This window comes from Mesoplodon bidens (assembly GCF_964165515.1).
Source record: "Mesoplodon bidens genome assembly, chromosome: 6".
Taxonomy (NCBI): domain Eukaryota; kingdom Metazoa; phylum Chordata; class Mammalia; order Artiodactyla; family Ziphiidae; genus Mesoplodon; species Mesoplodon bidens.
Genome location: NC_138162.1, coordinates 44,198,731 through 44,328,727, shown reverse-complemented (window position 1 = coordinate 44,328,727; position 129,997 = coordinate 44,198,731). Strand labels below are relative to the sequence as shown.

The 129,997-nt window shown below is 37.8% G+C and overlaps 2 protein-coding genes across 6 annotated transcripts in view; both read right to left on the bottom strand.

Moving 5' to 3' along the window:
• Positions 1-17,457: 17,457 nt before the first annotated feature.
• Positions 17,458-110,856, bottom strand: KIF27 (kinesin family member 27). Of its 4 annotated transcripts, XM_081236174.1 has the most exons (19): positions 110,736-110,856; positions 110,229-110,380; positions 104,251-104,635; positions 98,186-98,386; positions 93,958-94,901; positions 89,286-89,429; positions 81,775-81,981; positions 74,612-74,778; positions 74,013-74,116; positions 72,250-72,405; positions 69,050-69,255; positions 64,265-64,462; positions 56,397-56,510; positions 53,596-53,772; positions 47,182-47,397; positions 35,645-35,851; positions 33,970-34,168; positions 31,846-32,010; positions 17,458-19,180 (listed from the first exon to the last, which is right to left on the bottom strand). In XM_081236174.1, exons 3-19 carry the CDS (start codon positions 104,546-104,548, stop codon positions 18,699-18,701), a joined length of 4,185 nt encoding a protein of 1,394 aa, XP_081092300.1. In that variant the 5' UTR covers positions 104,549-104,635; positions 110,229-110,380; positions 110,736-110,856; the 3' UTR covers positions 17,458-18,698. The 4 variants fall into 4 exon arrangements, with proteins under 4 accessions (XP_081092300.1, XP_081092299.1, XP_081092301.1 ...); XM_081236173.1 differs by lacking the exon at positions 110,229-110,380; XM_081236175.1 differs by lacking the exons at positions 64,265-64,462; positions 110,229-110,380.
• A 6,321-nt stretch (positions 110,857-117,177) lies between these two features.
• QNG1 (Q-nucleotide N-glycosylase 1) overlaps positions 117,178-129,997 on the bottom strand; it is a 13,162-nt gene continuing 342 nt past the window's right edge. The window contains exons 1-4 of one of the 2 annotated variants that reach the window (XM_081237436.1): positions 129,729-129,997; positions 128,935-129,194; positions 123,092-123,287; positions 117,178-118,206 (exon numbers count right to left, since the gene is read on the bottom strand). The exon at positions 129,729-129,997 is cut by the window's right edge and continues 266 nt beyond it. In XM_081237436.1, coding sequence (XP_081093562.1) covers positions 117,974-118,206; positions 123,092-123,287; positions 128,935-129,194; positions 129,729-129,997 — 958 coding nt within the window. In that variant the 3' untranslated portion in view covers positions 117,178-117,973. The remainder of the gene's footprint in view (positions 118,207-123,091; positions 123,288-128,934; positions 129,195-129,728) is intronic. The other variant, XM_081237437.1, reaches the window with a different exon arrangement.

Genomic DNA, 129,997 nt, shown 5'->3' with positions numbered 1-129,997 from the left:
CTGTGCTGCTTACCGTTGCGTCACATTATCTTCCTAAATCACTTTGTTTCAACTAATAGTAGACGCCCCCATAGGTAAGACGCTGCAGGGTTACAGAGGGGAGTTAAAGCTGTTATCCTTGCCTTCAAACTAAGAAATAAAACAAGGAAAAAACAGTTAAAAAACAAACCATGACAGATGCCATGTGAAAAATACAGAGTACTGCAGAATATCAGGGAACTGCTCAGACCTGTCTGGGGAATCAGGAAAGAAAGACAGTAAGGAGGAGAAGACATTTGGGATTGACCTTGAAGGAGATGGGGTATGGTTTTACAGCAAGAAGAGACAGCATGAGAACATATATGAAGGTGAATCAATGGAAATTGTGTTCAGGAAAAGCAAATGGTAAGGCTCTAGGGCATGTTGAGAAGTGGCAGACACAGGAGAATAGGGCCTGGGATGCCAAGTGGAAGAATTTGTATTCAAATCATTACTTAGTTTTTGTGGTTTAAAAGTTTGGGGGTTTAAAAACCTTGCTTTTCTTTGATCTCTCTGTGAATGGATACAGAAATCAGAGGTGGGAAAATGGTCAGATAGACTTGCGATAGGCCAGGTAAAAGGTAATGATAAATCTGAACTAAAGGTAAGGCAGGAGGAATTTAAAAGAGCTTGGCTAAAAGATGATGTGGAAGCAGAATCTACTGAATTTGGCATTTGATTACTTGGTTTTCCAGTAAGAGGGGATTGCTTGAGAACATACATGAAGGAGGAAGAGAAGAATAAAAGGTAATGGAGGTTTTGAGTTTGGAGATAATTATAGAAGATAGAAAAAAGAAAATTAGAGATAGGAATAGGAACTGCTTCTTGAGAAATCAATTTAGACTTGTACATTTTAAGGGTTTGAAAGATTGTTGAGACAGCCAGATAGAGGTGGACACTGAGAAGTTAGATGTAAAGGTTTTGAAGTAAGAGTAAGAGGGTTGAACTAGAAAATAGACTGGGAAGTTATCAGCCTAGCAGTGATATCACTGTGAGAGAAAAGACGAAAACAAAGGGCAGAATCTTGGAGAACATCTTTAGAACCTTGCTACTCAAAGCATGGTCAATGGCCCAGCCGCATTGGCCCCGCATTGGCTCATCACCAGGGGGTTTGTTGGGAAGGCGGAATCTCAGCCCTCCCCACCCCAGACCTGCTGAATCAGGTCTTCAGTTTAACAAGAACCCCAAGTGATTTGTATCACGTTAAAGTTTAAGAAGCTCAGGCCTAGATGAGAAAAGCCAACAAATAAAGAAGGGATCTAATCTAGATAGAGAAGCCAGCAAAGAAAGAGAGGAGGAAGTGGGAGGAGAACCAGAGAAACGCAGAATCACCAAAGCAAGATACATTGGAGTTTCACAAAGACAGGGGCAGGAAGGAGGGTTGATCACAATATCCAAAACCACAGAGGTCGAAAAGTGCAAGGAACTTTTGAACTTTGTGATTAGGTGGTGTGGTCATTATGACCATGTTGTTCTAACTGAAAGCTTGGAAACTGCCCCTTTGTGATTGGGGACAGCCTAGAAATATAATCCCTCCAGTCCCCACATATATGGGACATATCAAAGTAGGTTTGTGGATTTGATAGTGGGACAAAGTAGAAGTTCTTTTCTAGTTGCTTCTATTTTCTCAGTGAAATAAGAAACAAGATCATTTTGGGAGACTGCTAATTGTCCATCACAATGTATTTTCTCTTTCTTCCTGACCACAGAGACTATTTTTCTCAGCCTTTCTTTCAGTTGGGTATGGTCAAATGTGAAGTTATTGCTACTGGAATGGGAGCAGAGATGATGTCGGCCACTGCCAGGCTAGTGTGCCTCCTTCATGCGTTTTTCCTTCCTGCCAGCTGGATTATGCAGATGACTACAAGTCCCTGGGGTTGGCAGAACCACAAGAAAGAACGTGCAGGGATGAAGGAGAGCTGCCCATTGACCTGGAACACCCACGCTGGATTATTTTGTGAGCAAGGTATAAATTTCTATTGAGTGGGAGCCATAACATTTTTGTTTGTTATAACAGTTTAGCCTGCGGTGGCTCATGTAGTTATTAACTGAAAGTAATGAGGGGGGAGTTAGCGGGGGAGGGAGAGAAGAAGAGAGATGAAATACTAGTCTGTCAGTGTGGGAGAGGGAATTGATGAGGGAAACATGGTAAGGTTTCCAGGCACTAATAAGGGCCCACCTGAGTCAGTGGGCATGAATTTATAGAGACCAGTCAGTATGGTTGTGCATTTTTCTCCAGACAGATTTAGTTGCTCATGTGATGCGCAAACACTGAGTAGGCAGTTTTGGATTACCCAGGACTGAGATTTGGCTGGGCAAGTAGGATGGGGAGAGATTGGCAAAGGGTAGTTGAGGGTAGATGCAAAGGAGGCATTATAATTTCAGATGTGGTAGGAAATAAGGCTTTCAGAGGGATGGGGAACTGTGAAAAGATGGGAGGGTGAATGGAATGGTGTTTCTGATCAGGTTGAAGAATTGTTGGAGTTTAGGTACCATAGAGAATGACCTGAAAAGAGAAGAGATGGGTTGGAGAGTAGTAGGCTTGAAATTAAAATTAGAAGTAATGTCAGTAATGTCAAGGTATAGGGAATGACCATAGAGTGGGTAGCTGAGATAGCAGAGGGCAAAGATCGTTCCAAGAGAGATGGTCAAGGAACTGAGAGGCAGTAAGGATTTGAAAGATATCTATGTCTGTGTCTATATCTATATCTTGCAAAGAATTATCTGCAGACCTGACAGTAGTGTTGGAGTAGTGAGTAGCCTTGAAGAGAGTAATAAAGAGCCTGGTCCTAAAATCTTCAAAGAATGAGGGGCTGAATGCTCTGAATTAAGGTGTTCAAGGCCATCAGTGATTTAAGATGTTAAACTCTTGCATGTTTCAGGCACTTTAAAGTTTTGTTACTAATGTGAGATTTCTAATTGCTTCTCTTTGACCTCTCAGATTACAGATGGTGACTGCTTTCTTTAAGAGGAAATGCCCATCTGTCTGTATTATAAAACAAACACATGCCAGCGTTCCCAGTTTAAATGACTATGCTTTAAAATTTGTCATAAACTACTCCTTCTACCTCCAACATGTATCTTCAAATAGACACATCAAAAGTGATGCTAGCCTTGCCACATCAAATAATGTGCTGTAAATGTTAAAATTCTATGTGAAAAACCTCAGCTATAGCTTAAGCTAACAATAAATAGGGATTGATTAGGGGCCTGACAAGTTGAAAATAACAAGATTACCTGTAGTTTAAAACATTAAGTACCCCATTATATAGCATAGGTGGTCTGGAGTCAGACCGCTAGGTGTTGAATCACAGCATCCATCTCATGGGGTTATTGTGAGGATAAAATATTAATATATATATATATATATATATATATATATATATATATAATACCTATAAGCATTTAAAAGACTTTTTAGCACATATAAGCACTCAATAAAATTTAGGTATATTATTGTACTAATCTATATCTAATTCTTATAGAATTGCCTATAACTATAGTTGGACTTTTCCCACTTAGAAAACATGTTCATTACATCTATTCATGTTAATGGTAAGGAGACTTCTGGTTAAACACGGTGCATTGATCACATGTTTTTCTCTACTCACTCCAGATACCTCATTAAAATGAGAGTGAAGGGATAAAAAAAAGTATAAACCCATAAAGACAATGCAAACAGGAAAAAAGATCCCTGCTGAAGAAGGATGTCAACAAGCTTAGGAACATGGAAGGAGATGGATGAGTGACAACTAACTTACCCAAACTAAGAAATTTAATATCTAAGCTTCTGGGAGGAGGTTGACCCAGCCAGAGTGAACCTTTTCACATCCCAGACCCTGGAAAGGGTCTGAAGCTAGAGCTGCCGCACCTCTGAAAGCAGAATTAGAGTGGGACTGAGAATGAGAATTTATTATGAAGATTTTATGATGAACAGTGGGATCCTTCCTTCCCCCAGTCCCTAACCCATTCCCTGCTGCCTTAACTCAGCAGATAGGAAGTTTACTTTCTGGAGAGTTTGACTCAGAGCTCCTCTGGACCCCAGGCAGAGCTAAGGACAGGGATGACTCACTCCGTAGAAAAGCAGAATTAAATGAAGTTATGCATGTTGAGTTATGAGACATATCCCCCCCACCCCAGCTTCATTCCCGAATTCAGATTCTAGAATGCTGGGATCATGTCAGGGAATTAGAAGCTTCCTCTGGGTGGAAAACCAGCTGGTCCAAGAATAAAGGCCTACAAATATTGACAATTGGGGTTCTGTAATGAAGAATGTGGCTTGTCACCTATCTCTTTACAATGAAGCCCAACAGTAGACAAGTCCTGTTCCTACCAACAGAAGCTCTCATCCACTGTTAGTCAATAGTGAATAGTCCAGGATCTCCAGATATTTGAAGAAACCTCCTTACATGAAAGAGCCTGAAATGAACAAACAGGAGAAAGAAAGAAAAAAAGAAAAAGGCAGAGAGAGAGGGAGGGAAAGAAGGAAGGAAGGAAAGACAGAAGAAGAAGAAAAAAAGAGAAGAAACAGGAAATAGACAATGGAGGGAGCAGAAAAAGATGTCAAAGTGAAAAATTTTAACTCACATATGCTCAGGAATCTAATAGAGAGAGATGCCTCATCAAAATAAGGGTGTAAACCAAGAAACAGAAACACATAAGACCAACCTGGTAAACAGGAGCTCCAACAAAGGAGAAAATAGGGAGAATTCCTGAGATAAAGGTGAAGGGAACTTCCAGGATGACAACTGTGTAGCAGGCCTGGAGAGCAAACAGTCTACTCTGACACAGGAGGATGGAGGGCTCCAGAAGTGATGTCTCCAAGGAAAAAACAACAGCTATAAAAACCACAGAACTGATTGATTACCTACTGTGTTTGAACCTTATGAGAGAAACTTCACAGCTCTGGTGGAACATATAGAGATAAAATGGTGATAGGGTATAGAGAAAACTAAGCAACCCAAGGAAGAGGGGGCTATAAATTCCAGGGAAAACAAAATAATTGTGGTGGACTATATGATTGTTTAATACTTGATGTTACTTTCCTGGAGGAGAATTATACTTCCCTGCCCCATTGATGTCAGACCTGGCAGGGTGAATTACGGTGGCCAGGGAAATAGAGGCACAGGCAGCAGCTTTAGAGTCATGTCTCTGGCCCTGCCACAAGGTGGACACGTGTTAGAGACTGCCTCTGGCCATCTGAGTCCTGAATGCAGACACCGTAGAGCGAACTGCAGCTGGCCTGCTGCCAACATGCTGTGTAAATGAGAAATAACCCTTTATTGTTGTAGGCCACTGAGGTTTTTGTGGTAATTTGTTAATGCAGCATAATTAACCTCTCCTGACTGATATAACATGGGATGCTATGGGCAATATATAAAATAGAGATTAAAATATATAAACACTGAACAATGGGATATAAGCATATTGGGAAATTAGTAAATGGCATAAAATGGCTAAAACGGAATAACTAAGCCATGGCAATAGAAATGTGCTCTTTAGGGCTTCCCTGGTGGCACAGTAGTTGAGAATCTGCCTGCTAATGCAGGGGACACGGTTTCGAGCCCTGGTCTGGGAAGATCCCACATGCCGCGGAGCAACTAAGCCCGTGAGCCATAATTACTGAGCCTGCACGTCTGGAGCCTGTGCTCCGCAACAAGAGAGGCCGCGATAGTGAAGAGGCCCGCGCACCGCAATGAAGAGTGGCCCCCGCTTGCCACAAGTAGAGAAAGCCCTCGCACAGAAACGAAGACCCAACACAGCCAAAAATTAATATAAATAAATAAATAAATAAAAGATTACTATTAATTTAAAGAAAAAAGAAATGTGCTCTTTAGAAAGGTGGAGTTAAATAGAACAGCAGTTTTCCTTTGAGAAGCAGGCATCAGAATGACGACCAATGGAGCTGGGTCTTCTGTTTATTGTTAAGAGCCTTGTAATTATTTGACTCAAACCATATATGCTGTCACTTTGAAAAGAATAACAAGAAAAAATGTAAGAAACAAATTTTTTCTTACACTTAAGAAAAAATTAATGCCAAGTGAGAAGAGGGAAATGTTGTAGTATTATTGTTTTCTTGGTTTTTAAATAAATTTTATTTATTTATTTATTTATTTGGCTGCGTTGGGTTTTCATTTCTGTGCGAGGGCTTTCTCTAGTTGCGGTAAGCGGGGGCCACTCTACATCACGGTGCGCGGACCTCTTACTGTCGCGGCCTCTCCTTTTGAGGAGCACAGGCTCCAGACACGCAGGCTCAGTAGTTGTGGCTCACGGGCCTAGTTGCTCCGCGGCGTGTGGGATCTTCCCAGACCAGGGCTCGAATCCGTGTCCCCTGCATTGGCAGGCAGATTCTCAACCACTGCGCCACCAGGGAAGCCCAGTATTATTGTTTTTAATTCAGTCAATTTAATAGACTGATCATTAATCATCCTACAGTAATATTAAGATTGTAAGTAGAACTATTCCTGATTAATAATTAATTTTAAAATATCTTTTTCAAGAGAATTGGATAAATCAAATAAGCTGAACTTTTTCATTCTATCTTCACACTGCCCACTACAAAATAGAAATGTCAATATGGCTTTGCTAGTATTTTGACTCAGCTACCTCCTTCCCTTGCTCTTACTTTGGTGTTATTTATAGTGTACTATTTATATGAAGTCAAATGTCACTAACTTGAATTTGAAAAATGACCTACATGAATATGGAATTGTTTTATGAAAGGCTATTTTATACTTCCAAAAATAATTAATTTTTAAAATACCCTCTCACACTAGACCAAAAAAAAAGATTTTCCTCAGGAGCCTTGCAGTGATTAAAATCAATGTTATGCATAGATATAGACACAGATATCACCTATAAATTATTTGTAAAAAATTAGTTCTACTTAATGGGTTTTAAATTCTCTTCTGGTATTTTGTACATCATCTGTACTGTGTCTAAAGAGAAAGGATTTCGGGCAGCAAAAGTAAACCAGTCCAATTGCTGTGTAAATTGTACAGAATAAATGCAGCAGGCTTTCCATAGCCTTTCGATTCTTTAGTGTGGTCCTTTTGTGATCTAAGCTACCTTCCTATCCTCAGCTTCAGCCATCCCTTACACCCAGCACTAATTCAGTCACTCAGCAGATCCTTATTTGGAGTCCCCAATGCACTAGGACCATTACTAAACTGCTTGCATTTCCCTGAGTATATGGTGTTGTCTCCCCTTTCTTAGCCTTTGCACTGGGGTTTCCTGATCTAAAATGCTATTCCTCTTATTCTTATACCTTCTAAAACCCAACTTATCCATTAAGACACAAGGGGCACCTTCTTAGGGAAGCCTTCCCTTACCCTTGAACGTTAAAAGCCCTTCCTCCATAGTCCCATAGTGCCCTCTATATTTTTACCAGAGCCATTATATTCTCCTTTATATTGTGAGTCCCATTAAAACAGAAACCTGGCCTTTTACTCACTTGTATGTCACTAGAGTGCCAGGCTCCTTGTATGTGTTCAAATGGTCAAAATGTTACTGTCTTTATTCAACAGACTGTGTGCTTCTTGTTGGATGGGTCTGTGATTTATTAAACTATGGTTTTTTTTTAGCATTTAGCATAACACCTAGCACATAGAAATTGGTTGAATAAATTAGCTTTCTCTGCATCACCATTAATCTTTAAAATATATAGCATTGAAGAATATGCATAAAGTATCCTCATGATACAGAGAGACAGGGTGCTGAGGATTGTTCCATTTGTATTTTACTTAAATAGGAAAAATACATGTGAAAGACCTGAGACTATAGACTACAAAAGCCAAATTACCTAGTGGTGCTCTATGCTCTTACCATCCTTCACCTAGCAATAAGAAAAACAGAAATAATTCTTGAAGGAATAATCTTAAAATAATCAGCTAAAAAGTTATCATCATCATCAATAAAAAAAGTTGGATTTCTGGGAATTCCTTAGCAGTCCAGTGGTTAGAACTCTGAGCTTCCACTGCAGGGGGGCACAGATTCAATCCCTGGTTAGGGAACTAAGATCCTGCAAGCCGTGCAGCGCGGCCAATTAAAAAAAAAAAAAGGTGGATTTCGGCTCGCTCAGTCAGTTTGTATGGGTAAACATTACCTAAGTTCCTTGATTCATGGTGTGGTGTGTTTCTAACCCAAATTTACTATCCACCACAAATTGTGATCAATATACAAAAATTAGTTGTATTTCTCTACACTAGCAATGAACAATCTGAAAATGAAATTAATAGAACAAGTCCATTTACATACAATAGCATCAAAAGTAAAGAAATATTCAGGAATAAGTTTAGCCAAAGAAGCATAAGACTTGTACACTGAAAACTACAAAAGATGGTTAAAAGAAATTAAAGATATAAATAAGTAAAAGACAGCCCATGTTTATGGACTGGAAAACTTAATATTGTTAAGATGGCAATACTCCCCAAATATAGCTACATATTCAGTATAATTCCTATCAAAATTCCAACAGACTTTTTTGCAGAAATGGATAAGCTGTTCCTAACATTCATATTCAAACTCAAGGGACCCCAAATAGCCAAAACAATATTGAAAAAGGATAAAGCTGGTAAACTAACACTTCCCAACTTCAAAATTTACTACATAGCTACAGTAATCAAGTGTGGCACTAGCATAAGATATAAGCCAATGGAATAGAATCAAGAGTCCATAAACAAACTCAAACATCTATGGTCAATTAGCTTTCAACAAGGGTGCCAAGACAACTCAATAAGGAAAAGATAGTTTTTTTCAGTAAATGGTGCTGAGACAACTTGATATCCACATGCAAAAGAATGAAGTTGAACCTCTACCTCACACCACATACAAAAATTAATTCAAAATGGACCCTAGACATAAATGTAAGAACTAAAATAATAAAACTCTTTTATTTATTTATTTATTTTTGGCAGCTTGGGTCTTCGTTGCTACACGCAGTCTTTCTCTAGTTGCGGCAAGCGGGGGCTACTCTTCGTTGTGGTGCGCGGGCTTCTCATTGTGGTGACTTCTCTTGTTACGGAGTATGGGCTCTAGGCACATGGGCTTCAGTAGTTGCAGCATGCAGGCCAGTAGTTGTGGCTCACAGGCTCTAGAGTGCAGGCTCAGTAGTTCTGACACATGGGCTTAGTTGCTCCGCAGCATGTAGGATCTTCCCGGACCAGGGCTCGAACCTGTGTCCCCTGCATTGGCAGGTGGATTCTTAACCACTGCGCTACCAGGGAAGTCCCAAAAATAAAACTCTTAGAAGGAAAGACAGGTGTAAATCTGTATGATATTGGAGTAGGCAATGGTTTCTTAGATATGACAACTAAAGCACAAACAACCAAAAGAAAAAAAGATAAACTAGATTTCATCAAAAGCAAAAACTTCTGCAATGCAAAGGACACCAACAAAAAAGTAAAAAGACGGGAAGGGTAAGCTGTGACAAAGCGAAAGAGAGGCATGGACATATATACACTACCAAACGTAAGGTAGATAGCTAGTGGGAAGGAGCCACATAGCACAGGGAGATCAGCTCGGTGCTTTGTGACGGCCTGGAGGGGTGGGATAGGGAGGGTGGGTGGGAGACGCAAGAGGGAGGGGATATGGGAACATATGTATATGTATAACTGATTAATTTTGTTATAAAGCAGAAACTAACACACTATTGTTAAGCAATTATACTCCAATAAAGATGTAAAAAAAATAAAAATAAAAAAACATAAAGATTTCTTGAGACCAAAAAAAAAAGTCCACACAGAATGGGAAAAAATATTTGCAAATTGTATCTGATAAGGGACTTGTATCTAGCAAATATAAAGAACTCTTACAATTCAACATTGAAAACACAAATAACTCAATTTTAAATGGGCAAAGGATTTGAACAGACATTTCTCCAGAGACGATAAACAAATGGCCAATAAACACATGAAAAAAATATTCAGTATCATTAGTCATTAGGAAAATGTAACTCAAAACACAGTGAGATACCACTTAACATCCACTAGGATAGGTATAATAAAAAAGACAGACAATAACAAGTGTTGGCAAGGATGTAAAGTAATTGGAACCCTCATACACTGCTGGTGGGAATGTAAAATGGTGCAGCTGCTATGGAAAACAGTTCAGCAATCTCTCCAAAAGTTAAATGTAGATTTACCATATGAATCAGAAATTCCACTCTTAGGCATATACCCAAGAGAACTGAAAACATATTCACACAAAAGCTTGTACGCAGATGTTTATAGCATTCTATAGTATGGTTATTCATAAGAGCCAAAAAATAGAAATAATCCAAATGTCCATCAACTCATGAAAGGATAAACAAAGTGTGGTATATCCACATAATGGATTATTATTCAGTCATAAAAAGGAATGAAATACTCTTACAGGCTACATGAATGAATCTTGGAAACATTATCCTAAGGAAAAGAAGCCATACACTAAAGGATGTATGAAATGTCAAAAACAGGCAATTCCACAGAGACAGAGAGATTAGTGGTTGCCAGGGGATGGGAGAAAACGAAAATTGGGACTGATTACTAATAAGAACAGAGGTTTTTTGGCATGATGAAAATGTTCTGGAATTAGTAAGATTGCACGACACAGTGAATATACTAAAAACTACTGAACTGTGCACTTTAAGATGGTAAATTTTTTGTTATGTGAATTATATCTCAAAAAATTTTTAAGTGAAATGTGATCCTAAACTTGAAATAAGTCCTAAGCAACTGTATAGATCAAAACAGTAGATCTAGAGCAGTTTCCAATGGTTCAGCAAAATTAGTCAGTGCTCTTCCCCTCCCATAAAAACTGGCTGGATGGGATTTCTGTGTTCAGATGCAATTTATGATAATTGCCCCTTTTGAGCATGCATGCACTGGGTCAACTGAAAAGCAATTTTTAAGTTGGTGAGCTTACATCTGGTTTTTACAGCTTTGTGTGTTTGCCTAACTCAGAAACAATTTCTAACTAAAAAAAAGCATCCTTGAGCTTCCCTGGTGGTGCAGTGGTTGGGAGTCCGCCTGCCGATGCAGGGGACACGGGTTCGTGCCCCAGTCCGGGAAGATCCCACATGCCGCGGAGTGGCTAGACCCGTGAGTCATGGCCGTTGGGCCTGCGCGTCCGGAGCCTGTGCTCCGCAACGGGAGAGGCCACAACAGTGAGAGGCCCGCGTACTGAAAAAAAAAAAAAAGCATCCTTGATTCTCTATTCCCTTACCCTGCTTTATTTTCTCCATAGTACTCAACACTGCAATCAATGTAAGTTCCTTGAGTGATAGGGCTTTTAGTTCTCAGCTCTAGCTGCAATGATAAAAGGTTAATAGAAAACATAAAGCAGAAAAATGCCTATAAATTAAATATCTAAAGAAAATTTCCATCAGTTGTCTATAGATGCCATTTTTGTGATGTCTTCAGAATACAAGTAACTTTAATTATCAGCTCACCTTTTGAAAGAGGCACAGATTTTTCCCCATACAAGAACTAAACCCCGGGGTACTGGCCTGGTTCTGAAGGGTGCTTTGGTTTGCTGTAGCCTGGCCAATTAAACTCACATAATCAGGTCCTTACATCTAGTTTCTCTTCTCAGTGATTAGTGAGATAGTGAACTTTGTAATAAACCTTACAAGAGGACCAATGAAAGTAACTCTCCCAGGAAAAGTGTATGTTAGTATTCTTGCTCTCTATTTGTTCACAATCCACTAGAATACTTCTGATTATAGGTTCCATTACACTTAAAGTCTTGGCCTTCTCTTTGATAACTTGGCTGCACAGGTCATGGGTGCTTTGATCTAAATAGAGACAAAATATTCCTTAACATTGGCAGATACTTGCAAACTAAGGGAAATGAGCTTCCCTCAGAATACTTACAAAGGAGACTGCCATGGTAATGTTAGATTTAATTCTAACATACTTCTTATATATAGTAGCTAAGAGTATGAAAGGCCAAAGACTGACTTTGCTGTTAATTTGATCACATACCTATACATGTACCAAAAAATTAACTTTTACAGTTTCCCTGAGGGAAAAATTGAGCTTAAAATATTTACCAAATAGAAACTAGACTTTTCAGTTTTAAAGAAAGTTATTTTCTTTTTTTTTCTTTTTAATTTTTGGCTGCGTTGGGTCTTTGTTGCTGTGCTCAGGCTTTCTCTAGTTGTGGCGAGCAGGGGCCACTCTTTTTTTTTTTTTTTCTTTTTGCGGTATGCGGGCCTCTCACTGTTGTGGCCTCTCCCGTTGCGGAGCACAGGCTCCGGACGCGCAGGCCCAGAGGCCATGGCTCACGGGCCCCGCCGCTCCGCGGCATATGGGATCCTCCCAGACCGGGGCACGAACCCGTATCCCCTGCATCGGCAGGCGGACTCTCAACCACTGCGCCACCAGGGAGGCCCGCCACTCTTCATTGTGGTGCACAGGCTTCTCATTGCAGTGGCTTCTCTTGAGGGGGAGCACGGGCTTTAGGCGTGCCAGCTTCAGTAGTTGCGGTGCGTGGGCTCAGCAGCTGTGCTGCACGGGATCAGTAGTTGTGGCGCATGGGCTCAGTTGCTCTGTGGCATGTGGGATTTTTCCAGACCAGGGCTTGAACCCGTTTCCCCTGCATTGGCAGGCAGATTCTTAACAACTGCACCACCAGGGAAGTCCCAGAAAAGTTATTTTCTAGCCAGAATTCATCAATAACAAAAAAATGTAATTGTTACTAAAGAAGTAAGTAACAAATGGCCAAAAACTGTGGTTAAAAAACCAGTAAAAACATTTTTTTTTGTTTGTAAATCAAAGAAATAGTCATGAAGCACTTCTGAGGCCTATAAAAATAGACTCAGCCAAGTCTTTAAAATATTTTCTTGTGAGAATTGAATTCACATGAAACTTCCCAGAGACTAGTTATTTCTACTGTTGTTAACATATATAATTAAAACTCTGAGAATTTGTTTTAAAATGTTTTTTGATATATATAAAATAAGCAACCACATCTGTGCTAAAAAGTTATCACATTTTGACAACCAACTCTATGGAAAACCTACTTGTAATTCTATCATAAACGTGTATGATGCTTTAGTTTTCAAAGTGCGTTTATATATTTATTTGATAAAGCAACAAACTATTTATATGTAGTAAAAACAGTAGTTTCACTACCAAATAATTTATTAAATAATTAGAGTTGCATTTGAAAAATAAGGTTTTGATTTTAAATGCAAGGGAGTGATTCATACATTGCTTTCTTTTAAAAGAAATGGCTGTTTTGTGTTTTAGAAAATATAATTATTTAAGGTACTCCATTAATAAGATTATAACCTGGGTCATTCTGATCATGTTCTGGTTGTATTACAGCCAGTGACACCTAGGGAAAATGTCCAGTGAAACAGACAGGCTTACTTCCAGGCTTCAAATGGAACAATTTAAATGCTGCCCAACACCCAGGCGATGGGCATGAATTTCAAAAGAAGACTGGCACCTCAGTATACAAATACCTTGCCCTTTTCCCGATCCATAAAAAAAGATCACACTAGAAAGTAACAACAAAACTTTGATAATACTTATAAATTATCAAAATTATAAATTTAGATTCACTCCTTACTCCTTTTCATGGTGAACAATGAAATACCACTGCAGGCCACAAACAAAAATGAATAACATCAGTTCAGCCTCTCAAGGCAGTCTAAGAGCTGCTGGTTTGTAATTATGAATGGAAGTCTTTTAGCCAAAGATTTTTCAGGAGAAAAATTCAGGGATATTTTAGCAGAGAGAAAAATTAAGCAAAATGGTTAAGTATTGTTTTATAAAGATAAGTCCTGTCAATTCGGCCTACAGTGTTTGTTTTTGCATATTCTTCATGGTTCTTCAACAGTAAAATCACTTAAGTCCTTCACTTAAATTCTTCAGTTTATGTTACAACTGATGACATTTATCTAAAACTAATGTTTCTTGTAATTCTCTATTGAATGGCTCCACAATTTCCATTCAAATTCTGTCTAGGGTGGCTTTTTTCATACAATCTTGAATTAATAGTAATCATAGGAAGAGAAATCAGTATTAAAAACTGGGATGTATATTTTCAAATGGTAAATTCAATACTAACTAGGAGTATTCTTTAGGGTATAGAGATAGCCAAAGAGCGAAGTTAAATTTATGTTGCTTCAAGAGAAATAAAATATATTCTCTCAAAACATTTTTGAAAATTCCTTGCTGGCCTATGGAATGCTTTAAAATAAACCTCTTTTTCTTCTGTTTTTATCAGAGCTATTTGAATCCTGGAACACTGTGGGGAGTGAGGGGTAAGTAAGCTATAATCTACCTATAATTTGTTGTTGTTACTTGGGGCAGGGTTCAAGAAGTGGTTCTTTTAAGAGACCCCTCAGATCAAATAAATTCTAACAATATTTACCACTTTGGACTTGAAAAATCATACCTTGCTTTGTATATATTGTAATAAGCTTGAAAACACAATACAGTATGCAAATATTGTTTCAAGATGCATTTCTTTTGTTCTACTTTAATTACACAAGTATTTACTAATAAATGGAGTTTTAAGTTTCCAAAAATCATAAGTATACAAGTTTTTAGATGTTTAGTTTTCTACTCTTCTGTTGTGAATGGTTCTGTTCCTTGGGCATATAAGGATCTTGCTCATTATAACAAAGTCTGTGAGATTGTTCTATTTTTCTCTTTGAGTACTATAGAGATAACTCAGTAGAGTTTTGTGTAATAATTTACCAGTAGAATCTAATACCTAAATCTAAGTCAATATATTTGGGTTCAGTTAAATTACAATAGTAACAATTCTGTTGAGTCATTGTGGACATTCCTAGGAAAGAAGATATAAAAAGGGACAAAAAAGAACTATGCAAAATATCAAAAGCCAACATTATAACATCAAGTTTTTCTGAGCTTTCTTTTTATAATTTCTCTTGTTCTAACTACCACCACATTGAGGTATTGTTGGTGTCAACATGAAGGCCATTATAAAAATCAAACACCACTCTAGTATTTGCTGCCACGTATGCACTGCATTCCAAAAGCAAGGAATGGAAGCAGTCACCCCTGATGCAGGCATTAAGGGGTGCATTGTTTGTAGAGAATTTTAAAACAATGAAACTTATGAAAAGTCAGTCTACTTCTTATTATCAGCAGCATCAAGGTAAACAATGACAGTGAGAAAATACTCCTCACCATAAGATGCTCCCATATCCACCCTTTGAACACTACTGCCCAGATGAGCTCAAAATACTACATACCCAATGCATTTGAGATATTTATTGTGGCAATATCTCACTCTCAACTTTATTTTCAATTTTTGAAAATATAAACATAGAAGAAATATATGTTATCAATACTAATCAAGGCAGCCTGCAGCCTGTTATATCTTTAAATGTAAAATATACATAATGAATACTTTAAAAAATTCCAGTGAAGTTGAGAGAGGAACTGTAGACATGAGTGGACACTGAGCTTTCATTATTCATACTCCAGTGCTTTATAAAATCACAAGTATGTCCCTAAGGAAATAAATGAAAGAGCAAAACATGTCACACTTGCTTTTAATGCATGAGAATTTGTGTTGACTATAGAACCAAACTCCCACTAAGGACTTGACTTCTTAGCAATTCATTCTAAGACTTAGTATGACACTTTGTTTTAAAATATAAGATGCCCATTCTTAAATAAGCATTTATCACTTTATTGCCCTGGACTATCACAAACAAGCCAATGGCAATAAAGTCCACATTACTGAAGATCATATGTATATTTTTGCTGACTCCTTGGACACTGAGTTCATGAAGATATGACGAACTAAAGGAGGAAAAAACATTAGCAAAGGAAAACAAACATTAAAGCACAAAAGCACCTTCACTGATGTTCTTCCCACCCATAGTTCCCAGACTCATAGAATTCTCCAACTCTGTTATCTACAACACTCTGGAGTTAGGGAAAGAACTAGTACTTTATGGAGGCAAATATGTTTCTTTCCAAATGCTCTGTTATAGGTGGAAAAAAAATAATGAACAAAAAACCCCCCACAAACATATTTCATACACACGCAAAAAGGCAAACAATGACAAAATGTTTAGACTAAGGAGAGCATGTGAAACAGAGGGTAAATTTATTATTAGTTAATGTAAAAAAAATTGTACTTGCCTTGGGGGAGATGACAATTTTTCTTTCCTTTGTGACTGCACTGACTAAACTAGAAAGACAAGAGGTTCACTCCCAGAATATATTATCCAGGACACTATTTATATGTGTTTGTTTGAGTATTTATATGAAATCTATCATAGCATATAAAGGATGTATGTTTAACCAAAAGGAAGAAAGGGCTTCCCTGGTGGCGCAGTGGTTGGGAGTCTGCCTGCCGATGCAGGGGACACGGGTTTGTGCTCCAGTCCGGGAGGATCCCACGTGCCGCGGAGCGGCTGGGCCCGTGAGCCATGGCCGCTGAGCCTGCACGTCCGGAGCCTGTGCTCCGCGGCGGGAGAGGCCACAGCGGTGAGAGGCCCGCGTACCGCAAAGAAAAAAAAAAAAAAAGAAGAAGAAGAAAAAAAAATTGTACCTTTGTTATCTAGATGTCAGTTCCCATTTGCATTATCAAATCTACTCGTTGTTGGTTTAATATAAATTTTCTTGCTTTGTTAGTGAGCTGGCTTTTAGAAAATGTCTTTATATTTCCACAGGTAAAGCAAATATGTGTCAATTTCTTGGGCAAGCAGAATTCCAATGTCAAAATACATTCTTATATGAATTATTTCTAAATTATTACTTAATTTTATAAGGAACTTAAAATTAGGGGCTTCATTAATAAATGTGTACATATTAACAAATATATGATTGCTGTGCTTTGCTAAGGCACTGGCCTTTTGCCATTGTCTGTCTATTTATCTATCTATAACACACATTATATACGATATATATATTAAATACATATCATACAAACCAAAGGCAAAAAGAGAAAACTAGCTGAAAACAGGAGTCTGACTTCAAATAGTCCCTGTTAAAAAAACAAAATCTCTAAGTTGGTTTGTAAATTTGTTGGTTGAAACAGTTTCTCATTGGGCCGAAGTTATAACTTGTGGTTCCGTTTCCAGGTTAAGTCCACAGAAGTCTATTTAACCCAGAATTCAAATGAGTTTTAATACCATACTTAAGAGATCTAGAAACTATTCACCAATTTAGAAGTTTGTTTTGGTTTGGTTTTCTTCTCCTATAGGAACTGTTTTTTAGCAGTAAGACCAAGGAACCCTACTTCCTAGGGGCTAGAAACTAGAAAAGGAAAACAGTCTTTGAGCACAGGGCAACAGTCTGGGTCTTAGGTAAGATGGTCAGGGTCAATAGCAACAAAGGAAAGGACAAAAGAAAAAACTTAGCATCAGGTAGGAAAAGTTGGAGTCAGTAATAAAGTGGGTTACTCTCATGGAGTAAGCTTCTATAAATCAGGGTGATTTTGCTACTGCCCCCCAAACATTAATTGGTTTAAGAAAAAACTTTATTTTACAAGCAAAAGTTTGGAAAAGTAACAAAAATAACAACATAAGTAACAAAATCATACCTCTGGTCATTATAATGAAATGTTTTCTGTGATTGAAAAATACGATGAAAAATTTGTTGGACAAAGCAATGTTTAGTTTTTAATTCCAAACTGAGGTTTACATTATATAATAAGATTTAGACCAAAAATATCTTGAAGAAAAAATTTCATTTACATATTTACAACCCCCGTGCAATCTGGGCGGCCTGTGTACAGGCCTGACTAACCAGGTTGTAGAGGAAAATAATCTCAGATTAAGCCCATCAATTTATTAGCTAAAGATCCTCTGGCTAGATTTCAAGCTTTACAGGTGTACTCCATATGACCAGATACCTTTTCCTTGATGTGTTAGAATACTTTAGTGTTATTCTATCTTTGTTTCCCTATTCCACGGAACTGTATTCATTTCTCCCAATTTTAGTAGCATAATGAGAGATATGCTGAATAGATAGGGCAGGAGGGAGATGATAAACCTATATTCCATAATATTAGCAAACCAATAATATAATACTCTAAAAGCAATTCCAGAAAAAAAGAGCAGAGACCATGTTTTAAAAGTCAAGAATGATCACTCAGCCTCTGAGGACCATAAATTAACCTTAATCCCTAAACCTAGCCAGTTGCCTTAGCCCATAGAGTGCATTCTGGCACAAATTTTCAGCTGTTTCAGCCAAAACATATGCAGCAGGTGACTCTCTCTCTGGTATAAGCAATATTTAAATGTTTTTTAAAAAAATAACAAAATATACTTGTATTTGAGAATAACAATATAAATTTATATTATAATTATTGTATTATAACATACTTTTATAATATAATAATATACTTTTATATTATAATAATATACATTTGATGGATATTTTAGTTTATTATTCTACTCTTAGTTTTGTTCTTCAAATATGCCTGGAAAAAATTTTAAGCAAATTTAGAAGTGGAAACATTTAAATGTTCCATTACTTGATAAAGCATGTGTTTGGTTATTATGGAAATACAAATTAAAACTCCTCAAATATACTATAGAAGATATACATATCCATGGTATACAAAAGGATTAGGGATTACTTCCTCCCCTTCTTCTTTTATCCTGAGGGAACAGCCAGTGAGCTTAAGCTTTAATTTCTAACAGATTAGAAAAAGGAATCTTACCCACCTAGTAAATTAAAAGTTTTCTTATTAAATGCCTAAGTTTTTAAGTCACTCGTTCTCTTAGCTACTTCAATGGAATCAGCAGTCATAGATCCAACCCCAACTCCAAGACTGGAACTTCGTAACGACAGCTCCAAGGCAGAAATCTGACGTAACTCTTTGCGACACAACTTTACAGGCGTGACACTATGCAACTGTGCCACATTTCCTCCTGGCTGAATTTGGGGTGTTGGTTGACTGTGAGATTTTGTAAACTGATTGTCATCCCTTTCTGTTTTGGCCTCATTGCTTAACAAATGCCCACTAGTGGGTGCTAAAGAGCTATAAATTGGTGGTAATTCTGGGCCTTCTTCCCAGAACTTCAGAGGATTTGGTTGTGTTCTTAAGCTTGTGGAACTGTCTAATTGTCTTTCCCTTCCACTTAATTTTATACTTTCAGTTCTGGATGCCCATTTTAATTCTTCTGAAACCATGCCTGCTTCTTCTGGGTTCTGTACTCCATTTCCAGCATCATGATCTAAAAATAATCCAAAAGCAGAAAAAAAAATTAGAGGTTTCCTCCAAAACAGGTATTTTAATCATGATATCTTAACATAACTACATAATTATCATGCAATATAAATTGTCTTCCAGCTTTTTTTGTTAAGTGACTTCTTTGAGATGAACAGAAGTGTGAACATGAATTATTCTTAGCTGAGAACTTTCAATTAATAGAACAAAACTGAGAAGTAGTCTTCTAGAGATTTTGGTACCCCTGGAAACATAGAGGTGCTTTAGGCCTCTCTGGTGCCCTTCCACACCTGCCTCTGCTGGGCTTGCCACTGGTGAATCACATTTTAAATCCTGGTCATATCTCCAGGGAATCTTCTGGGACTTGGCATTATATGTGTGAAAATCTAGTCTTGATTGGCACTCCAAGCATGAGAGCAGGGTTCTTCCGTCTGAATGTACTCTGGGGTACATGCCACTGCTTTCAGCATCAAAATGGAAATGACAGCATACCCCTCAGTGGGGACCACCCTGCTGGAATGAGTGATAGGAGTGAGTGAAGTTATCAAAGCTTGAGGCCCTCAAATCATAGAATAATCTAATATCAAAGACAAAACTTACTTAAGGGAAGTCCATATAGGTACTAGACCTAATGCAAAGAAAAAATGCCAACTTTAACATATGTTGATGATGCAATTAGTACACTTCTGGTCCTGTAAGAACCAAGTTTAAAAACAGAAGTTGCACACTGGCAGCTCCCAAGCCAAATCTGCCCACAGACATGTTTTACTTAGCCTATAAAATAATACGTGATGCAAAATTTAAAAAGTGGAAAGTTTCATATAAAAATACAGATTTCCGGATTTTAAAGAAAATGAGAAAAACTGACAATTTCTGCCTGGCAGCAGCAGCTGGAGCAGAGCGGCCCCTGCCAATTTAGACAACTGCTAGGGTCCCACCGCTCACTTTGGCTTCCTGGCTCCTGCAGGCATTTTAGTTTGTGACCCTGGTTTAAAACATAAATGATTTTCTATATAACCTTTAAAAACTGTGAATAACTCTTTTGTACACCTGAAACTTATATAATATCATACATCAACTCTACTCAATAAAAAAAAGAAAAAAATGATTGATTTTCTGGTTTTTAAAATTCTGCTCACAAACAAAATACCTGAACTAGCAAATGACATAGATCCTCATGTGGAATTAGCAGGTACAAAGTTGATCATAGTGATCACAGTGGCTCCCAAACTTTGCTGCACATTAGTGTCACCTGGAAGCTTTTAAAAATACTTTGGCCTAATAACCTATAATGGAAAAGAATCTGAAAAAGAGCGTGTGTGTATATATATAACTGAATCACTTTGCTGTACACCTGAAACTAAAGAATATTGTAAATCAACTATATTTCAACGAAAAAAAAAATCCTGATGCCCAGGTCACAGTGTCTCGGGGAGGGAGCCAGGCATCTTAATTTTTAAAGATCATATGAGAAAGAGCAGAGATGGGCTCACTGGAAAGGCTCACTCCCAAGCCCACTTATATTCCTCACAATATAAAGTTTCCTTCTTCCACAATTTCAACACTGAAGGAACAAACTAAAGAAAGATTTATTCACCCATAGTCACACAGCCAGTAAAAGAAATTAGGATCCCAACCAAATCTTCTGACTCTAGTATCCTGACATGCAGAGTTTTATAGTGGTTTAAATTGATACAAGAATAGAGTTTTGGGGGAGACCTTCAAGATGGCGGAGGAGTAAGACATGGAGATCACCTTCCTCGGCACAAATACATCAGAAATACATCTACATGTGGAACAGCTCCTACAGAACACCTGCTGAACGCTGGCAGAAGACCTCAGACCTCCCAAAAGGCAAGAAACTCCCCATGTTCCTGGGTAGGGCAAAAGAAACAAGAATAAACAGAGACAAAAGGATAGGGATGGGACCTGCACCAGTGGGAGGGAGCTGTGAAGGAGGAAAGGTTTGCACACACTAGAAGCCCCTTCGCGGGCGGAGACTGTAGTGGCGGAGGGGGGCAGTTTCGGAGCCGCGGAGGAGAGCGCAGCAACAGGGGTGCGTGGGGAAGACAAAGCGGAGAGATTCCCGCACAGAGGATCGGTGCTGACCAGCACTCAACAGCCCGAGAGGCATGTCTGCTCACCCGCCGGGTGGGGGTGGGGGCTGGGAGCTGAGGCTCAGGGTTCGGAGGTCGGATCCCAGGGAGAGGACTGGGGTTGACTGCGGGAACACAGCCTGAAGGGGGCTAGTGCGCCACAGATAGCCGTGAGGGAGTCCGGGAGAAGCTCTGGAACTGCCGAAGAAGCGAGAGACCGTTGTTTCAGGGTGCGCGAGGAGAGGGGATTCAGAGCACCACCTAAATGAGCTCCTGAGACTGGCAAGAGCTGCTGCTATCAGCGCAGACCCCAGAGACGGGCATGAAATGCTAAGGCTGCTGCTGTAGCCACCAAGAAGCCTGTGTGCAAGCACGGGGCACTGTTCACACCTCCCCTCCCAGGAGCCTGTGCAGCCTGCCACTGCCAGGGTCCCGTGATCCAGGGACAACTAGCCTGGGAGAACACACGGCGTGCCTCAGGCTGGTGCAACATCATGCTGGCCTCTGCCGCTGAGGCTCGCCCCGCATTCCATACCCCTCCCTCCCCCTGGCCTGAGTGAGCCAGAGCCCCCTAATAAGCTGCTACTTTAACCCCGTCCTGTCTGAGCGAGAACAGACGCCCTCAGGCGACCTACATGCAGAGGCGGGGCCAAATCCAAAGCTGAACCCCGGGAGCTGTTCCAACAAAGAAGAGAAAGGGAAATCTCTCCCAGCAGCCTCAGGAGCAGCAGATTAAATCTCCACAATCCACTTGATGTACCCTGCATCTGTGGAATACCTGAATAGACAATGAATCATCCCAAATTGAGGAGGTGGACTTTGGGAGCAACTGTAGACTTGGGGTTGCTTTCTGCATCTAATTTATTCCTGGCTTTATGTTTATCTTAGTCTAGTATTTAGAGTTTATTATCATTGGTAGATTTGTTTATTGATTTGGTTGCTCTCTTCCTTTTTTATATATATATATATATAGATATGTATATATTTTTTCTCTTTCTCTTTCTGTGAGTGTGTATGTGTATGCTTCTTTGTGTAATCTTGTCAGTATAGCTTTGCTTTTACCATTTGTCCTAGGGTTCTGTCTGTCTGGATTTTTTTTTTTTTTACTATAGTTTTTAGTACTTGTTATCATTGGTGAATTTGTTTTTTGGTTTGGTTGCTCTCTTCTTTGTTTCTTTTTTTAATTACTTTTTAATTTTTAATTTTTAATAATTATTTTTTATTTTAATAACTTTATTTTATTTTTCTTTCTTTTCTTCTCCCTTTTCTTCTGAGCCATGTGGCTGACAGGGTCTTGGTGCTCCGGCCTGGTGTGAGGCCAGTGCCTCTGAGGTGGGAGAGCTGAGTTCAGGACATTGGTCCACCAGAGACCTCCCAGCTCCACGTAATATCAAACGGCGAAAGCTATCTCAGAGATCTCCATCTCAACGCTAAGACCCAGCTTAATTCAATGACCAGCAAGCTACAGTGCTGGACACCCTATGCCAAACAACTAGCAAGACAGGAACACAACCCCACCCATTAGCAGAGAGGCTGCCTAAAATCATAAAAAGTCCACAGACACTCCAAAACACACCACCAGATGCAGTCCTGCCCACCAGAAAGACAAGATCCAGCCTCATCCATCAGAACACAGGCACTAGTCCCCTCCACCAGGAAGCCTACACAACCCACTGTACCAACCTCAGACACTGGGGGCAGACACCAAAAACAACAGGAACTACAAACCTGCAGCCCGTGAAAAGGAGACCCCAAACACAGTAAGTTAAGCAAAATGAGAAGACAGAGAAACACAGCAGATGAAGGACCATGGTAAAAACCCACGAGACCAAACAAATGAAGAGGAAATAGGCAGTCTACCTGAAAAAGAATTCAGAGTAATAATAGTAAACATGATCCAAATTCTTGGAAACAGAATGGAGAAAATACAAGAAACGTTAAACAAGGACCTAGAAGAATTAAAGAGCAAACAAACAATGAAGAACAAGAGAATAAATGAAATTTAAAATTCTCTAGAAGGAATCAATAGCAGAATAACTGACGCAGAAGAACGGATAAGTGACCTGGAAGACAAAATAGTGGAAGTAACTACTGCAGAACAGAATAAAGAAAAAAGAATTAAAAGAATTGAGGACAGTCTTGGAGACCTCTGGGGCAACATCAAACGCACAAACATTTGAATTATAGGGGTCCCAGAAGAAGAAGAGAAAACAAAAGGGACTGAGAAAATATTTGAAGAGATTATAGTTGAAAACTTCATAACATGGGAAAGGAAATAGTCAATCAAGTCCAGGAAGCACAGAGTCCCATACAGGATAAAACCAAGAAGAAACACGCCAAGACACATATTAATCAAACTATCAAAAATTAAATGCAAAGAAAAAATATTAAAAGCAGCAAGGGAAAAACAACAAATTACATACAAGGGAATCCCCATAAGGTTAACAGCTGATCTTTCAGCAGAAACTCTGCAAGCCAGAAGGGAGTGACAGCACATATTTAAAGTGATGAAAGGGAAAAACCTACAACTAAGATTACTCTACCCAGCAAGGATCTTATTCAGATTTGACGGAGAAATTAAAACCTTTACCGACATGCAAAAGCTGAGACAGTTCACCACCACCAAACCAGCTTTACAACAAATGCTAAAGGAACTTCTCTAGGCAGGAAACACAAGACAAGGAAAAGACCTACAAAAACAAACCCAAAATAATTAAGAAAATGGTAAAAAGAACATACATATCGATAATTACCTTAAATGTAAATGGATTAAATACTCTAACCAAAAAACATAGACTGGATGAATGGATACAAAAACAAGACCCATATATATGCTGTCTATAAGAGACCCACTTCTGACCTAAGGACACATACAGAATGAAAGTGAGGGGATGGCTAAAGATATTCCATGTAAATGGACATCAGAAGAAAGCTGTAGTAGCAATTCTCATATCAGAAAAAATAGACTTTAAAATAAAGACTATTACAAGAGACAAAGAAGGACACTACATAATGATCAAGGGATCGATCCAAGAAGAAGATATAACAACTGTAAATATTTATGCACGCCACATATGAGCACCTCAATACATAAGGCAAATGCTAAGAGCCATAAAAGGGGAAGTCGATAGTAACACAATCATAGTAGGGGACTTTAACACCCCACTTTCACCAATGGACAGATCATCCAAAATGAAAATAAGTAAGAAAACACAAGCTTTAAATGATACATTAAACAAGGTGGACTTAATTGATATTTATAGGATATTCCATCCAAAAACAACAGAATACACTTTCTTCTCAAGTGTTCATGGAACATTCTCCAGGATAGATCATATCTTCAGTCACAAATCAAACCTTGGTAAATTTAAGAAAATTGAAATCGTATCTAGTATGTTTTCCGACCACAACGCCATGAGACTAGATATCAATTACAGGAAATAATCTGTAAAAAATACAAACACATGGAGGCTAGACAATACACTAATTAACAACCAAGAGATCACAGAAGAAATCAACGAGGAAATAAAAATACCTAGGAACAAATGACAATGAAAACACGATGACCCAAAACCTACAGGATGCAGCAAAAGCAGTTCTAAGAGGGAAGTTTATAGCAATACAATTCCACCACATGAAACAAGAAACATCTCAAATAAACAACATAACCTTACACCCAAAGCAATTAGAGAAAGAAGAACAAAAGAAGCCCAAAGTTACCACAAGGAAAGAAATCATAAAGATCAGATTAGAAAGAAATGGAGGAAACAATAGCAAAGATCAATAAAACTAAAAGCTGGTTCTTTGAGAAGATAAACAAAATTGATAAACCATTAGCTGCATTCATCAAGGAAAAAAGGGAGACGGTTCAAATCAACAGAATTAGAAATGGAAAAGGAGAAGTAACAACTGACACTGCAGAAATACAAAGGATCATGAGAGATTACTAAAAGCAACTCTATGCCAATAAAATGGACAACCTGGAAGAAATGGACGAATTCTTAGAAAAGCACAAACTTCTGAGACTGAACCAGGAAGAAAAAGAAAATATAAACAGACCAATCACAAGCACTGAAATTGAAACTGTGATTAAAACTCTTCCAACAGGGCTTCCCTGGTGGCGCAGTGGTTGAGAGTCCGCCTGCCGATGCAGGGGACACGGGTTCGTGCCCCGGTCCGGGAAGATCCCACATACCGCGGAGCGGCTGGGCCCGTGAGCCATGACCGCTGAGCCTGCACGTCCGGAGCCTGTGCTCCGCAACGGGAGAGGCCACAACAGTGAGAGGCCTGCATACCGCAAAACAAACAAACAAACAAAAAAAAAACAAAAACAAAAAAACTCTTCCAGCAAACAGAAGTCGAGAACCAGATTCCTTCACAGGCGAATTCTATCAAACATTTACAGAAGAGCTAACAACTATCCTTCTCAAACTCTTCCAAAATACAGCAGAGGGAGGAACACTCCCAAACTCATTCTATGAGGCCACCATCACCCCGATACCAAAAGCACACAAAGATGTCACAAAGAAAGAAAACTACAGGCCAATATCACTGATGAACATAGATGCAAAAATCCTCAACAAAATACTAGCAAACAGAATCCAACAGCACATTAAAAGGATCATACAGAGTGACCAACTGGGGTTTATCCCAGGACTGCAAGGATTCTACAATATACATAAATCAATCAATGTGATAAACCATATTAACAAATTGAAGGAGAAAAACCATATGACATCTCAATAGATGCAGAAAAAGCTTTCAACACAATTCAACATCCATTTATGATAAAAACCCTCCAGAAAGTAGGTATACAGGGCACTTACCTCAACATAATAAAGACCATATATGACAAACCCACAGCAAACATCATTCTCAATGGTGAAAAACTGAAACCCTATCCGCTAAAATCAGGAACAAGACAAGGTTGTCCACTCTCACCACTATTATTCAACATAGTTTTGGAAGTTTTAGCCACAGCAATCAGAGAAGAAGAAGAAATAAAAGGAATCCAAATTGGAAAAGAAGAAGTAAAGCTGTCACTGTTTGCAGACGATATGATACTATACACAGAGAATCCTAAAGATGCTACCAGAAAACTACTAGATTTGGTAAAGTAGCAGGATACAAAATTAATGCTAAGAAATCTCTTGCATTCCTATACACTAATGATGAAAAATCTGAAAGAGAAATTAAGGAAACACTCCCATTTATCACTGCAACAAAAAGAATAAAATATCTAGGAATAAACCTACGTAAGGAGACAAAAGAACTGTATGCAGAAAACTATAAGACACTGATGAAAGAAATTAAAGATGATACAAACAGATGGAGAGATAGACCATGTTCTTGGATTGGAAGAATCAACATTGTGAAAATGACTATACTACCCAAAGCAATCTACAGATTCAATGCAATCCCTATCAAACGACCAATGGCATTTTTCACAGAACTAGAATAAAAAATTTCATGATTTGTATGGAAACACAAAAGACCCCGAATAGCCAAAGCAATCTTGAGAAAGAAAAATGGAGCTGGAGGAGTCAGGCTCCTGGACTTCAGACTATACTACAAAGCTATAGTCATCAAGACAGTATGGTACTGGCACAAAAACAGATATATAGATCAATGGTACGGGATAGAAAGACCAGAGATAAACCTATGCACATATGGTCACCTTATTTTTGACAAAGGAGGCAAGAAGATACAATGGAGAAAAGACAGCCTCTTCAATAAGTGGTGCTGGGAAAACTGGACAGCTACATGTAAAAGAATGAAATTAGAATACTCCCTAACACCATACACAAAAATAAACTCAGAATGGATTAAAGACCTAAATGTAAGGCCAGACACTATCAAACTCTTAGAGGAAAACATAGGCAAAACACTCTGTGACATAAATCACAGCAAGATCCTTTTTGACCCACCTCCTAGAGAAATGAAAATAAAAATAAACAAATGGGACCTCATGAAACTTAAAAGCTTTTGCACAGCAAAGGAAAACATAAACGAGACAAAAAGACAACTCTCAGAATGGGAGAAAATATTTGCTATTGGAGCAATTGACAAAGGATCAACCTCCAAAATTTACAAGTAGCTCATGCAACTCAATATCAAAAAAACAAACAACCCAATCCAAAAATGGGCAGAAGACCTAAATAGACATTTCTCCAAAGAAGGTATACAGATTGCCAACAAACACATGAAAGAACCCTCAAAATCACTAATCATTAGAGAAAGGCAAATCAAAACTACAATGGGGTATCACCTCACACCAGTCAGAATGGCCATCATGAAAAAATCTACAAACAATAAATGCTGGAGAGGGTGTGGAGAAAAGGGAACCCTCTTGCACTGTTGGTTGGAATGTAAATTGATACAGTCACGATGGAGAACAGTATGGAGGTGCCTTAAAAAACTAAAAATAGAACTACCATATGACCCAGCAATCCCACTATTGGGCATATACCCTGAGAAAACCATAATTCAAAAAGAGTCATGTACCACAATGTTCACTGAAGCTCTATTCACAATAGCCAGGACATGGAAGCAACCTAAGTGTCCATCGACAGATGAATGGATAAAGAAGATGTGGCACATATATGCAATGGAATATTACTCAGCCATAAAAAGAAACAAAATTGAGTTATTTGTAGTGAGGTGGATGGACCTAGAGACTGTCATACAGAGTGAAGGAAGTCAGAAAGAGAAAAACAAATACCCTATGCTAACACATATATGTGGAATCTCCCCCCAAAAAAAAGGTTCTGAAGAACTTAAGGGCAGGACAGGGATAAAGACGCAGATGTAGAGAATGGACTTGAGGACATGGGGAGGGGGAAGGGTAAACTGGGACAAAGTGAGATAGTGGCATGGACATATATACACTACCAAATGTAAAACAGATAGTGGGAAGCAGCTGCATGACACAGGGGTATCAGCTCGATGCTTTGCGACCACCTACAGAGGTGGGATTGGGAGGGTGGGAGGGAGATGCCAGAAGGAGGAGACATTGGGATATATGTATATGTATAGCTGATTCACTTTGTATAAAGCAGAAACTAACACAGCATTGTAAAGCAATTACACTACAATAAAGATGTTAAAATAAAAGGTAAAAAAAAAAAGATGAATGGTTTTACTAATGTAATTGACCACATTGTAAATTATATATTTACAAATGTATGGTATAACACACAAATCTAATTAATGCATTTATTATCATATACATTCATCAAATTTTTATTGTGTAATAAACTTGTAGCTCCAGTGTAACGTCTTCAAAATGTTATATATTTTATAATTAAGTTCATACCTTTTGCTAAAAAAGAATTTCCTTTCTCAGTGAAATTCAATGTAAGCTCTGAAATGAATGATATATAAGGATTTTTATATTCAAAAAACAATCCAAAGAAAAGAAACAATAATTAAATTCTTCTAATTATGGCTAAAGCTGAATTTAAAGAGTTGCTTGGATTTAACCAAATAAGAATTTATGTCGTAAATTGTGTATCTTTCAAGACTTTTATGTTTTGTTTGGGGATAAAATAAAATATTATTCAATAAAAAAAAGTATAGAGTTTAAAATACTTAAACAAGTACATAGACTGCATGTCCATATATACTGATTTTATCCTCACAAAATGTTAGAAAATAGATGCACTGTGACAGAAGCATGACCAAGTGCTTTTAGTCTTTTTGGTCACTTTTTAGAAGTTACCAAGATATTTTAGTCAAAAGATTAATTCTTTTGCTATTTGAAAATGCTAAAAATATTCAAGGCAGATAAAGTCTGGTAGGCAGACAATGAAAAGACTACTAACAAAACCCAATCAACTGAATACCAAGACAGTTATATATTAATTAGGATACTGATTATTAAGCATATAATACAGTTTAGGGGACTCAAAATTTGATATATTTAAACTGCTATATTTTATAATTCAAACAAGTCTTATTTAATGTCATTTTATTGGAGCTGCATTTTGAGGTAGGATATAGTACAAGCTATATCACCAATATGATTCCAAGTGAATTTTTTTAAAGCATAAGGAAAACAGTGAAAAGAATTATGCTGAAATGTTAATAGTTGTGGGTAGGATTATGGGTGGTTTTTTTCTGAATTTTTTCTATATTTTCAAAGTTTTCTATAATGACTATGTATTACTTTTTATAGCCAAAAAATATATATTTAAGATGGTTCTAGGGGATATAGCAAATTAGCTGAGATAACATCTTCAACATTATTATTTTTAAGACTAGACTTCCAGGAATTCCCTGGCGGTCCAGTGGTTAGGACTCTGAGCTTCCAATGCTGGGGGCCGGGGTTTGATACCTGGTCGGGGAACTAGGATCCCGCAAGTCACGTGGTGCAGCCGAAAAAAGAAAGAAAAAGACTAGACTTCCCAGGTAAGTTGGTAAAACAGGAGTTATCCTCACTTTACACATCTCCAAGATTATTTAGCTTTTTTAAAGCTTTTTATATTTGTTTCATTAAAGAGCATGATTAGGATCCAGGTTTCTTTCTTTCTTTCTTTCTTTCTTTTCTAAAAAATATTTATTTATTTATTTATTTTATTTTGGCTGTGCCGGGTCTTAGTTGTGGCACATGGGATCTTCGTTGCTGCATGTGGGATCTTTAGTTGCGGCAGGCTGGATCTAGTTGAGCCCTGGCCCCCTGCATTGGGAACGTGGAGTCTTATCCACTGGCCCACCAGGGAAGTCCCAGATCCAGGTTTCTTAAACCCGTTTACCACCATATACCACACTGTCATTTTAAGAGATGTCTAGTAGACTCAGCAGTATAAACATGGGCCATTTAAACAGTAAACATCTAATTTCAGATATCTCAAATTTCAAAGTGAATTTTTTTAAAGCAAAAATGGTTTTGAGCTAATTGCTCTGTGTCCTACTTAATACCTGTTTACATTTTAATTTTTTTGCAGATAGCGTTTCAAGTAAAAGGTTTAGCTATATGTTGCAGGCAGTATTCCAAGTAAATATTTTAATTATATGAGTAAATACCTCTGCATTACTACATTGAAAATCAGAAAGGTTAGTCTCTTTGGCAGAATTCGTATGTTTGTATCACATCTCTATCCTAAAATGACTTTTATACTAGAACACAGAACCAGGAATCAGAAGACCAGGGACCTTAGACCTGCTCTAATTACTGGTTGGTTTGTGAGTTACTGGACCGCTCTAAGCTTTAATTTCCTCATCTAAAAATGAGGTTAGCATATACTGGCCTACCCTGAGTTTGAGGGCTAAACTGAACTATTTGGGAAAATGCCTGTAAATGATAAATACAATAAATATAAGGTAGTATTAGAACTACTTTTCTAAAATATTACTAAGTTTTAAGATTTAAAACTATGTTAATTCTGCTTATATTATATATTCAGTATATATCTTTTCATTGTGCATGTATATCATTTTCCACTGGTTTTTATATTTTTTATGGTTTCATTTTTATAATTATATTTTTAAGTTGAGATATAATTGATATATAACATATTAGTTTCAGGTGTACTCTTTATATCTTGTTGTACCCATCTTTAGTTTTCTTTACAGGTACAAAATGGTTGTGTTCCTAAAAAGAGCTGTAAAGTCAACTTTCAAAAGCCATTCTTAACTTATTAGAAGAATACTTTCTCTAAAGGAAGGCTAATTCTTTTATAAAATGAGTATACATTATTTTAGAGACATTGATTCCTCTCTATTGGTGGCTTAAAGACAATATGTTTTTTCTTTTTTCTTTTTATTGGAGTATAATTGCTTTACAATGTTGTGTTAGTTTCTGCTGTAGAATAGAGTGAATCAGCTATACGTATACCTGTATCCCCTCCCTCTTGAGCCTCCCTGCCACCCCACCCCCATCCCACCCCTCTAGGTTATCACAGAGCACTGAGCTGAGCTCCCTGTTCTATACAGCAGCTTCCCACTAGCTATCTATTTTACACATGGTAGTAAGACAATATGTTTTAATCATAACAGTATATCACCTTCATGGCACTTCTTGCTTTTGCAAAGTTCTTTGTCATGTTTTATCATTTCATTGAGGAAGATGGTATTTCTACATATCTACATATAATTATGCAAGAAAACACCCCTGTCTCAATGATGGGTTTTATTATATGTTTGAATTTCTAGAGGTCATGATATGAAAAAACCTGACTGATCTTAGAAATACATAAATATTATTTTACCTTTACTTTTATTATTCTCTATTTTACATTTTTATGATAATCAGAAGGCTTAATTTACTATAAAACAGGAAAACAACAGCTATCCTATATTTAGGGTTATTTTAAGAATTAAGTGAGTTAGAGAATACAAGAGCCCCTGGTACATGGCAGGCAATCCAATATATGAACATTTCCTTCACACATATACGTTTGTTCATTTATTCTTTTCTCCAGTGGTTCTGTGTTACACATAGACTAGACAACTATTTTTGTCTACAGAGACAAAGAGAAGTTAAATATCTAATCCTAAATAATCCAATCAATTGGGAAAGGCTCCACTGCAAACCATGCTACCATGTTGGTGTGACAAGTAACACTAAGTCTCTTACTTTCTGATGGTACTAGTTGTCGCCGAATTGCTTCCCCTACCAATTCCTTAAGTTTCTTCTTAAGATCTCTGCTGGTTTTCTTATAGAAATAACGCTCTCTTTCCAGCTGCTGGATTTTATCTCCGTAATTTTTTAAAGTTTCCACAATGCCTTCCCCGTCTTGCTCTATAAAACAGAAATTTACATTTAAAATCAGTTTAAAGTAAATGATTGAAAATTCTAACAGAACTCCCAGACTGTACTGTAGGATCAGAAGTATGTTACATGTATCTATTACTTGGCTGGATTTGTTTTCAGCTACAGTTTGGAGTCTTCTGCCTGTAAAATTTTTCAAAGTAGGATGAGCCCTTCTCCACCCTAATCCTACTACTGCATTTTTCATGATTCATAAGCACTTTTTGAGTAGCTACTAACTAAATTTATCCTCAGAAGAGCAGAAGTAAGGTTCATATTTGGAACTCTGTCCAGCTGCATCAATGTCTTGAAGTTTATATCAGGAACCATGGATATATGGAAAGTCATAAGCCTAAAGTTTATAGGCCCAAGAAATATATAACCAAAAAAACCCTCAAAAACTGGAAACCTGTCAAAAGAGGCTAGAAAGATTAAATTACAAAGGAAAACACCACCAAAAAAGGAGAAAGGGCGGGGGGAAGCATAAGTAAAGTTCTAGTATATGACACAATATAATTTTAAAGCTTCTAATTAATATTTAGGAATGTCTAAAACTGTCCCCTTTGGGTTAGCTCTAGTACCAGTAAAACGCAGTTTACTGACCTTCAGAAATACACACTTTCAGACCTACTCTTTCCTATTGGTAAATCTATAAAATGGTCCTACTGGTTTGGAATTTTCCTTTGTTATAATTGGTTGTTTTGTAAAAATTGATCTAAGTATATCTGTATATTTTATATTAACCCATCATCTTGTTTAAAAAACATTTTAAATTAATAACATCACAAATCAGAATCCCCATGAAGGATATCATAAAAATGAACTTAATTTTATAGCCTATATTCAGTTGAAATTAGAAAATTCATAAGCTGTTAACATTTTCAGTTATAACTTTGTTATGAAAAACTTGTCCCAGTAATAGAAACGAATGATTTTTTAAATGTTCTCATTTGGCTAAAGCATGAACTTTTGTGGTAAAATGCCAACCACTTGAAAAACATATTAAAAATTCTATTCAAATATCACTTTTAGAGACTTAAGACAGAATTAACATAAGGTAAGGAAAGCATGTTTGAATGAAATAACATATGGAATCCAGTCAAGGAAATCCTGTCATCAGGCAACTGGTTGCTAATTAACTCCTTACAGAATTAACTTAGAGGCAAACTGCCTCAACACTCAAATGCATATATTTTCCAATTTTCTGCTTACTCAGGTTGCTTCTTCCAGATCCTTTTTAGCACATTTCCAGCTATAGATTCATAAGAATCAAGACTAAACAGCCAAGCCACCTGCACTGAAGCATTCCAGGCGTTGAAGTTATCGCCAGGCAGTGATTTTGTTGCCATAGCAACTGTGTGTACCAGCCATAAGCCCAGGTATTGTGAAGACCAATTGCTATGACAACTCCATACCACAGTTGACGGTTGAACTACTGTGCACTGATAACACTATGTGCCCGTCAATGGTAGACTAATTTTTACCTAAGCTATAACCTTAATGCATAACATCTATAACTTACTGAAAACTGTAACAAGAAATATAACCAGAAATCTGACAGAAACTATCAGTTTAATTTTATGAAGGGAAAATGATTTAAATATCAAGGTTCTATATCCTAAAGATGGGGAACTTTTCAACTGTACACCACCAAGCCAGAAGTCATCCCACATTCCTACATAAAAAGTAGACCACAACAAAGTAACAGGATTGCAGTTCTCTGTGTGGCACTGGGGACAGGCAGAGGAGATGGCATTTCAAGCATGAATAGCCCTACATCAAAGTCAACTATCCCAACATGTGGACCAAAACATGTAAAGCACAAAACACATATAAGTAGTAACTATTTATGCATGTTGGGCTTTAAGTGATCCAATTCTGTCCTACCTTCCTTTCCCAATCCCCCTCCTACACGTCACCTTTACACAACTGATGAGAAGGGGCAGTTACCTTTGAAATGATGTAACAGAAGCTGCATTTTTTGCTCGTGTTCCTTTTGCTGAAGGGTCAGTCTCCGGTCACACTGCAATTTCAGATGTTCCAGTGTAGATTCCAACTCACGAACCACATTATCCTGTTCCAGAACTTTTATTTTAATTTCTTCATTCTGTAACTGTAGTTTCCGTTCAGCTTCTCGCAGATTAACCACCTAGCAAAGACATTTTTTTGATCTTTTAAGTGTGTTTTAGACAGCCTGATAGACTAATTTACTTCTCTTAGACTTCATAAAGATGAACTCCCTTAATCCCCATGGTATAACTAGGCAAATGCTTTGTAATATACCCACAAGATAACCTAACAGCCTTTTTAATTTGTTGAGATTCTGAATTGGTAACAACTTCATTTTAAATATAATGTTGCTCTACTCTAACAATCACCCCTCCATCATTTCTTAGACAGGATCTTTGTAGCTTACATTTATAATCCTACAACTCCTTTTCTCCAGTCTAAAAAGATATCAAGAATCTAAAGACTTCTGTAACATCTAGATAATTCTCATTTTTAACTCCAAAATGAATGTTATAAATAAGTGACAGAATTTTTAAGCTATAGAGTTCAGTCTCAGATTGTACATTTAGTCTAGTGGGTTCCTCTCTGCACTGATATAAAGTAAAAACATTTCAGACAATATCTGTGTCACAGAACTTGTTAATAATGTAATGACATTCTCTCCAGAAAAATACTCATTTCTACAAAGAGTTCTTAAGACCAGAAAATCCACTGACCTTCACCTGGGTGCTTTGGGTTAAGAACCCTTGCTCTAAGAACACCACAGAAGAGTTATCTGTATCAAAGCCTCAGACAATATGCACCATATTTCTGCCCTCCGCATACCCAGTGATGGGATGCACTTGCATCAATAATAGAAGCTTACTACTGATGGTAATTATCCAAGAGGAGGGCTGTGTATCACATTTCCATTAATTTAGTCATCTTTATTCCAATTGTCTAACAGAATTAGAACTTTATTTTAAAACTTCTGTTTCATTTTTCATTAACTGTCTGCTATTCCCTTAAACTGAATATATTTTTCAGAGACAAGAGTTATCTACTTGTTTAACACTTCATAATATATATCTTAAGAGAAGACATTAGAGAAAAGAGAGATATAGTTTTCAATGCTGTGAAACATCTCTATCAGTAAGCTGTCAAATCTGTATAAAATATTTTAATTTATATTAAGCCCATCCAGGTTAATGCTAAAATCGATTACTATCTTTGTCACTGATGTACCATTTCACCTCCATTTCAATTCATAGGGTATAATGAGAAAGTACAGGTTACCCTACCCTACAGCAATGAAGGAAAGGGAACCCAAACCTGGAGGGCCCTTGATTTTTCACGAATGCTGAGTAGGAACAATCAAATCTAGAAAACATACAGCCAAGAAATAGTGACTGAGGAATATAACTTAAATTCTTTGGTTTTTAAAACTATTCCCAAAAGCCCTTCTTTCAAAAGGTCCTTCAACTTTAAGAACCTCACAAAGTTAGGCCTACATACTTGGATAAGTGCAAAGATTTCAGATGACAACATTCAGTGCTGTAAATACTACATAAAGGTGAGCTGTATAAGCATCTCGACCCCTCTTTATAAGAAAATCCTCCATCCTGGAAAAACAAACCTTATTGAAATATCTGAAAAGAATAGCTCTAATCTCAACAGGACTCAGGCAGATTAGTTTTTCTAAGACATTTGCTTCACTATGAGAGAGAGTTTGAAATGAAGCTCTGAGCGAGTTCTGGCGACTCTGGATACGTTCGTTCTTGTATTCAATTGCAGTTTCCAAAGCTTCAATCCCTTCTTCAAGTTGGAAAAGAACATGTTCTTCCTAGATATAATACAATAGAAATCACTCATTTTATTTTATTTTATTGTATTATTATTATTTTTTTACACCCAGGTTAAACTTTATTTTTTATTTATTTATTTATTTTTATTAGTTTCTGCTTTATAACAAAGTGAATCAGTCATACATATACATCTGTTCCCACATCCCTTCCCTCATGCATCTCCCTCCCTCCCACCCTCCCCATCCCACCCCTCCAGGTGGTCACAAAGCACCGAGCTGATCTCCCTGTGCTATGAGGCTGCTTCCCACTAGCTATCTACCTTACGTTTGGTAGTGTATATATGTCTATGCCTCTCTTTCGCTTTGTCACAGCTTACCCTTCCCCCTCCCCATATCCTCAAGTCCATTCTCAAGTAGGTCTGTGTCTTTATTCCCGTTTTACCCCTAGGTTCTTCATGACATTTTTTTTCTTTAATTCCGGATATATGTGTTAGGATATGGTATTTGTCTTTCTCTTTCTGACTTACTTCACTCTGTATGACAGACTCTAGGTCTATCCACCTCATTACAAATAGCTCAGTTTCGTTTCTTTTTATGGCTGAGTAATATTCCATTGTATATATGTGCTACATCTTCTTTATCCATTCATCTGATGATGGACACTTAGGTTGTTTCCGTCTCTGGGCTATTGTGAATAGAGCTGCAATGAACATTTTGGTACATGTCTCTTTTTGAATTATGGTTTTCTCAGGGTATATGCCTAGTAGTGGGATTGCTGGGTCATATGGTAGTTCTATTTTTAGTTTTTTAAGGAACCTCCATACTGTTCTCCATAGTGGCTGTACCAATTCACATTCCCACCAGCAGTGCAAGAGTGTTCCCTTTTCTCCACACCCTCTCCACCATTTATTGTTTCCAGATTCCTTGATGATGGCCATTCTGACTGGTGTGAGATGATATCTCATTGTAGTTTTGATTTGCATTTCTCTAATGATTAATGATGTTGAGCATTCTTTCATGTGTTTGTTGGCAGTCTGTATATCTTCTTTGAAGAAATGCCGATTTAAGTCTTCTGCCCATTTTTGGATTGGGTTGTTTGTTTTTTTGCTATTGAGCTGCATGAGCTGTTTATAGATTTTGGAGATTAATCCTTTGTCAGTTGCTTCATTTGCAAATATTTTCTCACCTTCTGAGGGTTGTCTTTTGGTCTTGTTTATGGTTTCCTTTGCTGTGCAAATGCTTTGAAGTTTCATTAGGTCCCATTTGTTTATCTTTGTTTTTATTTCCATTTCTCTAGGAGGTGGGTCCAAAAGGATCTTGCTGTGATTTATGTCATAGAGTGTTCTACCTATGTTTTCCTCTAAGAGTTTGATAGTTTCTGGCCTTACATTTAGGTCTTTAATCCATTTTGACCTTAGTTTTGTGTATGATGTTAGGGAATGATCTAATTTCATACTTTTACATGTCCGTGTCCAATTTTCCCAGCACCACTTATTGAAGAGGCTGTCCTTTCTCCACTGTACATTCCTGCCTCCTCTATCAAAGAAAAGTTGACCATATGTGCGTGGGTTTATCTCTGGGCTTTCTATCCTGTTCCATTGATCTATCTTTCTGTTTTTGTGCCAGTACCACACTGTCTTGATTACTGTAGCTTTGTAGTATAGTCTGAAGTCAGGGAGCCTGATTCCTCCAGCTCCGTTTTTTGTTCTCAAGATTGCTTTGGCTATTAGGGGTCTTTTGTTTTTCCAAACAAATGTTGAAATTTTTTGTTCTAGTTCTGTGAAAAATGCCAGTGGTAGTTTGATAGGGATTGCATTGAATCTGTAGATTGCTTTGGGTAGTAGAGTCATTTTCACAATATTGATTCTTCCAATCCAGGAGCATGGTATATCTCTCCATCTATTTGTATCATCTTTAATTTCTTTCATCAGTGTCTTATAATTTTCTGCATACAGGTCTTTTGTCTCCTTAGGTAGGTTTATTCCTAGATATTTTATTCTTTTTGTTGCAGTTTTCCTGATTTCAATTTCAGATTTTTCATCATTAGTGTACAGGAATGCCAGAGATTTCTGTGCATTAATTTTGTATCCTGCTACTTTACCAAATTCATTGATTAGCTCTAGTAGTTTTCTGGTAGCATCTTTAGGATTCTCTATGTATAGTATCATGTCATCTGCAAACAGTGACAGCTTTACTTCTTCTTTTCCAATTTGGATTCCTTTTATTTCCTTTTCTTCTCTGATTGCTGTGGCTATAACTTCCAAAACTATGTTGAATAAGAGTGGTGAGAGTGGGCAGCCTTGTCTTGTTCCTGATCTTAGTGGAAATGGTTTCAGTTTTTCCCCATTGAGGACGATGTTGGCTGTGGGTTTGTCATATATGGCCTTTATTATGTTGAGGAAAGTTCCCTCTATGCCTACTTTCTGCAGGGTTTTTATCATAAATGGGTGTTGAATTTTGTCAAAAGCTTTCTCTGCATCTATTGAGATGATCATATGGTTTTTCTCCTTCAACTTGTTAATATGGTGTATCACATTGATTGATTTGCGTATATTGAAGAATCCTTGCATTCCTGGAATAAACCCCACTTGATCATGGTGTATGATCCTTTTAATGTGCTGTTGGATTCTGTTTGCTAGTATTTTGTTGAGGATTTTTGCATCTATGTTCATCAGTGATATTGGCCTGTAGTTTTCTTTCTTTGTGACATCCTTGCCTGGTTTTGGTATCAAGGTGATGGTAGCCTCGTAGAATGAGTTTGGGAGTGTTCCTTCCTCTGAAATTGTTTGGAAGAGTTTGAGAAGGATGGGTGTTAGCTCTTCTCTAAATGTTTGATAGAATTTGCCTGTGAAGCCATCTGGTCCTGGGCTTTTGTTTGTTGGAAGATTTTTAATCACAGTTTCAATTTCAGTGCTTGTGATTGGTCTATTCATATTTTCTATTTCTTCCTGATTCAGTCTTGGCAGGTTGTGCATTTCTAAGAATTTGTCCATTTCTTCCAGGTTGTCCATTTTATTGGCATAGAGTTGCTTGTAGTAATCTCTCATGATCTTTTGTATTTCTGCAGTGTCAGTTGTTACTTCTGCTTTTTCATTTCTAACTCTATTGATTTGAGCCTTCTCCCTTTTTTCTTGATGAGTCTGGCTAATGGTTTGTCAATTTTGTTTATCTTCTCAAAGAACCAGCTTTTAGTTTTATTGATCTTTGCTATCGTTTCCTTCATTTCTTTTTCATTTATTTCTGATCTGATCTTTATGAAAATCACTCATTTTAAATGAAACAGCATAACTTGGACTTTGTCATATACTAAGATCTTATTATGCTATTTGAGTCTAATGGACAGTAACATTCTTCTACTAAATTAAGAAAAATGTTTATTAAGTGCTTGCTATGCTACACAATGCAGTGTGTGTACACACACACACACAAACACACACACATATATATAACAAATAATCATTGAATCCTTGTAGTAAACCTTGGGTAGTAAAATGGAGGAGGAAGTTTAGGTGAGTTATGAAACATCCCAAGGTCATAAGCAAATGCTGATCATGAAGGAATACACTTGAACAAAGCCTCAGCCCACAGGTTTGACAGTGTTATCATGTTATCTCCCTCCATAGCTCCTAAAGTGCATATTATGTGTCACTGAGATCTGGAGACCTCGAGGGTCCCTTCAAGGATCTATCAAAACAATATATTGCTAGGAAGGAAAGAAGAGATATATTAAAATAAGTTATTAAGAACTAGTGATCAGAGGAGAGTCTGTAGGGAAAAAACACAGTGTAGTATAAGAAAAAGTAGTGAGGATTTAAGGACATGAAACATTTCATAAGATTCCTAGGAGATGTCATTAGAGGGAAAGTGTAGGTACTAAAAATGGTGGCAGCAAAACCTTTTTTTCATATGCCAAAGATTTCCTCTGTAGGAAGAAAAAAATCTGATGAATTCCTGTCAGAAAACCTAGCAGTTCTCTGAATTATCCAAATAACATCTTATCTGGGGGATCTAAATCTCTGGTAAGAAATTATTTTGGACGTGGTAAGACTTGGATATATATTTTTGTATCCCCGTACTTGTGGTGGAGGCCACCTCAACTTTAAGTTCCCTGAGGGCAGATGGTCTTGTCCATACTCACATCCTTATTGCCTGGCACAGTACATATTACATAGTTTAAACTCAGTGAGTATCTGCTGAACAACTTAATGAAGGGAGAGGAGAAAAAAACATTTTCATATGTCTCGGGTATATGACCCAAGTATTTCTCTCCTCTCCTCCCCATAGCATTTCAAAAAAAAATAATGTTACTATTTCTGATCTCCCCAAAGAATAGTTAGAATGACTTCTGGAACTCCTTTTCTGGAATTCAGGGGAAAGGTAGGTAATAACCTATTCCAATGGGAGGTTGAATAACACTTATTTTTTTAAAGCCATTTTATAAAATCTCCTGAAAGAGCCATTTGGAAAAAAAAAAAGTGTTCAGCAGCCAACTTATTTCTTTGTGCAATTACTGAATTTGAAGATTTGATAATCACTCCATAAGGAAGAAAATAATATTCACCTTTTTAAGAAAAACATACTTAAATCCTGAAAGGTACTTAGGTGAATAAGAAGAACCAGAAAATAAAAGTGAATAACCCAAGAAAATATTTGAATCTTGAATGCATACTATGATTATATTCTACCAAAAACAAATGTGGATAGTTTTCTGCATACAGATCTTTTGTCTCCCTAGGTAGGTTTATTCCTAGGTATTTTATTCTTTTTGTTGCAATGGTAAATGGGAGTTTTTCCTTAATTTCTCTTTCAGATTTTTCATCATTAGTGTATAGGAATGCCAGAGATTTCTGTGCATTAATTTTGTATTCTGTAACTTTACCAAATTCATTGATTAGCTCTAGTAGTTTTCTGGTGGCATCTTTAGAATTCTCTACGTATAGTATCATGTCATCTGCAAACAGTGACAGTTTTACTTCTTCTTTTCCAATTTGGATTCCTTTTATTTCTTTTTCTTCTCTGATTGCCGTGGCTAGGACTTCCAAAACTATGTTGAATAACAGTGGTGAGAGTGGACATCCTTGTCTTGTTCCTGATCTTAGAGGAAACGGTTTCAGTTTTTCACCATTGAGAATGATGTTTGCTGTGGGTTTGTCATATGTGGCCTTTATTTTGTTGAGGTAGGTTCTCTCTATGCCCACTTTCTAGAGAGTTTTTATCATAAATTGGTGTTGAATTTTGTCAAAAGCTTTTTCTGCATCTATTGAGATGATCATATGGTTTTTTTTGTTTTCTTTTTCTTTTTTTTTTTTTTTTTGCGGTACACGGGCCTCTCATTGTTGTGGCCTCTCCCGTTGCGGAGCACAGGCTCCAGACGCACAGGCCCAGCGGCCATGGCTCACGGGCCCAGCCGCTCCGCAGCATGCGGGATCTTCCCAGACCGGGGCACAAACCCATGTCCCCTGCATCGGCAGGCGGACTCTCAACCACTGCGCCACCAGGGAAGCCCAATCATATAGTTTTTATTCTTCAATCTGATGATATGAAGAAAACTATAAGACACTAATGAAAGAAATTAAAGATGATACAAACAGATGGAGAGATATACCATGTTCTTGGATTGGAAGAATCAACATTGTGAAAATGACTATACTACCCAAAGCAATCTACAGATTCAATGCAATCCCTATCAAATTACCAATGGCATTTTTTACAGAACTAGAACAAAAAAATCTTACAATGTGTATGGAGACACAAAAGACCCTGAATAGCCAAAGCAGTCTTGAGGGAAAAAAACAGAGCTGGAGGAATCAGACTCCCTGACTTCAGACTATACTACAAAGCTACAGTAATCAAGACAGTATGGTACTGGCACAAAAACAGAAATATAGATCAATGGAACAGGATAGAAAGCCCAGAGATAAACCCATGCAGCTATGGTCAACTAATCTCTGACAAAGGAGGCAAGGTTATACAATGGAGAAAAGACAGTCTCTTCAGTAAGTGGTGCTGGGAAAACTGGACAGCTACATGTAAAAGAATGAAATTAGAACACTCCCTAACACCATACACAAAAATAAACTCAAAATGGATTAGAGACCTAAATGTAAGACCAGACACTATAAAACACTTAGAGGAAAACATAGGAAGAACACCCTTTGACATAAATCACAGCAGGATCTTTTTTGATCCACCTCCTAGAGTAATGGAAATAAAAACAAAAATAAACAAATGGGACCTAATGAAACTTAAAAGCTTTTGCAAAGCAAAGGAAACTACAAACAAGATGAAAAGACAACCCTCAGAATGGGAGAAAATATTTGCAAATGAATCAACGGACAAAGGATTATCTCCAAAATATATAAACAGCTCATGCAGCTCAATATTAAAAAAGCAAACAACCCAATCTAAAAATGGGCAGAAGACCTAAATAGACATTTCTCCAAAGAAGACATACAGATGGCCAAGAGGCACATGAAAAGCTGCTCAACATCACTAATTATTAGAGAAATGTAAATCAAAACTACAATGAGGTATCACCTCACACCAGTTAGAAGGGGCATCATCAGAAAATCTACAAACAACAAATGCTGGAGAGGGTGTGGAGAAAAGGGAACCCTCTTGCACTGTTGGTGGGAATGTAAATTAATACAGCCACTATGGAGAACAGTATGGAGCTTCCTTAAAAAACTAAAAATAGAATTACCATATGACCCAGTAATCCCACTACTGGGCATATACTCAGAGAAAACCATAATTCAAAAAGACACGTGCACCCCAGTGTTCATCGCGGCACTATTTACAATAGCCAGGTCATGGAAGCAACCTAAATGCCCATCGACAGACAAATGGATAAAGACGATGTGGTCCATATACACAATGGAATATTACTCACCCATTAAAAGGAACAAAATTGGGTTATTTGTAGAGACGTGGATGAATCTAGAGACTGTTATACAGAGTGAAGTAAGTCAGAAAGAGAAAAGCAAATATCATATATTAATGCATATATGTGGAACCTAGAAAAATCGTACAGGTGAACCACTCTGCAGGGCAGAAATTGAGAGACAGATGTAGAGAATAAATGTATGGACACCAAGGGGAGGAAGCAGCAGGGAGTGGTGGTGGTGTGATGAATTGGGAGATTGGGATTGATATATATACACTAATATGTATAAAATGGATAACTAATAAGAACCTGCTGCATAAAAAATAAATAAAATAAAATTCAAAAAAAAAAGAAAGGATTACCTAGTACACCTGAGCACAGTGAGCCCCATTATTTGTGAAAAAGACGTAATTCTGCTGATAACTCTTTCTCCTGCAAAGTAGTAAGTTCATGTTTTCTGCAAGCACAGGAGCTAATATTTATTGCCATAAAACTGACATTTTATAAGACCTGTAAGTTAAAACAGTTTAGAAAGGTCACAAAAAAAAACAAAAAAAATAAATGTGGAAAGAGTTTGCCTTTATGTAATGGCTGAGAACAATTTGCTACAAATTTAGTTTCTGTAGTTTTGGATCTAAGTTAGGGAAGCACTGAGATAATGTAAGGCAGCATATCTATAGAACCCTGAGGATAGCCCGCTCTAGTGAGGCTCCAGCATATAAATATTTGTGGTTCCATCTAACCCAGCAAAAGGTTGTAGGCTGAGAAGATGAGGGGCGATGGGAAGCTGTCCCAGGATGAAGAATTTGCCACAACTCAAACCTTAGATTATGAAGAGTTGACTATGCTTTGTCGCAGAGCACTGCTTTCCAAACGTACACCAGGAAGCTTATAAAAATTCAGACTTCTAATTCAGCAGGTCTTGGTGGTGCCTGAGGCTCTGCATTTCTAACAGGCTCCCAGGTGATACTATTGCTGCTGGTACAGAGATCACACTGAGAGTAACAAGGATCTAAAGCAGTGGTCTCCAAACATTTTAGATCACAAATTTCCCATTAGTAAAAAACAAACACGACAGACAAAACCTTTTGAGCAAGCACTGCATGTATTTCTCTATAAATTATATGCATTTTCTAATGATAAAACATGAAATTAAAAAAAAAACAAAAAACATGAAATTGAAAATGTAAAAGATGAAATAAACATAGATATTCATATGTATTCTTCCTATACTCCACTTATTAGATAACTGCTCTGCATTATTAGAAAAATAGAGTTCAAATATTTTATTTTTTCTAAATTTTAGTTTTTGGATTTTACCCCCCCAAAAAGGAGGTGATTTGTCTATATTAAATTGTTGGGTAATCCTGTACTAGTATAGTGATCTAAAATCTTTCTATCATTTCCCATGAAGTAATACAATTAGAAAAAATATTCTGATTTATTGTGGAAAGAAAAAATAATTCTGAGCAAGTTTAAAGACATCAAAACAGCAAACCATTCCACTTAGATTTTACTGATGTCTTGTGTCACAGCAGAATCTCATGTTCCCGATCATCTGCTACTGGAGATCTATTTAGTACTATCAATCTTGGCGTGAAAACAGTGGTGAGAGCAGAGCCCATTTCAGAGCTACACTAAGAAGAACCAACCATGTGGAAGCAGGGTGCACAGATGCTCACAGGACTAAATGGAACCCCACCAATTGTAGGAGGCTCACCTTTCCCTCAAACAAATCCAGGGTGGCTGCCAAACAGGTATCATGCATTGTGCTGCATTTTCACCACAAAACATTACATAATGTTTTTAGTTACAGAATTCCTCATGAAATAGAAACCTAAATGTTTCTTGAAGATAAGAATTGACCCTCTAGAAATGCAGATGGCCAACAGGCAAATGAGAAGATACTCAACATTGCTAATCATCAGGGAAATGCAAATCAAAAGCACAATGTGATACCACCTCACACCTGTCAGAATGGCTATCATCAAAAAGAACACAAATAACAAATATTGGTGAGGATGTGGAGAAAAGGGAATCCTCATACACTGTTGGTGGGAATGTAAATTGGTGCACAGTGGAAAACAGTATGGAGGTTTCTCAAAAAACTAAAAATAGAACTACTATATGACCCAGCAATTCCACTCCTGGGTACATATCCAGAAAAAAAAAAACCCCACTAATTAGAAAAGACACATGCACCCCATTGTTCACAGCAGCATTATTTACAACTGCCAAGACATAGAAGCAACCTAAGTGTCCATCAACAGACGAATGGATAAAGAAGAATTGGTATATATATACAATGGAATACTACTCAGCCATAAAAAAGAACAAAAATTTTGCCATTTGCAGCAACATGGATAGACTTGGAGGGCATTATGCTAAGTGAAATAAGTCAGAGAAAGACAAATGCTATATCACTTATAGGCAGAATCTAAAAATTACAACAAACTAATGAATACAACAAAAAAGAAGCAGACTCACAGATATAGAGAACAAAATAGTGGTTACCAGTGTGGGGGGAGGGGCATTATAGGGGTGGGAGTATGGGAGGTACAAACTATTGGGAGTAAGATAGGCTACAAGGATGTATTGTACAACACAGGGAATATAGACAATATTTTGTAATAATTGTAAATGGAGTGTAACCTTAAAAATTGTACAAAAAATAAAAATTAAAAAAAGAGTGGACACTCTACCCCTCTGCAAACATAATTTGCTCATTCCCATATCTATGCCTTATTTAACAGTGTTCTATCTAAAATGGGCTTCTTTCTTATATCTATCAATATATACCATGTTTTTCATAATCCAGCTCAAGATTCTGATCCACCAATGCTGCCTTAATTGAATCTTTCCCCAAATGATCACTGCATTGTTTTGTATAAATAATGTAATAAGTATAGCTTTATTACATTATCTATAAATTGCTTTTTTATGTTCTTCAGGGTTTAGAGTTTTCTCATCTTTCTGTCTGTCTCCTCAGATGTAGTATGAATTCCTCAAGAGAAGCATAATGTTTTCTCCTTCTTTCTTTTCTCCCATAGGGCCCAGTAACTGTCCTGGGCAGGCAAGAATTCCTTAAATCCTCATATGTTTTGCTGAATCTAAGGCTCTCAGACCTTCACATCTGTAGGCTTGGGGCTCCAATTTAACAGCCTCAGAGGACAACCTCATTCTGTGATCCTTGGCAAAGCTACCCCAATTAAGTTATAAAATAGGGCAGTAGAAGCTTATAATGTCACATATCCCCCAATCAAGGTTGTCTTCAATTTCTTTCATCAACTCAATGAACAATAATGTCATGAAATCCTTTCCCCTGTTCCTTCTTAACCAGCCCCTTTCACTTCTTGTCACAGTTGCTTCAATCTAAAACACTACAAGATACATGATTCCCAGCCACTTACTTTCTCTCAGCAGCTTTCCCTTACTTTGGACATCAACTATAAATATTTGCAGAGAAAATCCAGGCTCAAAAGTTCATCTTTGGGGCTTCCCTGGTGGCGCAGTGCTTAAGAATCCACCTGCCAATGCAGGGGACAAGGGTTCGAGCCCTGGTCCAGAAAGATCCCTCATGCCGCGGAGCAGCTGAGCCCATGCACCACAACTACTGAGCCCGCAAACCTAGAGCCTGTGCTCCGCAACAAGAGAAGCCACTGCAATGAGAAGCCCAAGCACTGCAATGAAGAGGAGCCCCCGCTCGCTGCAACTAGAGAAAGCCCGCACACAGCAACAAAGACCCAATGCAGCCAAAAATAAATAAATAAATAAATAAAAGTTCATCTTTGTCTGATAAAGTAATAAGGTATGGATACCACTGCCAACTGAAGTAAAATTTTGAAAAGACAAAGTCTGGGACAATTTGCTAGCCAACAAATGAAACATCTTTTACATAGTTAAAAAAAATAAAGGTGAGAGAAGCCATATCCTCCCCTAAATGAAAAATCCTAAAAGGTGTTTTTATTGGGGTTTGAGTTTTATGCATCTACTTGGCTAGGACTTAGAGTGGAAGATGCTCCCATACTTTCTGAAAGAACTAACCCTTAATGCCCTAGACATCTGTTATATGTGATGAATTACCAAGTATCATTCAAGAAAGATACATAGAGAGAAGACAGGTACCCTCTTTGGAAGAAATGAAAAAAAGTGTCCCTCAAATCTTCTTCTGTGTTCTGTGATTTCAGATGAGAAACCCCAGCTGAGAAAGACCATACTCAAAAGAAACGTTAGTCTCCCAGTCCCTGGCAATGCCTGGAAGGGGCCACGTTCATGGACCTCTACGAGAGGACATCACAGTCTCTAGTCAAGCATGCCTCATGGTGCCAAACAGGTGACAGGCAGACTCATTACATCTGACAAAAGTCTCAAGGAAACAAAGTTGACTAGATTTATCATTTTTATGTTTAAGTAACAAAGATGAAGGAAATCATCCAAGTGATCCATCATATAGCACTTCTAGTTCCAAAGCATACTGACTTACTTCAGGTGATAACACACTACCATTTTTAAGTTTCTCATCCACGCTGTTTCTTCGTCTCTGTAGCTGATCCTTTTCTTTCTGGAGGGCTTGAACTTGTTCTGAAATCTTTATTTTCTCCTCAGCTGTGCTGCTCTGAAGCTGCACATTCTTTTCAGACAACTCTTGGTCCAACAAGCTCAGGCGAGTTGATATTTTCAAACTATCTGTGTTTAAAGCCTAAAAAGACAATCAACCAGACACCCCAAGATCAGTTATAAGAAATCTAGACTGTAAATAAATCAGGAAAAACAGAGAGAAAATTACTAAGTGAACATATTTTTAGCTTTTACATTACTGTTTTCTCCCATGGATTTTTTTGGGGGGCTGGGGAGCTTCATTTTCTAAAATCTTAAGTTGAATGCCTTTTCTTAAAAAGTGGAGATTTTTCAAACAATGAATTTATTACTAAGTGTTGCTTGGCCAAACCAGACTATACAACACAGGTTTGAGAGGCAGTATTTTTCTTTTGTATTATTTTCCAAATTAAACTTTTCTTTCTTGGCCTGTTACATAGTAGAATTAATTATGCTAACATTTCCTAGAGGTTGACATTTGGTTTGTTGCTATTTAAACATACAATTTGTTTCTACTCTTATTCCATTCCGGTCAAAATTATGGCCAGTTAGATTTACGGTGATCTTCATTATGACCAATTTAAGATAATCTTAAAAAGAGTTTTTTGTCAAAGTAATTATATGTATATACTGCCATAAGGTCTAATAATGTTCTTAAAAAGCAGTCCCCTACCCGACCCGTTCCCCTGAGTCCTGGCTCCCTAGAAACAACCATCTTTAACCTTTTAAGCTATTTCTTCTGGTGTTTATGTCCATGTTTCTAAATAACATTACCAATTTTAGATACTGTCTGCTGACTATCTATTATGGAAGACAAGGATTTAGCACTCCTATGCCTCCTCTTCTGTACTTCCCCTCCCTCTATTCTCCCAACATAAGTTGTATTACAGTTTTTAGATAAACCAATGGTGAGTTTACATGATTTTGTGAATACATGAACATTTTGCCTGGAGCCTCCATCCTCCTGCTCCAAACTGGACTAGTTGTTCCTGGACTTCCTTTAGTATTATCCTGAAAATTTCCCGTTAGACAACATTTGCAGGATCCTGAGTCTTCCTTTATCATAGCTTGCACCCTCATTTTTTTTTAAAATTTTTTTATTTTATTTATTTATTTTTTAATTTTTTGCTTTATAACAAATTTAATCAGTTATACATATACATATGTTCCCATATCCCCTCCCTTTTGCGTCTCCCTCCCACCCTCCCTATCCCACCCCTCCAGGCGGTCACAAAGCACCGAGCTGATCTCCCTGTGCTATGCGGCTGCTTCCCACTAGCTATCTACCTTACGTTTGGTAGTGTATATATGCCCATGCCGCTCTTTCACTTTGTCACAGCTTACCCTTCCCCCTCCCCATATCCTCAAGTCCATTCTCTAGTAGGTCTGTGTCTTTATCCCTGTCTTACCCCTATGTTCTTCATGACATTTTTTTTCTTAAATTCCATATATATGTGTCAGCATACAGTATTTGTCTTTCTCTTTCTGACTTACTTCACTCTGTATGACAGACTCTAGGTCCATCCACCTCATTACAAATAGCTCAATTTCATTTCTTTTTATGGCTGAGTAATATTCCATTGTATATATGTTGCACCCTCATTTTTAAGGAGCACATCCTCTAGTAGCTTCCTGAGACAGGCTAGGTAGTAGATAATTTTTTCACCAGAAAATGTCCTTATTCTACCTTCCCATTTGATTGATAGTTAGGCTAAAAAGAGAATCCTTGTTTGGAAATCATTTTCCTTATGAGTTTTAAGACTGCTTCAGGTCTTTTAACTTATAATGAAGAAGGTTGAGAAGTCTAATGCCATTCTGACTCTCAAAATTTTCAAGTGACTAGTCTCCTATCTGGAAGCTTTCAGGATATATTTTTTCCCCTAGTGTACTCAAAACTTCACAATGATATGCTTTTAGTACTCTTTGCCGTGCCTTTGATAAGCTATTTCAACCCAGAGTCTTATATCTTAAGTGCTGGCAAATTTTTTGTATTATGTCTTTGATAATTTCCTCTTCTCCTGTTTGCTCTGTTGTATCTTTCTGGAATTCCTATTACTTGGATGATGGACTCTGTGGGTTTACCTGCCAATTAAATTTTATTCCTCCTAATTTCTATTTATCTTTTTATTTACTTTCTGAGATACTTCCTTAACATTATCCTCCAATCCTTTTAATTTCCAAAAGTTCTTTCATGTTTTCTTGTTTTATGGATAGAGTATCATCTTTTACCACCTTGAAGATATTAAGGTTTTTTAAGAAGTTTTTTCAGCTCCTTGCTCTATCTCTAATTTATCTGAGCTTCTTTTTTTTTTTTTTCCTTTTGTTTTGGCCTCTGTCTTTAATGTTAGTAGCCTTCCTGAAATATCCATCACACTTAAGAGTCAGGTATTAAAATCCTGATAAACTGTGGTGGGCAAGATGTGTCACAATAGGATATATCTGGGATCTGGCCACTTAGTTGGGGGTTCCCAAATGTAAATTTTGTAAGGTCTTTTTTTCTGGGACTGTTTCAGAAAAATCCACCAATCTCCTGCTGGGAAATATAAGTCTGGCTGCCAGCATTTTGGGATCCAAGTAGGGGTTAGGAAATGGATATCTCAGGATTCAGACTTTCATTCATTCCCTGTTTATTTTGACTTACCCCGGCCCTCTGCTGTACCTGGTTCAATCTTCAGAAAATAAATCATCTAGTCCCAGAATCAGAAAAGGATGCTTTCCTGACTATGCCCTGTTTTCATCCTTAGGCCTCATTCCTGCTGTCTAAAAATCATGGTCCCTTCATTTCTGAGTCTTTTTCATGTTTATGTGAATTATATCTCATAAAGCTGTTATTTAAAAAAAAAAAAAAAGCTAAAGTTTTAACTTGGCTTGGCTCTCATTGATGTCCCTCTTCTAGACATTTGGATTTCAGCTTCTTCTGTTCTGCTAAGTCAGTAACCACTTATCTATCTGCTTTCCATCTTACATTTTTGGGTAACTTTTTGTCCTCTGTTGTCTCCCCTACTGTTTTTTCCCTTCATGGGTTTATAGTTTTTTTGAGTAATAGCTTTACTAAAATATAGTTCACATACCATACAATTCACCTATTTAAAGTGTATAATTAGATGGTTTTTAGTATATTCACAAAGTTGTGCAACCATCACCAGAATCAATATTAAAACATTTCATCAGCCCCAAAAAAGAAACTCCATGCCCACTAGCAGTCATTCCATTTCCTCACCAAGCCCCCACCCAGTCCTAAGTAACCAGTATTCTACTTTCTGTCTCTATGGAACTGCCTACTGTGACTGGCTTCTTTCACTTAACATAACGTTTTCAGGCAGGGTTCATCCATGTTGTAGAATGTATCAGTGCTTCATTTCTTTCTATTGCTGAATAATATCCCATTATTTCATTTATATATTATCAGTTGAAGGACATTTGGGTTGTTTTCATTTTTTGACTATTATGAATAATGCTGTTATGAACATTCATGTACAAGTTTTTCTGTGCACGTATGTCTTCACTTGTCTTGGATATACACCTAGGAGTGGAATTGCTAGGTCATTTGGTAATTCTATGTTTAACCTTTTGAGGAACTACAAGATAGTTATCCAAAGCAACTGCACCATTTTACAATCCCACCAGCAGTGTATGAGAGTTCCAATTCCTTCATATCCTCACTAACACTTATTATCTATTTTTCTGATTATAGCCATCCTAGTGGGTGTGAAGCAGTATCTCATTTAAATTTTGGTTTGCATTTACCTGACGGCTAATGATGTTGAGCATCTTTACATGTGCTTATTGGCCATTTGTAAATCTTCTTTGAAGAAATTTCTATTATATCCTTTGCCCATTTTTTAACTGGGTTGTCTTTTTATTGAGTTGTTAGAGTTCTTTATCTATTCTAGATACAAGTCCTTTATCAGACATATGATTTGCAAATATCTTCTCCCATTCTGTGGGTTATCTTTTCACTTTCTGAATAACGTCCTTTGCATCACAAACATTTTTAATTTTGATGTCCAATTTACCTAATGTTTCTTTTGTTGCTTGTGCTTTAGGTGTAATAGCCAAGAAACCATTGCTTAACCCAAGGTCACAAAGAGTTATACCTATGTTTTCTTCTAAGACTTTTATAGTTTTAGCACTTACATCTAAGTCTTTGATTCACTTTGAGTTAAATCTGTATATGATATGAATATAGGCTTTTTTATATCATGTTTCTTGTTTGAAATGCATATGATCGCATCTTATGGTAATTCTTAAATACTGAAAAAATATGTAATATTCTTACAACTTTTGTTTTAAAAGGAACCCAGAAATATGTCTCAAGTTTCTCTTCTGTTTTATTAAAACAAACTTCAAAGAATCAATTTTGCTATGATTTCCTGTGGGTTTCCTTTATTTGCACTCTCTGCTTACCTCAGTATGTTCTGACTTCCTAAATATTACATCTTGTTGAAACTAGAAAACCACTATTTTCTTTTCTTTTTTACCCCTGTATCTTGAAGTAAATGTATTTCAGAAGTAAGAGTCTCCTTCTTATTCCTTTTTTATTTTTTCCTCTTTTTTCTTTTGTGATACAGAACACATCATAAAGGTCCCAGGTATTTTCTTCTATTTATTCACTTGATACGTTCATTTGTTAACCTCCTTTGCTGTCATTTACATGGGTCTTTTTCGGGGTTCGCAGCTTTTAAAACCTGACCTTGACAGCCAATGTAAACAAGCTACCTGGATGTAGCACCAGCAACTAGGCTGGTTGGAGGGGCTGCCCCTACCCCAATGTCCAACAACCTGCTGCTAAAAGCTATTTCAACATGTTTGGGGAACAGAGGACAGAGCAGAGGTTAAATAAGTGCAGGTCCCCATGCCTGTCCACCTGTTATACTGAGGTGGAGAAGTTAAGAACATGTCACCGTCACCTCAGATCCCGGTGGTCTAGATGCTGGATGACAGGCAGGTTTAATAAAGGGCAGGTCACTGATCTCTCTGTTCCATGACTCAATATTATAGACTGACCCCAGACTCAAGGCCAGCTGGAGGCAAAGGTTTGTGTAGACAGTCTTTGTCAAGTCTGGGGCAAGCTAGGTTCATTTTTAGATGCTAATGTTGCTACTGTTATTACTGAAAGTATGTATATACCTAATATATATATACATATATCCAAAAAAGCTTCTCCTGGGTCCTTCTACTCCCTCCACAATCATTCCTTTTTCAAAACCTGAAATTGAGGTGAAGTCCTTCATAAAACCACTTCTTTGACTGGCTCAGAGAACCCAAGTCCTACAACAAATTTTTTTGTAAAGATACCCTTGTCTTTTTTTTTTTTACTTTATTTATTTATTTATTAAAAAAATTTTTTTTGGCTGCATTGGGTCTTCATTGTTGTGCATGGGCTTTCTTTAGTTGCAGCGAGTGGAGGCTACTCTTCGTTGCAGTGTGCGGGCTTCTCATTGTAATGGCTTCTCTTGTTGCGGAGCAAGGGCTCCAGATGCACGGGCTTCAGTAGTTGTGGCACATGGGCTCAGTAGTTGTGGCTCACGGGCTCTAGAGCACAGGCTCAGTAGTTGTGGTGCGTGGGCTTAGCTGCTCGAGGCATGTGGGATCTTCCCAGACCAGGGATTGAACCCATGTCCCCTGCATTGGCAGGAGGATTCTTAACCACTGTGCCACCAGGGAAGTCCCCCTTTTCTTTATAATTAGAAAAATAAACAAATCTTCATTATACAAAATTTTTTTTCTTTTATAGGAAACCTGCAAACCCCTAACTGTGAGTAGTAAGTGATAGATCGTTTTCAAGTCTATTCTTCCAAATTATCAATGTTCACTCTACAGCATCAAATGGTACAATTTATTTTTTAAATATCCACTAAGGTTAATAATAGAGGCTGCCAGGGGAAATGGTGAATTATTGCTTAATGGTTACAGAGTTTCTGTTTGAGGCAATAAAGTTTGGAAATAGACAACAGTGATGGTTGTACCACACTGTAAATGTAATTAATGCTGCTGAATTGTACACTTTAAAATGGTCAAAATGGTAAATTTTATGTTATGTATAATATACAATTTTTTAAATACCCCAAAAAAGTTAATAATAAGTAAATCATACTTGGTAGAACATTGAACATTTTACTTCAAAATAGATTTTAGTGATAGTCATTAAATAAGCACTTATAAGCAAAATACACTGAAAACCAGAAAAGTTTTCTTTTGATTTCTAACTTTACAGTGGTATGATTTACTTCATAGAGAAAAATAAATCCTAGTTTATAAGGCTTACAACCAGAATCAAAGAGCATATTAAATAGAATACCTGACTAGATCGTAACTTCTTATTTTCCAGATGGCTCTTCTCCTGTAACAGGGCCTCCTTCTTACAAACTATGGCCTCCCGTTTCTTTAAGTCTTCTTCCAGCCCCTCTAATTCTTGGCGTTGGTTCAGAACTTTCTCTACTTCTTCGTCTAACCATTTCTTTTGCTCATCCAATTTCTACATTAAAATTCCAAAGAAATGTTATAATTTGTTTTTCTTCACCATAAAATTTATATGGTAATAATATAACTTCAGATTGACTAAAACACCTTAAATGAACATTTAAAAACTATCTGGAATACCTTAAATGAACAGTGAGAATAATAAAATAGTGACTGTCCAAAACTGTCAAGAAATAAGCGGTTCTAAGTTAACATCTTTCTGTGTTGTTTTATAAGGAATTAAAATTTATTCCACAAATATGTTTGAGTCTGAGATTTTTTCAGGCGTCAGGACAGTTTTCTTTATATTGAGAGTTAGTTCTGAGAACATGCTGGAAATCTTCTCTGTTACAGAGGTGCACACCTCTCTCACAGCACTAATACTCCTGATTGTTCTACAGTCTTTCTCTCCTACTTGAGCTCCTTGACTGATTGCAGGGACAGTGCTTTTTGCCTCTCTAGCCCCAGTGCCTGCTCTACTGCCTGGCCCATGATTGGCTTTCAATAAAATATTAAATGAATTCTTGATTCAATCAATCAACTAATGAGGTGAATAAATGAATACACCTTGTGGAAGACATAGATGATGGAGTATGGAAATCCACTCTGCATTGTAGCCTCTCAACATCAAACAATTACAAAATAAAATAAATTGAGCTGTAAAGATTTCCAAAACAAACATCTCAGTGTTCTCTTGAGTTAAGGATACCCAGAAATAAGTACAAACAAAAATGTGAATGGAATGACTGTCCAAGATGAACTCTACCAAGTGCCCATCTGCACTGGCACATAGTAATGAAGCAATGCCACCTAAATAACAAATAATAAGAAAACAAATCAATATAGTACTATTTTCCAGTTCTTCTCAAACTTGATAAAAACTGTCCCTAGAAATCTATATTACGACAATAAGACAGTGAATATGCATGAGAAAAAGAGAGCAAAGTGGCCAAGGCAAAGCAGGTCCAGAGCTATGTAGTTTTCCATCCAGACCTAGATAGTATGGTCCTATAAGCAACAGCACATCCAAATAATATTGAGGCCTAAAATAGCAGCTCTACAATTATTACGAACAGGAAGCATATCCCAGAGCAACTACAGAAATACTTTAGTTTTGTTATATCCAGCTATACCTTAGAAACTCCATATATGAGACCCTATGAAGACTAGCAATTAACTTAAAACATATTCTACAAACATTTCTTGACTGTGAGTGGGGTTTGAAAGATGAATAACAGATATTCTGTAAGCTCCATTCCAACAGGAAAGAAACCAAAAAATTATGACGGTTGATAATAAATGTTGTATACAGCTAACTCCTAGGTACTATGTATGCAAAAATGGAAGGAGGGATCGGTTCTGTCTGAGAAATGGAAGAAATGTCAGTGCCAGCCTCACAGAGTAGGCAATATTTTAGCTGTGCTTTGAAGAATGGGTAGGAGTCTGCTAACACAATACAGGTTTTTTAAGGGAAATAATAATAAATGAATGGATTTTTCTGCATTTGATATAATAAAGGGTATGATTTGTGCAATTCACTGTATCTTAGTAACTTTTCTGGAAATTTCTTATTCTGTCTTTTCTTATAATAAATATTCCTACCACACAGTTCCAATTTTAACTACTCTCTTCTTATAAGAGAGCTTCATATCAAATCAATGTCCTATTAAAAGCTCTTTGGATAGTCATATTGATTAATTTATAATCTTGTTCTTGTTCCTGTTTAGAGTCAAATTCTGGAAAATGTTGTTTTACAACATTAAAAAGCATGAAGGTTTTTGTTTGTTTGTTTGTTTTATTATTATTTTTAACCCGACATAATCAGTGCAAGCTGTGGGAATCTATTATTGTATTCATTTAAAATTTAGATCCTTAACATTTTGAAAAGCAGGTCTAACTATTCTATGCATTCCTACCTCACCTACTCCCCCACATACCCTTCCACCCAGAAATATTACCAAGCATGTCAGTGAGAGAGCTCTTCAACTAATTTCTAAAATATACTAGTAAAATAACTGAGAATACATTCATGTCCTAAATTTTACTATTAAAATATATAAGATTTAAGAAGAGAGAGCAAATAAATTTTTCAAAATTAAGGTGATGTATTTGCATTTGAGGGTAATAACAGTTTTAAGCACAGTAATCATCTTTAAGACTTTTAGAACTGCCATTTCTAATTTACATAAAATTAAAATTTTGTTTCTTTGAACTCTGATATTAATCTATGGATTTCATTTTTTAAATGTGGCACTAAAACAATAGCTTTTTAATATATTATATATGGTGCATATACAATTTGGTTGTGCTTGAGTAGAGAGCTCTTATCTTTAGAAATATATGTTTCCAGGCGAATAAACCAGTCTTGACATGGGAATAAATACAATCTAGTTTTCATGTTTACATTCCACAACATTCAGATAAACCCATTTCTACTGAAATAAGAATACAGCACATTTCCAGATGGGAAATTAATTTTTTAATAACACAAAAAATTCAGAAGAAATATTAGAAATTTTGTACTCGAGTGGCAAAGTCTAGTGTTCGAAGATTTTATTCAGAGTCCACCACTTTTTACCCCTACTTAGACAATCATCAAATTGAAGAGAAACCAGGAAACACTAAATAGAATCGACAAACCTGGAGTTGGTCTATACTTCCAAATGAACCTTTTCTCCTCTTCATCTTAAATGCATCAAGGTCCTCAGCTTTCAGTTTTAGACCTTCTTCCTGTTCTGTTTTTAACTGTAGTTCCTACAGAAAACAGGAATTGAAAACACCTTATTGCTTTTACTACATGGTCATCATTAAATATTTATGCAGATAATCATTTTAACATTTACTTTCTTAGTTGCAAAAAGAAAGAAAATGAGTAAATGAAGGTTGGGGCCATTTAAGAAGAAAATAATGTTAGCCCCTCATTCAAGCAATAAAATCTCACAGTAAAAATCAGGATTTACTAGAAAAACTAGGTATTTTTTTCATTCTTTGCTAGTGTTACAAATTTGCATAACAGGGATAAGAGTATGAAAATTATAAACCTGCTCTTTTCCTCTGCCTTTCTGAGTTCATTACCTTCAGTTAGTCCACCCAAAGCACCCATCTGCAATGGGGATATTAGAATTTATCACAGGAGAAATGTAAAAAGAAAAGTTATATTCAGTTTCCAGCATTCAAAAATCAGATTTTGAAGCATGAAAATAGTCTTTCAAGACTGATCATGGTCCTCTGAAGAGTATTTTCCAAATTCCTTTAGTTTCCATTCACATCTTAAGAGTCAAGTCAAGAGGGCCCTTGTGTTCTACTGGGGTTTAGAGACGATGTTGCCATCCACCACCAAAGCTTAGCAGGAATCAGGAAGGAGGCCATGAACTCAAAGTGAACTGGTCCGCACTGCTATTTCTTACTGGTCCATGATGGATAAGTACATAAATTAAAAGTAAGTGTTTAGAACCTTTTACAACAATTTAACAGAAGAATTTTATGTCTGTTGAATCTAATAATTAAAAGATAGACTTGTATATTTTAGTTTTTATTTCATTTTTCTATTAGTTCTTATTTTACAAAGGTATTGGGCTGTAACAAATGAATAATAAAATGAAAATTGTATCTTTTCCATAGGTAATTTCAGAAGTACTGATAAAAAGTAAGTAAAAGGGAAGTCTACCATTTTCCAGCCCTGGAAATGGCAGAAAGGAGAAAAGAGACAGTAAAAAAGATGTGTGTCCCAATTTTCTTCTGAGTTTTCGCCCAGAAAGGGGATGATAAATAAAGGTATCACTAAGAGCAGACGGAGAAAATGAGGACTGCAGTGCAGAGGCCTCACACCCACATGGATCTGCCCAGTCTCGCTGAAAGAACAGAGAAGTATGATCAGGAAACAGAGACTAATTGGACTCCTTGGCCTCAGATGATGAGGATCCTGAGTTGAGAACAAATAGGGGTCAGTTATTGTGGGGAACTGACCCCAAAACTGAAGGTGAGGACAGGTCACTGGGCTAGCAAGCTAGATGGGAGATCTAATAGTCTCAACAGGGATTTATAATGCCATTAGGAGATGAGATGAAGCCAAAGCACCTCCAGGATCTAAGCTGAAAGTGAGACCAATCTATGAACTATACTGGCTTCACATCAAGTGCCAGCAGGGAAAGGTGAACAAGAGAGAGCAGATTCCAGCCAGTCACATCCAAGGACAAAATGAAACTCATAAAGTCCCTTCCCCCTCAACACCATGTGATGCAATAAAGCTACACACCTGAACACCACATATACCAGACTCTATCTTTGAGAATCAGGGGGAGGAAGAGGCCAAGAGACTGAATATTCTTATTCAAGAGAACTGAGAATTATTTGAAGGAAATGTTTAAACTATCAGAATAAGGTTTGGACAGACTGGTTATTTGGTTAGTTCCCGTGATATTTCCAGAAATTCTCGTGACATGGTTTGGGCAGGGCAGGGTGGGAGGGGTGTCATAAGGAACACAGGTCTGCTATGGACTAGATAAAGAAATTTTCTATGCCCACTTGAGTTGAATTATGAGTGCATTTGGACCCTGTTATATTTACTACCCATTAATTTTTCATGCTTCCCTAGTTCTAGTTCACAGTTATAATTTAGTCCCTGTCACAGTCACAGCAACATCAGGATGCTGAAATAAAGGCACCTTATACTGGAGCTGACTGCCTACTATTCTTATTCTTCTACAAATGCTTTGAAAGTGTACTGCAGGTGGTCTAATCCCCTCTTTTGCATGTTGCTCTAGACATTATTACCTTTACCTTATATTGTAATCTCTATTATAATAGTAAAATAACTGTCTACCAGGTACTGTGCTATGCTTTATACATCTATTTAATTATCCCATTTAATCCTCACAATAATCCTATGAAACAGATACCATTATAAATCCCATTTTATAGATGAGGAAATCGGTGCTTAGAGAAGTAAAAAGCCCAGGTCACATTTCAGGGGTTCCCATACCTTTCCTTTATAGTTCATCCATAGTCTTCAGTTAAGAACTGCTGCTCTATGGAGAACCTATGCAGAAGTCATAGTATTCTCTGGAAATGGTTTAGTCAAGTGAAAAATGGAATGTTAGAGAGTTAGCTCCAAACAGAAGACAAGATAACCCTTAGGACTCTGAGCAGGTTTTGTTTTTGCATGAAGTAGTAGAAACTTCAATATATCTTTGGGGCAGACTGTTCCTTTTTCTGGAATACTCATTCTCCCCTTAAATGGGCCATATTTCCCTAGAATGAGAGAAGGAACAAAATTACCCTAGATAAGAATGTAAAAAGTTTAAGTTACAGGTAGAGTTGCATTTCAGCAGACTATGCATTCTGCTCAAAAGTATTTTTCTTTTCCCTAAACATAGATTTAGAGAGTGCTATATCTTGTTGGTTTAAGCCAGCATTCATGAGAGATGAGAAGCTGAGACCCAAAGACCACAGGACTGACAGGCAGGCCTGATCCTCACACTGGAGGAAGGACAGCAATGAACAGACTAGGCTGTTGGCAGTGAAATGAGAATTGAACAGATTCAAGATATTTAGAAGACTCAATTTATAGGACTTTGTGGTTCATTGGATATGCATAATGAGGAAGAGGACAGAGTCAAGGATGACTGCTAAATTTCTAGCCTACCCAACTGAATGCATTGAAATGTCATGTAAAGTACACTGGAAAACTATATTTTCTCCCCCATGAAGGGAGCAGGGAGGAGGAATAGTGGGGAGATAAGTAAGGGAATTCATCTATAAGACAACCTAATAAAGATGTCAACGGTTGGATATATGAATCCAGAGCTCAAATGGCAAATCTGGTATTAAGGATTAAATCTGGGAGTTGTCAGAGTTAAACTGCAGTCATGGAAAAAGACAAGGTGAGAGGTCACCCAGAACAGAGTATGGAAGATACGAGGGCATAGGCTAGAGCCCTGAGTAATTCCCACAGGTAAGGAAACGACAGTGTAGGATAAGCTAGCAAAGACAAAGAACAAGCAATCAGAGAAGAAAAAACAAGGTGAGTATAATTTCACAAAGGCAAAGGGGGAAATATTTCAAGACGGAGGGAGTGGTGAACTATGGTGGATACATCTGAGGTATGACAGAGAGAGCACTAGTGAACTTCTCAAGAGCTTTGAAGTAAACGGTACAGCCAAGACCCAGAAACCAGACTGGAGAGGAGAAGAGAACAAATGAAAGGAAAGGAAGCAGAATCAAATATAGTAAACTTTTCCAAGAAGTTTGGTTATAAAGGGGAGAAGTGAGAGAGAGAAGTATAAAGTTGAAGGAGAGTAATTTTAGGATGAGAAAAGTCTAAGATGTTTAAAGAAAGAATCTAGGAGAAAAGGAAAAGCTGAAAATACAGGAAGAGAAAAAGACAAATGAGATAAAGCACATAAGTGCTTAGCACAGTACTGACTGAAGACAAATAATAGATATTATTTACTGCTATAATAATGATTATTACCATTATTATTTAGAATGAGTAACTCAAGGAAATTAAGAAAGCAATTCCATTTATAAAAACATCTAAAATAATAAAATATCTGGGAATAAATTTAACCAAGGAGGTAAAAGACTAGTACACTAAAAATTATAAAACATTCTGAAAGAAATTAAAGAAGATTTAGATAAATGAAAAGATGCCCCATGCTCATGGATAGGAAAACTTAATATTGTCATGATGCCAATACTGCACTAAGAGATCTACATAGTCAACACAATCCATATCAAAATTCCAATGGCCGCGGGCTTCCCTGGTAGCGCAGTGGTTGAGAGTCCGCCTGCCGATGTGGGGGACACGGATTCGTGCCCTGGTCCAGGAGGATCCCACATGCCATGGAGCGGCTGGGCCTGTGAGCCATGGCCACTGAGCCTGCGTGTCTGGAGGCTGTGCTCTGCAACGGGAGAGGCCACAACAGTGAGAGGCCTGCGTACCACAAAAAAAAAAAAAAAAAAAAAAATCCAATGGCCAGGACTTCCCTGGTGGTCCAGTGGTAAAGAATCCGCCTTCCAATGCAGGGGACTTGCATTCAATCCCTGGTCAGGGAACTAAGATCCCACATGCCTCAGGGCAACTAAGCCCATGCGCCACAACTACTGAGCTTGCGCGCCTCAATGAGAGAGCCTGTGTGCTGCATACTACAGAGCCCACGCACCCTGGAGCCCACACACCATGACTAGAGAGAGAAAACCTGCATGCCACAACTAGAGAGAAGCCCACATACCACAACTAGAGAGAAGCCATTGCGCCACAACAAAGAGCCTGCACCACAATGAAAGATCCTGCATGCCTCAACTAAGACCAGATGCAGCCAAAAAAATAAAGAAAATAAATAAATTTTTAAAAAGTGCATCTACAGAGAAAAAGCCAAGAACAGATCGTCATAAAAGGAATAAGTTGAAAATAAAAATTTGTTGAGTGCTGCTGTAAAAAAAAAAAAGAACTATGCATTAAACACAATTAAAGCATTAAAGAAAAAATTCCAATGGCCTTTTTTGCAGAAATGGAAAAGCTGACCCTTAAATTCATGTGGAATTTCAAGAGTCCTCAAATAGCCAAAACAATCCTGAAAAAGTACAAAGTTGGAGGACTTACTTCCCAAAATCTACTGCAAAGCTACCGTAATCAAAACAGTGTGGGGCTTCCCTGGTGGCACACTGGTTGAGAGTCCGCCTGCCGATGCAGGGGATATGGGTTCATGCCCCGGTCCGGGAAGATCCCATGTGCCGTGGAGTGGCTAGGCCCATGAGCCATGGCCGCTGAGCCGGCACATCCGGAGCCTGTGCTCCTCAACGGGAGAGGCCACAACAGTGAGAGGCCCATGTACCGCAAAAAAAACAAAACAGTGTGTACTTGCACAAGGATAGACATATAGACAAATGGAATAGAACTGAAAGTTTAGAAATAAATCCATAAATCTACAGCCAATTGGTTTTTGACAAGGGTACCAAGTCCATTAAACAGGGAAAGAATAGTCTCTTCAATAGATGGTGCTGGAACAACTGGATTTCCACATGCAAAAGAATGAAGATGGACCCCTACCTCACACCATATACAAAAATTAACTCAAAATGGACCAGGAACCTAAATATAAGAGCTAAAACCATATAACTCCAGAAGAAAACATAGGGGTAAATCCTTATGACCTTAGATTTGGCAACGGATTCTTAGATATGATACTAAAAGCACAAGCAACAAAAGGAAAAATAGATAAATTGGAATTTCATAAAAAATGTAAAACTTTGGTGCATCAAAGAATATTATCAAGAAAATGTAAAGGGCTTCCCTGGTGGTGCAGTGGTTGAGAATCTGGTGCCAATGTAGGGGACACGGGTTCAAGCCCTGGACTGGGAAGATCCCACATGCCGCAGAGCAACTGGGCCCGTGAGCCACAACTACTGAGCCTGCGCATCTGGAGCCTGTGCTCCGCAACAGGAGAGGCCGCGAGAGGGAGAGGCCCATGCACCACGACGGCTCACTGCAACTAGAGAAAGCCCTCACACAGAAATGAAGACCTAACACAGCCATAAATAAATAAACAAACAAATAAATAAGAAAATGCAAAGATGATCTACAGAATGGAAAAAAATATTTGGAAGCCGTGTATCTGATAAAGTTTAATGTCCAGAATACATAATGAATTCCCACAAGTCAACAACAAAGAGACAGCCCAATTAAAAAGCAGACAAAGAACTTGAAAAGACATTTCTCCAAAGAAGATATACAAATGGGCAATAAGCACATGAAAAGGTGTTCAATACCATTAGTCATTATGGAAATGAAAATCAAAACCACAATGAGATTCCACTTCACATGTACTTGGATGACTATAATAAAAAAGAAACAGAAAATGACAAGTGTTGATGAAGATGCAGAGAAATGAGACCCCTCATACATTGCTGGTGGGAATGTAAAATGGTGCTGCCACTATCAGAAACAGTTGGTGGTTCCTCAAAAAGCTAAGCATAGAATTAGCATATGACTCAGCAATTCCACACCTAGGTATTTCAATTCCAAATTGAAAGCAGGCACTTGAACAGTTACTTCTATGCCAATGTTTATCACAACATTATTCAATAGCCAAAACGTGGAAACAACCCAAGTGCCTATCAGATAAATGCTGAAACAAAATGTTGTGCACGCATGCAATGGAATATTGCCCAGCCATAAGAAGGAATGAAGTTCTGATATATACTACAACATGGCTGAACCTTGAAAACATGATGCTAAAGGAAAAAAGCCAGATACAGGACAAATATTGTATGATTTCACTTTTATGAAATATCTAGAATAGGCAAATTCATAAAGAGAGAAGTAGATTAGGGTTACCAGGGGCTTGGGGGGAAGAGGGGAAAGGGAATTATTGCTTAATGGTTACCAAGTGTCTATTAAGGGTGATGAAAAAGTTTTGGAAAAAGATAGTGGTGATGGTTCCACAACACCGAATGTAATTAATGGCACTGAGCTATACGCTTAAACAAAGCTAAAATGGTCAATTTCATGTTATATTATTTTATAAAAATCAATAATGTAATATACCAAAACCCACTGTATGCTTTACATGGGTGAACTGTATGATATGTGAAGTATATCTCAATAAAGCTGATTAAAAAAAAAAAGAATCAGTAATTTGGCTTAAATGCTCTTTTAAGTTCCCTTCCATCAATAAATTCTGTCATTTTTTTTTTAAGGTCTGAGAATATATTATTTTCCAAAGTTTAAAATCTAGGAAATCTCCAATTATGTTCCAAACCTTGAGTCTGGCTTAACATTTGAACAGAACAGAGCCTGGTACACAGCGCTAGATAAGTGTTTGTTGTTGTTATTATGATCATTATCATCCTTCTCTTCTTCAAAAGAGCCCTACTGAGGCAAGTATGATAAGGCCATCTTAGATAAGAATAAACAGACACGGAGAGGGTAAGTGATTTTCTCAGTAAATGATCTAGCCAGGAACTGAGAGAGTTGGGATTGAATACATGCAAGCCTGGCTCCAGAGCCCAGGCTGACACCACTAGTTCCTCCCCAGCCCAATCCATTCTATAGAACGGCTGGGCATACAGGTCTGATCACTTTTCTGCACACTATGAATGAAATGGTACCATTTTACCTTGTACCTTTTTCTATGCTGCCGCATGGACAATGCATGTCAAAGCACTTTGAAAATGGCAAATCCTATTCAAATGTTAGATATTTTTTTAGAAAGTCAGCTTTATAAATTTGTGTTTTTGACAGCCTCAACTGAAGTTAGGATCCTAGTTACAGAAATTATCATGGCACTTTCTTTTGGGAAGTCAAAGCCTTCAAGACAGTACTCAGAATTCAATAAATAGCTTTTACTATGTAGATCAACAAAGTTTTAAAGTGAATGAGGACAGCAGCCAAGGACAGGCCAAGGTGAGATACCTCACAAGCCAACTGAATCAAGACCTTGGTTACATTAGCTCTGAGCAATTGAACATTTCATATTATGCTTAGCAGGAAAGTATGACAATATTACTTTGATTTTTTGTTGACCCTGCTGAATTTCTGCATCCAGTTGCTTCCTTTTCTCATTTTCTTCTTGAAGTCTTTTTTGCAGCTGTACCTTTTGATGTTTCATGTGATCTACATTCTGCTCTAGTTCATTAGCACGTTTCTCATTTTGGATCGACAGTGATGCCAATTTCTTACTATTTTGTTGCTTCTTCTGTAAGACCTGGGATCATATGGAATATTTCAAAATGAAAAACTGCACCTCTCATATCCCTCCAGTAAACTTAAACTTAAACTTTTCATTTAATGTCGCAGGGGAGAGGTCACAACAGTGAGAGGCCCGCGTACCGCAAAAAAAAAAAAAAAAAAACCCACTTCAAAGGATTAAATAATACATATAAAACATCTAGTATGTATATAGCACTTGGTAGATACTTAACTATCACACTTCTCATCCCCACCACCATCCTTATCATCTTTAGCATCCCCATCCCCATCAGTTGTGCATGCATATGGCAAAGGCACAGAAATCTCTAAAACTACGTGGGACACTTCTTTCAGTCCTCCGTCTATGAGATATTTCTTTTGAATTTAATTAAGTTCTTTCCTTTCCTCATCAGTACCCTCAGCAGAAAAAGATACATAACAAGAAACATGGAAAACAAAAAGAACATGATGAAAAAAAAAAAAAAAAAAAAAAAAAGAACATGATGATTCAAACCCTATTAATAATCTTTCATTTAACCTTTTAATCACAACCAGAAGAATAATCTTTGCTAAATCCACACACAAGGCTTAAGCTATAGATTTATACAGTAAATATAATAACCTCCTTAGAAAAATAATAATTTTGGCTATTTCAAGAAAACTGGAAAAAACACAAACACATGAAGACTAAACAATATGCTACTAAACAGCCAATGGGTCAACAAAGAAATCAAAGGGGAATCAAAAAATACCTTGAGACAAATGAAAATGGAACCACAACTGTCCAAAATCTATGGGACACAAAAAAAGCAGTTTTAAGAGGGAAGTGTACAGTGATACAGGCCTTCCTTAAGAAACAAGAAAAATCTCAAATAAACAATCTAACATTACACCTAAAGGAACTAGAAAAAGAAGAACAAGCAAAGCCCAAAGTTAGTAGAAGAAAGGAAATAATAAAGGTCAGAGAAGAAATAAATGAAATAGAGACTAAAAAGACAATAGAAAAGATCAGTGATACTAAGAGCTGTTTTTTTTAAAAGATAAATAAAATTGACAATTTAGCCAGACTCAAAAAGAGAAAAAGAGAGGCCTCAAATGAATAAAATCAGAAATGAAAGAGAAGTCACTACTGATACCACAGAAATACAAAGGATCATAAAAGAGTATGATCAGGGACTTCCCTGGTGGCACAGTGGTTAAGAATCCGCCTGCCAATGCAGGGGACACGGATTCGAGCCCTGGTCTGGGAAGATCCCACATGCCGCGGAGCAACTAAAACCATGTGCCACAACTACTGAGCCTGAGCTCTAAAGCCTGCGAGCTACAACTACTGAGCCCACGTACCACACCTACTGAAGCCTGCGCACCTAGAGCCCGTGCTCCGCAACAAGAGAAGCCATCCCTGCGCACCACAAGGAAAAGTAGCCCCCACTCACCGCAACTAGAGAAAGCCCGTGTGCAGCAATGAAAACCCAACACAGCCAAAAAAAAAAAGAAAAAAACAGAGTATGATCAACAATTATATACCAAAATATTGGATAGCCTAGAAGAAATGGATAAATTCCTAGATACACACAGTCTTCCAAGACTGAATTATGAAGAAATAGAAAATCTGAATAGACAGATTACCAGATAACAAGATCAGTTCTTACTTATTAATATTGAGTATAAGAATTACAATCAGAACTGAAGGTAGGACAACCTTTCTGCCCGTGGACGCCGCCGAGTAAGCATCATTGAAGTCTCCCCCGTCTACTGCTGTCGTGTCTAAGTCCGTCTCCCAAAGAGCCCGAACAGCTGCAGAAGCTCCTCATCAGACGTTTGAGCTTTGAAACAACTGATGTGAGTCTGAGGAGCCACCTGAGCAGCAGGCAGCGCTCACAGTATGGTAACGAGCGGTCCAAACACCAGGCGCTCCAGAGGCTTCGGGTTTGTCACATATGCCACTGCAGAGGAGGTGGATGCGGCCATGGATGTGAGGCCACATGAGGTGGATGGAAGAGTTGGAGAACCAAAGAGGGCCATCTCAAGAGAAGATTCTCAAAGACCTGGCACCCACTTAACCGTGAAAAAGATTTTTGTTGGTGGCATTAAAGAAGACACTGAAGAACATCACCTAAGAGATTATTTTGAACAATGTGGGAAAACTGAAGTGATTGAAATCATGACTGACTGAGGCAGTGGCAAAAACAGAGGCTTTGCTTTCGTAACCTTTGATGACCATGACTCCGCAGACAAGACTGTCATTCAGAAATATCACACAGTGAGCGGCCACAACCGTGAAGTAAGGAAAACCCTATCTAAGCAAGAGAAGGCTAGCGCTTCATCCAGCCAAAGAGGTCGAAGTGGTTCTGGAAACTGGCGGTGGTCATGGAGGGGGTTTTGGTGGGAATGACAACTCTGGTCGTGGAGGGAACGTCAGTGGTCGAGATGCCTTTGGTGGCAGCCGTGGTGGTGGGGGATATGGTGGCAGTGGGGATGGCAGTAATGGATTTGGTAATGACGGAAGCTATTTTGGAGGTGGCAGAAGCTACAATGATTTTGGCAATTACAACAATCAATCTTCAAATTTTGGACCCATGAAAGGACGAAACTTTGGAGGCAGAAGTTCTGGCCCCTATGGTGGTGGAGGCCAATACTTTGCCAAACCACAAAATCAAGGTGGCTCTGGTAGTTCCAGCAGCAGCAGTAGCTATGGCTGTGGCAGAAGGTTTTAATTACTGCCAGGAAACAAAGCTTAGCAGGAGAGGAGAGCCAGGGAAGTTACAGGGAAGATACAGGTTACAAGAGATTTGTGAACTCGGCCAAGCACAGCGGTGGCAGGGCCTAGCTGTTACAGAGAAGACATGTTTTAGACAACACTCATGTGTATGGGCAAAAAAACCTCAAGGGCTGTATTTGTGACTAGTTGTATAACAGGTTATTTTAGTTTCTGTTCTGCGGAAAGTGTAAAGCATTCCAACAAAGGGTTTTAATGTAGATTTTTTTTTTTTGCATGCGTGCTTTGATTGCTAAATGTAATAGTCTGATGATGACGCTGAATAAATGTCTTTAAAAAAAAAGAACTGAAGGTAGGATATAAACCTATGAAATTATAAATAAATTTCATAATAATCATAAAGGAAAGCTCTTAATTGTTTTGTTCTACTAATGTTTTGTTCAAATGAGTACTTTGTTAGACGTCGCAGCCTTAATTTAATGGTCAAGAACTTTAAAAAAATTGATCGCAAGACTCTCTGAGGTGAATTGCTAAGGGAAAATATGTATTCTGAAGGAAAGTGCAAAGTGTCAAGTCACGTTATTTTAACTTGGTGTTGACTTGAGAGGCTACTTAAGTATAAAAAAATTTTAATGGCGATGTGCAGCTGTTTGAGATGGCATTAAAAACCCTAGAAGAAGGGACTTTTTTGCTCTGTTCACTTCTGCATCCCCACCTAGAACAGGACCTGGCACACAGGAGGTGTGCGGTGAACACTTATCTTGTTGAAAGAAAATAACTGTGGCACAGTTTCAAAAATAGGTAACTAATGCTCTGACTAGGTTAACTACAATTCCATTCTATGTACAGTGGAAACAATATGAAAGCAACAGATTATGAATCAGGGACTTCCCTGGTGGTCCAGTGGTTGAGAATCCATACTGCAATGCAGGGGATGCTGGTTCGATCCCTGGTCAGGGAACTAAGAACCCACATGCCGTAGGGCAACTAACCCTGCATGCCACAACTACAGAACCCATGCACTCTGGAGCCCTCACACCACAGCTACTAAGCCTGCACATTCTGGAGCCCACACGCTACAACTAGAGAGCCTGCACACCGCAACTAATGAGCCCGTGCGCTGGAGAGAAGCCTGCGCACCACAGTGAAGAGCCCGCATGCCACAACGAAAGATCCCGCGTGCCGCAACTAAGACCTGACACAGTGAAAAATAAATAAATAAATAAATAAAATATTTTTACAAAATAGATTATGAATCAAAAGAACTGGAAAAGGCATTTTAGTAAATTCATTATAAGCAAACTAACAAAGCACTCTGACTATACCAAAAGCATCTGGGAATGGCTTCCTACACAAAATCTCTCTATAATGGAATATTTCTCAAAGAATAGAATTTTTTAACTGTAGCTATATTTGAGGTTATAGCAAAGTCCAGCATTAGGAAATTAAGAATAAGATGTGGTACTCAAAGTTATTAACCTTTCTTAAACCAATCAGTTATGATTTCAGAAAACTGTCTGAAACAGTTATCGTATTTGTTGAGTGTCAAGGAAGTGCTATATACATACCAGATGTTTTATATATATTATTTAATCATTAGTTAATCTTTTATCCTTCAGAAAAGGATACTATTTTCTGTGGTTATCTTTATTTCTCACCATGTGGTTTTTGATAAAAAGATTAGAATAACACACTTCCTGAATGAGGAAATATACTACCCAGACTAAAATTATGTAAACTCACCAGCATACTGGATAAGAAAACTTGCCATCCAGTTCCTCCCGCTAGTAAAAACTGAATACTACTTCTTTCCTAACTAGGTACAATAATCCTCAAAATCAGGAAGCCTTAAGTAAGTTTTCTCAATTATATTTTTTAAATTACCTGGACTCTTAGCTTCGCAGCATCCATCTTTTTACGAAATTCCTTCTGTAATTTTACCTTCAAAGCAACGTCAGAAAGATCTTTGTTTTCCAGTTCCTCTAGCTGCTTTTGCATTTCAGTTAATTCCACTTTCGCCTGTTCTGCTTCATGTTCAAGTTTTGTTACTTTCAGAGAATACTGTTTGCTTACGGACTTGACATCATTACCTTCATAATAATAATAATAGTAATAACAATTATAAATTATGTTTAAAAACTAAGTAAAACACCAAAAACATAAAATTTCCCTACTCTTAAAAAGCTGGGCAGTAATTATTTAAGGCATAGCATTAAAAATCCAGCTGTCCCTCCCATCCCCATCAAACACAACTTGCCACCTGTCCTTTTAATAATTAGTTCCTTAATGACTGTCCCCATCTGGTGCCATTCTATCTTCTCCCTGGTTCATCTTTTGTTCTGAATTTGCAGTTTACCTTTGCTGGCATCAAACTTCAGTTAAAAGGTATTTGGGGTGACTCACTGGCCTCTTGCTTACTACACTTTGTCTTCCTACCACCCATAATCTGTCTCCGAATTCTTTCTTTTACTATTATGAAAGTTTTTCAACATATCAAAAGTAGAGAAATAATATAATGAAAGTCCATCACCCAGATTCAACAGTTATCAAGATTTTGCCACAGCTACTTCATCTATACCTTTTTTTCTTCAATTTACTTAAAAACTTTAAAGCAATCCCAGATATAATGTCATCACCTATGTATACGTCAATAAGCATCTAAACAGAATATGGAAATAACGAAAAAGTCATTATTACACCTAACAATGCTAATACCCACCAGTTCCTATTCAGACTTCCCCAACTGTCTCAAAATGTCTTTTACAATTAGTCTATTTTAATCACAATCCAAACAAGGTCACAGTACATCTTATTGTTATGTTTCTTAAGAATCCTTTAATATAGAGCTGGCCCCCTCTCCTTTTTCATTTCATTTGAACTTGTTAAAGATAAATTTTTTAAAAATGCTTTTCTTATGAATATTTTGAACATAGAGAAAAATAGAATATAGATATTTCTATGTCTCTTTTCATTCTAGGTCCAGCTACTGACCCTAAAAATTTGGTTCTGATTTATTCTGAATAGTCAACTGTCCTGAACCAGACTGGCAAACTAGCAGCAGTGGGAAGTAAGAGTCTAGAGGTCATGGGGTGAATAATCACCAGGACAGGTTGTTATACTGGCATACTGTAAAGCTCTTAAATTTTTAATAAAGGGAGTTATTGAACTAAATGCACTGTAAGTTGTCTTCTGGCTCTACAATTCTATGATTTCAACTAACTTCAAAATACATATGACAACAATGTTTTAATGAATGTGTGGTCCCATAAATTGTTTAACAGGCCAATATTTTATGAACCACTAAGAAAAAAAAATTCAGTACCAATTACACCATGACAAAATGCTAAAATGCCACTGATTTTTAAGATGCATCCTGATTTCAGAGATATTAAAATGTGAAAAAAGTGTGTATTAAAATTGATGAAATACAGTATAATTGTCATTGTTATTAATTTTGGCTGAAGTAGCTACAGTTTGGGGAAGTCTTCAGTGAGAGGACTTTGAAAAGTAAGTACACATTGACCCTTTTGCTAATCACCATTTCTAAGGATCTTTAGGAAAGCTCCAAATTTCCCTTCTTTCTAATGAACAAGAGGACTTTCTCTGTTTAAGTTCAGGTATCCTCTATTTTAAGGCAACCAGGATGGGTATACCAGGCTACAAAAGTGTGCTTGTTTAGTTAGATATCCCATGGTGGGATAACCTATATGAAAGAAAATCATTTATTTCAGAGTGGTAAATATCCTCAATTTCTACACTCACTACCCTAAAATCATGGGGATGGAGAAGCTATTTAAACCCCTAAACCATTTCCTAGATACTCCTAAGAGAGGTTTACTGGCATTGATCTTGCCTATGAGGAAGGAGAATGGTCAAAATCAAACATCTGGGATAACTGGAGCTGGGACGATGCATAGCCCATACACCAGTAGGAATGAGAAAGAAAAACGCTTTGGACAGCAGCTAGAGGAGAGGAAGTTGAGAAAGGAGGACCAACAGCCAGAAGGCAAGCTTGCAGGAAAGAGGAGGGAGAGGCCAGGCAGGTTTCTCCTTGCTGGCAGAGGATTTGGGACCCACAATTCGTGTAGTTTGAGTGTGATTATAGTCTTGGGCTAGAAGAAGAGGATAGTATTTCCTTCAGTTTCCCCAAATGTGACCAGAGTTGTTTTGCATTGAAATTGGGAGAAAGAAACACTAGTGTGTCTTATTCCTTCAATTCTTTACTGAATTTCAGAGTAGTCAAGGCTTACACTTTGAGTGTATTAGTGAGGGGAACCCAAAAAGCTTGAGATGTACATTTTAGGGCAAGCCTAATGGAGTTGCAGGGTGAGGAGAGGATGTGGTACATATGCCCAACCTGGTAGATTAAGGGGAGGAGATGAAAGCCTGGCTCACGCACGAGGACAGCTCTCAAGGACAAATCCTTATATCTTCAGAAAAACAAAAATTAGCTACATTTAAAATATAAAGTTTATAATTAAGGTTAAATATGAACTATCCAAGAAAAAGAGACTAATAATTTAAAATAAGTATTTACTAAAAATGAACTTGGAAAACATCTCAGACTTATCCCAGATGCCTAGTATAATGTTTCTAAAAAGTGGCAAAAAACATTAAGTGCCATAGAGTTTCAGCACAACACAGAGTTCACACTAGTTAGAAAAATTCATAGATGAAATCAAATATAACAAAGTTCTTTTGATAATTAACCTCCACATACTGGCTCTAGAGCACACCTTGTTAGAACGAATTCTAAGCTAATGTGGATAGTCCTGAGCATCAAAAATTAAAGTAAATGTTACAACATCAGAACCAACTTTAGAAGCTTTTCTTTTTTTTCTTTTTGCGGTACATGGGCCTCTCACTGTTGTGGTCTCTCCCATTGCGGAGCACAGGCTCCGGACGCGCAGGCCCAGCGGCCATGGCTCACAGGCCCAGCTGCTCCACGGCATGTGGGATCTTCCCGGACCGGGGCACGAACCCATGTCCCCTGCATCGGCGGGCAGACTCTCAACCACTGCGCCACCAGGGAAGCCCTAGAAGCTTTTCTTTCTCATATAAGCTGGTTCACAGGATGCTATTACCTGTTTTAATTAATTCTTTACTTAGATCTTCCTTCATCTTGATGTTGATAGTAAGTTCCCTCATTTTCCGTTTAGCTTCAGTAAGTATGAGTTCTGAATTCCTTAATTTTTGCAAATTCAACTCTTGAATCTCCTGGAGACATTCAATCTTTAAATCTTTAAAATAAAAGAAACAAAACTGAGAAATAAAAACTATCTGCTCAGAAATATTTGACAGAAGTAGAGTTAAAAAAAAAAAAGGCAGACACACAAGCAGTCTAGAGGTAACAGAGGAAGGGACAGACAGAAAAAAAAAAAAAGGAAAAAATACATGGCAATTGGGACAGTTTCCCAGCTCACAGTGAGTTTTCCTTTCCTTAAAACATATGTATATGCTCTAGTCATATCCTGTAGGTTCTGATAGTTTTTCATTACCCTTAGATATTCTGCAATTTGACTTTTTCTTTAACCCGAGTTATTTAAGAAAGATATAAAATCTCCAGATAGGTAGAGGTTTTAATTTTTTTCCTACTAACTCATAGTTTTACAGTAATCAGAGAATGTAGTCTCCCTCTACCCCAGGCTAATAAGAGTGTGGCCTCACACTGTTTCTGTCTTGTACTAGAACATAAATCAATTACCTCACTCTTTTAGCTCAGCTGACATTTTTTTCACAGTGAGACTTCCTCAGTGAAGGAGCTGGTGCACTGATTTACATCCTGACATTAAGTTTCTTACCTGGTTGTAGACCAGTAACAAACAGTTCAAGGATGGCTACTTGGGTAGCACTTATCTACACTATTTATACATTTTAAAAATTTATCTCAATTTCATTTTTTAATATTACACGCATAAGCTCAAATTTATTTTTAATTATTTATCTTTGGTTGCACTGGGTCTTCGTTGTTGCACGCAGGCTTTCTCTAGTTGAGGTGAGCAGGGGCTACTCTTCATTGAGGTGAGCAGGCTTCTCATTGCGGTGGCTTCATCTTGTGGACCACGGGCTCTAGGTGTGAGGGCTTCAGTAGTTGTGGCTCATGGGCTCTAGGGCGCAGGCCCAGTAGTTGTGGTGCGTGGGCTTAGTTGCTCTGCAGCATGTGGGATCTTCCCGGACCAGGGCTCGAACCCGTGTCCCCTGCATTGGCAGGCAGATTCTTAACCACTGCGCCACCAGGGAAGTCCCCCATAGGCTCTTAAAAAGATGCTATTTTCACAGTGTACGACCTATCACGTTATTTATATTCTCTGTACTCTTACTCTTGGTGTTGTGACCACACATAGGCTAAGAGAAATGAGCTAAAATCTCCACGTATACTTTTTGCAACATGTCTTTTATGCTGTTTTTTGATGCATAAAAATTCTCATCAATTGTGAACATTATAAGCACCCACTTAACTAAGTTGGCTCTAATGCCAAATATATCACTAATGGTAGGCATGGGTGCCAGGGAAGCAGTAGACAGCTAGTAAATTACTTAAGATGCATTTTAAAGAAGTCAAGAGTACAATGTATATCAATTCACGTTTGAATATAAAATCCCCATTCTGAGAGATTTAGCCTATAACTCTAGCTTGAATTGATTGGTGGAAAAACTGCTTTCATTAAGGAGTAAAAACGAACAAAAATTCAGAGGTAGAGCAGAGAACACAAAGGAAAAGCCGGGAAAGCACTCCTAATCAAGTTCCCATCTTGGAGAATTCCCAGATGCTTCTTAAATTATTGCCTGAAGAAAAAGAGAGGTGTCATAAATATTAGATCTAAAGTACTTGAGAAAGTCTGTGTACCTTCATTCTCCAATCTTGACTTTTGTGTTTGATCCTGAATATCATTCAATTCAACAAGAGAACAAACAGAGCCTGGCTTTTGAATCCACGAGCAACCTTTATGTCTAAAAAAAAAAATATATCAGGATCAAAGGTAACTTGTCTGTTAGTGGTTTCTAATCTGCCCTCAAATTAGTTTCCCCCAAAATTATTCTTTAAATTGATTAATTATTCTTTAAATGATTAATATAAAATAAATGGAACTTACTAATATTCCACAAAATAAAAAGATATCCCCCACCATGTTGGACCCAGTGGAAAATTCATCATGTTTGTTGCCACTGTGGCAGCAGAATTAGGAAATCCAAAATCATTCTCTCTGAAAATTAAAATTCAACCACCATAAATGCTTTAAAGCAAAATTATTTTACAGTTGTTAGACTGATGGCTTGTGTTCAAACACTGGTTTCATAACACATTAGTTGACAGTACATGTAGCAAAAACCACTTAACTCTCCTACTAAATGGAAAAAGATATACTTTAATGAAAAAAACCTACATCTGTATATATTAATTGCATCACGTAATTATGTTTATTAAATCAGTCTATATTAACATACCTAATTTCAGATTTCTCTTGGCCTTCTGACTCATCGTCACTGCTATCAGAAAACTGGCAGTGGAGGACTTCATCCTGCTCTTCTAAGTGACCCAGCAGCATCTGACTTCGTGTTCGAAATCCGGCAACTAGTCGATCCAGAGAGTATACAGAAGGACTTGTGTAGACCTTACAAGTGATTCCCCCACCCAACAACAAAAAACGTGATTTTTAAAGTGTCTGTTTTTATCCTATCACTCAAAATGTTTTTAAAAGAGGTTAGACAGGTACTCTTAAAATAGCCAATCACTGAAAATATATATTCCCCCCCCGCCCACAAAAAAAGTCAAAATTCATTTCACAATACTATTGTGCCTCATGGACACACACTTCTTTCAGAATCTATACATAGCTCTTCCTCTTCTAGAAAGCTTGTATAGCTTCAGGGAAAATAGCACTCAAAAATGAAACCAAAAAGAGGCATGAGTGAAAACATCACAGCTTTTTTTAATATATATATTTTTAAGATTTATTATTTATTTATTTATTATTTTTGGCTGCGTTGGGTCTTAGTCGCGGCATGCGGGATCTTCGTTGAGGCACGCGGGATCTTTCATTGCGGCGTGTGTACTTCTCTCTAGTTGCGGCCTGCGGGTTTTCTCTTCTCTAGCTGTGGCGCGCAGGCTCCAGGGCGCATGGGCTCTGTAGTTGTGGCACACCGGCTCTAGTTGTGACATGTGAGCTCAATAGTTGTGGCACGCAGGCTTAGTTGCCCCTCGGCATGTGGGATCTTAGTTCCCTGACCAGGCCCTGCACTGTAAGTGGATTCTTTACCACTGGACCACCAGGGAAGTCCCAACATCACAGCTCTTAAACATAGCTCAGGCACTCCCCAACAAGTGTGAAGCCCATACACAGTGTAATAGGAGACAACTGTTACCCACCCCACCGCAATCTTCCCATTTCTGAACACTCGGGAGAATTGCAGTGCTGCTAAGGTCTGCAATTCCCCTCTAATCCAAATCCCACCACATGAAGAAATCCAGAGCCACTACCACTCCTTCTGCCAGGGCAAAATATTCCCGATTTGGAAATTTGAATGTATTTATTCAGACTTTACATGTAGTAGTCAGGGAGAGCTGAATTAATGCTCTAAGTGACACTTAATATGTATCATGGGATAAATAGATTTTCATGGACTAGCCTGGAAACTTTCTATATTATTATTCTATTGGCCTTAAGTTCTCAAAAATTCACCTTGGAAAACAATGAATTAGATATTGCCTTTATACTTTTATTCTAGTTTCTGTTACCAAATATTTCCTTTTTAACCACTTCTCTATAACCAAACCTCAGGGTGATTTCTCAAAAAAGGTAAATAATAAGATCTTAGAGGAGACATTCAATTTATTAATATAAATCATTATAAGCTATTAAAATTACTACACAGTAGAATGTGTATATCACATGGTGTGAAGATTCAATTGACGTAGGTCCTTTACACACCACCTCCCAGGAAAGACAACCTAATACTGGGTATTCCTTGATACTTGATTTTTGTGCCTCCACTGTTGGTCACCTAATAAGACCATCCGTCACATCAGCACCATGATGGATGGGGGGGTAAAGTTTTCTAGGTGGCCTCCCGATTCTGGGGTACAGAGATTACTTACAGAAGAACCAACTCAAGAAGTATTTATCTAACAAGCACATTGTACCTAGCATGGCCGTCTGCACCATAACCAACAGGATTCAACGCTGCTCTTTGTTGGGGGTGGGGGTGGGGGCTGGGAGGAGGGCTTTATTTCAGGAGCAAATAAAACTTTTTGTTCAGAATCAAACTTTGTTCTCTGGGATTGTAACTTGCTTTAAAATTTTCTTTTTACAAAGAAAAGCAAATGACCCAGCTTAATAATGAACACCAAATGGGTTCTGCCACAATGAGTAACATTCAGTAAATTAATTCCTTAACAGTCATTCCACCCAAAAGAATGGTTCTTAGCCCCTTCTGGCTCACCAAGCCTTCTATAATCTGGCCCCTTCCTACCTAAGTGTTGGGTCCTGCTTCTTTCAGTTGCTTCTGCACTCCCTGCTCCCAACAAAGAATATTTTTTCATTTTCAACCATACCCCAAGCAACACTGATCACAATGTTAGTACTCAATAAGCTGAGTAATAATTCCGATAACTGAAGTGTATCCAACTAGAAGGCAATTTTTTTATTCTAACCATTTTTTCTGAGAACTACATAGCAACAGGACTGGACAGAACTTTAAAGATTAGAGTTCAACTCATCCCATGTTTGACTCTCCTCTGTAATACTGCAAATTATCATTTAACCTCTGCTTAAACAAATTCACTGTGGGGACCCGCACAAGCCCTGAGACCTCTCATATTACTTTGACAGTTCTCACTAATAAACCCCTCTTTATATTGCCTTAGCACTGTATCTCATTGGTCCTAGTTCTAGAGACAAAGTCTAACAGTAATGATAAGCCTTCAAATATTTGAAAGCAGTTATCATGTCTCCTCTGAATCAGACTAAATCTAGAGTTACTTCAGATTTTCTCCAAGGTCCTTCAGCAACTTGGTTGTTCTCCAAAAATAATCTAATTTGACTTAGGTGTTGTACCCAGACCTGAGTGTAATATTCTCAATCATCATATAAGATAATCTCTTCTCACTAGTGATGCATTTGATTTTGTTTCATGAGGTGTGTTGCAACTCATTTACCACAGACTGTGGTTTTCACATATTTAATTTTGTAGTTGAATTTGAGAGTTCCACAAAGGTTTATAAGATGTACTTTGTCATTTTGCTACTGTGAAGTTGGTATGTTTTGCAGGAATGAGTGCTGGGCTGGCAAGGCAACCTGGTCAAAGCTCAGCAGACACATCTCACACGGCTCTGCTTCACCATGAGCAACAATCTATGCAAAGAAGTGATTAAAAAGCAAAACTAATTAATTATTTTGTGAGAAAAAAATGGCCTTTGTGTGAAAGATAAAATCTTAATGAAAACTGAAAAGGCTGTTGACTTCATTGTATGGGATTTAATGCATAAGAATTTTGTGACTCAATAAAAATGTAATTCATTCAGGAAAAACAGAAAAGATTTTACAGATATTTCCACTTTTGTGAGTTTGGAGATTCCAGAAGGTTTAAAAAATATATCCTTGGGACTTCCCTGGTGATCCAGTAGTAGAGAATCCACCTTCCAATGCAGGGGACGCGGGTTCGATCCCCGGTCAGGGAACTAAGATCCCACATGCCACAGGGCAACTAAGCCTGTGTGCCACAACTACTGAGCACCTCAATGAGAGAGCCCGCATGCCACAAACTACAGAGCCCACACACCCTGGAGCCCATGCACCACAACTAGAGAGAGAAAAACCCTCATGCCACAACTAGAGAGAAGCCTGTGTGCTGCAACGAGGAACTCACGCACCGCAATGAAAAAGAAAGATCCCACATGCTGCAACTAAGACTCGAGGCAGCCAAAAGAAAAAAAAAGAAAGAAAGAAAGAAAAAAAAATCCCTTAAGAACATTTTTGTTGGTTTTCTTACTATACAATTATGTCAAGTACTGAAAGTGATATTATTTACCTATTGCTTTTATTTCCTTTTCATAATACAATATTTTATCAAATCTAAAATGTCATCAACTGTAAGACACACCATTATTTTTATACCAGCAAGAAAGAAAAAAGCTATCCTCTATGACATACCATCAATTGTAAAACATATCCTACCACCAAAGATGATAAAGTGAAAAAAAAATGTGAGTCTTATAATCCATGAAAAATGGTAGTATCATCAGCATATGTGGTATTACTTTAAACCTAAGTAAAGACTGGTACCACTTTGTAATTTTTTCCTTCCAAAGTGCCTTTTTGGTATTTACCACATTAAGAAAATAGAAACCTCTGTTACATTTTTTTCCTTAAATTTAAATCTAGATTCAATTTTACATGAGTTTACATTAGATGAGTTTCTGGTATCTGTTGAGGCAAATGAGTTTCTTTCTCGTTTTTCCTAATAATTTGGTAAATTATACTATTTAGTTGTGAAGGGCAATTTCTTTAGGATTTCTACATAAGTAGATAAATCCTAAAATTCCATTTTGGAATTAAACTTTTTAGATTAAGAGATGGTTGCAAACAACTTAAATGTGCAATAGGAAAAAGTACACAATGGTATGTCCTTAGGATAAAATATTATTACCTGTCAAAATCATGATATAGAATATTTAATGACTGTCAAGCATTTGTGATACATTAAGTGAGAAAAGCTAGCTACAAAAGTATACATATATGTTTTATATATATATATAATACACTTTTAAAATAAATGAGATCTTTTCACTCTTCCCCTCCAATATGTATAAACAAGCATATAAGAAATAAAATCAAACTCTTGCGGTACGCGGGCCTCTCACTGCTGTGGCCTCTCCCGTTGCGGAGCACAGGGTCCGGATGCGCAGGCTCAGAGGCCACGGCTCATGGGCCCAGCCCCTCCGCGGTATGTGGAATCTTCCCGGACCGGGGCACGAACCTGTGTCCCCTGCATCGGCAGGCGGACTCTCAACCACTGCGCCACCAGGGAAGCCCAAAATCAAACTCTTTATGCAATCAATTTAAAAACTAATTAAGCTATTGTTCCCCTTTTCCTTTGAAAGTATTTTAAGTCAAGGAAATATTTCCCTTGTCAGACTATTTTTACTTCAAGAAAATATTTGAGGTAAATTCTAAAAGAAAATATTAGAGCTGGAAAATATTAGCTCAACTTCTGCCAAGGAGACAGGAATCCAGAAAAAAATGAAATGGTGAAAAAATGAAATGAGATTTCAGACATCTTCTTTAGCTTAATTTAACTAGTTTTGGTATTTAATATGAAACGTTCCACTCACTCTAGAACAACGGAACAGGAAACAGGACTTGAACAAGGCTTGGCAGGTTTTGTGTCTTTCCATGCAAGCCTTCATGTCTGCTGCAGTAACCAGTCCAAGCAAGAGTGGGGGCCAGGATTCCTGGACACACAATAGGAGCAAGAGAACTCTCAAAACTGCTGATCATATTACCTTTGCATTTTCTCCCTTTTCCCCTTCTTTTAGTGGCTAGAAGGGTTCTTTAGGGGTAGAAGGAAAATTTTAAAAACAAAACTAAGAATTTGCTGATTTGAATATATGTCCATCCATGGTGAAGGAAACAGCACTAGGAGTAAGTGTTGCCATTCCTCAACATAATGCAGAGTCTCTCTGGTCAGGTCTTTTCCTTCCATGTCACAGCAATCTTTTGGCAAACTCACTGGTTCTTTCTTTCTGTTACATCTTAATCCCACTTGGTCATAAGGGAACTTTGAGATTACCTGTAACCACAGAGGAGCTACAAGTCTTATAGTATATCTGCCCTCTCCTAAGCTATGGTAACCACACAATATGTTTTCCAGACCAAAATCCTTGAAAGTGAAAGGGGGCAATGAAACTAATTAAAATTTTAAAAATAATAATTTGCTAATTTGAAACAATAACTGTGGAAGTCTTTATTCCAGTCATGGCTGTTTCAGGTCTAATCAAACAACTAGAGATAAGAACAGAGGGGCCTAGGGATCTCCCTAGTGGCACAGTGGTTAAGAATCCACCTGCCAGTACAGGGGACATGGGTTCGAGCCCTGGTCCGGGAAGATCCCACATGCCGTGGAGCAACTAAACCCATGCGCCACAACTACAGAGCTTGCGCCCTAGAGCCCACAAGCCACAACTACTAAGCCCACGTGCCACAACTACTGAAGCCCGCGCGCCTGGAGCCCGTGCTCCGCAACAAGAGAAGCCACTGCAATGAGAAGTCCGCGCACTGCAACGAAGAGTAGCCCCCACTCGCTGCAACTAGAGAAAGCCCGCATGCAGCAATGAAGACCCCAATGCAGCCAAAAAAAAATTTAAAAAAAAACAAAAAATGAACAGAAACAGGAAATTCTTTCACATTCCTAGCCAATAGTAAAAAAAAATTTTTTAATATAGAAGACTTGATATATAATAAGCTGAATTAATAGATATCCAAGTTGAATCCTACAAAGACCTTATCCTTCTTCTCAAATGTTCTATGCAAATTTACGATGTATTCAACCAAGAAGAAAATGTCAATAACTCTAAAAACTTTAACTGAAATTAATAGTTAACAATGGTTTAAATTTTAAATCCAACCACTCAAAACTGAAAACTATAGAGGTAACAGTAGCATCTGTCCTACTTGTTCTGAGGCATGGAGCCTGGGACATAGTAGAGGCACCCCATGAACATGTGTTAGGATGCAGTGTGCCAGGCACTTTTGGAGTCACCATCTCATGTAAATCCTCCATACACCCCCTCAGGTCCCCCATTCTGACAGATAAGGAGCCTGGGGTTCACACGGTTTTAGTCATCCATCCAGGCCTACACCGTAGAGACGGTATCCACACCCAAGCCAGCCTGACTGCAAAGTCTATGACACCTCTCATATTTCTTATCCCTCTGACTGTAACCAATGTATAGATCTCAAACAAATCATTTCCAGTCCTAAAATTAATAAATGGAAACCAAAATTCATGAATCTGCTAATTAGTCTTTTCCATGGTGGAGATTCCTTGATTTTTCAAGAGAAATCAGTGTGTGCACATATTGACCACCCACACACATATTTTTTATAAATAAATAAAAATTAAGATGAAACTTCATATTCACTTTTATATAGTCTTGATTATGTCAGACTTGGCAAGACTGAATAACACATAAATGTCATTTTGAAAATAATCAGACAGACTAAATAAGTAAAAATAAATACCTCCAACCTCATCAACTTGGTGTGATTAAAGACAGAAAAAATTCATGAAGATATCAGACTTATTAGTCATGACTGAAAATACAATGGCAAAGGGTAGCTTTTTTCTCCTTGATAAATGTAAGCATTATCTTCAACTATTCCTTCCAAATATATCTATATATTCTCTTACCTATTAATTTTTTTATTAAAAAGAAGCATGATTTAAAAAAGAGTATACATAACAAACAAAAAAGAAGAGTATAAACAAAAGTGTATGAAACCAAATGGAAAAACAACCTGCTAAGACTATACAAATACACTGTGATATTATATTATATACAATATTTTAAAAATCTCATAATAAAAAAGAAATTAATGCTTAGACTTTACCTTCCTGGAGTCTGATCTTCCTGGAATATAAATATAACGCCCCAAACGGGTATCAAATGGTACAGTATATGGTCTCTTTTCAGGTATCCTGGCATCTGGCCCATCTCCACAAGTTTCCTTAACTGAGGAAGTCATTGACAGGTTAAGTTTTGTTAGTTCTTCACTCAGTTGATCCACAAGAAGTTGTTGTTCTATTATTTTTTCATTCTTTGTAGAAGAGAGATAAGAATTTTAAAAACAGAGAACCTCAGTATGTGTGTAATGATTAAAAATAACTGAACATCGTCCAAAATTACAACTACCTTAACAAAACAGTAAAACCTCATTCATCCAAAGACTAGCCTTCTGGGACTTCCCTGGCGGTCCAGTGTTTAAGACTCCACACTTCCACAGCAGGGGGCGCAGGTTCCATCCCTGGTTGGGGAACTAAGATCCTGCAGGGTGCGTGGCGCAGGCAAAAAAAAAAAAAATTTTTTTCTAAAAACAAAAAAACAAAGACTAGCCTTCTGGTGTTCACAAGAATTGAGGATTGTCCTGAGTGGTAAAAACTTTTGAATAGTAAGCACCAATGAATACTGCCTAAAGAGTGTGCAAGACAGTGCCCCACACAGTGATTGGTTAGCCTGCCAACCTGAAGCACTATGATTAGCTGATCTTTATAAAAGTTCGAACCTTCAGAGTGAAATCCATGAAGTAACAAGAGACGAGAAAGTTGAAAAGTGTAGAAAATCGCAAATAGCTGAGGTGACAGCGAAGGGGACAGAAAGTGGTAACAGGTGCAGTGAAGTGAAAGCCTTTACTCAGTGAAAAACAAAGCCAGAAACACAAAGAGATAGAAGATAGGCAATTGAGAGTCGTGGGAGAAAGAACTTGGAAATCAAAGGCAGAATAAATTATATGGGGGGGGGGAGACACCGTGTGTGGTTTAGCTTCTTACATATCCTCTAAAGAAAAATTTTGAAGTATATCCAATCTAGAAAGCTCTAACATCAATCTTTGTTTTATAAGCACAAAATTATGTAAACAAGAAATATCATTCATCTTAATATTTCACATGTATTATAATGTTTAAATAGGAGAAAAAAAACCCTTAAACTTTCACTGTGTTAATGCTGAGCTATAAAATGTAACTTTATTTTAAAAGTCATGTATTCAGATAAGTAAAATATAAAACATCAATAGCATAAAAGTTGACGGGGGATATTAAATGGAGTCCTTATACTCTCTAGGAAAAGGGTAAAAATACCAATTAATATTAGACTGTATTAAGTCAAGGGTGCATGGTATACTCTCCAGAATAACCACTAAAAAAAGTGAAAGTACAACTTCTAAGGTAATGAAGTAAATTTAAAAATACACAATTAATCTAAAAGAAGGTAAGAAGGAGAGAAAAAGGAACATAGAGCAGATAGGATAAGTAAAAATCACAATGGTGGGATTATAACCAGAATGTAATAGTAATTATGTTAAAATCAGAAATGAACTAAGTAATCCAATTAAAGGATAAGGACTGTCAGAAAGAATTGTAAAATTATCTAACCTGCTAATTACAAGAAACACAACTAAAATAGACACAGAAGGATTAAAAAGAAGATGGAAAAAGAGATACCATGTAAATATTAATCAAAATAAAGCTGGTATAGCTATATTAATATAAAATAGACTTTAAGGCAAAAACCATTGGAAGAGATAAAATGAGGTAAAAAGTGATTTAAAAAAAAAGGTCAATTCACCAGGATGATATAACAATTCTACATTTCTATGTACTTAATAACCGAGCTTAAATATATATAATGCAAAAATGGTCACTATTCTCAAGACAAATCCAAAATTATAGTGGGAGATTTTAACATCACTCTAAATCACTGATATGACAAAAAGACCCCAAAAAAGTGAGTAAAAATATAGATTTGAATAACGGGATAAACAGGATTAAGAGAATCCAATGATTGCAGAATACACTTTCTTTTCAAACACTTCTGTAGTACCTACAAAAACTGGCCTTATGCTAAGCCATAAAGCAATTTTCAACACAAAGAACTGAAATCATACAATTAAGCTAAAAATTAATAAATGCAACTAAGCTAAAAATTAATAAAAAGAAATCCTCCCTGTGTTGGAAATAAAATAACTATACAACCCATAGGTCAAAGAAAAAAGTCACAATAAAAATTAGGAAATATTTTGAGGCAAATGTGGAATGCACATAAAAATAAGCTTAGGCGGAAACATATAAATTTAAATGCATATATTATATCTAAAAATATATAGAAAGGCTAAAAATCAATGAACTAAGCATCCATCTAAAGAATTTAGACTCCTAGAGAAATGGAAATAAAGACAAAAATAAACACATGGGACCTAATGAAACTTAAAAGCTTTTGCACAGCAAAGGAAACCATAAACAAGACCAAAAGACAACCCTCAGAATGGGAGAAAATATTTGCAAATGAAGCAACTGACAAAGGATTAATCTCCAAAATTTATAAGCAGCTCATGCAGCTCAATAACAAAAAAACAAACAACCCAATCCAAAAATGGGCAGAAGACCTAAATAGACATTTCTCCACAGAAGATATACAGACTGCCAACAAATACATGAAAGGATGCTCAACATCTTTACTCATTAGAGAAATGCAAATCAAAACTACAATGAGATATCATCTCACACCAGTCAGAATGGCCATCATCAAAAAATCTAGAAACAATAAATGCTGGAGAGGGTGTGGAAAAAAGGGAACACTCTTGCACTGCTGGTGGGAATGTGAATTGGTACAGCCACTATGGAGAACGGTATGGAGGTTCCTTAAAAAACTACAAATAGAACTACCATATGACCCAGCAATCCCACTACTGGGCATATACCCTGAGAAAACCATAATTCAAAAAGAGACATGTACCAAAATGTTCATAGCAGCCCTATTTACAATAGCCCGGAGATGGAAACAACCTAAGTGTCCATCATCGGATGAATGGGTAAAGAAGATGTGGCACATATATACAATGGAATATTACTCAGCCATAAAAAGAAACGAAATTGAGCTATTTGTAAAGAGGTGGATGGACCTAGAGTCTGTCATACAGAGTGAAGTAAGTCAGAAAGAGAAAGACAAATACTGTATGCTGACACATATATATGGAATTTAAGAAAAAAAAAAGTCATGAAGAACATAGGGGTAAGACAGGAATAAAGACACAGACCTACTAGAGAATGGACTTGAGGATATGGGGAGGGGGAAGGGTAAGCTGTGACAAAGTGAAAGAGCAGCATGGACATATATACACTACCAAACGTAAGGTAGATAGCTAGTGGGAAGCAGCCGCATAGCACAGGGAGATCAGCTCGGTGCTTTGTGACCGCCTGGAGGGGTGGGATAGGGAGGGTGGGAGGGAGAGGCAAAAGGGAGGGGATATGGACACATATGTATATGTATAACTGATTAAATTTGTTATAAAGCAAAAAAAAAAAGAATTTAGAAAGATAGCATAGGATCCTATCCCCCAGAAAAGCAGAAAAAATTAAATAATAAAGATAAGGATAGAAATTAATTAAATAATAAATAAACATATACTAGAGACGATCAACAAAGTCAAGAATTTCTTCTCTGAAGAGACTAATAAAATTGATAAACCCCTGGTGAAGTTGATCAAGGGAAAAAAAAAGAGAGAAGGCACAAATAACCAGGAATGAAAAGGGGGATATCATCACACGTCTAAAAACATTAAAGAGATGAGACTATTACAAACTTATGCAAATAAATATGAAAACTTAGACACAGCTGTTAGATTCTTAGACAAATAAACCTTATCAAAAGGGTGGCAAAAAGAAAATAGGATTGAATTCATAATAAAACATTCCACAAAGAAATGTTCCAGTCCCAAATGTTTTTCAGGTGAATTCAACCAAACATTTAAGGAAGAAATAACACTAATTTTTCACACACTCTTCCAAAGTATAGAAAGAGAAGGAATGCTACCTAACCTATATTATTAGGCTAACCTAATTTGTTACAATATCTAACAAGAATATTTTGAGAAAGGAAAATATAGGCTAATCTCACACATGAATAGAGATGCTAAAATCCTAAACAAAATAATCACAAACCAAATCAAGGACACTTGTAGAAAACAGTTAACACAGCAGACCTGACTGCAATCCTTTGAAAGACCTACTTAAGAGGTTGTCCATTGGCTGGTGTCTGGGAACTTGGATCCTAAGAGGGTTCCCAACACCCTAACTGGTAAGAGTGGCTCACTGTGCTCAAAGTGTTTGTACAGACAAGGTGGTTTATGTTGAACACCTGCTCTCCTTCTGGTAGTCTGGAATTTTGATACATGCTGGGCAGAGAATGCCTTCATTACCAGCCCTCAATAAAACCTGAGTTTCTTCTGAGTTTCCTTGGTAGACAACATTTCACATGAGTTGTCACAGTCTTTGCTGGGGAAATTAAGCACATGTGGGTGACTCCACCGGGAGACAACTCCTGGAAGCTTGTGCCTGGTTTCTCCCAGACTTCACTCTATGTCCCTGTTCCCTGCTCCCCTTTCATCGTAATAAATCTTAGCCATGAGCACAACTATATGCTGAGTCCTCCTAGTGCATCATCCAACCTGAGGGTGGTCCTGGGGACCCCCAACACAATACATCATGACCCAAAGAAAGGTTTATTCCAGGAATATAAGGTTTGTTTAAAAATTAGAAAAATCAATACAATTCACCACATGAACAGAAAGGGAGGAAATCATGATAAAGAAAAATCATTTGATAAAATTTAATATCCATTCATAATAAAAATTCTCAGCAAAGAAATTTTCCTTGGTTTGATAAAGGATAAATTTAAAAAAATATATATTGGGACTTCCCTGGTGGTCCAGCAGTTAAGACTCCACACTTCCACTGTAGGGGGCACAGGTTGATCCTGGTCAGGGAAGTTCCATGCACTGCACAATGCAGCCAAAAAGTAAAAAAAAAAAAAAAAAAAGAATCTACAGCAAACATGATACTTAATAGTGAAACAGTGAAAGCTTTTCTTCTGCAGTTGGAAACAAGACAAGGATGCTTGGTATCAACACTTGTATTCAACACTGAATTAAAGATGTCAGTCAATGAAGTAAGGTTAAAAAAAAAACAGAAGGTATAAGGATCATAAAGGAAGAAATAAAAATGTCATCATTTGCAGATGACATAATCATAAATGAAAATCCTAAAGAATTTACATAAAATATCAGAATTAAAAAATGAATTTAATCAGGTTGCTGGGTATAAGCTATCAACATACACAAATCAATACAGTTACACATACCAACAAACAATTAAAATGAAAATCTGAAAAGATTCCATTTATAGTCACATAAAAAAATAAAGTACCTGGGAATGAATCTAACAAAAGATGTGTAATACTTCTACATACACACAAAAAAGTCATTATTAAGAAAAACCAAAGAAAACATGAGTAAATGGAGGAATATACCATGTTCATGGGTTAGTGAAAAGACTCATGATCAAAAGATGTTAACTCTTTCCAAATGTATCTTATAGATTTAATGCAATCCCAACCAAAATCACAAAAAAGTTTTTTTTTGTTGGTTTTTTTTTTGTTTTTTGTTTTTGTGGTCCTTGGAAAGCTGATTCTAAAATTTATATGGAGCAACCAATACATTCTTGGGGAGGAGGGAAACAGAGCAGAGGCCTTGCTCTACGGAATATCTAGACTTATTAGGAACCTGCAATAAATAAGAAATGTGACATTGGTCCAAAGACAGAAAAACCAATGGGATACAACAGAAGCCCCAGAAATATACAATAGATGCATGCATGAATGAACCTTGACTTATGACAAAGACAGCACTCAGAACAGTGGTGAAAAGATGGCCTTTTCAAAAAGTGATGCTGGAACAAATGGATATCTATATAGAAAAAAATTGAAATTTGACCTTTACTTTACCCCACATGCAAAAATCGATTTCAGGAGAACTGTACAGCAAAATGTAAAAGGCAAAACAATAAAGCTCCCAGAAGATAATATAGAAAGACTCAGTCCAATAGGAAAGCAAGCAAGAAACTCGAATGAGCATTTCACAAAAGAAGGTATCCAAATAGCAAAAAAACATGAAGAAGTGCTCAACTTCACCAGTCATCGGGGAAGTGCAAATTAAAACCACAATAAAATAATATTACATACCTACCAGATTGCCTAAGATTTAAAAATTTACAATAACAAATGCTGGCAAGCAAGTGGAGCAGCAGGAATGCTCATACAGTGCTGGTGCAAGTTTAAACTGGAAAAAAGTTTGGTATCATTTACTAAAGTTGAAGATTTGCCTACCCTATGACCTAGCAATTCAACTCCTAGGCACAAATCCAAAAGAAATGTGTGTGCGTGTGCACCAGGAGACACGTTTAAGAAAATTCATAGAAAAAAATGTCTATCAACAGTAGAATAGAAAAATAAATTGTGGTATATTCATACAATGAAATCCTGTACAGCTATAAACTAATCAAGCTACAGCTACACACAACAACGTGGATGAATCAGAACAGATAAAATGTTCAATAAAAGCAACCAGATACTAAATATATATTGAATGATTAAATTTATAAAAATTCCAAAAACTAAACTGTAGTGTTCAAGGATACATAGTAAAACCACAAAGCAAAGCAAGGAAATTATCATTATGAAAATTAGGAGAGCAGCTCTCTCCAAGGAGGAGAGACTAAGGGCTTCCGAGGGGCTGGCAGTGTGCTATTTCTTGAACTGGTGGTGGTTACCCAGCTGTTCTCTTTGTGATAAATCACTGAACAACACATATTATTTTATATATGTTTTATGTTTTTAAATTATTACAGAATTATAAGGGTTAAAAAAGAAAACAAAAATATTGTCAAAATCAAAGTCTAATTTGTCCTAAATCAGATTATTACTCAGAGCAGTAGTTACTCCTTGATTGGAAGCTAAAGGCTTTAAATGAAATTAACTGTTTGGGGGGTGGTAGGGTTCATAGCCAGGGAGTATAATATTTAGGGACATACCATGTTACTCTGCAGGCACATCCATGTTAATACAGAAAAGCTAAGATAGAGAAATTGAAAGATTTAGCCAAAATTAAAGAGCAAATCACTGATGGAGTATAAAATGATAATCTAACAAATCAAAAAGTTTAAATTATGTGTTTACCTTCCAACACTTAACAATATCACATTGCCTATTACTTTAGCAAACAATGGAAGGGAAAGTATAAAGAAATGATAACCATAATATGATTTGCAAATTAAGTTCCTGGGTATAAGGTTTTGTATTTTTGAAATATAAGTCAAGCTAACAATAAAAATGTTTTCCCTTCACACCAATTTAGGAGGAAAACTGTAATAACTCTTTCAGGTGCTTGTGTTCAGAACTCCATCTGAAACCTATTTTTGCAAACATTCCCACTTATCATTTACAATGCTATTTTATTTAGTCATGTACTATTCCAATGAAATATACAGAGCAAGGTACATTAAAAAACTCTACCTGCAACCTATTCACTTTTTGCGCTTCTTTCAAAGATATAACATGTCCTTTGTTTTCCTGCATCATCATTTGCATTTGATTCTTTAGTTCCTTCACTTCCAGGTCCTTCTGATTAAATACTACTTCATCAGCAGCAAGAGCACACTGGGGGGAGGGAAAGAAAGCACAAGAGAGATTCAATGTGGAAAATACTCGAGAGAGAGCCCACATAATATCAAAAAACTGTGGTTTAATGACACCTTGAAGATGTCTCTTAAAATTTTCTTATCCTTTGTTTTTGGTTTCTTTATAAGAAAGGCGGAAACAGCTGAGAGGACCTATTACTGATATAATGTAAGAATTAATCACCACGAAGATAGGAAGATTTTCCTTATTTTTATTTCCTGCATTTTAAGATTGAAGCCAGTTATTCAAGTTCTAGAGTACATTCAATGAGATTTTTATAAGTTTTCTAGAATTGCCATGAGATTTTAATGCGGGTTTTTAAAAATAAAGAGGTCACATTTCCCAAACTGACCTATAGAGTATAACAATGCATTTGGATGTTTAAATAAAGAACATTTGCTAATTTTGCACCCTTTTACTAAAAAGAGATATATTTTGAAGATGTCTGGAAATATGGTTAAACGTATAGTTTTCTTAGCTTGCCTGTCTCCAAATAAACTCGGGATATGCAAATAATACTTTTAAAACAAATTTTGAACTAAATAAACAGAAAATTAACATTGGTCAAGGGTCTACTTTATGCTAGATTGTAACTTGGCATTTTAAAAATATCTCACTGAATAGACATGATTCCTTTTTCATGAAGAAACTAAAGCTCAGTGAGTTAACACCTCTTCCAAAGACAACACACTGGATAAACCAAATTCCTGACAGTCAACTCCAGGGCCTTTCTAGATCCGAAGCCTATGCTCTTTCCGCTAAGCCACAGGAAAAGAGAAGAATGAGTAGCTATTTACAAAATGGTGCTCTCTTCACAAACAAGATTTAATTCACAAAACCAGAGCATGTGCGTGACCTCTCAGGTGGTGGTGTGGAGGTGGATGGGCCTCTGCACTGGGAACCCACGGACTGAGGCCAGCCTTGAATTTGCTACAGCCTTCCCTTGGGACTTTGGGCAAGTCCCTTCTTTTCTCTGCGTGGGATCTTTGAATGACCAAATAAGGAGGGAACGCATGACCCTGATGGTACTTATAACCCTATATATTTATATGACCTTTATGACTTTTCTCTTTTTAAAATAAAATATAACTACAATTCTCATTAATTAATACCCTCTGCTATGGGCAATTAATTGCCCATCTGAGAAGCTTAAAATGTAACTGCTCTCCCAGTGCTGCATATTTAAATATTTTTACATATATTTTATAAGCTACAGTTTTATTGTTTATTATTTATTTAAAAGTGTTTATCTGTTGAGTATATTCATGTTCACATACTGTCCTTGTGTTCAAATTATGGAGTAAAAAAGTAACAAAGAGCCTTAAGAGGTATTTATGAGGGGATGAGCTGCCTTCACAGAACCCCTGGCACATGGCCCTACCTACAACTACTGAGTCCAATCCCTTAGATGTCACAGATGTATAACCTAGGCCCAGGTAGAAGAAGAATAAATGAGAGGAGATCATAATAGGCTAACGTGTATTAAGCCTTACTATAGCTCAGGCATCTTTCTCGTCACTTTATGGGAACTAATAATGCTCTAATAGCTTTCAAAGCAACACTAAACGGAGCTTATTATTAGTGTTTCCATTTTACAGGTAGGGAAACTGAAGCACAGAGAGGTTAAGTATTTGTCCAAGGTCAGAGAGCTAGTAAACAGAGGAGCTGGGATTCAAACCTTGGAAGTTTGTTACCCATGTTCTTAACTACTATATTCTCTCACAGAAAAAAAGAACAGAAAATGAAGTTTAAAAAACAATTTTTTAGAGACATATGGGGTAAGGAATGACACCAATCATTTGTCTATTTGCTGTTCAGTGGTATCCATAGATTACTAGGCCTAGAAGATTGCAGACCAAAAAAGGGAATCCATTTTTTTAAACTGGGAAACACTGAATGCTATATCTCTCACCTGGAGACTCATAATATACATCAGTACTTTTCAAAGTTCTGGGAAGTCTTTGGATTAAGAAACCTGTTTGTTTTTTGCAACCTAGCATTTCCCAAAACAATCTGATCATGGTACCAGTTTTCATCAAGACTGTTAATATCTTTGGGATATCATAATCTAGAGTACATAATCTAGAGCAAGTTTAAATGTAGAGTTTCCAACAGATGGAGAGAGGAGGTTACTACCCATCTCACCCCCAAGCAGATGGGTTTTGTGGGCTTCCAAAATCAGTCATCTTAGAAGCATGCTTTCTACCACCAACTCCTATAGTGTACCACAAAGTTCAAGCTTCCTATTATCTGTACTTAATGTTCTGCCAGTTTCTTATACCAAAGAGGAAGGGCCAGGCCTGCTCTATTTAAGAAAAAGGCAGAGCAGAGTTACTGCCTTTAAAAAAAAAAATCCATGATTTTTAAGAGCAGTACTTTATATGCTTATATTTAAAGATCAAAGCTTTGTAAAAGAGCAGCAGTTCTCATGGTGTATTCAGTAGTGAATCTTTTAGCATGAACCTTAGATCCTTTCAGGGTATCCATGAGGTTGAAACCATTTTCCTAGTTATACTAAAATGATATTTGCCTTTTTCACCATGTTGTCATTTGTACTGATGGTGCAAAAACAATGATATGTAAAACTGCTGGCTCCTAGTATGAATAAAGAAAGTGTCACCAAACTGTAGTGGTAGTCACTGTATTCTTCACTGCTGTGCACTAACAATACAAACAAACCAACAAATGCCAGTTTCACTTAAGAATATCTTGATGAAGCAATAAACAGGATTTTATTAAATCTCAACACATGAGCACTTTTTAGTATTCTATGTGTCAAATGGGAGGTATGCATAAAGTAGTTCTGCTGTATACTGAAGGGTGATAGTTATCTGGGGCAAAAAATCTTGTGCAATTGTTTGAGTTGCAAGCTGAACTAACCACGTTTTTCATAGGGTGCTATTTTTACTCTAAAGAACAACAGACAAACTATTCACTTGTATGTGTGACAGAACCATCATTTCAAGGAAAACAACTAATAGTATTTGTTGCAAATGATAAAATTCAAGTTTCATGCAAAAATTAGAATTTTGGAAAACACTTCTGCTACTGTAAACTTGACAGCTTCCAGTAATTAAAGACTTTGCAGGTGAGATCAGTGGTGATATTAAGGAATGTGGTTTTTTTGATACTGTATAGTGAAATGTGTCAGCATTGAAAGATCTGCATAACTTAGTAAACAAATATTTTTCAAGTGTCCAATGCATGTTGATTCAAAATCGTGTGTGGATAAAAGATCCATTCAAAGTACAAGATAAAAATCAGTGAATGTTAATGTAACAAAATGGTTTCAAATCCCACATTGCAGGTAACCTTTAGGAAATTTCCGCTTGTTGAGTTTTGATGTAATGTCAAAGAATATGCACAATTATCTGAAAAAGTCATTAAAATATTCCTCTCTTCCAACTACAAATCTAGATGAGGCTGGATTTTCTTCATATACTTCAACTAAAACAACATATTGCAACAAATTGCATGCTGACAGATATGAAAATCCACCTGTCTTCTATTAAATCAGACATGAAAAGAGATTTGCAAAAATATAAAGCAATTCCACCATTATTAATTTTTGTTTTGTAAAATAGTTATTTTTAATGAAAAAATGTTCTTTATATTAACATGTAATTGGGTTATTATTGTTAGTTCTGAGTGAATAGTTTAAATTTGTTGTTTTAATTCTAATATGGTAAATATCAATAGATAACAACCCACATAAACAAAAGCTCTTCAGGGAACCTCAATTTGAAGAAAGTAAAGAAAACTTGTGAGCAAAAAGTTTGAGAATTGCTGTAATAGAGGTTTCTTTCTAATACATACAAACAGATATTGAGGAAAGATTTCTAACTAGAAAGCCATTTTATTACCTATATGTTTTCCTATTTTTAAAAAAATGGTGGAATATCCATTTGCCCACCGGATTGCAAACTCCACATAAGCAGAACTAGGTATGTCTATTCTCCATTATTTCCCCAGTGACACATAATCTTTAAATAACAAATGTTTTTCAAATGAAAAGTGGGAAAATGTAATTTTTAATTCAATATACACATATACAATATGTATACATGTACATAGCTACATTCCTTAAATATTATCAAATATGATGATTTATTTGTCTAAAAAATCAAAACACCAAATTCAAGGAATGAAGTATTTTTTTTTCTTTCAAGAAGCACTGACCTAAAGAGGGATTAAAAACTCAATAAAATTTAACCTAATTTTGCTCTGAAACTGTGTTTCTTTTCATCCTCTAAGTTAATGACCAGTCCCACAAGAGCCTACTTAATAAATACAACAAATTAAAATACATTTGAAGGAGAAAGGAGGAGGAACCAAGAAAGAGATGAATTATGAGGAGAAAGCAATAGGAAAAGGGAGAAAGAAACAGAGTAAAGGCGAATGAGATTTTACATATAATCCTTTCCAAAAAAACTTCTGAAATTCCAAAACGACTCTTACTTGCCCAGATAAATTTAGTCTTTAACTTACAAAGGTAGTGTCTAAGTACCTGGCATTTCTTAAGCTCTCGCTTCAGCTGGAGAACGGTAATATGCTGTGGTCCTTCTTCCAGGTTTCCAATGCCTTGGTGTCCTCTGAAGGAAGTGACCTCCTGGGTCACGTTAAGCCACTCCTGCAGTTTGTGTTGCTGATTTTGGTTTAGTCTGACAGAATCTTTTAAGTCCACCAGGAAGGTAAAGGCTTCCTCTAAACAATTTTGGTAACCCAAACATTCTCCTTGTAGCTGAGCAACTTGCTCCTCAAGAGAATGGATCCTATTTTTATCAGGAATCCCCTCCCGATGGATCTGGCTAGTTTGGCTGCTACTAGCCTGCTGGCTTTGCAAAGCTTCTCGAAGCAACTTAATCTCAAATTCCATTTCGCCCATACGGTCTGACTCGGGGCTGAAGTTTAAGGTGGGTTTGTTTCTAATGTTGCGTGCTCTGTTGGCATATTTGAGAGAATTTAAGGACTCGTCAAAATCCGAGGAGGATGGGCTAACACAGGTGATCATGACAGTCTTGGCACTGCCTCCCAGGGAATCTTTCAGAAGCCGGGTAATTTTAGCATCCCTGTATGGAATATGTGAACTCTTCCTGCGTGGGTCCCCAAGAGCGCTTATTACGTTTCCTAAAGCCAGCAAGCCACTGTTGATTTGAATGGATTCTTTGAACCGTTCACCAGTATTCCCTGTTTTGGTTACTCTTTCTGATCCAGCCAAATCCACAAAGTGGAACTTTGAGACAATATGCTGATGGGAATACCACGATCCATCTTCAGCTGCCTCTTTATTTTTCCCCACTTGACGAAGGCTGATTGTGAAAATCGCATGTGACCTACTGGAATGCTCGTTCATTTGGGTGGTATCTGTATGCCTGGCTGCATTCCCCATCTCCAGGAGACTCATCACTTCATCTGCAGTCTCCACCTGGCATTCCTTGGCCCCAACAATCACTTAAAATAGCAACAGCAAGTTTTAATAAAAATCCAGTAGAGTTAAATTAACCACAAAACAATTATCATTTGCTTATACTGCCCAGCTAAGACAGTCCCTTTAAAAAAATTCATAGCATTTCAAAATAAAAGTAACATCAGCAACATCATTAAATAATTTTAGATAATCTGCTAACAGGACTATTTTAATAGATGGCATTCATTTTGATGTTTAAATTCTAAAAGATGTCATATATATGTATGTTTTAAACAATCTGTGGTTTTTTTTGGAATCACATCACACTCAATTTTTTACACATGACAAAAGAAAAATTCTTTATTCCAGTATTTTGATTTGTAGAGTCTAATATACTGACTGAAAGATAACAGATTAATTATATATATAACTCAAAAGAATTAATCAGTAGTAGATTAATTAAAATTAAATTAAATTAGTTTCTTTTGAGTTTCGTTAATATTCAAGCCATCCTAAGGTTTAAAGTTTTTGGTAAATAACCAATGAATGATAAATGAAAATTTCAATATAAATAAAGTTGTTTATTCTTTTTTTTTTTTTTTTTTTTTTTTTGCCATACGCGGGCCTCTCACTGTTGTGGCCTCTCCTGTTGCGGAGCACAGGCTCCGGACGCGCAGGCTCAGTGGCCATGGCTCACGGGCCCAGCCGCTCCGCAGCATGTGGGATCCTCCCAGACCCGGGCACGAACCCGTGTCCCCTGCATCAGCAGGCGGACTCTCAACCACTGCGCCACCAGGGTAAGCCCTGTTAATTCATTTTAAAAACAGTTTCCCCCTACATAATATAAGAGTGCAAGGCAATTCAAAAAAGGCAAAAGAGTTTCTATTTTAACGGCAGAATAGAACCCCAAATAACCTAAGCTTACTACATGTGTTACTTGTTTATATCCAAAAATATTTCGAACAGGAGTAGGTGGATTTGGGATTTGAATCACAGCAGTAAACCTCCCAAGTCTGTGCTTGAATTACAGCACCAAGCTTCCTCTTTAATCAGATCTTGTCATGTCACTGTTTCTTTAAAAAATATTCATTTTTCTTGCATTGTTTCCATCATGACACCTTTTTTAACAGCCCAGTTCATTTAAAGTTCTAATGTACCTGTACTACAACAGGGAGTGCTAAACTATCAGTGATTATAAAATATAACAATTTAACCATAAATCATAGTGTAACTTTTCTGAAAGTTTTCTAATGTTAGGCTATAGCTTAGCACTATCTATGGTCCTCAAACCCAGCTGAAAATCACCTGGGAGCTTTATAAAAGGGAGAGTGCCAACACCCACGCCCCATCTTTAATTAAATCAGAATCTGTGAAAAGTGGGGCCCAGAAATCAGTATTTCTTAAAAAGCTTCCAAGGTGATGCTTATTGTGCAGCATCCAGGTTGAATACCAACTACCACTTGATACAGAGAAACTCAATAAATATGTCAAACAAAAGCATTTTGGTTGTGATTGGGACATTTTATAAGATATATGGTAATTTGTCTTAAGACTGTTACATCCTACCAAAATTTTTGCAGGATTGCTATCAGGTGTGGAGTATTTCCATCATTAAGTTTATGAGGAGTGACAGTGTATACTTCCATAGTCTATTTTACAATAAATATGTATTTTTTTGGTAACTTTTAATAAAAGATAAAAACATTCAATAATTACATTTCACAGAAGCTCAAAACATCAGTCTGGATTTCATCCAGAAAAGATAAACTATACAAAATTATCTAATAAGGTCACAAAGTACTATGTATGCTTTCTTTCTAAAAAACAAAACAATAACCAATTTCTTCAAACATCCAGCAATGCCAGAGCTGCCCGGACAGGGCCTACAAAGAGGCGAGTTTTACTGCCCCCTGCAGGCTGCTGCTGAAGGAGCGAGCCATCTTATTTTCCTAACTGCCAGGAAATTCACCCAGGGAATCACTCCCTTCGCAGGATCCTTAATCTCCAGGAAGGAGGAAGGTTCCACTAAATGTGTTTTCTAGAAGAAGACACCTAAGAACAGTCACTGTTATTAATAATCGTGAAAATCTGGAAACAACCAAAATGTCCAACAATGGACTATTAGTCAAATCGATTATTATAATATATTCAGAAGACAAAATTACATGACCACATGAAGTCATAAATTTGAATAATATTTAATGACATGAAAATTCTTACAATATAATTATTAAGTTAAAAAATAAGATGCAATACAATATGTGGGGTTGTGAGTGTATTTTTTTTTAAATCAGATGTGTGTAGAAAAAGAAATCTAGAAGGAAACACACCAAAATTGGAAGTTGCTATTTCTGAGTTCTGAGATTAAAGATGATCTTTAACTTTCTTCTTTATACTTTACTATGTTTTCAAAATGTTCTACATTGAACATATTACCTTTTAAGTCAGAAAATCAGAAAGTGTTATTCTTTAAGATACTTGTATTTTGACCTTCCCATTCTAAAGTTCTCCCATTTCCAAACAAATAGATATTTAATGAGATTAACAGGTTGACAGCACAGAACGTCAGATCTTGAGAAGCACAACAAAGGACGAGTAAATGTCAATATGAAGGAGCAAACACATAAACTCTAAATTAAAAAAAAAAAAAGAGGAAGCAATAGGTGTGCTGGGACAAAAATCAGCAAGGAAGAAAGGAGAGTTCTTGGATCAACTTGGATGAACACCAAAACACCAAAGGGAGAAGCCATCCCCAACCTCAGGGTAACTCTGGGAGAAAAAAAAGTACAAAAATTAATTTAGCCTATGTCACACTTTCTTAAGATCAGCCCAGGGGCGGGGGAGGTGGCAATTATAGGAAATAAATACAGTTGATCCTTGAACAACATGGGTTTGAACTGTGTAGGTCCACTTACACGTGGATTTTTTTCAATACTAAATACTACAGTACTACACAATCTGAGGTTAGTTGAATCCACTGAGGCAGTACTGTGGATACAGAAGGACGACTGTAAATTATACTTGGGTTTTTGACTGCGCAGAGGGTTGGCACCCCTAATTGCCACCCTCCCCACCACGTTGTTCAAGGGTCACCTGTATTTGGAATTACACCTTAATAACTTCATCTTACCAACCACTCTGAACTTCTACTTTTCACATGGGTGCGTTAACTGCTACTGGTAATCAATAAGCTATTCAATTTAAAAGCAAAAACAAATGCATTTTGTTTCTATGTCTGTTTTTAAAGAATCCTTGGAAAATATCCAGAAACTGAATTAAATCATATTCATTTGTTAATGAAGACTATCAATTAAGTAGGCTACTTTACCTGTGTTTCCCTTTTCATCTTCTCGGATGTGAAGATCCTTCATAGATGTCTCCAATTCTAGAAGATCTCTTAGGTCTTCCTTGTATACTTCTATATAAGACACTTTTATCTTAGAGTCAATGCTAAGATTTTCAGAGACGTTTTGAAATATTTCTTGGATAGCACGAGGAATGATACCTTTTTGACCCTCCATAACTGAAGCTGAAAATTTAGAGAAAGAAAGCACATCTGAAATATAAGGTATAAGAAAAGCTACAATCAATAAATTTATTTTCTCAAAATTCTATTATAAATTTTTAAAATAGAAAAAGAAAACATCTTTTTTCTATAAAGTTCAGAAGTGAAAGTTTTCACATGCATGCTCTTACTTAAACTTCATTCATGCATTCATTAAATATTTATATAGTACCTACTATGTGCCAGACAGTATTCTAGGACCCTGGGAACCATCAGTGAACAAAACAAGGAAAAGATCCCTGCCCTTAAGGAACTGTACTAGGAGAGACAGACAACAGCTAAAAACAATAAGTGAATTATATAGTATATTAAAAGGCATTAAGTATGCCTGGAGAAAAAAATAGGGCAAGGTAAGGGGGACTGGAAGTGTAAGTGTATTTGATGGGAGGTGCTTGTAACTTTAAATAGGAAAGTCACGATGGGTGGGCATCACGGAGAAGCTGACCTTTGAGCAGAAACTTGAAAGAGGTGGCAGAGGAGCCATGTAGGTATCTGAATGTCCCAGAACAGCAAGTGCAAAAGTGCTAAAATGGTGTGATCCATAAACAAGGAGGCCATTGTAGTTGGAGCAGAGGGAGCAAGGGGGAGAGTAGCAGGGCATGAGGTCAGAGAGGTGACAGAAACAAGACCATGTAGGTCCTTGTAGACCACGATAGACTTTAGGTCTTATTCTGGGTGAGATGAGAGCCACTGGAGCAGAGCAGTAACTTGGGGTTTAAAAGAGACCACTCTGTCTGCTGCGTTTTGCCTCAATCATAGAAGGGTAGGGGCAGGAGTGGGGAGACCACTTAGGAGACCAGTGCACTAATCCAGGAGTCTAGAGGGTTCGAGGGAGAGGTGGACATGACGGTGACATAAGCTTGGCAGCAGAGAAAGGTGAGAAGTGACCAGATTCTGGATTTATGTTGAAGGGAGAGCCATTAAGATTCCCTGACAGATTGGATATGGAATGTGACAGAAAGTGATGAGTCAAGGATGACTCCAAGATTTTGTCTTGAGCCAGTGGAGTTGCCATCAACTGATATAGGGAAGAGTGTGTGTTGAGTTGGTTTAAGGGGAAAATGTCAGAAGTTCATTTTCTGACCTATTAAGTTTGAGGTATCTATTAGGGATACAGTTGGGAAGGTTGAATAGGCAGTTGGATATATGAGACTAGAGTACAAGACAGTCGTCTGGACTGGAGGTAAAAAACTGGAAGCTACATATAGATGGTATTTAGTGTCATAGGGCTGGATGAGACCAAGGGGAAAAGTTGAGAGTCAGAAGAGAACACCAAAGATTGAGCCCTGGGCACTTCATCATTTGTTGTTTCACTTATCAGGAACCAGCAAGAGAGCATGAGTGACCAGTTAAGTAGGAGGAAACCAAGAACATGGTGGCCTGGAAACCAAATGAAGAGCATGCATCAAATTTGCTGAAAGGCCGGTTTGATGAGAATTGACCACTAAATTTAGTAAAGTGAAGGTCATTTGTGATATCTTGACAACTGCAGTGTCAGTGGTAGTGGAGGTGAAAGTCTGAATGGAGTGAGTGTAAGAAAGACCGAGAGGAGAACTAACACCACAAGTCACAGATAATACCTTCAAGGTTCTGCTGCAAAGAGGAGCAGAGAGAAGTGGGGTGGTGGATGGCAGCGAGATGGGTAAAACAGAGGGGAGGTAAGAAATGTAACTAATTATTTTAAGATACAATAAAGTCTGATTTACCCAGCATTCTCTCAATTATTAACACTAAAATACTATTAAAAATCACATCATTGTAATTGAGGAAAAACTGTATTCACAATGTAATTGTGAACATCAATGTAAATGAAAAACTGTGATCACTGTTTATGATTATTCACTGTTTAAAATGTCATGTGAGCAATGATTTTTAAATTTGATAATGCCCCATTTCCTCAAGGTGAGCAAATTGGTCCTCTAGAATACTATGACAATGTTAACCAGCACAGCTTTTTTGGAGAAACATTAGTATGAATAGTATCAAAAGTTGAAACGTAATCACCCTTTGACTCAGATATAGTCCTAAAGAAATACATATACACATACCCAAAGGTGTTGTATAAGGATCAGTAAAAATTTCTTGTAATTGATAAAAAATTCCAAACACTAATAAATCCATTAGTAGGAGAATGGTTAACAATGGTATACCATGCACCTATTGTTAAACAGATGTCTAAGATCCATAAAGTTAAAAAAAGCAACTGCAGAGCAAATTCATTTGCATAAAAGAAAACATACATATCTATGCAAAGAATATTTTTGAAAAAATTCACAAAAAATGGTGGTTACCTCTGGGGAGTTAGAACGGGAGAGAAAAGAAAGGAAAACTTTTATCTTATGGCTGTAATATCTGAATTTTTACCTTTAGAAATAAATATATATAGTCTAAAAATAAAAGTTTTAAATATAAATAACTTAAAAATAAACTAAATATACTGTATAGAATTGGAAGCAGCACAAAAAAAGCTTACAATCAAATGACATGACATGAAAAAAACTAAATGATATTTATATAACAGTTTAAAGCAAAAATAAAAGATTTAATAAGAAAATATTTATTGAAAACCCCAGGAATGTAATAAGCATAAGTGGCACCAGTGAAGTTCAAAATAGGTACAGGTAGTACCTAAAATATCTCTCTTTAGATCATTTATTATGGTCTGGGAAGAATCCCAATCATTGGAATGTAACTCATTTATGTTAGCAAGAACCCTTTTAAAAAAATTATTTGTGTCATATTTCTTCACATTTAGCCAAAAAGCATGTTTTGAGATTTCTGGGATGGAAAGGTACAGGTAGTTTGAGGGTAAACAGGCATAAGAAAGGGACAGGGGAGCAAGCCAGGGTCTAATGGCAACAAAGGACGTGTGCAGAAGAGAGGTACAGAAAGACCAGTTCTGCCCAAGCCAAGACCTCAATCCAGGAATGAGGAAGGGAACATCTCTACACCTCTTCTCCTCCATCACTGCCTCTTCTCCTTCATCACTTCCGCAACACAGAACACAGATTAACACAGTAACATGAATGAATAGAAATGCATACAAGAGACTCAGATATTTGTACATCAATGTTCATAGCAGCATTAGTCACAATAGCCTAAAGGGGAATACAATTCAAATGTCCATCAACAGATGAATGGATAACAAAAGATGACTTATATATACAACGGAAAATCATTCAGTCATAAAAAGGAATGAAGTTTCAATACATGCTACAACATGTAGGATATCCTTAGATATATTATGCTAAGTACAGAAGCCAGACATAGGAGGACAAATACTGTATGATTCCACTTCTATGAAATATCTAGAAGAGGCAAACTTACAGTCAATGAAAGTAAATTCGAGGTTACCAGGGGATGGCGGGGGGAGGACAGTTATTGCTTAATGGATACAAAGCTTCTATTTGGGGAGATGAAAAATTTTGGAAAGAGCAGTGATGGTTACAAAACACTGTGAATATACTTAATGTCACAGAACTGTACTCTTAAAAATGGTAAATTTTGTTTTACATTTATTTATTTAACCACAATTTTTAAAATAGTAAAAAAAACGTACAAGATAAAATTTAGAATAAGAAAAAGAATAAATTGGACTTAAATAAGTTTCTGTAGGCCAATTTAGAAACCTGCCCACCATTTTTAGCATTGTTCCATGGAAAATATACTCCAAGCTACAAAAAGGTGGCTTAAAATGAACCTTAAAAACAACTTGCTTCCAAGTTGAAGATTACCAATGTTCAGATTTTTGGCAACAAACATCCTGAAAATCTGAACCTTACTAACTTGGACCGCCTTTGATTGCCATCATGTAGCAAATATGGGAAGCTGCAGGTTTTTCCAGTACAAGAGAAAGTGAAAATTCCTTTTGGAGAGCTTCCAGGAACTAGCCAATAGTACTATCTATAAACTCCAGCATATATTGAATATATGCATTCTAGATTAGCCAGAATATGAGGCTGATCAGAAATAGCTCATTCATTTCCCACTTCGACAGATAACAAAGCACAGTAACTCAAAAGACTTAAAAAAAAAAAAAGCTGAATTACAAATAAAGCTTCAAAATGTATTCTGGTAACCTAAAGATCACATTTTCACTGTCACTCTTATATTCCTGAAAGACTATTTCAGAGAGAAAAACTGTAAAGTTTTATACTTTAATAGCCATCATTTAGCTCTTATACACTATTTAAAGAGTATGCAAATGAAAGTTTTTAGAGAAGATTACACCTGGTAAAAGTTGGTAAATCCAAGGTTCTGAAAAACAGGGAAATGAACAGTAGTTTAAATAAGCATCATATTGAAAAATAAGAGATTTTCATCTACCACAGTGCCTAGCATGGTACTTTAGCCACCACAAAAGCCAATAAATTATTTATTGGAGAAAAAAACTACATTATTTGCATGGTCAAAAATCAAACAGCAGATGACTGACCCAGAATTGGTGTCTTACAGAGAGCCTGGGAAATCAAAAATGCTATTTTCACAAATACACCAAGAAATGTAACTTCAAACAACAAAGTGCAATTTTTCACTTATCAGATAGTGAAAACAAAATTTCGGATTTATGATTTCCAGTAACTGGCAAGGATATGAGCAAATAAATGGCTTTCACATATTGGTGGCAGGATATAAACTGGTACACCCTTTTGGATAATTTGTCAGTATCTATCCACATTTTAAATGTGCATACCCATTACTCAACAAATCTACTTCTAGGAATCTATACTACAGAAATACTAACAAATGGATGCAAAGTTCAATGTATAAAGATATGTACAATGTAACTTTTTATAACAGTAAAAATCAAAACCAACCATTAATCCTGTCCATTAATACCGGAATGGGTGAACTATGATCCATTCAAACTATGGAACATTATATGTACAGCCAAAAAAAATGAGGTGAAATTCTATGACCCAAATGGAAAGAAATGAAATGATATTTTATATCGTTAACTGCAAAAAGAAAGTTACAGAATCACAGGTATGAAATACCTCATCAAACAATTAAACTAACAACAAAAAAACCAAAAAACTACATGTGTGAGTACTTGTAATATACCTAGAAAAATGTCTAGAGGACTCTGAATGTATACATCTAACTGTTATTTCCTGGGAATGAGAGGAGCTTTCATTCGTTTAATTAGATTTCTTAAGCATCACTTGCAATTCTTTTTACAATGAACATTAATTTTTTTAAAACTAGCAGAAAAAATCATCAAAAACTCTTCCTAATGGTGATCTATTTCTTTTGGTATGAAGTATTTTAGCTAAAATATTTTAGGACAATAGATAACTTTAATAACCTTTTCCCTTAAGGAATTAAAATTGTATTCATGGACTCTTAAAAAAAAAACAGTATAGCTGTAAGTATGTGACCAAGCTGTGAAAATTGTTAAGGGAGTAGAATTTAAAAGTTCTCATCACAAGAAGAAAAATGTAACTGAGGTGACTGATGTTAACTGAACTTACTGTGGTAATCATTTTGCAATATATAGATATATCAAACTATTATGCTGTATACTTTGGACTAATACAATGTTGCATGTCAATTATATCTTAAAACTGGGGAAAAACAGCAAAGGGCTGCATACTGAACATTGTCTTAAACGTCTTTCCTCAAGCAAATATAATCATAAATTGTTTAATGAAACTTCAATATTTAAAACAAATCTTTCAAAGATGATGATCTTATAAACACATCTGTTATCCTATTGATTATTTCATTCAGTTAATGTGCTGAGCACCTACTATGTGTCAGGCACTGTGGTATTTCAGCTTCTTTCTACTGTCTGAAATAAAACTCAAAGAGTATGAGAATCTTACCAACATGGCCTCCTCCAATGGTGTATGTCTTCCCAGATCCAGTCTGTCCATAGGCAAAAACGGTTGCATTATAGCCCTCAATGAGTGATAACACTAGTGGCTTTATACAGGTATTATAAACTTCATCTTGAGTGGAATTTTTGCCAAAAACAAAATCAAAAGTAAAGACTCTATCTCTCCCAATGATAACTTGTTGGGTGTTTGGAATAACTCTCACACAAGCTTGATGATTATGAAGAACTTCTTTGCACAGCAGAGGTCTAATTCTTACAGCAACTTTTACTGATATTTCTTCCATGGCAGCTTAGATTTTACTAAATAGATTTTCTACTTAATATTCAGTATCTAGTGTGAGAAACATCCATTTTACGTTAAGATCTGGACCCTGTGTATCAAAATAAAAACAAAATTTAGTTATTGACTTCTCTATCCTAATAAACTAAGCAACTTCTAAAGCAAAGTCAATTAAAGCAGGTTTTGTTCTAATATAAGATAGCTACAAAGAGTAAATAAATCTGTCTTGAAAAAGTATACCTATAATTTATAGATGAAACGATACGATGTCTGGATTTGCTGCAAGATAATCTAGGGGATGGGAGCCTTGAGTTGGTAAATGATGAAGCAAAGTGATAAGTGCATGGGATTCCATTATGCCATTCTTTCTATAGTGGTAATATGTTTCCCAGCTCATCAATCTAAATATTGAATAATTGGGGAATTAGAAACATAAGGCAAGGACTCCCCTGGTGGCTCAGTGGTTAAGAATCCGCCTGCCAATGCAGGGGACACGGGTTCGAGCCCTGGTCTGGGAAGACTCCACATGCCGCAGAGCAACTAAGCCTGTGCACCACAACTATTGAGCCCACGTATCACAACTACTGAAGCTCGCGTGCCTAGAGCCCGTGCTCTGTAACAAGAGAAGCCACCACAGTGTGAAGCCCGCGCACCGCAACAAAGAGTAGCCCCCGCTCTCAGCAACTAGAGAAAGCCCGTGCAGCAACGAAGACCCAACTCAGCCATAAATAAATAAATTAAAAAGAAACATAAGGCAAGGAAATAATTGGGTAATTGTACATGTACACAAGTAGTGCAGAGCAAACCCTTAGATTTTACAGCTATGTACTGAAAAATAACATCTCCTCTTTGTCGCAAATGTTAGAAATCAATCCATGAAAATAGTTTTAAAGATTTCTATAAGTCAATGTAAATTTAAAACTAAATTTTCTATTCAAAAATAACCAAAACTAACAGAAAAACTGCTGTTCCACTCCTAAGTTACATGGTACTTATTTTTGAAGATCTCTGGTGGAATTAATACATTAAAAATTATATTGGAGGGCTTCCCTGGTGGCGCAGTGGTTGGGAGTCCGCCTGCCGATGCAGGGGACGTGGGTTCGTGCCCCGGTCCGGGAGGATCCCACATGCCGCGGAGCGGCTGGGCCCGTGAGCCATGGCCGCTGAGCCTGCGCATCCGGAGCCTGTGCTCCGCAGCGGGAGAGGCCACAGCAGTGAGAGGCCCACGTACTGCAAAAACAAAAAAAACAAAAAAAACAAAACAAACAAACAAAAAAAAATTATATTGGGGGACTTCCCTGGTGTCCAGTGGTTAAGAATCCGCCTTCTGGGCTTCCCTGGTGGCACAGTGGTTAAGAATCCGCCTGCCAATGCAGGGGACACAGGTTCGAGCCCTGGTCCAGGAAGATCCCACATGCCATGGAGTAACTAATAAGCCCATGCACCACAACTACTGATCCTGTGAGCCTAGAGCCCCTGCTCTGAAACACGAGAAGCCACTGCAATGAGAAGCCCGCACACAGCAACAAAGAGTAGCCCCCACTCAACATAACTAGAGAAAGCCCACGTGCAGCAACGAAGACCCAGCACAGCCAAAAATAAATAAATAAAATAAATTATTTTTAACAACACACAGAAAAGAATCCGCCTTCCAATGCAGGGCATGCTGGTTCGATCCCTGGTCAGGGAATTAAGATCCCACACACCACGGGCAACTAAGCCTGTGCACCACAACTACAAAGCCCGTGCACTCTGGAGCCTGTGCATCACAATTGCTGAACCTGTGCGTCCCAACGAACAATGCCATGTGCCGCAACTAAGAACCAATGCCACCAAAAGTAAAATAAATAAATATTTTTTAAAAATTGCAGGGCCAGGGCTTCCCTGGTGGCGCAGTGGTTGAGAGTCCACCTGCCGATGCAGGGGACACGGGTTTGTGCCCCGGTCCGGAAAGATCCCACATGCCATGGAGCGGCTGGGTCTGTGAGCCATGGCCGCTGAGCCTGCGCGTCTGGAGCCTGTGCTCCTCAACGGGAGAGGCCACAACAGTGAGAGGCCCGCGTATGGCAAAAAAAAAAAAAAAAAAAAAAAAATTGCAGGGACAATGTTTTAAAAAAATTAAATTGGTAGCTATACTTACAATGAACAACCTGAAAAATAAGTTAAGAAAACAATTCCATTTACAATAGCATTACAAAGAATCAAATAAATTTAGGAATAAATTTAACAAAAGATGTGTAAAATTTACACTCTGAAAACCACAAAATACTGTTGAAAGTAAAGATTTAAATAAATGGAAAAACATATCATGTTCATGGATTGGAAGACTTAACATATTAAAATGGCAATATTCCCCAAATTGATCTAAAGAGTCAACAGAATGCCTATCAAAATCCCAGTGACTTCCTTGTAGAAACTGACAAGCTGATCCTAAAATTCATATGGAAATTCAAGGGACATAAAATAGCCAATACAATAATGAAAAAGAACAAAGTTAGAGGACATACTTCCCCAATTTTAAAACCAGGCAACAGTAATCAAGACAGTGTGGTACTGGCATACGACAGACTTAAAGATCAATGGAAAAGAACTGAGAATACAGAAATAAATCCTCACATTTATGGACAACTGATTTTCAACAACAGTGTCAACACAATTCAATGGGGGAAAGACAGTCTTTTCAACAAGTGGTCATGGGACAACTGGATATCCACATGCATAAGAATGAAGTTGGACTTCTACCTCACATCATATACAAAAGTTAATTCAGAACGGTTCACAGGACTTCCCTGGTGGCACAGTGGTTAAGAATCTGCCTGCCAATGCAGGGGACATGGGTTGAGCCCTGGTCCAGAAAGATCCTGCATGCCACGGAGTAACTAAGCCCATGCGCCACAACTACTGAGCCCGTGTGCCACAACTACTGAGCCTGCGCTCTAGAGCCCATGCTCCACAACAAGAGAAGCCACCGCAATGAGGAGCCCATGCAGAGCAACGAAGACCCAATGCAGCCAAAAATAAATAAATAAAATAAATAAAATAAAATAAAAAAAAGTGGGCAAAGGATCGGAAAAGACAGTTCTTCAAAGATGATATAAAAATGGTCAATAAGCAAATGCAAAGATGCTCAACATCATTAGCTATGGGGGAAATGCAATCAAAACCACAATGAGATACCACTTCACTCCCACTAACACAACTATAATAAAAAAGACAGATCATAATAAGTGTTAGCAAGAAGGTAGACAATATGGAAACCTGATGGGAATGTAAAATGATGCAGCCACTTTGGAACACTCTGGCAGTTCCTCAAAAATTTAAACACAGAGTTATCATTTGACCCAGCAACTCTGCTCTTAGGTATATACCCTAAAGAAATGAAAATGTTATGTTCACATAAAAACTTGTACATGAATGCTCACAGTCTTGGTAGCATTACGCTTACACCATAAAAAAGTTTTTTAAAAAGTGACAATCTATGTCTAAATGCAAATGAAAAATAATCATTTTGGGATGGGACTGGGCTCTTTGGAGAAGAGTCTTGAACACTATCATTAAGTAACGTAGCAGACTAATGGACTAAAATAACATTTTCAGCACTACACGCAATGGAATGTTAATTAAGACATATCTAGGGCTTCCCTGGTGGCTCAGTGGTTAAGAATCTGCCTGCCAATGCAATGGACACAGGTTCGAGCCCTGGCCCGGGAAGATCCCACATGCCACGGAGCAACTAAGCCCGTGCACCACAACTACTGAGCCTGCGCTCTAGAGCCCGCAAGCCACAACTACTGAGCCCACGTGCCACAACTACTGAAGCCTGCACGCCTAGAGCCCATGCTCCGCAACAACAGAAGCCACGACAATGAGAAGCCCACGCACCGCAACAAAGAGTAGCTCCCGCTCACCGCAACTAGAGAAAGCCCGCACACAGCAACGAAGACCCAACACGCCAAAAAGTAAGTTAATTAATGAAAAAAAAGACATATCTAATACTCACTAGCTTTTTAAAAAAACTCTGCAGCAATACTGTGCACTTATAATCTTGTGAGTGGACAGTCTGAAAAAGATCACAATAACAGAAAAACATTTACATCACTCTACTAAGAGTCCAAAGAGAGTAAAACAATATCAGCTCCCCTGTGCTGTAAAATCCCAAAACAGAGTCAACAAACTATCTTTAATGGCCAAAGACATGCACCTAACCTTGGCAGTTTTAATCATTCTAGTGAAATTCTGCACTGAAAAAATAAATACTCATAAATATGGTAAATCTTTTCTAGGATAATAAAAGACTCTACAATCATTTGGTACTGGAAACTTTTCCAAAGAAACTACAGGGATGTAGTATGACTTGATTCTTCCAAATGTCTCTGAACACCTATATTAGGAGTTTTTATCATACAGATTAGTTTATTTTTTAATATATAAATTTTATTTATTTATTTATTTTTGGCTGCATTGGGTCTTTGTTGCTGCACGTGGGCTTTCTCTAGTTGCAGCTGAGCGGGAGCTACTCTTTGTTGCGGTACACATGCTTCTCACTGCAGTGGCTTCTCTTGTTGTGGAGCACCGGCTCTAGGCATGTGGGCTTCAGTAGTTGTGACACACAGGCTCAGCAGTTGCAGCTCACGGGCTCTAGAGCGCAGGCTCAATAGTTGTGGTGCAAGGGCTTAGGTGATCTGCAGGCATGTGGGATCTTCCCGGACCAGAGCTCGAGCCCGCGTCCCCTGCATTGGCAAGCAGATTCTTAACCACTGCGCCACCAGGGAAGTCCCTATTTCTTTTTTTTTATACCATCACATTAAAACAAAAGTCATGGTCTATGTTAAGCTAAACCTAACTACTTCCAATGAAATTGTTAATAAAAGGTGCCAAGTGTAATTGAGATGTTTTCACTTTGTTTTTTTTTAAATAGGAATATCTATAAACAATCTGGCTACAAAGGCAATAGAAATTCACCTACTCTAATCAATAAAAAACCGATAAGGGCCCATAAACATATAGCTTGCAAAAAATTAATATACAGGAATTTACGTTTAGGGAGTTCTCTGGCGGTCCAGTAGTAAGGACTCTGGGCTTTCACTGCTGTGGGCGGGGATTCAACGCCTGGTGGGGGAACTAAGATCCCACAAGCCCTGCAGCACGGCCAAAAAATAAATAAAAAGTAAATTTAAAAAATGTTTAAAAGAATTTACATGTCTTTTAAAAAATCCATAGCACTTATACTTCTTCAGATTCTGATCAATTACAGCCATCAGAAGCGTACGTATTAATCTCACCAATCAATGTACAGAAAGGTGAAATCTTATTGGCTGGCATACTCAATGGAGTTTTGAAATCTGAGCAAAGGAAGGAGAAATATTTGATCACTGATGCCATGTCGTTGATCAGAAAAGTGTCTCCAAATACCGTTGCCATCCTGTGCCCTTGGCTTTTCAGAAGTAGTGACTGTCTAAAAATTGTAGTTTGTAAGTAATATTTTCGTAAGAAACTTTCTGGCAAATGGATAGTGAATCTCATAAGGATCTCAGAAAAGGCCCCAAATGCATAAAGAACAGATGGAAAAGACAGGAACCAAACAGGGGAAACAACAAAGATTTTTAAAGTTGGAGTGAGCGAAGTTTTATTTTAAAAGTGTTTCAAAGAAAGAATCTGGGCACGCTTTCTTTCTCAATTATCACCTGCTCTAAGGGAGGGGTCTTTCAGACTTCCGGACCCCCGCAGAACTTAGAATGCACCGAAGTTTCAACATCCGCAATGGAAAAAGGAGGCCTGTGACAAAATGAAACCCCCAAGGAAGGTGGGCCTTTCTATCCCTCTTCAGATACTGCAGCTGGAAGCACGAAAACAAGAAATACACAGGATCCGATTCAGTGAAGCTCGGTCCGGGGTTCCCGGGGTTCCCGCGCGTCCCTCTTCCCCAAGCCCTTCTACCTCAAGGGGCACCCAACTTCCCCGGCCGCTCGCCTGGGAGTCCCAGCATAGGCCCAGGCCCCTCGGGCGCACTGCTCCGCCTTGCGGGCGCCCCAACCGCCCTCCCCGCCAGCCGAGCCGCGGCGGCTCCCAATCCCCCGGCCGGCCCCCTCTCCTCCCAACGGCCGGAAGGAGACACCGGCTCAGAGTGCTGGCCGGCGCAGCACCAGGCGCGACCCCGCCAGCCCGGCCCGGCCCGCCTGCCACTCACTGACCGGTTTGAGAAACCCCAGTCTCCCGCGGCTAGCGCAGCGCAGCGCAGGACTCTTCGCCTTCACTTCACAACGCCGCGCCGTAGCTACCGTCGCAGCTCGCGCCTTTTGTTGTCGCGGGTTCTCCCGGCAACCAGCAAGACCCGCCCCGATGCGCGCCCGCCCCTCAGGGCGGCCGGAAGCTCCCCAGACCCCGCCCCAGCCCACCAAGCCCCGCCCCGTCTGGGAGGAGCCTAGAGCCAGCCACCTGGAGGCCCCGCCTCCCAGATTAGCTCCAAAGTAAATACTACCCAGGGACCCCTCTCACAGTGCTGAGCCAGAGAACTCTCCAGGAGTTTGTAAGATGAATATGAGAAGGATTCACATTGCTTTCAATATTTTAGCTACCAATTCTGTTTATTTTTATTGAAGTTAAGTTCGCATAACATAACATGAACCGTTTTAAAGTGTACAATTCAATGGCGTTTTAGACATTCACAATGTTGTGCAACCATCACCTCTATTTCCAAAACATTTTCATCACCCCAAAGGAAAGCCTCATACCAGTTAGCAGTCACTCCCATTCCTCTCTTCCCCAGCCACTGGCGACCACTAATCTGCTTTCTGTTTCTATGGATTTACCTGTTCTGGGCATTTCATAGTCATAGAATCATACAGTTTGTGGCCTTGTGTCTGGCTTCTTTTGCTAAACGTTTCCCAGGTTCACCCATGTTGTAGCATGTATCAGAACTTTAATTCCTTTTTATGGATGAATAATATTACATTACGTGGGCATACCACATTTTATTTATCCATTCATCAGTCGAGGGATATGTGGGTTGTTTCCACTTTGGAGATAATATGAATAATGCTGCTATTAACATCATGCACAAGTATCTGTTTAATGTTTTGATTTGTTTTTTTCAGTTCTTCTGGGTATAGACCTAGGAATGAAATTGCTGGGTCATATGGTAATTCTATGTTTAACTTTTCCAATTTACTTTTTTTTTTTTTTTGCGGTACGCAGGCCTCTCACTGTTGTGGCCTGCTCGCCATTTCTTTTTAAATCACTTATTTGTTGAAGAAACTGTGCCATTTGTTCTTTAGAACATCTCACATTCTATATTTGGCGATGTCATCTTTGTGTTGCCGTTTAACTTGTTCCTCTTTTTTCCTACATTTCCTGTAAACTTGTAGATCTAGATTCTTGATTAGATTCAGGCTCAATTTTTCTGGCAAGAATACAGGGCTGTGTACTTCCCTATTGCAACACACCAGGAGGTACATGATGTCTGAGTATCTCACGTCTGGTGATGTTAAGATTATTAGTGAGTTCAGGTGCTTTCAGCCTAATCCATCCCTTTAAAATTTACCCATCAGCATTTTACCTAATGGTTTTAACAACCATTGATATTATTTTACAGAGGTATTATTTCATTAGGAATTCCAAAATGGTAATGTTCTAATTCTAATATTCTTTTTTGCATTTATTAGCTAGAATTGTTCTATAAAGAAGAGCTTTCCCACTATCAGGTTATCCTGAAATACAGTTAGTACAGGAACCATGCTTGATTTTTTCTTTCTCTTTTAAAGATTTAATTTTTCAATTTATTTTTGGCTGCATTGGGTCTCATTGCTGCACGTGGGTTTTCTCTAGTTGTGGCGAGAGGGGGCTACTCTTTGTTGTGGTGTGCAGGCTTCTCATTGTGGTGGCTTCTCTTGTTGCGGAGCATGGGCTCTAGGCATGCGGGCTTCAGTAGCTGTGGCACAGGGGCTCAGTAGTTGCGGCACACAGACTCTAGAGCGCAGGCTCAGTAGTTGTGGTGCACGGGCTTAGTTGCTCCGCTGCATGTGGGATCTTCCCAGACCAGGGATCCAATCCGTGTCCCCTGAGTTGGCAGGCGGATTCTTAACCACTGCACCACCAGGGAAGCCCTAGTCAGCAAATTTTATACCTGAAAGGAATCTTAAAAATTACTTAGTCCCATTATACATTTATTAATTTCTTATTTTATGTTCAATATCCCTGAGTTAGACAAAAATTATTTTGCCATTTTATTTATTCATACCTGTATTAGGGTTCTCCAGAGAAACAGAGCCAATAGAATATATATAGATAGATATAGATATAGATCTAACTATAGACATATAATCTATATATGCCTATCTATCCCTCCACCCATCCATTCATCTATCTAGAGAGAAAGAGATTTATTTTAAGGAATTGGCTCATGTGATTGTGGGAGCTGTCAAGTCTGAAATCTGTAGGGCAGGCTAGCAAATTGGAAATTCAGATAAGAGTTGATGTTACAGTCTTGAGTCTAAAATCTTCAGAGCAGGGCAGCAAGTGGGAAACTCAGGCAGGGTTTCTACGTTTTAGCCTTGAGGCAGAGTTGTTCCTTCTTCTGGAAAGCTCAGTCTTTGCTCTTAAGGCCTTCAACTGATTGGCTGAAGCCCCCATGTTATGGAGTGTAACTGCTTTACTCAAGTCTATTGATTGTAAATGTTAATCACACCTGGAGAATATCTTCACAGCAACATCTAGACTAGTGTTTGACCAAATAACTGGGCACCTTGGACTAGTCAAGCTGACACAAAATTAACCACCACGATAACATCCTACCGCAGCCTGTAAATGAGACATGCATATATTTTACAAAATGATACAAAAAGAAAACTGGAACCAGAACTAGAAAATCAGACTCAGATTATCCTCTTGCATATGTAAATTAAATAGGCATAGAGATTTTAACTGATTTGTTCAAAAGCTGATGACAGAACCAAGGGAGTGAGCATACAGTGATTCCCCTTAGGACAGCCCAGACCCTTGGATCTTAACCCTGGATACTTTATACTATGGAGAACTCACAATTCTGGACTTCCTTACTTTGAGGATCATTACCTCCCATGGTTTGAGAGCAAATAAAAACGTTGCCTAGGCCATGGCAGCTTATCTTTTTCCCAAAAAACGCACAAGCACAAGAAAGGGTTGATGCAGGGCTTCCCTGGTGGCGCAGTGGTTGAGAGTCCGCCTGCCGATGCAGGGGACACGGGTTCATGCCCCAGTCCAGGAAGATCCCACATGGCGCGGAGTGGCTGGGCCCGTGAGCCATGCCACTGAGCCTGCGCGTCCGGAGCCTGTGCTCCACAACGGGAGAGGCCACAGCAGTGAGAGGCTCACGTACCACAAAAAAAAAAAAGTTAAAAAAAAATAAAGGGTTGATGGTGACAACTTTGAACTTTACCTACAAAAAAAAAAAAGTTAAAAAAAAATAAAGGGTTGATGGTGACAACTTTGAACTTTACCTGAGCTCTGTACTTTCAGAAAACAGTGACATTAAGAAATCCCTCCAGAGGGGCTTCCCTGGTGATGCGGTGGTTAAGAATCTGCCTGCCGATGCAGGGGACACGGGATCGTGACCCGGTCCGGGAAGATCCCACATGCCACGGAGCGGCTAGGCCCGTGAGCCATGCCACTGAGCCTGCGCGTCCGGAGCCTGTGCTCCGCAACAGGAGAGGCCACAACAGTGAGAGGCCCGCGTACCGCAAAAAAAAAAACGAAGTAAAAAAAGAAGAAAAAAGGAAAAATAGTGATCTAAGCACACTGAGAGAGAGATGAGTCATAGAGCTACAAGGAAAAGGAAGGTGTAGTTGCCTCAAGTCACGTACTGTGGCTCATTAAACCTGTACCTCCTCAACTGGATTACTGGGCTTCCCTGGTGGCGCAGTGATTGAGAGTCCGCCTGCCGATGCAGGGGACATGGGTTCGTGCCCCGGTCTGGGAAGATCCCACGTGCTGCAGAGCGGCTGGGCCCGTGAGCCATGGCTGCTGAGCCTGTGCGTCTGGAGCCTGTGCTCCGCAACGGGAGAGGCCACAGCAGTGAGAGGCCCGCATACCGCAAACAAAACAAAACAAAAGTGGATTCTTAAACCATTATCCATTCAGCTTCAGGGAAGAGGAACAATGAAGGAGTTCATTAATTGATTTCTGGACTGAATTGAGTGAAATCTATTAATTTCTTTAGTGCTAATCAGGGAGAAGTTAAAGGTTGAGAAAGGAACGAAAGCAGCCCCTGACAAAAGCTGCCCTGGCACCCACAGCTGTGCCATGGTATTCTCCTGTTGAACATAATCTCAGACAAGGTTACTCAGAGACCTTGATAAAGTGAGACAAAATAAGGCCACTTGATAATTTTGCCTAGGCTACTGTGCCACACACACAGAACCAAACATCCTACTATCTTGGCTGAAATGAGTGACTGATGCTTCTTTACCAATTTCTGTTTTTCCTTGCTTCAGCCTGCCCTCCTTATAGATAAGATTTGAGATAGCCAAAGGTAGAATTGTCTTTGGCTGATGGCATCCAATTTAGAGAGAACCTTGCTTCCTTAGACCCTGTCCCAAAGCATCCTCTTACTGAGACATCCCATGCTGCAACAAGTAATTAACCCAACCTGTTTACTTTAGCTGGAGGACATCAACATGGTACCACGGCTAAACCACCAGATAATCCTAAAGAAATCAATGAAATATGTTTTTAAAAAATGTTTTTTGAGCTTGTTACAAAGCAAAAGCTATTAAAGGAAACAGTCACCAAGGAATCCCTATCTCTGCTAGGGAACTGGTTTAATGACAGTAAACAAAGGACTTCCCTGAATGGAGGGCTGTAATGGGAAGGGTGGGGAGGGGCTCCAGGAGCTGTGCACATTTACATTAATTGTCTTTGAGATTAGCATGCACAATAAGTCAACATAACCAGAAAACTTTTTAGATCCTATTTCTACATTCTCATTTTCTGGAACTTCAGGAGCTGTGGCTCCAAGTTCATTATGCTCCTCAGTCTATCCTGAAATCCATCAAGAGAGAAATTATCTCTGTGCAAGGCTCACACAACCAAGAATATTAGAATTAGAATATTACTATTTTGCAATCCCTAATGAAACAATAGATCTGGAAAGGGAGCATCATTGGCTGTTAAAACCATTAGGTGAATTGTTATTTAAATTCTTAGTCTGTATAAGGTATGAAAACTATAAAATCCATGCATGGTGATGAAAACTGGCTGTTTCTTAATATCCATCCACACTTCTTAGTTTAGCTGGTACCCAATGCCTGGAATAGAGAATAGTTCCCTGGCCTCCCTGGCAGTAAGTTGCGGTCATGTGACTAAGTTCTAGTCAGTGAAATGAAAGCAAAACTGCACGTGGTAACTGCTAGAGCCTTCCTGTCAACCTTGCACTCTTCAACTTCATAGCTTCTTCAGTCCTGCTGCCTAGATTAGAACACAGACATCTTGGATCACGAGTCCAGGCTATGCTCAGTGTAAACAAAGAAAAGACAGCTGTGTCTTGGGACGTCAAGGAGCACCATACAGCCCTAAACTGCCTTCCCTGTCTTTTACATGATGGAGAAGTAAATGGGGAAAGCAGGAAGCCCAGAGCTGGCTGAGCCTGGAAGGGGAAGGAGAGGGGAGGAGAGGGAGAGGTGGGGAGGAGGGAGAAGAGGGAAAAGACAGGAAGCAGGGGAAAGGGTACAGGGGTGGGCAGGACAGGGAGAGGAGCAAGAAGGGCGAGAGGAGGAGGAGCTGGGCCAGCCCTGAGGTCTAAGCAACTGTTCTGCTTGCACTTCCTGGTGCCTTGTAAGAGCGGGTTGAATTGGAAACTATTAACTATGATAATTTCTATAGAAAACTAATTCAAAATTATGGCAATAATAAGGTGCTGAGCTCATTATCTCAGGAATGAAGGCCATGGCTAGGTTGGACTCAGGCAGGGCAGGTTCAGGAAGGCTCTGGCTCCACACAATCGTTACTACAGCTTCAGGTAGGTATCACATTTAAGGCAGAACATTGCTCAGAGGAAGAAGAGGGATCTTCTCCCATGGCCCCTTCTTAAAAGTGAAGAAACCTTTTCCCATAAGCCTCCCTGCAGACTTGCCCTCCAGTGTCACTGGCCAGAACTAGATTATATATCTATTACTAGAACAATCACAGGCAGAGAATAGGATTATCATGAATAATACACCATTCATATTACCTAGGGTCTATCTCCAGAACTGGGGACAAGATCACCTTCCCCTTAGTCACATAGAGGAGAGACAGATACAGGACCACTACTTCTGGTGGGGCAAGTTGTGCAGTACTGGACTCCAGGGGGGCCCACTCACATTCCCACTCATTGTCATTTGTAAAGCTATTATGACAAGTTTCCAGCAGATGGCAGTGAAGTGCTTGGAGAAAGGACGGCTTTTTCTGATTCACACAAAGTCACAGTGAGGTGATAAGGTAGGTAACAAAAATCAAGATTACGTCAGAAGGGAGGTGGGGATGAAGGTGGGAGACGAGTGCTTGCTTGGCAGGTAATGAGAGTCCTGCAACATAAAGTAAATAGTCAAATTCACTGTAAACCTTTTAAAAGTATGTGTGATAAATTCTATTTTAATGAAATAATTCATTCCAGATTTAAAAGAAGTTTAAAAAATCTTTATTCAATAAATTCTAATGTAGTTACTCCGAAGGAAAAAAAAAACTGGACAGATATCCTAAATTGAAAATCATTATGTTTATCAATAAGAAGTTTTAAAAAATCTGTCAAGATTGATTCCTACAAGAGCAGCAGCATTCATACAGCAAAGACCCTACTTTCTCTCTCATATCAAATGATTAAGGTATACAGAAAATTATGACACCTTGAAAAAAGATACCAATTGAATGGATGAAATACTATTACCAAAGATCAATCACATTATAAGGCATGATGAATTTTAAGAAATCTGAGATTTAAAGAAAGCATTAAATTTCCTTTACTATTTCTGTCATGTATCCATAGAAGAGGAAAATATAGTCAAAACTAAACAAGCAAACAAAGGAAAAAGTTGGCAATACAGAGTGATATGTCAGGAAAAATATTTTAAGAGAGCCTGGGTAATCAATTTTCTTGTTGCTGTAACCTCTACCACCTCCTCTAATAACAAAGCAAAATTATACAAATAATTATGTGATATAAAAATGCAAGTTTTTTGGGCTTCCCTGGTGGCGCAGTGGTTGGGAGTCCGCCTGCCGATGCAGGGGACACAGGTTCGTGCCTCGGTCCGGGAAGATCCCACATGCCGCGGAGCGGCTGGGCCCGTGAGCCATGGCCGCTGAGCCTGCGCGTCCGGAGGCTGTGCTCCGCAACGGGAGAGGCCACAGCAGTGAGAGGCCCGCGTACCGCAAAAAAAAAAAAAAAAATGTAAGTTTTCTTAGGATCAGTTTACACTGTGGGTCAATAATATATGCAACGTGTGCGATGAAATGGAATTCCTTTCATATCTTCCCTGTGATCACGGGCATAGTCCCATAAGAAATAATCCAGAAGAATGGAATTGATCTCTCCACTAGTTTTTTCACCCTTCTTTTCAGTAAGCTCCAGAAGACAATCCCGGATCAGCTCAACACACCAAAGAGAACACCCTCTGATTTCCACCTCTTGGCTATTCCCATACGAAAGCACTTCTCCTGCAAGGGAAAAAAGAGCAAGAAGCACTAATAGTCAATGAAATGAAATCTACTCAAAACTTTACTATAGGACAAAACACAGTATTTAAATGGTACTGGTTTTAAAATTGTAAATCTCAGATTTATTTTTGGTAATTTAAACCATTTCTAAACTCAGGCATTAATTCAAAATTGCAAGTTAAGTTCCACAAGGACAAGGACCATGTCTGGCTTAGTTGTCTCAATATTCCTAGGACCTAACCTAGTACCTTGCATATACTAGCTCCCCAATAAATATTTGCTAAATGAGTATGAGGTAACCATACTTTTTTTTTTTTTTTTTTTTGGCTATGCTGGGTCTTTGTTGCTGTGTGCAGGCTTTCTCCAGTTGCGGCGAGCGGGGGCTACTCTTTGTTGTGGTGCGTGGGCTTCTCGTTGCGGTGGCTTCTCTTTGTTGCGGAGCACAGGCTCTAGGCACGCGGGCTGCAGTAGTTGTGGCACGCAGGCTCAGTAGTTGTAGCTCGTGGGCTCTAGAGTGCAGGCTCAGTAGTTGTGGCGCACAGGCTTAGTTGCTCCGTGGCATGTGGGATCTTCCCGGACCAGGGCTTGAACCCATGTCCCCTGCATTGGCAGGCGGATTCTTAACCACTGCGCCACCAGGGAAGTCCCTAACCATATATTTTAAAATATGACAGCAAGATTATTAAATTACTTTTAGAGAGGGTTTAAAATTTGGGTTTAATGTCAGGAAAAATAAAAACATTATTGCAAAATCTGGAGGACTCCTAGGGGGCCAAATAAACAGTATCTCCCTTCCCCACTTAACACTGTCTTGGGGACATGCCAGGTACATCAAGGAAAACCTAGGAAATCAAAGTTCTTAGCTTGCGCAAGGAAAACCATCATCATTCTTCAGATTTAGGATCCTTGAGAGCTTGTTTGGAGGTTCTAGCAGGGGAGCGCAGCTACTTGTATACCCTCGACCGAAGAACGGTCCTCCTCTATCGGGGAAAGTCGTCCTCTTCCACCGAGCGCGCAGCTTCGGGAGGGACGCACATGGAGCGGTGAAGGAGGAAGGGGACACCCGCCTAGCCAGCCAGATCAGCCGAATCAACCCTGGCCATCAATGGGGTGACAGATGTCATAGCCAGATTGCCCTCACATCCTGGATTCAGGATGCTTTAGTCAGCTCTGCCTGAATATGGAGCCGCGAGCTCCTATAGGACCTGCAGTATATTCAGTGCCCATCTCCAGGGTATATCTGATCCTGCAGGGTGGGCACTGGCAGTGCTTTGCCAGGGAGACTAGAGTTGGGCTCATCAACTCAACTGCCTATAAAGATAAGCCAGATAGAGTAAGAGTGGATGCAGCTGCCAGATGCAAACTGTGGTGAGCTAGAGAGCATGTGCTGCCCCATGTAAAGGTAAACCCAATGTTCCTATATTTCTCTACTCTTACAACAGAAGCCAGAAAGTTGACTTTCATGTGAAATCTCCTACTTGTCAAGTGCTGATAACTAATTAAAAATCGCTTAAAACACTGTTCAAGCCAAACAAAACACATCTGCAAGCTATATTTGGCCTCTGGCCACCAATCTGTACCCTTGCACAGAGCTTCACAGTACCTAAGTGGCCCTGTGATCCACTGAGACCTAGGGAAAATACCCTAGCCCCATTGAGTTCCACTCTGTCACCTAGGATCTTAAATAGTGTCCCCTCCATCCATCTCTCCCTGATCCCTGGGGCAGGTGGAAGAACAGACACTGGCTGTGTCCCTCCATTTCCTTACTTTGCCCCAGGTGCCAGCATACAAATCCATTCTTCAGTTCTCTTGCTAATCAATTCCTTCAAACTTGACTATCAACTTGCCAGATTTGCCAAATCAACCATGACAGTGAATTTGGAGGTAGATACCACCACCCAAGTGGAGCCATTAGATAAGACCACTGCCCCAGCTAACAGCTTGACTGCAACCTTGAGCCAGATGCACTCAGTTAAGCAGCACCCAAATTCCTGATCCACAGAAACTGAGATAATGTTTGTTACTTTAAGTCATTAAATATGAGCATAATTTGTTACACAGTAACAAATAACTGTAGAGTTGAACTGTGTTCCCCCCACCACTCCTCCCCCAAAATACATTCGAGTCCTAACTCCTGGTACCTGTGGATGTGGCCTTACTCATAAAGAGCCTCTACAGATGTAATCAAGTTAAGATGAGGTCATAACTGTGTTAGAATGGGCCTTCAATGCCATGACTGCTGTCCTCATAAAAAAAAGGAGAGGATACAAAGAGACAGAGGAGACACACAGGGAAGAAAGCCATGGTTGGAGTGATGCAGCTACAAAGCTAAGGAATGCCAAGGACTGCTGGCAGCCAACAGAAGCTAGGAAGAGGCAAAGAAGGATTCTTCCCAACACCCTTCAGAGGGAGCAAGCATGGCCCTGCAATCACCTTGATTTCAGACTTCTAGCCTCCAGAGACATGAGAGAATATATTTCTGTTGTTTTAAGCCATCAAGTTTGTGATAATTTGTTATGTCAGCCATAAGGAAACTAACAAAGTAACTAATACAGCAACTTATACTATGGAATAGGACATGGACTTTGAAACAGAAAAAGAATGAAACCATTTGAGAGGACTGACGTAGATTAGAGTCAGGGAAGGTAACTTGGCCAACATATTAGGCCTAAAAGTCAGCCTTAGAATCCCAATGAAGAATCTAATTTAGCCAAACTGCATGGTCAGTCTTTATAGCTAGCTAAAAAATATACCTTTGGCGAAGAGATGGGCTAAAGAGAAAATGAACAGAAATCTAGGTAGGTAAATGAACAGAAATCTAAGTAGGTCTTCCAAGGGCTGCCCTACCCAGAAGAGAAGAGAAGAAAAGAATTATACGTGTAGCATATCCTCAAGTTTGGAAAAAGTATCACCGGATATCAATTAAGGAAGTTTCTATCTCATCTAATCAAGCCACCTGGTTCTAGATTTCACTTAAGATAATTTTTAGGGACTTCCCTGGTGGTGCAGTGGTTAAGACTCCATGCTCCCAATTCAGGGGGCCCGGGTTCAATCCCTGGTCAGGGAACTAGATTCCGCACGCTGCAACTAGAGCTCGCATGCTGCAACTAAAAGAGCCCACATGCCGCAACTAAGAACCGGTGCAGCCAAATAAATAAATATTAAAAAAAATTTTTTTTAATCAGTGTCCTAGACTTATGTTTGCTCCTTTAGATTTATAGGTTCTATCAATATTTCTCCTCTAGTTTGCTAGTAAAGTACTTTTTTGGGAAAAAAAAATTCCAACTTTGCTTAAATAAACTAAGAGGCAAGGGAATTTGCTCCCCCTATTGACAAACTGGTGAAGGATAATTTGAAGCTGGATGTAATAAGAGGCAGTAACAGCTGCAGCTGGACATCTGGAAAAGAGCCTCTGGAGGTGAAATGGGTGGTAGAAGAAAATTCAGACAACTCTGTACAACTATGCTGGGTGATCCCTTCTCACCAGAGTTTTTCTCACAGTAGCAGAGACAACTGGGTGCTCTAAAAACTTAGGAGAAGGAGACGGACAAAGCATGGAGAGTTAGGAAAAGCTATGTGGAAGAGGTAACATTTGAACTAAGCCTTTGTGGATGTGTAGGATTTGAATTGAAAAAAAGAAAATTTGGGTGAGGGAAACCAAGCAAGAGTATGTTTAGAGATAGGAATGAACATTCTATACGTTGGCCAAAAAAAGATCAGCTGAATATGGCTGTATGTAGAAGCCCTGACTGCTAAATGTTGTCCCTTTTAGAGGTATCCAACAATTAATGACCCCAGACACGAGCACTGTGACATAAAATAGCTTGTTATCTTTCAAATGAGAAAATGGGCAAAACGGATTGCCCAAGGCTGCATAAAAACCTGGCAGAAGCAATCATAGGAATAATGGTACGTTTATATCCTGTGCTATTCTTATTTTGGGTGATTGAAATCTATTTCACAAGAGAAAATTATTCAATCATAACAACTACTTCTTTTAAAAATAAAGAAAAAAGTAGCTGAAAATACTGTACCTAAAAGAGAAATTAACATGAAAATTGTACAATATGATTATTTTCCTTATACAAAGAAATGTTTAAAAAACAAAAAGCTACTTTTCATACAAACACAATTATCTATACTTACATATTATAATAAGGCTCCCACTTTTGAGAATCAATAATCAAACCCAATAATGGCAAATAAATAAGCCTAGGAAAGTGAGTGACTTGTGCAAGATAAGCCAGTGACAGACCTTGGAGCCTCCTAATGCAAAATCCAGTACATATTACCTATCTCTCAGCCCACCTTTTTTTTTTTTTTTTTTGCGGTACGTGGGCCTCTCACTGTTGTGGCCTCTCCTGTTGCGGAGAACAGGCTCCAGACGCGCAGGCTCAGCGGCCATGGCTCACGGGCCCAGCCACTCAGCGGCATGTGGGATCTTCCCAGACCGGGGCACGAACCCATGTCCCCTCCATCGGCTAGCAGACTCTCAACCACTGCACCACCAGGGAAGCCCTTAGCCCACCTTTTATTTCACAGTGTAGTGTGCTCTTCAGCTTAACACTCTTTAAATACAAACCTGAACTGTCTTAGTGTTGCACACCTTCGCGTGACATAAATTTAGGTTTCATTTTATTATAAGACTCTGAAATGATGATGTCCAAATAGTGTGATTTCCAACAATATCTATATTCCATACTGTAAACAACAAAAAGCAATTTTCTTTGTAATTTAATTGCCCCTGCATTCTTCTTTACATGTGCTTTTAACAATAATAGTGTTTTGTTTTTTAAGGAAAGAAGACCTTTTGCGAAAGAAACTAGACAAAGACCCAACAACAATTCATAGTATAACAAAGAATGTCTTAATTAAGCTGGCAAACCTTTGAGGAGCTTCTCCAGTAGTTCGTCAGAGTATTTCAGGGCTCCCAGGTAAACAAGAACCTGAGGTAATCTATAGTCAGCAAACATGGTGATTCTGGAGATGTCCTTAAAGCAGCCGTCTCCTTTTCCCTCTAATACACTCCACGTATCTGCCACAAGGATTTGGGCCCGTTTGTAAAAAGAAATTCTTTTCCCCTGATGAATGAGGAGAATATAAATGTTACCTGGGTATGTGAAAGCTTTATGTATGCTATTAAAAAAAAGGCACACATAGAAAACATTTTTCAAGGGTAGAATAATCTTACTCTTTGGTAAGAATTTATAGACCTTTTACAGAAAAAAAGAAGGAGTCTAATAAATACTAAGTTATCTCTATCACTCCAAATTTACTTCCTATATTTTTCAAAGCACATAAAATACAATTTATGTAATCATGGCACTATTTAGTGTTCTTTTTCAATAGCATTACTTCATATACATATTTCTGTGTCACTATAATCCACCTGCTTGCTATTGTTAAGGGCTAGATAGCATTTCTTTAGAAAGTTTCTTAAGTTAAAAAATATATGTTTTTCTGATTGCAACATAATTCACATTAATTGTATAAAATATGGAAGAGTATAAAGAAGAAAATAATCATTCCTAAATTCACCTCTGAAGAGAATTACAACATCCATTTTTTAATGTTTCCTTTCAGATAAAATGATTAACTTATTTCAGAGATAAAGACAAAACCGATTAACAGCTATAATTTATCAAGTCTACCCTTTTTGGAAATGGTCCAAGTTAATATGTAAGTCCATATAACAAAATTAGCTACCAATTATATTTATACATGGAAGAAACAAATTTAACCAGGCATTATAAGATAATGGGTCATAATTTAACTCAAAAATTCTCTATAGGGACGTCCCTGGTGGTCCAATGGTTAAGACTCCACGCTCCCAATGCAGGAGGCCTGGGTTCAATCCCTGGTCAAGGAACTAGATCCCACATGCCGCAACTAAGACCCTGGTGCAGTCAAATAAATAAATAATATATTTTTAAAAACTCTCTATAAAACTACAAATGCTCATTAGCTTTCACTATGGAAAAACATAGATAATTACAGTCTACTCCTAGTCCTAACACCAATGCTAATAACCTCAAATCATCTTTTATAACTGCTAGTCTGCTAAATGTGAATAATCAGTATCACTGGCTCCCAAAATATATTCTGACCACCTTGGAGAATGTTTTAATAAGTAAATGACATAAAGAAGTAAATAAAAAATGAAATTAAATTCTTCAAGGAAAGACTCCATATAAAAATTATTTAAGATGATAATATAGATTCCTTTACTTACTAAAAAAAACTCCAATGCTACACTGTCCTAATGAGAAATAATCTAATATTGCTTAAACTTAAGGTATACCTCTTACAATCAATCCAGACTTACTTTTACTAAATAAACTAAATTTCATTTCCTTTTTTTTTAAACTAAATTTTCTAAGGCCACCACTAAAAAAGCGGGTATCTTGTTCTCTAGGGCAAACACATACTCTCATTTTTTGACATAAAGACTGTAAATTACACTGAGTGCTGGGGGAACAAATCACCACTAAGAAATATCCCTATATCATTTGCTAATAACCTATATTCTCAAACCTATCAAAATATGACAACCTGGAAGCTGTTGCTCTATATACACTGGACTTATATATGGTAACTAGGTTTCTAATTCAAGTCTACTTTATTAAACAGCAAGGCATAAAACTTAATTTGCAAAATAAAACTGTTTCAAACAAAATTATTACATCATAATATTTACTATGATAGAAGCTACTGTCTCCTATTTTTAACAAGATTCATGGGGCAAACTGGAAAAATCTAGGAACCAGACTTATATAACAAAATCAGTGCTAGCATCTAACAAAACACAAATTGTCACATCATGAGCACTGTTTCCATGGTAGCCAACTAGTATCACAAAGATTAGATTATAATACCCTAAAATGAAAACAAAAACAAATTCAAGCAAGGAATCTAAAAATAAACTCAAATCACCTATAAAACATTTTCTTAACAATCTGATATGGTTTTTAGTAATGAAGTAATTTTAGTAATAAAATTCTACATCTCTAAAATATTAACTGATATCACTGAAAATACCAGTAAACCCCCAAATAACAATTACCCTATATGTTCCATAATATTGCTTTGTGAATAAAATATTTTCAAAATAGTACCTTTATAAAGTAATTACCAGTGTAAAACTCTATAACCATGAGTTGATTTTCTGCAACAAACTTATTATGAACAAATTAGAAAGGTCAAAAATTACAAATGCTTAAGAGTAACATAAAATGTTATCAATTAAAATATCAGAAAAGCTCATGCTTTTCATGTATATTTATCAGTACATCAGCATAAAGGAAGACAATCTATTAATTAGGACTTTTATATAGCTACTGAATAGTCTAAATCAGAGTCACTTGAAGAGCTTAAAAAAAATAGTTCTTTTACCCATAGATCAGAATATTTGAGGATGGTGCTTTGGAAATGTATCTGAATTCTGAAGCTTCCTAACTGATTCTGGGGCACAGCCAGATTGGGAAATCACTGATCTAAAACTGTCTCATTTAGACAAATTTTCTAATTTCATTAATTTGTTCATGTCTAAAAATGAATGATAATCGCAGTAACTAAATAAACAATTGTAACTGTTTTTATGTAACTTGCTTAAGATTAAAAAATACAGCAACCAGTACCATGACCATATTACGAAGGAGCAGGGAAGAGGGCATTCCAATATGCTGTGGTTGATCATCTTTCTGGAGAAGAGTTACCATTTTTATGTATCACAAACCTGAAAATCCTGGTCATGTTCTGACTCAGTAATCCCATTACTAGGAATCCATCCTAAGAAAATATTATGGGTGAACTGTTGTCAGTATTGCTTATTATTATATAATACTGAAACCAATAAGATACAAAATTCAATTTAAAAACTAAAACTGTGTATCACAATTATTGTGGTAAAATAGTTTGGGCAAATAATTATGGTAATGTACATCCATACGGTGGAATACTGTGAAGTCATTAAAAATAGTAGTATGGAAAAAAAAGTGTGCTGTGAAAGAATTTTTATTGACATAGATGCTCATAATATGTTAAATTTTAAAACAGTTTGTATAGCATAACTCTCCCCCGCTCATATGTATACACATTCACACACACAGAGAAAAAGACCAAATTGTGAACAGTGGTTACCTCTTGGCTCCTCTGTATAAAGGAGAATAAAGACTGCTCCTCTGTACCTTCCAAATTCTGTATTAATTTGTTTTACTTTTGCAATTAGAAAATTTAAAAATACGGATTAAAAGACATTTGATTTTAGCACTTTCTGAATTCAGAAGCAGCGCCCAAACTTAATTAGAACTCCTTTAGACTTGGAATTCATTGAGCAAAGTGCTTTAACTATTTATATATCTTTTAAACGAATATGCAAAGGTAACTGTAAATTAACTAATCAAAGGGTTAAGTGAGCACCCACTACATGCTCAGTGTTATGTTAGGAATCATATGGCTTTCAGAAATATAGTGCTTCTGAGTAACAATAACGATAATCTTATGAAAAAATACATGAAAAAATATAATACTCCTTTAGGAAAGTGCTAAAAGGTTTAGCTTTGATTTTTGTTACATTTTGGGGATATTTCTGTAAGAATGTATTTTAGAAATAAATACTGATGGGAAATGGTTCAGGTACTAATTTTCATTTAAAATGTATCAGCCTTAAAATTAATCTATAGCCTGCTACAGTTTTTAACTGAACTTTTCAGCATACATAACAAATCAAAAGAAAGCACTATGCTGTAAATAAAAGAGAAATTCAACAAATGCTTACTAAATCAATATCATAATCTACAAAAAAAATCACTCCTTTCTTTCACAAAAACAAAAATTCAGGACAACTTGAAAGTAAATAAACTACATGGTGTCCTGAATTCATTCCATCCTGAAGTCATGTTAGATTTAATCTCAGCCCTTCTTCTACAGCAACCATGTCAATTCTGGAATACACAGAGTCTTAGCCCCATTAATGGCAGTTTGATTTATTTTATACACTGTTTAATACATTTATAAATGGTCGGAATGATGGACCAAGGAACTTGATCCAAATTTCCTGAAAAACAAGGTTGAAATGACATACTTTGAAGACAAAGATAAATCTCAAAGTACCCTCTGCATTAGTAAAATGGTTCCTCAGAAGATAATAAAGTTCAACAGTGGTCTAGGGCCTCTTTTCTAACAACTGCCTCTGTCCGGTCCATTCAGTCCTCGTCCAGGAGTTTTAGAACCAAGAGGAAGTTTCTCCCTCTCTCCCTGATGGCTGAAGTGATAAAATGCAAAATTCATGGACCTTTTCCACTTCATGGAGAAAGCTGGTCTGCAGTAAGGGAAAAATGGAATCAAGAGAAACAAAGAAGAGAGACTGAATCCTGATGGCATTGAGTCCCTGATCCTGGATGTTTATGCCCAGTAGCTATCCCCAAATTCTTTTTGCTTAAGTTTTTTCTTGTTTTGTGTCTGTCAGTTGCAATTAAAAGAATCTTAACATACATAATCAGGCATCTCTCACTTTACAGCAGAATTGAAAAGCTAGCTATTTCTTGACTAAATGACCTAAGATACACTAGTTAACCTTTCTTTTTTTCAGACTTTGGTCCTTGGTCTGCAAACAGGACTGTAATGTTCCTTGTCCCTAGGCCCCACAGAGTTGTTCTGTGGATCAAATGAGAGTGTCTGTGCAAACATCTTGTAAATCATAAAGAACGATTTGAACAATATTACTGGTAATTTTAGTTGTTGAATTGTGATTACAAAAGGGTAGCTTCAAAATTTTAAGTTGACACAAGTATTCATTAACTTAGTCAATAGATTTACATTATATGATCCCCCTGAAGTTGCTTTCAATTCTATGTCACAGTTAAAGTAAAGTGATAACAAATTCTAAAAGAATTATACAAAAGCAAAATCCAGGTGTACACTGGGAGAGTACACAAAATGTTCACCCTTTTAAAAGAACACCTATTTAAACTTTTTTGTACCATAAAGTAATACTGTTAAAGTACCCTGTGTATGAAAAAGAAAACACATAGTATATATACATTAGAACTCTGCAAGAAATATTTTTTATTAGAGAGAATTTAGTATACATCCTGATTTTCATCCAATGAAGTAAATTTTTTGAAGTACTAAAAGGACCTCACTATCCCTAAGTGACAACATCATGTTGAAGGTCTAGTGTTAATTCAGGTTTGAAACATTTTAAAGGACAGAAGAATAAAGAGAATACACTGATTAGAAAACATTAAGAAAAGTAACATCTTTGACACACTACTTAATAATTTTGTTATTGTTCCTTTGTTCCACATGGAAAAAAATTCCAAAATTAAAATTTTTATTCTCAAAAGGAATTCTGGAAGTAAAAGAGTTAACTATGAGAAGATAATTAAATAACCCTAAAATGGCCAACAGGGGCTTCCCTAGTGGCACAGCGGTTAAGAATCCGCCTGCCAATGCAGGGGACATGGGTTCGAGCCCTGGTCCGGGAAGATCCCACATGCCGCGGAGTAACTAAGCCCGTGCGCCACAACTACTGAGCCTGCGCTCTAGAGCCCGTGAGCCACAACTACTGAAGCCCGCGCACCTAGAGCCCGTGCTCCGCAACAAGAGAAGCCACTGCAATGAGAAGCCCGCGCACTGCAAAGAAGACCCAATGCAGCCAAAAAATAAATAAGTATATTTTAAAAAATAAAAATAAAAAAAATAAAATGGCCAGCAGAAGCAACTCACCTCAAACTGAGTCTCATCTCTATAAGAAGGAAAGCTTTCAACTACCAGGTGCAATAACTTCTGAGCACTTTTATCACTTTTTCGGACACAATTAAGAAAAGAGCCTTCAAATTTCTCAAGCAGAATTTTCCCGGTTTCATTGAGAATCCGATGCCTCTCTTCTATCAAAGGCATGGGGACGTCTGTGTCAGAACGGAGTATATGCTGAACCTCATCCAGGGTAACTGTGGCATAGTACGAAGCACTAGTTATTGGTATCCCTTGGGGAGAAAAGAAAAGGCATTGGAACAATGTCATACATTTATATTCATTAGGCCCTTGCTATTGCAACACAATTAAAATGAAACCACATAATTGTTAAAGGAATGCATAATTGTTACAGGAATGCAGTAAAAGTGGATGAGTAATTAAAAATCAGAAGCAGATCCCTCATTCTCTATTTGCTTGTATTTATTCATCCACTTCTAACAATTGTAATATTACATCAGATGTATTTTGACTGTGTAAAATGTGTTATAATTTCTCCCTTGTTCCTCAGATGCCATCAAAGTGGCATTCTTTAGAAAACTGACTTTGACTTAGCTGTGACAATGATAAATATTAGAATCATTTCCCACTGAATAAAGATTTCATGCCAGCCTCTTCTCATACTTTTAAGCAGAAGTACCGGCAGTGAAGAACTTCAGTTTCGCCTTATCAACACATTATTCCATCTCCCAACCCGCTCTGTGGGACCCTCCCACTAAACTGAAACCTCAAAGCTGCTGGGTCTGAACGGGAGAAGGGGCACCAACCTTCATCCAGGGCTCTGTTGACCGCGGCGCACAGGGACCAGTACCCACTGTACGTCTTCCCCCCGTACCCCACCAGACATTTGTGCTCGTCACTCTCCGACCAGAAGGAGAAGTTGAGCGTGTCTGTCACAAACACCCAGTTAACAGCGGCCTCGTCGGCCGCCTTGGGATTCAGCTCGTGAAGGGCCTTCCAGGCCCCCACGTGCAGCTCGGGCCCCGCGGCCTTGGCCAGCAGAAGCTCGGCCACTCTCCGCACGCCTCCGCCGTCA

Coding starts and splice junctions, on each gene's coding strand:
- KIF27 (XM_081236174.1), bottom strand. CDS start 104,548: ATGGAAGAAATATCAGTAAAAGTTGCTGTAAGAATTAGACCTCTGCTG. Junction 72,406..74,012: donor GTCAAGATTGGAGAATGAAG/GTACACAGACTT, acceptor TTTATTTTAAAG/ATTTAAAGATTGAATGTCTC. Junction 32,011..33,969: donor TCTGTTACATCATTTCAAAG/GTAACTGCCCCT, acceptor TCTGTTTTATAG/AGCAAGACGGGGAAGGCATT.